The following is a 127,748-nucleotide window of genomic DNA, read 5'->3' as shown; positions in this document are numbered from 1 at the left end:
TTGTGAGAAATGAAGAAATCCCAAAAAGTTCCCCTGTGAGTAGTTGAAGTTAACTGAGCTGCTGTGAGTCTCACTGCAGTGAAGAATGTGTAACAGATCCTCACACATGTGACTGAGGGATGAGTCTATTTATGTCTCTGTAAACATGAAATTATGAAATGCACACTATGGAGATGGGGCTGGTGAAGTCCTTGGCTGACCTGGTCAACTGCTTGCACCTCTCTGGGAGTACAGAGCAAATTTATATTTGCTGCTGAACATTGTGCTGCTGGAAGATGTTTAGTGAAAGCAATGCAGGTTCCTGTAATAAAGCAAAAAAAGCATCCTGTGTGTTACCAGATAAGAGGGAAAATGCTGTGAGTTTCTGTAATAATATCTTAGACACCTTGTGTGCATAAGAGCACTTGACAAAGACAGCATCTAGAAAAAAATCACAATAATTCTTCTTTTGTATGTTCCAGATTTAAAATAAGCAGATGTGTGACTGAGACTTGGATCCTTTCTGCAAAATATAAAATAAGTGCAAATCTCAAGATTGCAAAAGAAGGAAAAAGATGTGAGAGAAATGGGTGATGGAGACTTTACTTTTGCACTCATTAGACGGTACCAGTGGTGACCTGCACAGGACAAGGGTGTGCTGGGGAAGGAGCTGGTCCTACCCTGAGTCCTTGGCTGGAGCTTTCAGGGATCCAGCCCATTGCCACAGGGAGTGAGTGGGAGGGCACTGGGCAGGTGCTTGCTGGGACAAGGAGCAGCCTGTCTGTGCAGGCACAGGAGACCCAAAGGCTGCCCTGGGAACTGGGTGAAAAAGTCATGCAAGGAGGGACAGCAAAACTCCATCCAGCCTGGCCCTGAACAGGGACAGGACAGCCTGTCCTGGAGAGCCTCTCTGGGCAGCCAGGGCCTCACCACCCTCACAGGGAAGGGTTTGTCCCTAATATCCAGTCTAACCCTGCCCTCTGTCACTCTGATCCCATTCCCCCTTTTCCTGTCCCTTCATGCCCTTGTCTGAAGTTCCTCTCCAGGTCTCTTGGAGCCCCATTAGGTGCCTGAAAGGTCTGTGAGGTCTCCCTGGAGCCTCCTTGGCTCCAGCATGAGCAACCCCAGCTCTCTCAGCCTGTCTCCAGAGCAGAGATGCTCCAGCTCTCAGAGCATCTTTGTGGCCTCCCCTGGAGTTGCTCCAACAAATCTCTGTCCTTTTTATTTACTCCATTTCTGATGTTCTCATTTTGCAGAAGAGGCAATCAAACTCCCACCTCATTTTCAGCAAATGCTTGAGCACAGTCCTTTCAGAAACAGATGGTGCCCCTCCATTCACACACAACATCCCCCAAACTCCTGCAGCAGCATGTGCCTTCCTCTCCCTCCTGTGCCATGCAGCCCACAGGGCATGTGTTGCAGCACTGCGCCTGACCCCTGCAGCCTACATTGCTGTGTCTGCCTGGGGAACAGCCTGCTCCCAGTCCTGACCTTTAGAAAGTTTGTGGGGTTTTTGAGCTGAGTAAAAAATCAGGTGAAGTGGAAAGAGCAGCCTTCTAGCCCACAAACCTTCCACAGCACTGGAAATGCTCTCAGTGGAAAGCTGTGCCTTGATGGGAAGGATTCAGTGAGGAGCCTAGGCTGGCATGTTACTGCTGCACAAGAGCCAAAGAAAACCCCAAAACCCCAAATTCAGCTCATTCCCCCCTGCCAGTGCACCCATACCCCATATTGTCTGTCTGGGCAGCTCTGCCAGCAGTGAAATGTTGATGACTACTGTGGAAATTTTGACTAGAAATTACTTTTAAATGGTTTTACTTTGAGCTTCCTAATTGTGTACAAAGGACAGCATAGAAGAGTATGATGGCAATAAAAAAATGTGTTAAAATTTCTCATTAACTGGCTACTTGCTGTTAAGGAAAGCCAGAAATTTATGCCCCAGTTTAAGTTTATCATGGTGTGCAACCCACTTGTGGGGTACTTAGCAGAAATCATCCTAGTCATAGTTTAAACATTCATTTTATTCCCCCTTTCAAGTTATGTTCTTGTACTTTTCTTTGCCTTGGACACACAGAATCATAGAATTGTTTAGGCTGGAAAAGCCCTCTAAGACCAAGTGCAACCATTCACACAATTATTAGTGTTAATATGATTAGTGTTATATGTTATATAATTTGTGTTAATATGCTGCTCTGGGCCCTGTGCATTCCTCCTGCCCTTGAGATGAATCCCAGCCCAACTGGACCATGGCAAGGTTTGCTGGAGCACTCAACACTACAGCTGCAAGAGATTTGAGCCCTGATTTAATTTATGTCCCACAGGGAACTGCAGCATCAGGTATTTAGGAGAAGATGCTTGAGTATAATTTGATTTTGACAGCTATGGGGTTAGAAGGGACAAATGTTGCCAAAAGTCTTAGTTTCTTTTCCTTATTGGTACTTATATGGTTGCAGGAAGACAGCAGGAGAATTTGGTGCATCAGGTTTTGGTGCATAGGAAAAGCAGGATCAAGCCTTTCATTTTGCACCTTTAAACTCTCAAGGCTCAGTTTTGCTTATTCAAAATTTGTTCATCCCTCACATGCTGCTGGTGCTGCATTTGCTGGACTGGGGTGATGTATCTGTGAGTGGCAGAGGGGATTCTAGCACCAAAAGAGCTCCTTTGATTCAGATTTCCAAAATATATGGTGAAGATCTGTGTAAGAGCTTCAGTGTAGTGGATAATTTGGATGTGGGCCTCCTTTTCCCTATGAATTTTTGTAATTACAAGTGTCTCATTAACCAACAGTTGTGTTTTCTGCCTTTTGGCAGTTTATAGAAACTTGATATTTCCAGGTTTTTCAGCTCTATCATTTAGATACTTGACTTTCCTTGCAAGCATTTGTATTAAAACATCAGAAGATTGGCAGTGAGATGTGGTTCATGTGAATGCTCCTCATAAAAAATGATTACAAAAGCAAACAGAACTCCAGGTTCACTGAGGAATAGGAGCAAACCAGCCATGAGTCAATGCAGAAATGAAGTGCCTATTTATTGGTAAATAAAGGCTGGCTCCCATTCCCTGCTTCCAAGCCCACGTGCCCCTGAGGGGTTTGGAAAGTGGTGATGCAAACTGATGAGTCACAGTTTAGAACAATAGTTTCTTCATGTGAAATGACTCAGGATAAAAGAAAAACAGGTTTTTCAAGAAGCTGATGAAATTACAAAAAAAAAAAAAATTAAAATAATAAACCAGTAGGACATCTTGAACCCTGTGCTGAAAGTATATCTGTTTCTAAAAGGTGAGGTGGTGGGTGCTTGAGATAAGGGGATCAGGTTGTGCCTGCTTTCAGCTCATTTTCTACTTCCAGAGCAGGCATGGGGATAACCAAGAGCAAAGAAAAAATAAAAGTGTATGAGCACCATGTATCAAACAACATCTCATTTAGCACTGAAGGGTGGCCTTTGTCTGCACCACAGTCCCTGCCCTCTCCTCTTTGCCCAAGAGGGCAGCACTGTGAGGTCTGGTGGGATTTTCTTGGGATGGGAGATGTCCCCTGCCATGGCCCAAAGAGCTTCTTCAGGAACCAAGGGCTCTGCTAGGGACAGTGCTATAAAAATAACATATCCATATTATAGATGTATTATCTGTAATATATCCATATTAGACATATCCCTGTTTCCTCCAGTGAAGGTGGAATATGCTGCTCTGTAGTTTTCATGGCCCCTCAAATATCCATTCCAGGTGTTTTGTTGAGTACTATTGCAGAAATTATCACCTTACAAATCTGAATGCAAATACGTACAATTTTTTTTAAGGATTTAATTACAACAGAACAAATAGGCAAAGGGGAAGGCAAGCTACAGTCTGTCAATGAAAACACCATAATCAGATTAATACAGCAGGCCAAAACCCAGGCTTATTTCCTCTCTGTGCTATTTGTATCACATGATGGGTAGCAAATTTCCCAATACCCTTCCTCAGCCCTTTGTGTCCTACACTTTGCTGGGTTTGTGTGAAGGAGGAGGGAGCTCCTGTCGTTCTGGGCTTCTGGCATCTCCCCAGTGCGAGGACCTCATCCCCAGCTCAGGTGTCCTTCCAGTCCGGGAAGGATTCCTGCTCTCACTGCTTTCCTTCCATCCATAGGTGGCAGCAGGCTTTACAATCTTTAACCTCTCACCGCTGATGTTTTTTAAGAGCTCATGGAGTTGTGCAATGATCTCCAGAATTACTGTGCACAGAGCTGGGGAAAGAGGAACGGATCCTTCTCAAGGAATGAAACGTCCTTTGCAGCTGTTTACTCAATTGTTGAATTGTGAACACAAACAGCAGAAAGTCAAACTCGGGAGCAAGAAAGGGCAAACAGGCGCCTGTTTGGGGCCAGCATACCCTTGCAAAGGACAGCAATTTCATCAGATAAGCAGCTCAGGAAGACTAATGTGGTTAGCAGCTTTCCCCTGCAAAAGTATGCAGTGGATGCAAAAAGCCGTGGTGTGGATTTCAGCAGCTCTGCTCTAATTTGCTTTGTGTGCCTGTGCCTGCAGCTGGGGATCTCTCCCCTCTCTGCCATGGTGTGAATTGCTCTGTGGCTCAGCTGAGGTGGCAGGGCCAGCTCTGCATGCTGGGGACACAGCGACAGCAAGGGGCAGAGTGGCTGCTCCTGCTCCAGCAGCACATGGAGCACTCTCTGCTCCGTGGTGGTGTCAACTGCAGCTCCAAAGGCTGCTCAGCATCTCCAGGGCTGGGATCTCCCGATCTCCATCCTGATGCCTCCACTTGCCACAGCAGCTCACTGGCTGCCCTGGGCTGTGAGCCAGCCCTCCTCCAGCCCCCACCCCAACTCCTGAGCATGGAGGAAGGTCAGCATCGCTGTCTCTCCCCACATTCATTTCAGGCTGTGAGCCCCTGCTCGAGCTGCTCACACCTCCTGGGGCCCTTGGTGCCACGTGCCAAGCACACTCCGGTGCCTGGCTGTGGTTTGCCTTCTACTCCCATGTGTGTGGTGCCAGCTCACACAAACAAATCAGATCCTGCTGACAAGGACCAAAAACCACGTGGGCTGGAGGTCAGAGGGCTCCCCAGAATGAGGCACTGAGTCACAGCCACCTCCCAGGGTGATTAATTGGGAATTTGTTAGAGCATGGAGAAGGAAAAGGTCAGCAGCAGGTGCACTGGCCAAGGGTGAGGGAAACCTTCCGCAGAAGTTATTATACTTCTAATCAATCACTGCTCCAATTGAAGGAGACATTCTTTTCCACCTGCCCTGTAGCTGATGGGGTGTTGCTGGAACAGTGGTAATGACTCATTTGGAAACCACAAAGGTGACAGGAATTTTGACAGACAATCCTAAATAACCTTGCAAGCTTTACAGGGTGCTTGTAAGATTAAATAATAATAAAATTGTAGTTACAGCAGTGCCTATATGCACAGGGACCTCTGTGACTTGGTCTGGAGGGGAGGCATCCAAAGGAGAAGAAGAAAGCCTGGGTTTGTGCATGGATGGATGGATGGATGGATGGATGGATGGATGGATGGATGGATGGATGGATGGATGGATGTCTTGAGGCTGGGAGGGTGCAGGATCAGGCTGGTGAGCAGAGGGGCTGGAAGGGGCCATGGTTCCCCTCAGCAGGGACAGAGCCCATCCAGCTCTCTGCATGTGCTGGACTGGGGGCTGTGCTCAGCTGAACCTCAGGGAAAGGCATCTTCCCCACATTTACATCCCCAGCCTCATTTTCTGATCCTGTAGGGAAAAGCACGTGCAGATTTAAATTTAACTTTTCCCAATAAGGTGATCAAATACCTGCTTTACACAGCTGGCTCTCACAGGGCAAGGAGGATTTCATGTGCAATGCTGGTACCAGTGCTGGGACATGGCACACCCATGGCCATGGGTGACATGGGCACCGAGGCTGCCACATTGCTGGGCAATCATTAGCCCTGGCAAGGGGATGGCAGAGCCCCTGCTGCTCTGCAGAGCTCTGGAGTGAGGCACAGCCTCCTGTTTACAGCCAGGAGCTGGCTCTGCAGGCACAATTACCCCTATTTTGACACCTCTCAGGAGCACTGAGTGACGGCTCTTGGAGAGGAGCAGCAGCTCCACTCAGGCTGCCGCTGACAGTTCCAGATGACAGGAATATGAAGGCTTAATTATGATATAATTAAGTTGAAGTGATCATCTCATGTCTGTTTAGTGTCTAACATAGAATGATCTGGTGATCTCAGTCTAGTTTGCAGTGGCCTTTGGTTACAAACCAGGAGTATGGGGGTGGGATTGGGTGCTGAAATCCTGGGGGGAAAAGGGGGTCAGGGAGAGAGGTCCTGCCTGGGCAGTAAAGGCTGCCCAGGAAACTGGGCTTCTGCAGTGTTCTGCCTGTATTGGGTGCATTTTTGCTTTGCCTCCTCCAGGAACTTCCCAAAGAATGATTTCTGTGTCAGACAGCTGTGAGTACAGCAGTTCTTCATCTGCTGGAGCATAAAATGCAGATTTGTGCGTGACACAGGCAGTGGCTGACCTGTGCTGCTGCCTGGCCTGGGCTGGGAAAAGGGGGAAACCCTCAGCCTGGATCACCCTTGCTGGTCCTGAGCACCCATCTGCCATGCTCCCAATACCCAGGAACACACACAAAAAAAAAATTTTCAAGATAACCACTATTCAAACCACTAATGTATACCCCAGCTTCTTGGTAGCTGGCAATGTCAAATTTCCTTGGAGACAAAGTTCAGAGGATGGATCCTATCCAGGATGAGCACCTGCCAGGGGCTGCAGGGAACCCTCTGTGCTCTGAGTACCCCAAGACTGAGCCTTGGTGATGGCTGGTGCCCCACAGAATCACACAGGGTCAGAGAATATTCTGAGTTGGAGGAGACCCACAAGTATCATTGAGTACAGCTCAGCACACAAGTAAACTCTTCTCTCTCTTCCCATGTGGAATTGGATTTTTCAGCCTTAAATTCTAGGAATATAATTTTTAATTTACAGATATTCAAGATATCTTGCCTATCTGCAAATGAAAAACTGTATTTATAGAGCTAGCTATCTATAGGTATTTACCCTTATAGATTTTCATATATAGATATCTCAATATATTCATTATAGATGTGCCTGTAATATACTTTTATAAGACTAAAAACCTTTGTAATTTCAGGAAAGTGTGGATGGTGGGTTGCTCAGCTGTAATTCCTGAGTAGCTTCTGTGCCCGTGGGTGGGAGCTGACTAAGGAGCAGCTCTTTAACCCCACAGCTCCAGCACAGATTTGCTCATTGGTGGTTTCTGGTGCCAGCCAGCCTGGTTTGGTTGTTCTTCTCTTATCAAGAGTAGGTTAGGAAATGTTAGGACAACTGTCAGGCCTTGTTTGTGTTTTGAAGGCATTTCATGTTGGGGTTCACATCTGCCTTGGGAAAGCCCAGAGAGGGGCTGCAGTGAGTGGGGGACATTGACATTAAAGTGTCACACAGTGGAAGTCCTGCTCAGGCTGGGCTCTGGTCTATCATTCCCAGCCTCCTTCTGTCCTGCTGCTCTCACACACCAGGGGCCTGCAGTTAATTCCAGGAGAAGCTCAGCCATTCCCCTCTGGCTCAAACAGTCCATGCCTTTACCCAGAAGAGATCTCCAAGTGCTTTTTGACTCTGGGCTGGGGATGCAGCAGCTTTGGGCAGCTGAAACCTGGCTCTGTCTCTGTCAGGTGGATTCTGCTCCATCACTACAGCAAATGCTGCTCTTAGTTATTTTCACCATCTCTTTGCATTAACCACATTAGAAGTAGCTGCTGTACAGCCAGGCAGTGTTTGTACCTGACAAGAGAAACGATTTCAGACTCTCCACCCTTCTCCTGTGGCTTTGCTGCACTGTTTGCTGCCCCGGTGGTTCATGTGGAGCTCAGTAACAGTGCCAAAGTAGGGAGCCATAGCAGAGCTGTCCCTCCACAGGCACAGCAAGTGCCACTGCAGGCAGCAGGACAATTTCCTCAGCTGCTCCTAGGACATCCCAGGGGATGAAGTTGCTCTGCAGGCACTCGGTGTGATCCACGTGGCAATGCAAACCAGCCCAGTGGCACTGCACTCCCAAAAATGCTTTCCCCAGCACTGGGATGCCTGCCCAGAGTCAGCAGTGTCCAGGCTGGAGCAGGCACAAGTGGGGTGTTCATCATCAGGGGCTTGGCAGTGACCTTGCTGGGGCCTCCTATTCCTGCAGAAAGGAGCAATTCCCACCACAAAAGCTGTTCCTTCATGCCCAGCCCTGTGTCACTGGGTCACCTCTGCTCCCTGCTCCAGGGACTGGTCTGGGAGAGTTGGAGTGGGCTGGGGAAAAGCCTGTCTGAAGCAAATTTATCTGTGGAGGATCTGTCAGTCCCCTTGCTCAGAGGGGGGCTAAGAGCATCCCAAAAGGGGCTGCAGCACCCATGGGGTCCAGGCTTGGAGCAGAGGTCTGACAGTGCAGGCAGTGAACCAGTGTCATACTGCCCACTGCCCTCGGCTTTTGGTGTTTCAGGTGTCACTTGTTCCCCCACCCCAAGAGTTCTGGGCTCTGAATTTTAGTCTGAGTCAAACTCTAAGAGCAAAATGTAGATTAAATTGCTGCCTGTGGCTGGCTTTCCACTTGTACCAGATCACAGGAGCACCCTTGGGGGACAGCCCTGCTCCGAGTGTCAGGTCCTACAGGGGGACACAGCCCCACACAGCCTCCCTGGGAAAGACAAAGAGGCACCAAATGAAGAGAAGGGGATGGGATATTTTGTCAGCAGAGCCCCTGCTCCTGCTGCTTTCCTTCTGAGGGCTGCAGATGCTCATTCCAGCTGGGTTTAGCCTGGAAGGTGCTTCAGTTGCTGCTGCAGACTCCTCATTCTTTCCAGTCATTCAGCAATGAGACAATTCCTTGCTTATTCACCCCATCAGTACAGCCCTCCAGGTCCACAAACCTTTCCCCTGATTCCCTCATTTCCAACAAACTGCTTTCACTGATACATTACAGGAACCAAAAGGCAAAATGAGTTTGTGTATGCATGACAATTTCACTTCTGCCAGCCCTCAGCATCGCAGCTCTCCAGCAGCCAGCAAACACCACCCTCAGACTGGAAAATCAGCTGAAATGTGATTTCTGTGAGGGCCCCAGTGTGATTCCTCGGGCTATCAGAGAGTGCTGCCACCTGCCTTAGTGTAAGATAATTCTGTTTGCTGGAGCAGCTCTTGTCCACTTAATTATCAACAGGTGAAAACCCTTGACTAAGCCGAAGACTTTATGAAACAATAAAAAAAAGCCAGTGAGCAGTCTCAGAAGCCAGTAATGGCATCCTGTGTTCCCCCATTAGGAAGCAGAGAGTTACAGTGAGTTTCGACTCTCAGGTCACATTTTCCAACAGGCAGCTGTGAGCCAGGGGCAGCAGTGACATCTGCCCACTCCCAACTTCACCATCACTGAACATCCTCTAATGCTTGGGATGGAAAACACTGCAGATGCCTGTCAGGGGCTGGTGGGATGCTGGGTGGGAGCTGTGGCTGTTGATGGAGTGGAGGAGGCACACTTTGGTAGTGCCAGTGCCATGCCATGCCCTTGCCACTCCCAGCCTGTGCTCCTGGAGCTCAGCTATTTATGCTCCTTTATTTACACTCCTCCTCCCTCCTGGTGTGTTGGTATGAGCTGGTTTTGGAGCTGTTGTGCAGCACACACAGAGTACTGGGGAGATGCTCGCAGGCTTCAGATCAGAGCAGTGACCTCAGTCCTCACGGCTCAGCAGACATCTTGCTCTTGCTGTGCCAATAAATGTGTCTTGTGGCTGGCTGTGCCCTGGCATCCTTGTGACTCAGCCTGAAATCTCAGCCATGGGTCCTTTTGCTGCTAGGAGAGAGCTGGTGCTGAGCAGGTGATGCTCGTGGCACAGGGATGTGTCCCCAGCCTGCCTCTGGCCACACAGTGATGCTGCTTGGCCCGTGCTGCTCCAGAGCTGCTCCCTGTGGGGTGGTTAAAAAACCTGATAGGAACCAGCTCATTGCTCATGGCTCTCCAGAACAGCCCTTCAGGGGGGCTGGAGCATGCCAGGTCTGTGTGCTGGTCTCTCTGTGTGTGTCAAGGGCTCCTGTGTCCCCCAGCATGGCACCTGGCTCCAGATGGCTTTGGGAATGCAGGGCACAAGGGCTGGCATCCCTGCTGCTGGGCTTTATCCCCCAAACTTACTCATTTTAAAGCTGGAGCAGCAAAAATTGGCAATTTCCCTCTTTTAGAAATGCTTTATTTATCCTGCTTTCTTATTAAGGGCAGGAATTCATCCCCTGCCTGACAGTCGCTCTGTGGAGTGTCAGTGTTATTTGTGGTATCCCACACAACAAACACCTATTTATAGCTGAGCATTCTTGGAAGGGGCTTTGGTACCTTGCTGTCTGCAGGGAATTTTCTCTCTTGCAGGCTACAGCACTCCAGCCTGCACAGGGAGATGTTTGGATGGAGCAGAGCACGTGGCAGGTCCATTCCCACATGGATGGCTGGTGTCCTCAGCAGCTCTCTCTTGGGAATAATTTTCCCAGGAGTTATGGCTGCAGATGCGTTATTTTGCTTTCTTGACCTGCCGTTTTTTCCCCTGCAAAAACTCCATTTCATTGATCTGACCATTTGGAGCTCATTGCAGGGCTGCTAATGACCAGGTGGAACAGCAGCATTTTAACCTCTGCATTTTCTCCTCGTGCTCAGTGTCAGCATTTTAAAGTACCACTTAAAATGTAAGAACAGGCAGTCAATTACTTTAATCTTTATTACATCTGAATGTACAGCAGCTACTCCTGAGGAAAAACACTGCATCTGACACTCAGCAGAGTGGGTTTAGCTGGGAAACACCATCCCAGCACTTTGGGAAACACCAAAATCCCACTTTGGGAAACTTCACCCCAGCACTGCACACAGCAGCAGAGCTCAGACTCCCCAGGGCTCATTTCTCAGGGCACCCACAGCACTAACAGCACCACCAGCACCTGACTTCTGATTCTGGAAGGGAGCTGCATCCCTCTTACCACCTAATTCCCCTCTAAACTCTGCTGTTTGCATGATTTATACCTGATGCAGACAAGGTCCAGGATCTGTGCCCACAGCACCCTCTCATGGATGAGGGATGGGTAAGGGCAGAGCTGTGAGCCCACCCTGTGCCCCCAAACCTTCCCTGGGGGCTGGGCACCTCCCCACCATGACATCATGATGGATCCCAGCACATTTGGCTATCTCAGGAGAAAGAACCAGCAACCAGCACCAGTCCCAACTCATCCCAAGGTAAGTTACCTTGGGAAAACATTTCTGTTTAAACCCTCCATGAAAAATGCCTAGTTAGACCCTCCACAAGTCTAGTTTTCACTTGTGCGTTAAACAAACAGGGAATGAGTTTGTCAAATAGAGTTTGGGATGGGCAAGAGAGCAGAGTCAGTGCTTGTGAAACCCTCTGGATCAGGCAGGGTCCAGCCTGGCTGCAGCGGGATTTTTCCCTTGTTTTGTGGGTTAGTCATAGGTTTGTTTATTTTTTTAGGGATTTTTTTCTTATTCATCTGTTGCAATCACAGCAGACACATCATTTCACAGCCCTACATGGAAATCCAAGACCAAGGAACTATTTTTAGTGCACAAAATGTCTCTCCTAAATGTATTAACTTTGGAAGAGTAAATATTAAATATGGTCTCATCACATTAGAGGCATTTATGCAGAAGTACAGCACCAGCGCTTTTAATGGGTAGGGGAAATTATGTTATACCACCAGCACTTAATCAAACACAATAAAACAAGGTCTTACTGCAATTCTTTCAGGATAAGCTGAAGGAAAATTAATTCCCTTGCGCATCCATTGCTGATGATTTACTGACACCGGGGGGTATTTGACCCATTAGTATTTATGGTGGCACTTGCAATCTATATGCAAAACATATAAGGACAAGCCTAATATTTATTTTACAATTAAATTGAAATGAATCTTTGGCTACTCACTCCAAACCAAGGCATTCAGCACTATCTGTGCTGAAGATACTATAGGCAAGCCCTGAGTGAGTACCATAGCCCTATGTGCTCTGCCTACAAAGACAAGTTTAATAATAACTTTTTGTGACTTTATTGAGGAATAATTTCTCAGGCTGGGCTGTAGGATGGTGTGGTGCTGCTGGTGGAGCCCCAGTGCCCCAGGTCTGCCTGTCCCTGCCCTGTCAGCAGTGCCCTTTGTGGTTGGTGGCTCTCCTCTGGTGATGGTCAGGGGCACTGGGGTTGCTGCCTGGGTTTGGTACTCAGGGCTGGGCTCCTGGTCTCGTGGAACTGCACCTCACTCCTTCAGAAGGCAGCTTGGGGTTTAGCAGGTGTCTGTCTAAACAGCAAGATGTCAGACATGAGCTGCTGGGCTGTTCTTGGTGTGTTGGTCAGCTTGATTATTTTATCTCCTGTGAAATGGGGTCTCTGGGAGAGGAGGTGACATACAGAGGTGATGTGGTCTTTTCAGCAGCCCAAAATTCTCTTCTTTTCCTTGCAGGCACTTCTGTTCATTCCTCATGCCCATTTCCATGATACATCCAGCTGGACCATCCCAGCCATCTCTGGTCTAATGCAGGTGCCAGCAGGCAGGGATGCATCTTCCCAGGAATTTGGCGAGCTCTCTCTTCCATGAGCCTTAAATATTTTGGAGACAAAATCCTTGCCAGTTTGTAAAGATGATGCCTCATGTTCCCCAGCATCAGATCTCTGAGATCCATCTGGGCTTGGCATCATCCCCTTGGACATTTTGGGGCTGGGAAAGGGGCTGCTGATTCAAGTTAAACAATAACAGTCAGGCTGGCCTTGCTCCCTGCTCTATGGAATGGAACTCCAGAATATCTCCCTGCCTTGAACAGGTGAAAAACTTGCTAGAGAAGGCAACTCTTGAACTGGCTTTTTGACAGGTTCATGCACATTGCTGTGGGCATCACACCTGCACTGAGGGGCTCTGGGGACTGAAGTTTATCTCTAGGATGCCTGGAGAGCTGTGAGCAAGAACACAGCCCAGTAACAAAATCCTTATTTTTAGCAATAAACCAATCCTTTTCCTTTTCATTGAAGAGCTAAATTTGAGGCCATGGTAGTTGCTCCACGCCCCAGAAAACCCATCTCAGATGAGTTTTGCTCTGACTTCACTGTGCACAATGACCTACCTGATTAATCACTTAACAAACAAACTGAATGAAGTATGTCTGCTAAATAGCTCCTTTTCCTTCAGCAGCTTGGGCACTTGGGCAATTTTACAGAAGAAAAATGTGCCAGTAAAGGCCAAAAATGGTGGAAGAGCCATTCCTTAATGACTTGAAGATTTGCTGAAACAAGGCAGCACCCTTGCCTGTGGCCTCCAAACCAGCCAAGCATTCACAAGATGTGGATCCTATTCAAGTTTTTAAAGCTTTAGTTCCCATCTCCTCCCATGGGCAGAGATGCCACTCACTGTATTGCCTGCTGGTTGGCATCAGCAGGATGCAAGGAGTGTCTCACAAACAGGAACACATCACTGGAGTATTTTGGATTTCACAGCTTGCTGTTGCTCCCATGAATAGCAGATCTAGCAGTGTTTCCCTGCCTGTTAAAGCAGCTCCTGGTGCAAGAAGCTGTTCCTCTGAGCATCCTGTCTCACAGCAGGACTTCCTCTGTGGGCTTTGCTCCAAGTCTGCAAAACAAGACTTAAATCTCCACCAGAAAGGGAGCTACCTTGAATTACAGAAACTTTCAGGCATGGGGAACTTTGTGAACATCCTCTTGCTTGGGCTTGCCCTTCCAGCTGTTAGAAACATCTCCAGCTGTGTTTCCCCAAGAGCTGGCTAAGATTTGGCAATGGAAATGCAATGAAAGTTCAAAAATCTGCTACTCACAGGCAGAGTGGCTGCATCAGCAGGGCTGGACCAGCATCCCTGCATCCCTGGCATGAGCTTGCTCTGTGTGACCATGCTCACTACACCAACACGAGGTACACAGAAAACACTGCTTTATTGACTGCATTAGCCAACACATTGAGGAATGCAAAGGGGTTTCTTTTCATAAGCAATGGGCCATGGTCCCAATGTGTATTAAAGCATACACTGTATCTAAACAGGATGAAAATAATGGCAGACAGAGCTATTCCAAGGCAACACAAATAGCATGCATAATACAGTCTCACACAGAACGAGTTTGATAACATTATATTGCTTTAAGGATTAACTAACATGGAAAATGTACAAAAAGGAGAAATAGGTTTTTGCATTAATGAAAAATACATTTTTTCTCTACAAAGGAATTTCTAATACAAGAAAATAAATATTGCAACATAAGCCAAAAATAATTTAAAATTGCTCTTTTCAATATATTTTCAATATTTCTCTTTTGTATTAACAAATGGCACATCACGTTCTTTGAAACAAAGAAAACAGAAGGGTTTCTCCTCCTGTGACATTCATATCGTTTCCTGTAACTGATGTGAAGTGGGTTGGTTTGCATGTGGAATGGTGCAAACTGCAGGGGATTTCCTTAAAGAACAACCAAACTTCATGCCCTGCCCTGTAGCAGCATCTTCCTGCAGCCTGCATCCATCCTGGCTCCATTCTGCATCCAACTTTGGGGTGAGCTCCATGGGACAGCAGGCATCCTAACCCCGTAACATAGGTGCAAATGAAAAAAGAAAAAAAAAGAAAAATTAAAAAAAAAAATCAAAATATGGGTGTGGGGAAAATGGGAGTGTGGAATGGGAGCTGCCCTGGGGAAACTCCCTCAGCCATCAGGGCTGGGGCTGGTGAGGGGCTGTGCTCCATCAGGGAATGATGCTTTCTGCATCCTCATCTCAACAGCGGCTGCTTCTCCAAGGAAACAGGTGCTCTTACAGTGCAAATGTCAGTTCCTGCAGTTTATACATCTTAAAAGATAACATTTCTGTACTAAAATAAACCTTTTTTTCTTCTCTTTCTATTCATTTCAAAATACATTTACATTAACATCAAAAATATTTTCCTTGTGCATTTTCTCTCCAGAACACCAGACTCCCCTGCTCCCAGGACACGCCAGGCAGGGGATGCTCTGGGGTGGCTGCAGCCATCCTGCCATGGTCCAGCCCTTGCTCAGCCCCAAAGCTCACCAGAGCCCTTTTCCTCCTCTCTATTCCTGCCATCCCATTCTTCTCCCTGTGCCCCACCAGCTTGCTTAGCTTTTCCCCCATCTCCTGATGGCAAAACATGATGCCTGATATTTTGGGAGTGTTTCAAACTGTGCTATTGCCCAATGTTGGAGGTGCCAGGTTGGTTGTTCTTTAAAGTTTCCCCATTTTTGCTTTCCTGTACTGAGAAGACAAGTAGTGCAGAAGCTGATGAATGGAACTGTGTACAGTGAAATTTGTGGATTGCTTTTTTTTAACCATAATTGAGTGAAGCACACGGAAGCAAGATTCATTAAAAGGCAGCATATTGATTATTGTTATGACTCGTATACTAGGATACTGGAGCTAAAGCTAGCAAGCCTGATAAGATAAACTAAGTCCTATTTACTGTATTTAACATTATCTGAACATACTGAGCCTTAATTAATGAGCAGATTTTCATTTCCAACCTCAATGGATTATGCTAATTTATAACAAAGGTAGTTCCTGTTTTGTTGGTATTTTGCTGTTTTTTTGTTTTCTTTTGTTTTTTCCCCCACTAATAACTTGTGTCACATTTTTCCCATCTGAGGAAGATTCCTTCCCAGGCACGGTCAGTCTCAGCCAGGTGAGTGTTGGGCTCAGGCAGGGCTGGGCATCCCACCCGCAGCCCCCACCGGTCGCCGTGTCTGGGATCAGCTGGGCTGTCATCGCTGATCTTTGCTGCAATTTGATCAATAATAAGGACTTTGGAAGGCTGATAAAGATGATGATCTACTCTAAAACACCAATCGAAATAGTCTCAGAGTTTCAAAAAGAAAGCTCACAGTGAAATGAGCAAAAAGCATCGGAAACCAAAATGGCAGGATGCGGTCTCGGAGCAGCAGCATCCCTCGGAGCAAGCTTGGAACCTAACGCTGCAGCAGTGTGGTATGAGTGTGTCTTTAGTCCTTGGTTGCTAAATAACTTCCAATTTATTTTTTTCATAATGACAAGTTTCCGGTTTCTGGCTGTGCTGCTTGACTGTCAAAATATTTCTTTGGCATCCACAAAATTCTTTGACTGATTGGTTTGACAATTGCAAGGTTTTTTTGTTTAGTGATGGGTTTTAACCGGTTGCAGAAGTGTCCCAGGTTTGGGTTGGTTTTGTTTTTTTTTTTTTAGTTTTTTTTTAAAACATTTTTTATTTTTAAAAAACAACAACAACAAAAGTTTCAGTGAATTCCTTTTTTTTTTTTTTGTTCCCTGAGCTCACACTGGGGTCACTCCAATAAAACACGTAGCATGACTTAACTGTGACCTTTGAAGCCAAAACCGAAGTAATGGTGCAATTAAGTGCAAACATGGAAATTCGCCTGACTTATAGGTAACATGGGCTTTTAAACAACATTTAAGGCTTATTGGGGACATTTTATGCATTAAATTATTGTAATATTTATAATGTCAGCTTCTGTGAATCACCCCCCCACAACGAGTCAACAGCTTGTAACCAGGATTTAAGGTTTAAAAAAAAAAAAACCAAAACAAAACAAAGGATGGAGAGGAATAAATTCACCATTTCCATTGTAGCATTTAGAAGGAAAACATAATGGTGGTGGCAACATAATTTCCCCTCAGTGACGGCACATTTGGCCTTGGGGCCATGGTTTTGGTTTGCAAGGGGGATTTCAAATGTGCTGCCCTGGCATGGTGGGACCACAGCAGCATTGGAGGGAAGCATGGGCAAAAAAATTGCTCAGCCTCCCAGGTTACACCAACCCTGACTCCCCATGGTGGTTTTAAAGGATGCTTTCCTCCTCCATCCAGCCCCACATTTCCATTCTCCACTTGCTGATCCATTCACCTGAGTAAATCCCTTCAATGTTTCTAAGAACCTCACTGGGGGAATGGATGGGGAGGACGTTTGCATCCTGGCCCCTGGATGGATCCCAACCAGATGGAAAGGTGAGGGGAAAAATAACGACCAAGAGGTTTTTTCCCTAAAAATAGAAATGTAACATTGCTCTCTTCCACCCCAAGCGTTTTCCTCCAACAAGCTTTTTGTGCTTTAGTCATTATTTATTTTAGAATCTCTTATTTCGCTTCCTTCTCTCCGCACACACAGGTGGGAATTTCCCCTCCCACAGCTGGCCACTGCCGGACCCTCTATCGCTCCCTGCTCTGAGGGCAACCGTCCCAGGCAGAAATCTGCCCCTCATTAAATAATGCCCATTAATTGAACTGTCATCCCTGCAGAAAGCACGGGTATACCGGCACCCTCCACCCTCTCAGCGCCCTCGACGTCGGTCCTGCTGGGTGCCGGCTCACGTTCCCAGGCAGTGGGGTCTGGTAGGGAGCCGGGGAGGGACCACTGCTGTCACAGTCGTCGATGTCGGTGAAGCTGAAGCTGTATCTCAGGCGTTTCGAGAAGAGAAAGACAACAGTGCCGAATTTCCAACTATATACACATATTAAAAACCCCCCTCGCCGCGACACCAGGCAGAAACTGGACATGGCAGTTGGAACTGGGTTGAGGCCTCACGGAGCCGGCGCGGTCGGAGGAATTAGGAGGCCAGGATGCTCATCCTGACGATGTCCTCGCCGGCCGCCTCCAGCTGGCCCCGCTGCGCCCGGCCGCCGCGGGACTCCCCGTCCGAGTCGCTCATCTCGGCGTCGGAGAAGTATCCGTCCGTGTCGGCCTCGAAGCGCCGCAGGGCAGCTCCGCCAGCGCCCTCGGCCTTGGGGGGCTGCGCCCGCCGCGCCCCCCGGCTCTCCTTTGGTAATTTGAACCGCACGATGGTTTTGGGGCTACCTATGGAGTCAGGCACTTTGGCCGCGGGGCTGGGCTCTGGCTGAGCGCAGCGCGGCGTCTCCTCCTCCTCCTCCTCCTCCTTGCTGGCGCAGCCCCGCGTCCCAGCAGGGGGGTGAGGCTCGCTGGCTTTCTGGAGAGAGCCCTTCCTGGCCACCTTTTTGGCCTCGCCCGTCCCTTTGCGGTCGGTGGGGAGCTTTGCCGCCCCTTTTTCCGACTTGCTGGGTCTGGAATCCAGAGAGAAGGGCTTGGTGGGATCCTCCAAGTTGCTGGCGTTGTTAGTCCAGGGCTCTGAGCCCTCCGGGTGGCCCCCGCTCACTGCACAGGGGCTGCTCCTTGGCAGCTTTTTCTTAGTGTTCGTTCTCGTTCTGCTTTTCACTTTCTTTGTGGTCTCGCTCTGCCTGAACGGGGACCTGAGGGAATGGTCCATCATGAAGCTCAGCAAGGTCTCCTCGTCCTGGAGGAGCTCCTCAGAGAGGCCGGGGGTGCTGGCCTCGTGGTGGGCGTTGTTGAGTGACCACTCGCTCATCGCCATGTTCTCCGCAGTGATCTGCACTGACTGTGCCAACCAGCTGTTGAAGAAGGTCCCGTCGATGGGGAAGGAGGTTGACAAGCCTGGGGAAAACAAGAGTGGAAGATTGCCTCAGAAGCCAGGAACAGGAACAGCCATGTTGCCCTCTATCACCATCACCCACACCACCAAAACTCCCTGGCACTGGAGAAACCCTTGGAAGATCAACTACAATGCAACCCACCAGACACAGAGCGGGGGTTACTCTAGTACTAGTGCTGAACTTGGGGTTCACTGGGGTCACAGCACAACAGCCCGAGCAGTCCCTCACATCCAACTCTCCACAAACCTCCCTGAACCCAAACCAAGCTTCTTCCTTCAGTGAAGATGACAAGGAATGGCACATCCTGGCACAGGTGGAAACATTCTCATGAAAAGGTGGACGACACACAATTCAAGCGTAAGTTAAAAAATATGGTGACAGAGCAGGACAGGGGAATGCAGGTTCCCCAGGAAGCAGCTGCTGCAAGGCCACCCCCAGAGCTAATCAGCCAGTGTGGTGAGGGGACCACTGCTGTGATGGGACCACCTGCTCTGCAGGTCTGAGAACATCTCAGAAGGCATGGAAACTGAAGAAGAGGAGCAGAGATGAAGGCTGGAATGGAAAAAGCTAAAAAGCTTCCTGATAATGATCATTGAGAGCAAGAGTGAGCACTGTGGGCTGGGCTAATTGGGTCCAATTAGTAATGGGAAAGGTGCACACCTACACAGGCACAGGCAGTTTTAATCTCTGAAACAGAAACCCACGGGTTCAACATCTGAGGTGGTTTTATGGATGGAGGAAAAATGAGGTTTGATTTTGGATTTCAGGAAGAGCTTTCCTTCGAAACAGTCAGTCCAGCAACAGAGAGGGAAAGAGTAGTGGCCTGGGCAGGGTGACTCATGCCCACAAGGTTTGCCGGTAGCAGTGTCAGCCTTACATCACCATCACCTGTGAGCAGCAACACAGGCTGTGACCCTGCACCTCCTTCAACTCACCACAGCCTTTTTGGAGAAGACAGCACCCACCCTGACAACAGCCCAAGGCAGGAAAGGTGAAGCAGGAGCAAGGATGAACTTTGAGTGTTATGTGGTACCCAAACACCAAACAGCCCAAGTTTTGTGGGCAAGAGCACTGCCCAGCTCACCTTCCCCAGCCCCGCTCTGATGACAGCAGCCCCAAGGGATGCTTCAAACCCTTCACAAAATGGAGGAGGTAACAAGACCTTGGTGAAGTTTTGGGTCAAGTTGCCTGGTTTCCTAAGCTCATAGCCATGCAGTTTTCCTCTGAGATTCTCCAGCCTCCATTGTTTGCTGGAATTTGCCCCAGTAAATCCAAAACTTCTTTAGCAAACAAGAGCAGAGACAGAATGAGTGCAAAAGCCCCATTTCCAACAGCTCTGAGATGACAGAAAGCAGTATAGTCAGGTGAGCAATGTGCAAAGCAGAGCAAGGCAGGGAGGTCCAGACCACCAGACCTCCCACAGAAATGCTCGGTACCCGCTGGAGGGTTTTACAGCATCTCCAGACTGCCTGAGAGTCTCAAAGGACCAGTGCTCCCCTGTGCCCTGGCAGCCAGGCACACATGAACTCATCACCTCCTGCCTCTGCTGGTGGAGGTGGCAGCTCCAGAGGAAGTCAAGCAACAGCCCAATTCCACGTAAAAACCATATGCAGTTGTCAAAGACCTTGTCCAAAACAACCTTTTAGGTGATGGGGACCTGCTGGAGGTGGCTGAAGCATGTGCAGGGCCAGGTTCCTCACCCCTGAGCAAATTCAAGAGATGGATGAGCTTTGTGCCTGACTCCTAGATGTTCCTGCACCACTGGCACAACCAGCATGGCCATACATGCCATGGATGGTACAGAACACCTCACAGCCCACGTGCTGCACTCAGCATCACTGCACAGCACAGAGGGAACAGGGGAGCAGCCCTACGATGGGGTGGGTAAGTCTGATTTTATCACCTGAAAGTGAAATCCCGCTCCAGCAGCACATCACAGGTTTTGTAACACATTCTCCCAATCCTGGTGCTACAGGGGGGAATTTTAAATCCCCTGCCCTGCCAGTGAGCATGTTTCTGAGCCAGTCTCTCTAGCAGGACCTGGATAATTCAGGCTGATTCCCACAAAAGTGAGATGGAAAGTGTAACTCCACGGTGTTACATGCAGGAGGGATCAGGGGCTGGGACTCTTAACCCTGCTCCCCAAAAGAGGGAGCCTCCAGCACCGCGGGTCAGCTCTGCGCCATAAAATCAGACTTACCCAGTTGTCCCAAAACAGTTTCGTTGACCGATTTCCTTTTCTCTGTCTTCTCAGGACTATTTTTTCTACCATCTCTTCCTTTCCTTCTTGGGTCACTTTTCTTACCCTTTGTCTTCTTCCCAGTTTGTTCTGGCATTTTTTAGGAAAAAAGGAAAACGCCATGTGAGACGAGGCATCAGGGATGCTGCGGTGAGCGAGTTCCCCTGGGCAACCCCTGCAGTGGAGACCTGCAAACACCTCCAAGCCAAAAGGAGAGCAAGGGCCACTCTCTGGCCAGCTGTAGGATAAGGTCTCTACATTTTAAGAAAATCTTAATCCTGTAGGTTATAAAAAAAATGAGATTTTAGCCTTGGAGAGGAGTGGCCACAAGAGCAGCCCCACTGAAGGCAGGTGATTTGCTGGAGGTTCTACAGCTACAGACCTGGAGCAGGACTATGGGGTGAGGACCCACTAGGGAGTAACCCCAAATCCTGCTCAGACACCTTGCAGGTGCCATAGTGACCTACAAACCTGGTGCTGTGTCACCCATCACCAACAAGAGCATCTCCAGAGGGGATTCCGCTGCACAGCCAGACTGACCGAGCAAAGGTACCAGCAGTTTTAGAGCCAACCTTGATCTGACCTTTTGGCAAAACTGTGCAGAAGTGAAAAAACCCCAAAGTCATATAGGTAGGAAAGATGACCAGGACTGTCTATGGAAAGGTAGGGATCTAACTCTTAGCTATAAAGACATTCAGCTAAAAATTAGCATTTCTTAAATGGCTTTGAACTTCTACTGGATTTATTCCTCTTGGGTAAACAGGACAAATACCCTATAAAAGTACAACTTGTATTGCCAAGTAAAATACTTTCAGCAGTTTTTACTTACTCTCTTTTAGGCAATTCTCCCCCAGAAGTCCATGCTAAAACTTCTGTTAGTTTTCAGAGAAGGAAGGATATTGCCTTTAAACCAAAATGTGGGTGGCTCGTGGAAATGGAGGCAAGACAGGCAGTTTTTCAGTCTGGCCAGTTTTTCAGAGTTTAGCCATTGGCTATAAACAATGATCTTAAGGAAGAAATCAGTTTATTGTGTGAGCCAGCAGCAAATCCTCAGCAAAGAGGCCATGGGGTGGAGGGGTCAGAGGGAATAACCTCAGCTCTCCCCCTGCAGCAGCAGTGGAAATGTACTGGGTGGGCAGGGGAGGGAATTTGCATTACACCTGCCTGAGTCTGAATTAACAGAGGATTTACAGTCCTGGAGTTGCTAGCCAGGAACCCCTCCTGACCAAAGGACTTACAAAAAGAAAGGAAGAAATGCAAAAGCAAATTTGGTATTTGCTACGTTCCTGCCAAGTAATGGGAGGAAGGCAGACACATTTTTCACTTCGCTTACAAAATCAAAATCTAACTTTGTTTAGACAGCACAACGGGGCTAAAGAGAAACCCGAGCAGCACTTTTTGAAGAGGAACCTGTCAAAATAGTAGCCGTGTTTCAAAGCCAGACAGTGTTTACTTTCCACTCAGTGCAAGAAAAATACAGGGAAGAGAGGAAGGTTCATTTTACACGGGAAGTTCTCACTGATTTTATTAAGAATCTCCTGCTTAAATGATCATTTGACAGCGGGAAAAATAAACCCCTCCTGTTCTGAGTTTTGTGTGGGAGCCGGTCCAAAAAAACCTTTGTGCCAAAACCATCTTTGGAACAACCCCAACAGATCTCAGTGGATGGCTACTGCACAGCAGCTAAAAACTGGCCTCATCCTGGTGAAATAATGGAGACATCTTCCTTTCTCCCAGGAAGCCCAGGTATGGAGGGGGAGCATCCTGGTCAGGAGCTGTGGGGGAGGATGCTAACAGAACCATTCCCCCCTTCCAAATCAGTGAGTGCTTTGTAATGCTGGAAAAGGCAGCAGTGAGTTATCCAAAGCTTTGGTTCCACTGGACGCTGAGTATCTGCAGCTCCTGGTGTGGTCCTGGCAGGGGAACTCCTCCTGAGCTCAGGACACTCTACAGACTGATGCTGAAGGGTGCCTAATGTCCCCCTGGCATGGGAAGGACCCAGATGCCCAAACCACCTGGAGATGCCAGGACCAAATTCCTGGAGCTGGGCTGTTTCCCTGGCAGCAGGGACTCAGGGGAGCTGGGTCCCAGAGGAAGCAGTCAGTCCCTGCTCAGGCTCAAGCAGTAAGTCCATCCCAGGGGAGACAAGCAGCTCAGCTCGGTCGGTTCACACTGGAAAAGTGCAAACACCAGCCAGACAGGGCAGGAGGGAAGGGCATCTGCAGCACAAGGTCTGAAATGAGCCCTGCACACCAAACCCTGCCCAAGCCACCCTCCCACCGTGGGTTTGTCTCTGATCACTCACCTTCAGGCAGAACAAACACCATGGGCACAGCAGCCATGCTGTTCTCAAGTACACCCATAACATTTTGGGGAAGGGCAATTGCACAGCACCAATGGGCAATGCAGACAGCCCCAAAACACCATCAGCAGAGCCTCAACACAGCTCCCCATCATTGGCTGGCATCTGCACCCCACTGGTGAGGCTCCCAGCTCACCTACCCCCACTGTCCCTGGGAGGAACTGCTGGCTCCCATCCCACTGCTGCATCAGAGAGGTTTGGACATGAACCCCAAGGCATTTTGGGGAACACAGGTCCCCAAGGGCATTTCAGGGAACACAGGTCCCCAAGGGCATTTCCAGCTATCTAACACCTTGTCTGCAAGAGAGGAGAGCTTAAAAATCTGTCCTGGCAAGCTACCCTGTGCCTGTGTCTCCTTCTGAGAGCTGTGAATGCTGGGCTGGGTTTAAAGAGCATCCTGAAGTCCCCTGTGACGCCTCCAAAACCCACAGAAGCTGGCAGTGACAGCACATGGCAGGGATGCTGCTGGCTGGGATAATGAGGAGGGGGTCCAGCTCAGGAATAATGTGCACATAACACCCTGGGTGCCAGGGAATGGATGTGCAATGTGGGGTCCCCAGTAGTGCAAACACCATTTGTGTGTGTTCAGGCGGCTGAGTTGTACCTCTGGTCCAGTAAGGACAGGCAGAGCAACTCAGAGTACGCCAGGGACTGGGATTTGCAGGGCCCACATCAGCTCAGAGCACACCCTGGGGCCCCCCAGCCCTCCTGTGCCCCACCGCTGCCTGGCCTTGGCTATCAGCAGGAATCTGCATGGGCCTGACTCACAGACATCTCAGCACACACGTTCCTCAGCCTCCAAAACTTCAGTCAAAGGAGACTTTTGTCAAGGAAAGCTCAGCCCAGACAGTTCCTGAAGAAACCCCAACCATGTGATGGCTTCAAACACAACTCCAAAGCCACAAACACAACAACCGTCGGAAGCGGCTGCCAAAGCACCAGATGCTGCTGCTGGAAAAACTCTTCTGCAGCCACAGGGGCTGCTCTGCCCTGCCACAGGAGGCACAGGAGGAGAAGGAGGAGGGAGCAGGAGCTCTGGGCTCTGCCACTGCTTGTGCAAAAGGAAAAAAAAAGTAGGACAAAAGGAAACCAGCTTTATTTCAGCTCCTTAATAAAAGTTGGCAGAGGCTCTGCAGTCAGCAGCATGATCTCCACTAAGGGTATGTGAAGCAGGGAGCTGCAGCTGACCAGAGCTAAAGGAGCTGGTCTCCTGGAGCAACAGGCTCCCCACCAGCAGCTTAACCCTTGATTCCTGACAGAATGCTCACAGGCATCTGCAAAGAGCCTGAGGCAGGGCTCCAGCCTGTGCCTGCTGCAGAGCAGCCCTGTGCCCAGGATGTGCCATCTCCTCCCAAGCAGCCCCAGCTCACAAAAAGTCACCAAATACTGTCTCAGCACCCCCACCTAAGCAAATGCTTGGTCCTGAGTGATTTCTGGGAAGGGGAGGATCAAGAGGGATCTGTGAAGGCAAACAGCTCCAGCACTCCAGTCTGGCTTTATTGAGTGCTTCTGAGTCAATATATGAGCCATGCCAAAATAACACATCAGGGGAGGGGGCAGCTCTGGCTTCCCTGGCACACAATTTGGCTTCAGTGGGAAGCATCTGTGAGAGTGAGTTTTGTGGTACTGACCTGGGTAAAGATCTTTCTCAATCAGCTTCATCTGGAGATGGAAGATCTGCTCCTGCAGTTTACAAATGGTGTGTTTCATTTTCTCCCGTCTTGTCACCATGTAACAGAGATTTCTAACCTACAGAAACACAAGAAACAGTGTCTGGTTTAGGCAGGGTCACAGCAGGTCCCCTCAAGCTGTGTTGCTGCTCCTGCTACCCAGGGAAATCCCCACTCCCTGGGATTCCATCCTTTTCACCTCACCATCATCTGTGCTGCCCTCCTGCCATGGCCCTTTGGGTGAGCCAGGGCTGGCAGAGCGGGCTCTGGACCCAAACTGTGTGGTACATCTGGGAAGAGCCATGCAGTGAATCATTCCAAGCCCAAACAGCTCTGTCCTGGGATCAGCCAGGAGCCCACGGTGGGCAGGGGAGGCTGGGAAGGAAGATGAGGAAGATGAGGAAGGTGCTGCAGAAGGAGCATTTAACACAGGCATGGACAGGGCCAACACCAACACCTGAGCATTCTGCTGAGCCCCTGGCCCAGCAGCTGCACCATGCACATTCCTGTTCACACCTGACATGGCCACTGCACAAAAAATGCCAGATTCGATGAAGCAGCTCAGTGCCCCCAGTTCTCATACACAAATTGCACCTTTTGCAAGAGGGACAAGCCCTCCTCCCACAGCCAGTGCAGGGGAGGGACTGAGCTGGGATGGGGATGGCAGAGGTTCACAGGACTGCCCTAAAGCAGATCCCAGGGAAAAGCACAGAAAACACAGCAAAATTCCCTGGTGATGCTGCCCCAGGTCAGCAGCTGCAGCAGCTCCCTGCCTCAAACCTGGCCCCTCCATATGGATATTTACACTTGCTCCACAGCTACCTGTAAATCACTGGTGCATTCTGTCCCAGCTCAAGAACTTTCATTAACCATGGCAGTGAGGCTGGAATAAGATGATCTTTTAAGGTGCCACCCAACCCAACCCATTCTGTGATTATCTGAAGCTCTGAACACAAACAGCAAAGCACAAAATATAACAGCTCACGTGAGCCCTGCAGCAGCAGCAGCTAAACCCTGCTGCTGATAAACACCCCCAGCAGCACAAGATGACAGAATTATTGCTGATAACTCCTGGCACTTGATGAGTTTCATGCCCTGCCTTTGCCAGCCCCACGTAAGGGTGGCTGGAGAGCCAGGCTCTGGCACTGCTGCCACAATGGACATCAAGGCTTTTGGAGCAAGCAGAGGCTTTCAGCTGCAGAGTATAAAATGCTAATGGCAGCTAACAGGATTTGACAGCATTTACTCAGCTTTTTGATGCTGCCTGTAATAAGGTAAAGGGGAGGTGGCCTGAACAGAGGAATGTGCACATGGGTATGTCCACACCCACGTGTGACCCTGATGTCTTCGATTCCTCCCCTCCTCATGCTCACACCCTTCTCTGCAGAGAGTATTTACAGGCTTGGGGGACTGTCCCAGCGTGGCCAGGAGCCTCTCACAATGACACAGCAAGCCAGGACATCGTCCCACACTTACCTTGTATCTGCCATCACAGGCTGTGAGGGCAGCAGGAGAACTGCAGGCAACCCCTGCCTCACTTAAGGACAATTTGGGAATGTTTAAGAAAAAAGGAGAAGAAGCTGCTCTTTTTTTGTTGTTGTTGTTGAATCCCCTAGCTGTAAATACAAGGCAGGGAGTTCTATAGCATATTTTACTATGTTCTCTTTTTTTCTTTCTGGATTGGAGAAAACATCAAACTATTTCTTTATGAAGAAAACAACTGCTTCTGGCAACCTGACTCTCCAAGAGTTTGGCCATATCTCTTCCCTATGATTTGATATTCCTGGAAGAAAACATTACTTTAGCTTTGCTTAGAGACTGCTGGTATTTACCCACACTTACACAGCTCAACACCACCCAGTGCTGCTTCCCCAAGCCAAGTTTAGATGCTGGTGTGAAAGCCTGGAAACCACAGCTTTTTGTTAAAGTTAATTTAAACATCCAGTCCTTGGAAAAAGCTTTTTTAAAAAAGGCAAAGAGGGTTAAAAAAGGCCAAAAATACAATGGGGGGGCTGTATTAGGATTCCCAGGTAATAGCTTTAATTTGCTAACACTGTGAAGTACAGAAATGTCAGGGATTAAGAAATGACAGAGAGAACCACCATCACTATGGCTGTCCCCAAGTCATCTGCTCTCTGCTTTTGCCTCCCCAACTCCTGCACCCCTACACCATGACCAGCCCCAGAATCACTTCTGTCAGATTAATTGCTGAAATTGCTAAAATCCAACATGACATCCTGTAGACACCCTCTGAAAGCCTTCAGAGCCTTCCAGGCTGCTCCTCTCTGATCCCAGTTTGATGTGATTCCTGACTATCTGCAAGTGAGCCAGGGTGGCAGTGACCTGCCAGGTGCAGGATCAGATACCTGGGATGCTCTGCCCACAATTGGATTTAAAGCCCTATCACCCATCTGAGCACTGGACTTTGATCTGGCTGGTGTTTATTGTTCCACTCTTGGAAGCAGAACAAACAAACAGATCTTCCAGGCACAGGCAGTGAAACCTGGCAGGGAGTTGCTAAGCAGAGGCTGAATGCTGATGGGCACACCCCACAAAGCCTGGAGGCAACTCTGGAACATGAGAAATCTGGTAAAACACGTAGTTTTGACACAAAGAAATCAAAGAGAAGCTGCCGTGAGCAAAGCATGGTACCCATGGATGCACAGTGGTTCAGTGCAGCTGGAAAAGCCAAGCTGGCAACAAAAGGGAGCAGCAAGAGGCAAAGCAGCCTGGTTCAGATTTACAGTATAGAGCAGATGAGGGGGAAAAGTGAGTTGAACTTGTCACCCTTGCATCAGTCAGATGCAACCTGTTGCTGGAGACCCACTAATGGTGGCACCAGCCCAGCACAGAGATGGAAATGTGGTAAGCAAAGGCAGGAACAAAGTGGGGGCAGACTGGCAAAGGGATGGCAATGATGACCACAGGGATGAAAGCCCACAGAATCACAGAAAATAGACCAACAGGTTCAAATCCAACTATTTCTACACAGAAGAAGCTCTCTGGCTCCAGGATCCACACGGGAGTGGGTGCAGCAGGGGACCAGGGCAGGCTGGTCCAAAGCTGAACCCCCACCTGGACACGGACACAGTGCCCACCCACACTGCCCTTCTCCCCACAGGGTCAGTTATGCTGCAGACCCACAGCAGATTGAAGGGAGGGCTCAGGGACATGCAGGGCCAGCATCCCCACCACCTTCACCTCCCAGGGAAGGGCATGTCACCTACTGCACCCTCAGCTCAGGAAACCACAGCACCATATCCACCAGGTCAGAACAATGCTGTTCTCCTGCTTTCCTTGCTCCTAGAGGCTCCCTAAGCTGTGAGTGAGGGGTCTAACAGGGACCTGGGCAAGGGCAGTGGATTCACCCCTCTGGCAGGAGCAGAGAGAGGGGACCAGCAGGGCTTGGGTATTAAGCAAAGGAAGTGAAGGAGCCTGGGCTGTGCATGCCAGGCTTGGCATCCCTGCCCTGCCTGTCCCTGTGCCACTGCTGCAGTGTGCTACACCCATGTGCCTCCCAGCAGCAGCACCACTGCACCTGTCCCTTCTCTGCCAGCTCACCCCAGGTTCTGTGTGTGCTGCTTCTTCCCCTGTGCCTCTTCCCCTTGCTGCTTCTCACCTTCCAGCTGCTCCTCCTCTCCAGCCTCTGCCCCATCCCTGCTCCTGCCCTCGTGCAGCCGTGACGGCCAAATCCAGAGGCAGCTGCACGGGGTGGCAGCCAGCCCAGCCCAGGGAGCTCTGGCACCGCTGGGGCACTGCTGCTCCACCAATGCTCCCTCTCACCCAAAAAGCTGCTGTGGAGGCTGCTGCCTCCTCTGCTCTGGCTGGGAGGATTCCAGGCTGTCCTGCACCACTGGGAGCTGCAGGTGCTGCATCCTCTGGCCTGGCTCTGCCTCTGCTCCCTGAGGAGATGACCCACTTTTGGCTGCAGCAGGGCAGCCATGTCCAGTCCCACTGGCCCTGCCCTCACTCTGCTTTCACTCATCTTTGATGTTTAATGTAAGTAAATAATGATGTGTTCCCAAGCCCTGCTGCTGCAAAGCACCTGAGGGACAACACAGGATAATTTTATGAAACTATTTAGGTATAGTGGGCACAAGCTGCAGCATCATCTGCCTCCTACCCACCCAGCCTGCCAAGGCACCTCTCCCTGCACACATTTGTTCTTTTGAACCCCCAGATGAGCCCAACACTAATTTATTCCATCATTGTCAGTGTTTTGGCAGTGATGATGTGCACACACCGAGCACTGCTAAGTTTTTGAATGAAGATGGAAGAACAAAACTGTGAGGGGAGTCAAACTGAGCCAGGGGAGCAGGGCTTGTGCTGCCTGTGGGTGCCAGCAGCCCTGATGGGCACTGGGGCACAGCACTGAAGGAGAAGCTGTACTCACCCTCTCCAGGTCTTGCCTGAGGTGCATGAAGAGCTTTAAGCGTCGGTAGAGAACATCCTGCTCCTGCTGAGCCAAGTTGTCCACTTCATCCGTTTTTGGTGTCAGCAGCGGCTTGTTGGAGTTTGCTTTCCTCTTCAGCTTCCAGTACTGGTAGACAAAGTCCACCAGTGATTCACTCAAGTCAAGGTTCTCTGCCACCTCTGAAGGCTTCACGAGCTCATAGAAGTCCTCCTCCAGCTGCTGGAGCTTCTGCTTCCGCAGCGTGACCTTCTCCAAGTCCAGCTGGGCTTGGTCGGGCTCTGTCCGTGCCTCCTCGGGCAACTTGGTGGCGCCGGTGCTGTGCTCAAGGCAGAAGGACTTGAACTTCACCTCGTCGTTGTCTGCAAGGATGGTCCTCATGTCCAGGTTGTGGTCGAAGGCGCAGGTGACGTGGAATGCGGTGACACAGGCGGGCATGGAGCACTGCGGCAGAGGGACAGGGCTCAGGGACAGCAATGAGGGGACACCCACCAACACACCAGGTGACACGGGCACGCCACAAACCCAGGGACAGCAGCAGGGTGACACCTGCCATGGAGTGATGGATGCTCCACAACAGGAATTCCTGATGGAGGAACCCCCGCTATTGCCCCGGTCACACAGACCCAGGAGCCCAACACCACAAACACAAGCAGAAGAACCTCAGGGTTCAAGAGGTGGCATTTTCCCACCTAACCTTCTTTAATCCACCTCTGTAAGGGGCCCTGCTCATCCCTCACCTACCACAACCAGAACCTTCCAATGGTTTTTCCAACAAGACATGTCAAAAGCCAAAGAACAGCTTGTGCCAATGGGATGCTCCAGGACTGTCAGTGGATTTGTCCTGATGGAGAAATGCTCACCTGTATTTCACCCTCAAGCTACTCCCACTCTGTTACCACATCTAAAGCCAGCATGCCATTTTTACTGGAAGCATACAGAACATGGCAAGGTTTAGGAGTGAACACGGGATCTAAGGAGCAGCCAATGCTCCTAAATGCTTTCCTCCTCAGGAAATTACACAGCCTCTGACTTGCTCCATTTAAAAAAGAAAGAAAAATGTAACTGAAGCAAAACATCAGAAAATGAGTGCTTTAGAACTTGTACATTGGCTACAATGTTGTCAAACTTGCATCAAATCGATTTTTTTAATGATCTTCTGAACTTACCTCAGGCTAAAATTACTTTGGATCCCACAGGAAACAAATCTTAGCCTGGTGTCCCACAGAGGAACTCCCACCAGCCAGTGCTGTGCCATGTCCCTGTCAGCACCTTTTCCCCCTCCACTCATTAACTGTTTTTAATGGCTCAGAGTGTCAGGTAATTATTTCAACCATAATCCATAAGAAATCAGTCTATTCCAGCTGCTAATGACCAGTTAAACTGCAATAATTAGACCTTTTAAGTGGGCTATTACTGTAGGCACTACTTTGGGTTAATAGAAGAATTGTTCTTGTGGGGGATGAAGAGGAACTTGTGGCCTGAAGAACCAGGTGGAGGCATGTGAAATTTCCTGAATGTTGATGACAAACCATTTAGTTTTACTGGGGCTCTGCTGCACCTTAAATCTCAAAAATATATTCTGGTAGTAGTTGAGGAACAGAAATTTTACAGCTTTTTATCATCACCCCATCCATCAGCCCTGAATCCTGCTCAGGCACCCGGGGGCGAACTTTTGACGTTGCTGATTTTAGATATTTTCCTTTGACTTTTTTTATGAGTCTGCTGGCGCTCAAGAAGCTGCCAGGACCAAGAAAAGCTTAGGCAAGCATTGTCCAAATCCTTTACTTCCAGAGCTCTCCAGGCCCTGCTCCAAAGCCTCAGAGAGCAGTGGGAAGAGCTGGATGCAGCTCTGGCTGTACCAGCATGGCTCTGGGCAGCAATGCTGGGCACCAACTCCCACAGGCACCACAAACAAGCGGATTATGAACTCCAACACCACGCTCATCCTGTTTAAAAATGGCCATTTGGTCCTAATTTCAGTCGGAAATTGCTCACAAAAATATCTGGTAACTTGCAAAATCAACTCCTTCAGCTGTGCTGCTGGCACTCGCTTGGAGCCTGGCACTGTGAGGGACCCACAGATGCTCCCTGTGCCAGCCCAGGGCACTCACCACCACAGTGGGCAGAAGGTGCCTGCCCTGCCACCCTGCCCTTCCCCTGGGACAAGCCCCGTCACAGCCACACGCAGCTGAAGCACCAGCTCTGCTCCCAAGTATTTATTTTTGGCAACGAAGGAGGGACAGAGGGAGCCCAGCCTGACTTGCAGCTTCCAGATTTACTCAGGGCAGTCAGTATATCACATGCTGGCTTTTGAAGCACACACAGTGCTGTCCCTTCCCTTCTGTTTCTGCCATCGGTGCTAAAAACAGCATTAACAACACGCCCATGTCTTCTGCCAGGACAGTGTCCTGCTACCAGCATTGACCACCACTCCACCTCAGGAATAAAGCAAATCCAGTGACACTCATCCTGGATCTCTCTACTCCAACAGATGGCAAGCAGCACTTGTCAGAAACTGTGCCCAAAATGCAAACAGAAAATAATTAGGCAGTTCAGCTGACAGGGCAACAAAGAAAGATACCTGGTTGGCTACAGTCACTGAGGGACCCTGGATAAACTAACAATAAAAACATATTGATCCACCCCAGAATGGCGCTGGAACGGAGCCACGTGTGGCAGGAGGGAGGGATCTGCCACACAGAATGAACCAGGCTCAAACACTGGAGCAGTCCCTGCTTCATTATTGATTGTGCTTCATTATCTTACTGCACCTTTCATTCAAGCACTTCAGCACATTTTGCTTATCCAGGCAAATCCATTTCCAAACAAAATTCTGAGAGAGAGAGAGAGGGTAAAAACTGCCCCAGAGATTTAACATGGGCTCCTAATTAGTCCTAAAATCATTCTTACTGGGAAGAAATAGAGATGATTTGAGTTGCCAAGGTCACTCAAACAGAAGTTCAGCAGCTTGCAGCGGTGCTGTGCTGCAGTTTGGGGCTGAGGGGAAGGAAGCAGCTCCTCCAATAGACCTGCGAGGGGAGCTCAGGAAGGAAAAATTAATTACCGGTGCTGAACACTGGCCAAGCCATCAGACACAACACTTCTGCAGCCTTAAAAATCCACCATGTGATTTTTCGTGACCACAGATGGTCTGGAGCCTGGTAGAGCTTCTCAGCTAAAAATGGCAATTTCAGCCTCAGACTCCTTGGGGGATGAGGGGCAGAGGGTGGATGGGGCTGGGGCAGCACACCCTGCTCTTATCCCTGGTGCCACGTGCTGCCTTTCCAGGACTACAGGCAGAAGACAGCTTTGGGAACCACCAGTTGTCCCAGGGGATGAGCACCAGGGGCACTGCTTGCCTAATGGGAGGGGGTGGCAGTGGGCAGAGAAGTGATGATGAACGGGGGAGTGATGAAGGACATTTCCAAGGGCTTTTTCTCCAAAAAGTGACAGCAAAAAGAGAGCTGGAAGATGATGTCTTCTTTGGAGAAGCTTGCCAACAACCAAGAGAGCCCTGGCATTCTGTGCTGCCTTGGTGAGCTCCTCCAGTCACTCTGACAAGCAAGGAGGAGTCCCAAAAAAGCATGGTCAGGACTCAGGCTGCACCAGAGCCTGGCTCCTGGCACTCTCTTTTCCATCTCAGAAATGCAAAGAAGAAAATTCCTCCTGCATTCTGAGATCTCTGGCATCTCCTGATGTCTGACCACAAGAACCACCATGAAGTAATGACTTCCCCTGAGCAGGACTCAGGCAAGGGGTGTCTCCAGAGCTGCATCCCTGCACAGCAGCCAGTTCTTTAGGCTCAGTCACAATCACACTGAGCTGCACTGGGCTCACAGCTCTGTACCAGAGAGCAGGGGCTGAGTCACATGCAGCAGCAAGGGCAAAGGCATGGACAGCAGCAGGGAGCCCTTTCTCAGGCTCCTCTGAGTTTCTTTCCCTTTTGATGGTCAAATTTGGATGGGGGAAAAACACCTCCACACACAGAGGTCCCTACAAAGACTTGCCCTGTTTGTCTCTGCAAATGTGGCTGAGGTGGGTGTTTTCTCAAGCTGCAGTGCTGCCTCTGAGATGCCCTGCTTGGATGACAGTCTTCTACTCCTCCAGCCTGCCTCCCAGACTTCACCTTCACAAAACCCTCTTGGCCACTTGGAAAAGCCTCTCCTGGAAGCAGCTTCCATCTTTCCACAGACCTGCCCACCTGCAGCACCTGACTGCTGCTGCCAGGAACAAACACCCACCCAAAAAATGCTTTTGCAGAAAACAACATCCTCCTTTCAGAGCTGGGTCACAAACCCAAAATGCTGACAAGGGTAGATCCCACCTGTATAAACAGGCACTAGCAAAAATATGGTCCATAAAATATGCTCCACAAAATATGCTCCATAAACATAAGCTTTCAAAACAGAGCTCTGTACCATGGATGAGTACAGAGAGTATTTATTTACCTAGGGGTGTTAATTTACCCCATAAATCCTTACATAAAGGCACTGCCTGCTTTTTTGTCACTTCTCCCCCTTTTCCTTGAAGCAAAACCATCCTGCACACGGCAGGGTGGCCTTGGCAAATGCCCCAGTGGCAATCTCATGAAAACTTACAAACTATCAGCTGCCAGCACATGAGGCAAGGCTCCTGTTCTGTCTCAGGTGACCTTTAATGCAAATCCATTCAGCTCTCAGGATCTCACAGCTCCCATGTCACTAAGAGGATGAAGCCTGAGAGACACTGAATTCTTTTTGATGCTGCCAAGCCTGTTTGCTTCCTTCCCTGCCCCTCTGTTCTTTGAAAGCAGTTGCCATTCTGACACAGTATCTCCATCTGGCAGGGTGAATAAGCACCCAGAGCCATCAAAAAAAAATGAGTCAATGCGACAGATTTAAAGAAGTATTGTGAGATTTCATTTCAAACTATGGGGATTACTTTTAAATAGCTGCCTTTAAGGTATTAAAGCCAAGATGACAGCACAAACACAGCTCAGCATTGCAGGGCTCCTATCCCTGCTGTCCTTCTGCCACCAGCCAGCAGCTCCTGGTCCATGGTCACTGCTGTAAACACTGACTTCCACCTGCAGCTCCTGCTGAGGTACCAGAGCTGATACCTTGGGGTCAGGACACATCCCTACATTTCTCTCAATTTTTCAAAGCTTAATGGCTGCTCTCTGGGACCACCAAGACATCACACTGGGCAAGCAGGGGGAAGGAGGGGGAATCATGGGGTTCAGCAGGGCTCCCCAAATGCCCTCACACCAAGAGTGCTGCACCATGGATGGGAGCTCCTGCTCTGCTCCCCAAGAATAGAGATCATGATCTGGGAGGCTATGTCCCACTTCTGCAATAGAAAAGCCTGGAGAACCCTGCTTTCCATCTGAAAACCAAATTTCTGCCTCTCCTGTTGTGGACAAGGCAGGCAATCAGGTATCTGCAGTGGTTTGTTAAGTTGTGGCACATCAGAAAATGTGGAAATGTAACACATGTAAGTACTTTATTTGCCCAGCCAGGAGGTCAGTGAGGAGTATCCAACCCTGGTGCACCCTGATATCCCCACAACTGAAAGGCTGACCCGCTGAGGTTTGTGAAATACTTGTGTTATGAATCCCATGAGCATCTCACTTTCCTGGCAGCCTCACAAAGCCCTTCTCCTGGAGGTTTCTGATCTAAATCAAGGTCATTTGCAGTCCCAGTAATTAGTGTCACTACAGCAACACCACTGTGTTATGCAAATAAAGTTAATCTAGGTTTCTAGCACTCAGTGCATTAAATGATTGCAAACAACATCTGATGATGCCTGACAGGCTCTTGTCATTAGGTTTACTCAGAACAGAAATAAGAGTCATTCAGACCTTGTCCTTCAGCATCTCAAGACTCTCCAGTGGCTAACACAGGTACAACCCCAGAGCTCTGAGCTTCTCCTGTGCCAAGTTACATACCTGGATGCATGTCCCAGTGCACTCCTTGCAGAGGCTGCAGGACAAAGCCCACCTGCTTGCTGGGATATGTGAGATCTTCGTAATGGGTTCCATTTTTTCAGGACATCCAATGCTAACCTGGCCACAAGACAGAACACAAGTTGTAAATACTGGATATGGTCCAAAATCTCCTACAAGGGGGTGTCAGTGGCAGTCTGAATGAGGGATGGATTATATTTCTTATTCTTCAGGGTCAGCTGTAATTTGGAAAAAACCCAAACCCCCCAAAACCAGAAACAAATCTGGATGACAAAGAAAGAAAAATTTATGTTGCCTTTTCCTCTGCCAGAATTCCTCATCTGAGGTGTATCTCAGATGGGCACATGAAATTAGCTTTACCCTGCTCAAAGGTATGCCCCTCCCTCTGTGGCCTTGCAGCCCAATTCTCTGCTCTCCTTTAATTAGCAGCTCCTTGGCTGCTAATTAACCACACGATAACTGCCCTGTGCCCTGTGTTGTGACTCCGGCACAGCCAAACCGCATTTGTAATTTACACATTTGTTATTTACACAGCTAAAGAAGCCCCTGGGCCAAGACCTGAGACCTCCCTGAGCCCACCCAGGTGCCAGGAGGAGGCTGGCAAAGCCCTTACTTCAGGTATCCATAAGGCACAGCTAACATGGACCCATTTCGTCCCGCTGCGGGTGGGCTTCAGCGCTCCGCCCCTCTTGGGGCACAGCAGACACTTGGGCTGGACACCGAGGGCACAGGTCCTGCACAGCCAGCTGCCAATGGGCACCTTCAGGATGCCATAGCACGCCTGTGGGGACAGGAGGGACAGGGTTAATCCAGCAGCCCAGGATGAACATCCTCCCAAACCTCCTCCCTCCCACCTTTCTCCTGCTGCATCCCAACAAACAGCAGACAGGGAGCTGAAGTTCTTCTTTACCACCTTCCCTGTTTTCACATGGATGCTCCTGCTGGATCAGTGTGTCCTGGGTGTTAATTAAAAGCTAAGTATAAAAATGTGCTGTGCACCATGCCAAGCACAACCTGGCTCCAGGCTGGGGGTGGGCAGAGCCCCCACCACAGACATCTGCCCATGTCCTGCCTGTTCCTGACCCATGATGACTGGGAAAAGTCAGAAACGCTGTGCACAGAAATCTTCTGAGGTCACTGAGGGCTGAAAAGCCACAAGCCCAAGATTGAGAAAGTTGACCACACTGGTTAGAGACCCATCACAGCCCAAAGGGGAAGCAAAAATAAATAAGGAAAGGCAAAAAGGGGAAGTCAATAGTAATGAATGTAAATGAGATGGGAGGAACCAAAAAGGATAATAAATCTCAAGGATGACATATCTAAAGGGGGCACAGACAAGTCTCCAGCCAAGAGAGAGAGAACTGAAGCACTTGGGCTCCCTGGAGCTCCCTGACCTGCTGTGGTAATGGAGGACACCGAGAAGCCAAAGTGCTTCATAAATATTTCTCTTCTATGCTTGGGGAAGAGCCAAATGATAAGCTATATCACATAATGATAAATACTTCCCACTTTCACCATGATTTATGACTGTATTAAACAGCTACTGCTAAAACTAGACAGTTTTTAACTGGCAGGTCCTGATAACTCACACTTAAAGGGTTTTCAGAGGGCGACACTGCCTTGGGCACTAACACAGGGCTGTGGCCCTATTTAAAGCGAGGAGATGTAATTAATTCTACATCTGGCTGCTCTGACATCCCTGCAGAAGGCAAGCAGCCAGGGCTGACAAGGACCCCCAGCACTGGTAGCTGTAAATTGAGCCCAGGCATTCCTCATCTCCACTTCTTGAAGTTTACCCCAAAAAGAGCAGAGCAGCTTTTTGTCCTGCTGCTGCAGGTCACTGTCACAGCAAGTACCAGTGCTGTGGGTGGGGACAGGAACAGAGAGGGCACATGGAGATGTGTGAGCTTGGCAAAAGTACATCATCAGTCTCTACTGGCCCAGAAGACTACAACATGACTTGAGGTTGCCCCAAATCACAAATTGACAGTGGTTTCCAAGTGGAAAAAGCCATTTTGTGAACAGATTATTGGGATAACAAGGAATTAAGAGAGGAATATTATTGCTGTGAGTCTACGTGGTTCAAAGAGACTTAACTCTGTGTTTCACAGTGCCTCCAAATCTGATAGATAAATCATTTCTGGAACACAGTTTTATAAAATCTGATTTATTACCAGGCAGGAATCAGCCTAGTATGTACTAGCAGCAGAATGAACTGGCAGACTCATCTCAAAACCCAGGGGAAAGCAGGAATTATGACCATCTCTAGAAGACTCATTGATCTTGGTTATTTATTTCCAGTGATTTTAGAGTAGCTGAAGGTGCAATCCTGCTCCTGAGAAGCAAATACAGGTCTTCTGTCCCAGACAAGGAGCATTATCAGCTAAACACACTCTTCCAAGTCCAGCAGCAGGCAGAAGGTGCTCCAGAAATATGAAGCCAGAGGAATGCTGAACAGGAGCAGCACAGCTATTTTTATTGCTGCATCTATTTGGGGTGCAACATCACTGAGAACGAGATGTCAAAAAACCAGGGAGGATGCCAAGCCCTAGACAAGCTTGGTGTGGTCCATGGAACAGAGGGTGGGCTCAGCCATGTGCCACACCAGGGAAAGGGAATTCAGTGATGACAGGCCCATGGCATGGTGGCTGGAAACTGGAGGTGGCTCATTCCCATGCTAAACACAAGTGTGATGTTGTCACTGCGAGAGCAAATGAACTGTGATTTAGCAGTGGGGGGCATGGCTCCACCTCGCTGACAATTTTCAAAGGACAACTGCACGTGCTTTCCAAAAGCTTCACTTCATAGGAATTAATTAATAGCAAGCCTCATGGCCTGTGCTATGCAGAGGAAGGGAGTACAAAGATATCACCAGGTACCATAACCCACACTGTGTGCCCTGAGCCCCTTCCCAGTGGGGTGCAGGAGGACCAGGCAGGGCTCTGGTGAAGCCCATGGCACCAGCACCCATATGCCCACAGGAAAGCATCATTCCCAGCAGGTTTTGGACGTGGTGCTGGCAAAGGCATGGTGCAGTTAGATAACCATGGTGCCATATAACACCCTGCACTGTGGCTCTGCACTTCGTGGCTTAGGGTGTAAATCGGGGCAGAGATTAAATCACAGGCAGCTTATGGGCTGGCATAGGGCTTAGGGCTGCACTTTGCTCCCTGAAAACAACTGAAAATCCCTCTTTTCTTTCACCAGCCTCGAAGCCCAGGCTGCTGTGTCCCCTCCTGCAGCACTGGGGCTGCTGCTTTAAGTGGAGCCCACACGGTGCCACAGCTCCTCCTGAGTCCCTGCTGTGGCTCATGCAGCTCACAGCCTGACACTGCCACTTGGGCTTGTTAAAAAAGAACCCAAGACAAAAAAATACCTCAAACCCAACCCTGAATCATTCTGGTATTTTGTGGAATCTGATTCACTGATGGAAACCATTCAAAACACCCACCACCCGCAACTATAGATATCTCCAGTGCTCTCCCACCTCCAGGAAGCACTGATGGAAAAGCTGCCCAAAAGATGAGCAAATGGCTCTCTTTAGAACTAAAAAACCCCAAACTGTTCACACAGAGGGCGAAGCCCAGGTGCTGCTGCTGCCATCCCAGCACCACACAGCTTCCCCTTGAAGCACAACCAGTAAAACCTCCCTGGGTCCACAGAGACCCAGGAGACCCTCACGTGGCTGCCTTCCCCTTGTCAAGGTTTCCCCAAAAGCAGGAGGCCCACAGACTCCCTCCAGCAAGAGCCTGAAGCATTAGCACTCAATTCTAAAAATAAAATTATTTTCCTCCAGGCAGCAAAATAAAATGAAATCCCACGCTCACACAGTGGGGAAGCTGGGACAGAAACCCTGCGATGTGAGACTGCACTGGTGGAGCTGGAAGGTTCAACCACTCCCTAGACAAAGCAGAGGGGGAGGAGGAGGAAGCTGGGGGTCCTGTGCAAGCCCACCCCTCTGGTGAGCACAGGACTGCAGACCCACATCCCACCCAGCCCTCTGCCAAGCCTTGCACACAGTGCTGGTCACCTGAATGTGCTATAGATCCCACTGGGGTTCCATAAATGGTGTAAAGAAGAATAAGCATATTAAAGGACAAGAGATATAAAATAAAATATCCCAGAGATCAGAGAACAACAAGGAAGGGACACCTCATCCTCTGGTTGAGTGTGTCTGTGGGCACTTATAAATGGCTGGGGGTAAGAAAGTTGCCCCAAATCTCAGGCTGCCCTAAATCCATGGGACTTGGAGCAACCTAGATAGTGAAGGTGTCCCTGGGTTTTCCTCTTTCTTGATGAAGGCTGGGGTTTCCCACAGCTTCCTCAGCCACTATTTGTGGTGGAAACTGATCCTTCTCTTTTGGCTGCAAGGTGTTTTTGCCCTTCTCATTCCCTGAGAGTTCATTACTCCTTGACTGAAGCAGTGACAGCCACTGCAGCCCTCACTCCTTCAGGAGACTGTGCCAGTAAAAATTTCAACCTCTTTCATTTTCAGAAGTTTCAGCAAATTCAGATTGCAATGCTGGGAAATACAAAGATAGAGGAGATAAGGTAAAACTTCCTGTTAGTTTCTACTTTCTTACTCCCAGATAGGGGTAAGAAAGTAAGAAAAGCAAATTTGCTGTCTGCCAGCTATCCAAGACCCCACTGCTGTCCCCACTCCTCTGGAGCTGCACTTGGGATCCACAAGGAAAGTTTACCAGGTGTCTGCAGCAGCCCAGGGGAAGGGATGGGAGGAACCCAGAGGAGGAAGGTCTCAGGGCTTCTGCTGGTCACGGTGATCCCAAGATACATCAGAAAATCTCTTTTCCCAGCCTGGCCATCGAAGAAGGAGACAGAATTCTTCTGTTCTCATTCTCAAGGTTGTTTATTATTAAGAAATCGATACCATTCTTTCTCCAACCCACTGCAGGTCTGTCTGGCAGGCTGGGTTGAGGCACACTGGCCACCCTTGGGGTGGTGTTATATTTTATACTAAAAACTATGTGTACATTATTTACCATAACTTCCCCATACCTATCACCTATGTTAGACAGTGAGCTTCTACCTTAAACCAATCCAAAAGTGCCACCATCACAGCAGAAGATGGAGGCCAAGAAGAAGAAGGAGAAAGGCTGGACAGGCCCAGATTCGTTCATCTTGCCTCCTGAACCCCCATTCTAAAAAATCCCAAAAAAATATATTTTTCACCTCATCATCAACTATTATTCTACTTAAACTCTCTTGACTTGTAATTCTTCATATAAAGGTTGGTAATTGCTTTTTCCAAAGGCTAAATCAAAGGCACAGGGGGGGTCTTGGGCTCTGTGCCAAGGTCTCTGAGCCCCCTGGGCAGGGTCTTGAGCCCTCCAGGGCAGCCAAAGGAATTTCCTGCGTTCCAACAGGAGGGTACCAGAGCGTGATGAGCAGAGCCACGTGCTGCCACCCTGCTCCACCCCAGGGCACACCTGGTGCATGCAGAACACCATTTCAGTGCCATCCTCACCATCTCAGCACTGTCCATCCACCAGGGCTCACCTGGTGCACACAGACATTGCACTTGTCACAGAACACCATCTCAGTGCCATCCTGCCCCCAGGGCTCACCTGGTGCACACAGACATTGCACTTGTCACAGAACACCATCTCAGTGCCATCCATCCCCCAAGGCTCACCTGGTGCACACAGACATTGCACTTGTCACAGAACACCATCTCGTTGCCGTCCTCCCCCTCGGGCGAGCGGCACACGTCGCACACCACGTCCTCGTCGTACTCGATGCCCAGGCCCTCCTCGGTCTCGATGGCCATGTTCATGTTCTCATAGCACATGGTCTCCAGCTCCTCCAGCACTCGCTCCAGGGTGGGCTCGTCCAGCTCAGGCTTTTCTGCAAGGCACAAGGCAGAGAGTGAAGGCAGAGAGTGAAGGCAGAGCCACCAAAGCAGCTCCAGTACAGGCGCCCATCCACCTTCAGGCAGCGTTTGACCAGGGGCTGAGCATTTCAGATGGAAACTCAAGAGCAAATCCACAGCCAGGGTGAAAAGGCTGCCCCTACCTCAGGATGCAGTTTGTATTTCATAGTAACAAAATATTGCTGCTGGCTGAGAGGAGGGAAACCCATTCAGCTGAAGCAATGCGGATAATTGGGGCTGACAGTTTAAATGTTCAAGGAGACAAGTTGTGCAAAGATGCTTTTTGCAGAGAGGGCTCAGACAAGCTTTGGCAACACAAAGTCAGTGCTTTAATTGTTAAAACTGAAAATTGACCATTTTAAGGCCAATTAAACAGAAATATAAAACTGAAGCCAAAGGCAGAAACTGAGCATAAATGAGGGGGGTATTTTTGTGTTTGGGATTAGTGAAATCAGGAGGTCAGACCCAGGTGGGTCTTTTATTCCCCCCTCACCAGGATCTTTAATGGAGAGAGGTGGTAGAGATGCTTTACCAGAGCTTTCTCCACAGAGACAACCAGGAGTGTGAGGTCAATAACCAGCAGAGGTTTTTTAGAGCAGCAGCCTCTAGGAGAGAGACACCCAGCTGCCTTTAGACAGGACATGCTGCTGCCCTGTCTACACCACCCAAAATGGTGCCACACAGAAGGCTTGCCCCAGAAGTGCTGCCTCCCACCTGCACACAAAGATCCTGGTGCCACAAATGCAATGTGAGGTCACTCTACGCAAGGAAGAAAATCTGTCAGGAGCAGGGGTGAGGTTCTCCATGAAGGGTTAGAGGCAGAGTTAAGCCCCCATCACACCCTGTGTCCCAATCAGCTCTATGTCATCAGAGAAGGGGTGGGGACAACAGAAGTACCAGCAGGATGCAACACAAAACAATTAGACTTTGTAGTTCATTAGTGTGAAATATCCACAACTGGCCAGACAGTGAAGAAGCCTGACCCAAACTGCTGTCCACCCTCCTTGCTCCAAAGCAATGGAAGAAAATACTTCATTTATAAGCAGAGATGGGGAAAAAGGGCCTGAGGAAGAATCCATAAGGACCAGTTACTAATTAAGTGTTCAGTGAAAAAAGGGGCATCCTGGTCATCTCTCAAGCCACAGTGTGATGCCCCTGTTCTGGGCTGAACTCTGGGCTGCTCCAAGGCCCCAAGGGATGGGTTGCAGGGGAACCAGCACCTCAGGCTGGATGGGGCTGTCAGAGGCTGCATCTTTCCCCCCATAGCCACTGATCAACCGAAAAAACTCTGTCAAGGGGGAAAGCACCACGTAGGCGAGCTCGGCAAGCACACACACCATTGTCTGCCTTTTTAAGCTCTTCCCCAATGCTTCACTGGCACGGTTTCCCTTGGCTTGACAAGTCCCTGCAAACATCCAGCCTGGCATTTTACACGTCTATGTGGAGTCTGAGATACCATCTAAGACAGACAACACTGCTCCCTATCTCAGCCCTTGCAGGAGCTGGGGCTGCTGTGCTGCAGCGTGCCAAGGAACCTGCTGATACCTGCTGGATTCCGCAGCAGCCCCACTATGGGTGTGGGATCTGAGCCCCAGGCTGGCACAGGCTGCCTGGGGCTCTGCAGCTCAGCAATGTGGAGCATCCTGCACCAGCACAGCGAGTTCTGAGCACCAGGGCTGGGATGGAGCCTCCATCCTGCTCTTGGCACCGCTCCGGTTGGATGTCATGGAAACATGGAAGGGTTGAGCTTGGAAGGGACCTTAAAGATCTTCCTGTTCCAGCCTTCTCTCCATGGGCAGGGACAAATTCCACGAGACCACGCTGCTCCAAGTGTTCCCTTGAACACTTCCAGCCACAGCTTCTCTGGGTAACCTGTGCCAAAGCCTCTCAACACTCACAGGGAAAAATTTATTTCCAATATCTAATCTAAATCAATCCACTTTTAACTCAAAGCCATTCCCCCCTTGTCCTGTCATTGTCTGCATGTTACAGAGAAAGTCAGAGCATTATTTTTGCCTTATTGGAGTCCCTTTACAAACACACCACCCGAGGTGCACTTGCTCAATGTGACTTTATGTGAATATTAAACCAGTCCAGCAAGAATATCCTCCTCTTGGTCAGGGTTTAAACTCCCCATCTAGGACTATGAGCCTGGGCACCAGAGTGCCAGTGTGGAGTTACTCCATTCCTCCCAACATTTCAGGCTCTGCTCTTCTGCAAAGCAAAACGATCATCAAGGTGCTCCCAGTGCTTTTCCCCATACACTCTCCAGAGCTGCCCTGTGCTCATGGGAGAGGGCAGGCAGAGAGCTGGCAGCTGCAGGCAGCATGAGGAAGGAAAGGGAGGGGGTTTTCCACAGGAATCAAGAACTCAACCTTGCCCAGGGTCAGGATCATGCTGGCATTGCCACTGTTCCACTTCACCTCGAGTGGAAAGAAGCACCACCTCCTGAATTTTCCACCAGCACCTGCCTAACCCTGGGGAGAAAGTCCATGCTGGTCCCAAAATTCCTGCCAGAGGAAGAGCAGAGGGAGAGCAGTGCCTTGGTGGGGTTCCAGCATGCAGCTATTGCAGCCCTAGATGGGAGTATGGATCTCACACTCACTCACACACAGAGGCACTCTCCCACTCCATTTAGGTGTAATTACATCAGGAATGTGTTTGCCAAGCCTCATCCCAAACACCTCGGAGCTCATTGAATTGACAATTGCACTTGATGGGGATGAAGCGATTAATCGTTTGTGAAACACTAAACAATGGGGCCTGGGGGTGAAGTGCTTTTTCCATTTGTGCTCCATTTATCTCCTTCTGTATCGCATGAAGTTTGTGCTACTGAACTCCATTCATAAAATTGTCATCTTTCTGGCTGCAAAAGCTCTCTCTTTATTGATCGTGGCCAGCTAAACAGCAAACAAAAAATATCCTCCACCAAAACACTCCCTGTGTGCACATGCACAAGTGACACTATTATGGTCCCCAGAGAAGGAAAGCAAAGACAGACAACTGATATTGGCTACAGTTAACAAATCCAGTGATGTCCACATTTGGGACCATCCCCACATCAGCAGACTCTACCTGATGACCAAGAGAACAGTATTTACAGCTGGTTGTGTCAAGGTCTTAGGCAAGAAAACAAAGTTATTCTGAGCCCCCACAGAAGACAGCAGTGATAAACTTCACAGTTTGTCTGGAGGGACACAGGCAGATGTGAGGCTTCAATCCCGTGCCAATATAATCCCTGGCTATTTAGCTCAAAACACTGACACAGGGGGAGAATGTGCCATCACCCCTTCCAGGAGGCCACCCACACCCTTTCCCCATTAACACTGAGCTCATTAACCATGATGGGCTTTGATGTGGCCACCCAGCCTCCCCGGAACAGCCCAGGATTGCCCCACAGTGGGAAGGGTGTAATCCAGGGAATGTGCCTCCCACAGCATCTCAGAGGAGAAATCTGTCCCCTGCTTGCACAGGGCAGGATGCTGCAGGGCAGCACCTTCCCAGCTAAGGGAAGCACCAGAAAATGGGATTTCTTCAGAAATGGAGAAGAATGACAGATAATGATGCACTACAGGAGGTCTCCAGATCTGATTCATGAAAAGAAAGCATGAAAGAACTTTGCTCCAAGCAATAAAGTCATCTCTGTGTGTCTGTCAGGGTCTGCAGTGATCCCTGCAGCTCCTCAGCATCCCCATCACCCCAGGAGCTCCCAACTGCACAGCTCAGCCCTTACAACTGCCCACACAGCACCTGAAACACGGAATTTTAACCCTGTGTCCCAAAGGAACTGGGGTTACTGGGCTGGCCCTGCAGCCACAGAGCCACGCTGGGGAGAAGCACCAGGCAATTCCTCCACACAACACCGCCCTCCCTACAATTATTCCTGTAATATTGTAATTTATGTGGCATGAGGAGCAATATTCTTCTGCTAAATGAATTCTCAGCTACTCCTTGTCGTGGTGGGAGCCAACCCACGGCGAGGGGAGGAAAAAAATAGCTGGAGAGCCACCTTTCACAAAACAGAGACCTATTTCTGACTGAACTGTGCTCCACTAATATCAATTTACTGAAACAATAAATCCTTTCCCCCTGTGGAGAACACCTGGAGATGGAAACAGCTCATGAACAAACAGCTATCAGGAGTGCAGGCTGTGCCATTCAGTGATTCACAGACTATAAACCTGGGAGTCTGCTTTTCAGGAAATATATATATATATATATAGAGAGAGAGAGAGAGAGAGAGAGAGATACATACACACATATATTTATATATTATATAAGTATAATTAATACTTCAATTATATTATAACATATAATATATTATATATTAATATAATATATATAATATTTATTATATTAATATATAATAAAATATATTTATATATATTAAAAAGAAGTAAAATTACTGCTTTTTAAAATTATAATTAAAAAGGGAAAGCAACTGTGAGGTGATGTACGCTTGTCTCTGACTATCTTTGCAAACCTGAGGTGAAAGAATGACAGGTCCCTGATGGGATGGGGTGTTCACACATGGTACAGGGACCACACACTGCAGGAATCTCCTTCCAGCTCCCTGGCCCTCCAGCTCGCCCTGGGCAAGCCACTTCAAACCTGTCTGCTTTGTCACCTGTGGGGACACCAGCCACCTGTGTGCTCTTGTGGGGACACCAGGCACCCTGCCCCGGGCTGAGTGCCCCCTGGGCGTCCTGCGGGGACATCAGGGGATGGCAGGCAGCCAACCACCTGAACCCCACAGCAGAGCACTGGGACTCCCAGAGCCACCTCCATCCCACCACCTGCAGCCACACAGCCCTTGGACCATACAGCAATTGTACATCAATCTTTTATCAGCGTTATTTATAAACAGACCCCGCGTGCAAAGCGTGACCAACACACAAACAGTGAACTGAGCATCCACAGCGAAACCTCCAGACATTTTGTTACAAACACAGCCTGCTAATGCACTTAAAAGATTTACAGGAACCAATTATCACCCTTTCTGCCACCCACCGACATCAATTATTGCTCAAATTTAAGATGATGACAAAATGTTTCAGAAGGCACTTTGGAAGCTGCAGAGATGCTGGGCTCTGACAGGGCTGTCCTGGAGCACTCCTGATGAAAGCCTCCTCACCCCATCAGCAGCAGAGCTGGAGTGCTGCTGGAAACTGCTGGCATTACTGCCAGGAATTATGGAAACAGCACAACAGCGACTCGATGTAAAAACTGATTGTGCTGACAACGTGGAGGGAAAATGTCCCACTGATCTCCCACCCTGCTAATCCATACATTAATACATCACATACAAACTATTAATACAGTCATTTACACGTGGTATTGATTATCTGTATCTCTGAGGAGATAAATAAGCTCAGATTCAGAGGCTTGTGATGTTTTACAGAGGGGAATGGCTTCAAACTGACAGAGGGCAGGTTTAGATTGGATATCAGGAAGAAATTCTTCCCTGTGAGGGTGGTGAGGCCCTGGCACAGGGTGCTCAGAGAAGCTGTGGCTGCCCCATCCCTTGGAAGTGTCCAAGGCCAGGTTGGATGGGGTTTGGAGCAACCTGGGACAGTGGAAGCTGTCCCTGCCCATGGCAGGGGGTGGGAACGGGATGAGCTTTAAGGTCTCTTCCAAACCAAACCATTCCACAATTCTGTCCTGGCGTGTCCTGCACAGTGGGACATGGACACACGGTGGTGGGCAGCAGCTGCCAACAGGCTGTGCCTGGGGAGTGCCAGCTCCTGCCTCAGGGGGAGAAAGGGGCTCCCAGAAGGATGCAGCGGGATGGGAGCAGCCTCAGAGTGTGACACCCAGGAATGCCAGGGTGGGAAGGAGCCGCTCTGTGAGGAGCAGGAGTGACAACACCCTCTGCTCCACCGAGCACATCGTGCCCAGGGTACCCCACTGACTGCAGCTTCCTTCACATCTACTCGACCAATCTCACCTCCAGCAGGGAGGGATCAGCTCATTAGCACACAGACACATCTCAAGCATGCAAGCACTGAATTCCCCCCCAGAGCTTCAAAAGCAATCCATGTGACCTTTGCATGTTCCTGCCATAAAATACCAGGAACACCTCCAGCTCCAAAGATAGAAGCTGTGGTAGGCATATGTGAGCAGAATACACCATATGGATTAAGTCAAGGGAATACTTAGAAATGTCGACTCTGCCTTCAGCAAAATTGATTCCGACAACAATTTCAGCAATTTCTTGAGGATTTTCCGTGTGTTTATGAAGTGTCCATCACTGCAAAAGGATCTTTCAGCCTTGCTCTTTGAAGTCTCTCTAGCTGCACTCTTACAATAGCTTTGGATTTAGTAGAGATCACAAAACACAGCATAAAATGTTAATGTAAAAATGAAGATTTATGGCATGGCTGCTGTCTAAAAGGACGGGCCTGTGCTGCCTGGAGTGGCATGGACATTAATCTGGCTCCAGGCTCCATTCAGTCTTCTTCAGATCCACTTTTTTTACAATCTCATATTGCAGCAGCAACAAATAAAACACTTAGGCATGCCTAAATACTGACTTCATCTCTAGGACACAAAGGTTCTTTAAACAGCACATTTCCATCGAGTACAGCAACAGCTACTGAGGCATCTTACTAGGGGGTTTAAAACTATTTAAAGCTGTTTCATGTTTCAAACTTTTGCTTTTCATGTGAAACCTTTGCTTTCTGGAGCAATTCCACTTAATTGGGAGAGGAGTCAGCAGGCAGAATGCAGAGAGCTGGAGCTATCTGGAGGTTTATCTGATCTTGGTGATAAAATTCCATCCCTGGGGTGACCTAAAAAGGACTGGAAAAGGCATGTGCTGTGTGCTACGTAGAGCCACAAAAGGCGAGCTGGATGATCTCATAGGTGTTTTCCAGCTCTCCTCCCCACACATCCTCAGGAGCCAGTCAGAGATCTGGATCCTTCTTTGTCATTAAATATTTTGGGAATGACATACTGTGCCCCTGCACAGCCCAGTGACAAGAGTTCAGCCAAACACCCATGAAGAATTTAAACTTCTGCCTACCTCCTAAATTAAGGCTGGGAGATAACTCCTGGCTCCTCTGAATGGGAGGACAGGCTGCCATTCTCTAGTTAAGTCATGTTAATGATCTTGGAGATTAGCAAAGCAGGTTTGGAGATCTCAGGGAGTCATTAACAGTGTCATTAATGTCAAGGGCTTCCGGGAGAAAGAGCTATTTATGGACTGCCTTGGGTGCTGAAGGGCACCCAAATCCCACCCTGGCTTTTCCCATCTGAGAAGCAGAGGGAGCAAAGCCCTGCTCTGGCCCAGCCTAGGAGCTGAGCAGCAACAGATTTGCCACAGCTTTCCTCTACGAGCACCCAAACCCCATCACTTCCATGGGCAGGAAGATGCAAAGAAGCACAATGACCTCCAGGCTCCACAGCAGGCACAGCTCCCAAGGGTGATGTGACCATGGCCCTGCAGCCAGGAGCACCAACTCCCATCCAGCTTCCCACCTGCCAAACCCCCAGCTCCCCACAGCAGCAGGGATGGGGCATTATCAAAGCCACATCTCTTCCAAGTCACTGGAAAAAATGTACCACAAGTAGAGAATTTGGGAGGAGTGGGGAAGGGGGAAAGATACCAGAATCTATTGGGTTGAAGCTGTATCTGCAGTGGATTTCACATGCCAAACATTGGTTTTCAAAGCTACTCTCTCCCCAGCATATTTAAGGCTCAGCCAGTAATGACAGAGCCTCCTCAGTGACAGGAATGGGCTGGAGAAGCAGGAATGGACAGGAATGGGCAGTGATGCTCTCTGCACCACCACTGCTGGGATCACCTCAGTCCTATCACCATCTAGAGCTGGTGATGGCAGGAAGGCTCAAGGGCTTCCTCAGACTCTGTGGTTTCAACCAGCCTGGACAAACATCTCCTAAGGACACTCCTTGGAAAAGGTGACTGGCTGATAAACAATGAGATGGAGGGGAAAAAATGCAGCTTGCTCAGAATGGCTGGGGGTCAGCACAAAGCACTGCCTGTGTCCTGACCCGGGATGGATTCCCTGGGATGCTGAGGTGCCAGCCACACCAAGAGCATGGCTATGGCTGGGATAAAGCTCAGCCTAAACCTCCCCTCCTAAACTCAACTCACTCCCAAGGCAGAGCTGCTGGAGAAGCTGCCCCTCTAGCCCAGCACTCGTGGGGTTGGCACCTCCCAGCCCAAAGGTGACATGGGGACAGCCAGCTCCTGTCTGGCCTGGGGCAGGACCTTCCAACTATCTCCACCTTCCATCACCCCTGGAGCTCCACAGCTGGAAACTGCATTTGAAACAGAATACTCTGAAGAAATAATAAAGCAAGGCAAATTTAATCCAACTGAGCTGGAGAAGCCAAATCTCTGCCCACTTCATTTCTAGAGACTTGTGAAATACACACAAGAGGAAGTGGAAATAGAGACAATGCTTCTCTGGAGCCCAGAAACATTCTGGTGGCCCTGCAGCTGTGGAGATGGTGAGGGAAATGTAGCAGGGGGTACAGTGAAGGCACAGTGAGGTCAGAATGATGCCCAGTGTGGTTGAAGGTGGTTTCTTGATGCAGCAACAGCAGCTGTGCATAGTTAGGAAGGATGGATCCTCTGAAAGTCCTGAGCAGGACTGAGGCACTTGGCTCTATCCAGCAGCACCCTCTGCTCTGCACAAGGACTTCAGTGCAGCTCCAGTGCCTCAGAACCTGTGTGTGCTAATGACAGAGCTGGGGCTGCTGATACAGGAGCAGCTAATGAGGGCAGAACTGACTTGTGACTTCTCTGTGATGCTACAGGCTCCACAGTGTTGGATTATGGGAAATCCAATATACAGGATACCTATACCAGATATTCACACAAACTGTGAAAGCAGCTTCTAAAACTCTCTCAAGGTCATGGTAACAAAATTTCATTGTAAACCATGAGTACACCAGAAGGACAGATCTTCCAAAACCAACATCAATGTCATGGCCGACTTCTGAGCTTGTCTGTGCTCCATGCAAGCTCATTGAACTGCATCTTCCTGACCTCATCCTGAATCCTGCTGCAGCCCTCAACCAGCTGCCTGGGAGAGCCACACAACCCTCCTGCTCCACAGGGCACTATCCCATCTGCTCAAGTACCTGTCAAATCCTTTCCCCCACTCCTGAAAGGCCTTTGCCACCAGGACTAACCCTTCGTGCAGGCACACTTGAGCCCTCACTGACCTCTCAAGGTGAATGCTTTACTGAGGTATTGCTCTTACCTGCAGGGCAGCAGCCACACCACAGCAACGCTTCCCTAACAAGGACTGGAAAATCCCTCCACAGTCTGGCAGGGCTACACACACCCAGGGGTCTGTGCCAACAAATTTGCCCAGCAGACCATGCTAAGCTAGTGCCAGTGGTCAAATTCCAAGCTCAGGTAGTTGCACTTGACTAAAATCCACTAAAGGATTTGAAGAATGTGCAGTGATATAACAGCAGTGATGCAGGCAATGTTAGGCTGTGATATCTAGAGAATGCCTGGAACAAGAAACAAGCAGGACCAGGCTTTCTGACAGTTCTTCTTCACGGCTTTTAGTTCCACATATTTACTCAAAAATGCCCACTGTGGGACAGCCAGGGCAGAAAGAAAACAAAGGCAGCAATACTCACCCATCTCCTTGAGCTCCATGTTAACAAGCTCCAACCAGCAGGCATCGAGCTCGTCCAGGTCATAGCGGCTCATGCCCTGCAGGTAAGTCCTTGTAGCCTCTGAGATCTCAGAGCCAGGCAGGCTGCTGGGTGAAACCTGTGAGAGTGAGCTCTCCAGCTGGGGGATGATCCTGGAAGAAAAGAAAGGGAGGTTCAGAAAGAGCTACAACTCAGAAAAATATTCTGTTTCTTGCCACAGAGGGTGAGAGCACACTGGGCACCTGACTCTGTGAAGGAAAACAAAGCCACTGCACCTAAAGTCAATCCAAGCACTGACAGACAGCCTCAGGAGAGCAACTACAGCAAGAGTGTTCCCATTCACCCTCAGAAATTACTCTTTACATGAGAAAAATGAGGTGCAGTGGAGATGATGCTCCAAGCAGTTACAGCAAACCCCCCAGGCATTACCTGCTCCATGAACACCTCCACTGTGCCATACAATCAGTGCTACATCCACTGGGCAGCTCTTTGGCACTGGGGAACATCCCATGGTGGCCTGTAAGACTTGTTCTGAGTGCTCTCTAATCACAACCACGGGGATGGGGAGAGGAGCTGCCTCGTGTGCTGCAAACTCCCTGCACAGAGAGGAACCAGGCTCTGGCTGTCAGCAATTCTGCCTTTCCCTGGCAGCTCTGCAGCAATATGCATGAGACTTGCCATGCACATGTCAGCAGTGTCACGCCTCATGACACGCAAGCAGAGGACAGGCTGGAAATGAGAAGCAGCCTGTGGTGCCAGCTGACACATCTCAGAGAGGTTGGGAGCTGGAGCTTGCTGCAGGATTTGCACAGCTCACATTTCCTCCCTGACATCCACCTCCTGGCACAGAGAGCAAGCCAGAAAGATGCTGCACAGAAACAGCAACCAAACACACCTCACTGCAGCACAGCTTCTCCCCATGCAGAGCTGGAGGACCCAGCCCTGCTCTTGCACCAGGGCCAGCTGGGAAGGCTGCTGGTCCCTGCAAGACTTTTATCTGCCTTCTGTCCTGCTGTGCAAGCTAATGTCAGAGCATTGAGTGCCTTGTGCTCTGGGATGTGTCTGGGGCAGAGCCATGGTGTCCATCACAGAACCAGATGAGCTGTGGTACCAGGTGCTCCAAGGTCTGTATGTGCCAGGGAGAGACACCTGAGCCCAGCTGTCCTTGGGAATGAGACCCTGCCTGCCTTGCCAAGGTTGGGAAGGAATCTGTGGCAGGGCAGGAAAATGAACCTGGAGCTCCTACAGAGCCAGACATGCAGTTTAATTGCTGTCCTCTGTGGTCACAAACACTGGAGGCACTTCCAGAGCCACCAGCAGGAGAAGCATTATGGCTCAGAGAGAAAAACATCAAGAAATGGGTTCTTCTTATCTCTTTTGCTTTACTTGCCCCACAGTAAATTGAAAATAACCATGTGACCCAATGTCCTGAGTACATCTCCAAAATTAAGGTAAAGAATCAAAAAGAGCCACATGGAAGGACAGTTCAGTCCCCACATTTGAGAACAACCTCACTGTAATCCAGGACAGCACTTGGAGATTCACTGACTTCTCTAATGCAGACATTAGAGGGATGCTCCAGCCACAGCTTCAGGACTGGCATCTAAGGAGCGCCCAAACCCTTAAAATCAGAGAATCACACAATAGATGGGTTTGGAGGGAACCTTAAAGATCATCTAGTTCCACCCCTCCCTGCCATGGGCAGGGACAATTTCCACCATCCCAGGTTGCTCCAAACCCCATCCATCCTGGCCTTGGACACTTCCAGGGATAGAGCAATCAACAGCTTCTCTGGGCAACCTGTGCCAGGGCCTCACCACCCTCACAGGGAAAAATTTCTTCCTAACATCTTATCTAAATCTGCCCTCTGTCAGCTCAAAGCTATTCCCCTCTGTCTAATCACTACATACCTATCTAAAAACTCCCTGTCCAGCCTTTCTTGTAGCCCCTTTAGCCACTGGAAGATGCTATTAACAAAAAAATAAAGCAAGAGCTGCTGGTACAATGTACAATTGGTTCACATCAGACTGAACCTCTCCTTTTCATGAGCCCAAGTCAGGGTCAGCCCTCACAGAGACAGAACCTGGGTGTGGGAGCAGCCAGGCTGGGCACAGCCTTGTGTTACAGGAGAGAGAAAACCACTCCTCCACCTGCAATGAATGCTTCTGTTGGGGAGAGCTGCCTGAGCAGCACGAGCTCAGGGCCATAAGCCCTCACTAAGCCAAGTTACACAAGCTGCTCACCCCAAAGCCCCTGCAACAGGTGATGCTCTGACACCGAGCCAGCCGCGGATGCTCGGGATGGCAGGAGCAAAGAGCTGCTATTTTTACCCTGGCATGAACCTGCAAAGATTAATGCTCTGTGTACATATCAAAGGAGTACCCTGAACAGGTCATTCACTGCACTGACATCACTGAAATGCACTCAGTGTGATGAGGATGCTGGTGTGACTGGAGCTGTTGTCATCTCGTCACAGGGGTTCCATGCTGTTGTCTCCTTATCACAAAAGCTCCAAACCTTCTTGGTGTTTCTTGTGGGTAGCTCCTCAGAGCACTGACTCTTTCTTCTCCACAAAGCAGCCAACTGACTCCAACCCCTGCCCAACCAGGCACCCCACTCTTTTATAGCACTCTTCTTCTCTTTGGGTACAGCTGTGGCCTGTTAAAGTCAGGCCTGTTCCTAATCTTTGGTAATTGGCCAGCAGGAACTCCTTAGGGGTGAGATTACTTTCTACACTATCTTTATTTTCTTATATTCTGTCCCCCTACATGGAGCAACCCCTTGGGGTTACCTCACACAGTGCATCCAGTACTACCCACCAAGAGGGGTGTGCGGGACCTGCCTGAGCCTGGGCACATCCACTCCCACCTGGGCACACAGCTCCACCTCCTTTCTGCAGGCATCTCGTGGAGAAGTTTTGCTGAACCTGATGCTCAGGGACAGGAGACAAGTGACAGTCACCTCGAGTCATGTACCCCCCTCCCCAGTGCTCCCAATATCCCCAAACCTGGATTCATTTAGACTCTCAAACCTGGATTCATGTTCAGACTCTCAAACCTGGACTCATGTTCAGACTCTCAAACCTGGATTCATGTTCAGACTCTCAAACCTGGATTCATGTTTAGAGTCTCAGACTTGGATTTATGTTTAGACTCTCAAACCTGGATTCATGTTCAGACTCTCAAACCTGGATTCATGTTCAGACTCTCAAACCTGGATTCATGTTTAGAGTCTCAAACCTGGATTTATGTTCAGACTCTCAAACCTGGATTCATGTTCAGAGTCTCAAACCTGGACTCATGTTCAGACTCTCAGGTCCTGGCTGTGCACAGTCCCTGGTGATGCAGAGAGCACAGGGAGCTCAGGGGCTCACTGATGGTAGCAGCTCCACCAGTGCTCAGTGTCCAGCTCTTTCTGACACTGTAATTAAATGCAGTTTGCTTTGGTTTAATGGGAACTGGCACTTGTAGAGGGACATTTTGCCTCTCACCACGTCACTGATGATGAAGATCAAGGTAATGAAGATACCAACATCTAACAAGCTGACCAGCACTCTGTTAAAGGTTTGAAACATGCCAGTGCAGGGATGGCAGGTGCCTCTCCCCATCTGGGAGCGCAGGGATCAGGGAGGGATGATCAGGTGCTGCAGCTCTCAGCACTTTCCTACAAGGAATAAGCATTAATATGAAAAGTATCTTCCTAAGAGGATCACTAAACTTTACCTTTGAAGTTTCCTCCCCATAACCCCATGCTGGTCTGGCAGCAAGGGCTGGGATCCCCTGGAGTTAATTCAGGCTTGGGATGCTGGGATATGTTCATGCCATTTTCTCACCATTTCAAATACCAGCAAACAGAGGAGGTCAGAAATTAAGAAACTGAAATAGCTGCTAAATTATTTTTTATACAGTGAAAAACTTGTATAACCCTATGAAGACCTGCTGGAAGCCTGGTCCCGATCAACTCCCTGACTCATCTGCAGCACTCAGTTAAACACACACGGGTTTTATGGCTTGCCAACAATTCAGCAAACCCCAGGAGAGCCTGTGCCTGCTCCCATGAGCACTGCTCCCACCCCGAGGGGAGCTGGAGGCTGCCAGATGCTGAGGCTCACATGGGGCATCCCAGTGCCCCAGAGATGCACAGCCTGCCAGTGATTCCTGCATCTGCTCTGGTGGATAAAATCAGGTTCCTAAAAAGCAACCCACTCCTTCCTGACATGTGCTACCACACCTGCAAAGTTCTTCCTGGTGCTGAGATGTAAAGAAGAGTAAGTGCAGTGACAGTGCCTTAGGCCAGGAGGAGCTTTGGAAGGAAGAGATCCTACAGTTTAAGACAAGAGAGCAATCCTTTGGGAAAGACCATGTCCTGCCTCACAGCAATACAGAGAACAGACCAAGCTGGGCACCTTCCTCACCTCCAGCAGCTTCAAGAAACTGGAGCCCAAAAAGCGTTAAGCTTTGTGCTGTCCAAGCACTGCAGTGGAGACATGGCAATAAAAAGGGAACAAAGCCCAGAGGCTGCCCTCAGCAGTGTCTGTCCATCTCCTGCTGGGCTCCAGGAGCTGGGGATGTCATCAGGGCTCCCCTTTTGTGCACAGACAAGTCTTAATCCATTGGGAAACCATGTTCCCAAATTTGCTTGGTGGACAAAGAAATAGCCAGGCTGGGTGATGAGGAGTCTGCACAGGAGCCACCAACCCACCCAAATTCACCATCAAGGCAAAGAATCACAGGGGCAAAGCCTCCATCAGGAGCAAGACCATTCACAGAAGCTCAGCTACACAGGAGGAGCATTTACTCCTTTATTTACCCAGAGACACAGCATTTTCTTAAAATCCTGTATCCATCAAAGGCTCCTTTAAACGAAGGGCTGAAAATTGGGATCAGCCTGAAAATCACAACAAACCTGAGGCCATTAGTCTGAAAGTGGGTCTCAAGGGCACTTGAGGAAAAGGAGTAAGTGGACCCCAACACTCTTGAGGATCACATCTATCCCTGGAGAAGATTACACTGTAATAAAATATACTCAGCAAATTCCCATGGTTAATCATCTCTGTAAACTGAATGCTTCACTTGGCTGAAGGGAGAAGGCTTTTTTTTTCTATATGCTCCCTTTAATATATCAGAAATAATTAATCCTGCATAGTGTTTCTCATGTAAAAATACTTAATTTTATTACAAGGAAGACATTAGTCAGTAATCTTTTCTTTACCTCCACTCCAGCCTAAATTAGTCTTGTCCAATGTCCATAAATAAGTCAGCCTAAGAAAGTCAGTGCAAAGACAGCTCTGCCAGCAGCCCTCAGTGCTGATACTGCTCCTACGTACTGCTCTGCTTATGGGGAATTCTCCTGTGGCACACAACAGCTTTAAAGGGGCAATTTAAAGGGATGATTTTCACTTTCTGTTTATTAAAAATAGTATCTAGCAGGCCATTTGGACTGGGTGCCCCACTTTCTTTTGAACTTAAGCTAACAGATTTTATACATGCTGTTGCCTCTCAACAGCAGAGCAGAATTTAAGCATTTAAGTTAGAAAAAGTGCCTGGGGGTATAAGGGTGAAGGATAGGGCTGGAGATAGTGGTGGATGGCCACAATAATGAGCCACAACCCACACACAAGGGTTTGTGATCCTCAGCATTCCCACTCCCAGATTTACTGACCATGTTACTCCTACTTCTTGTATTTTTATGGCTTCTAGTAAAGGCTATAAAACCATGAGCCAAAAACTACACTCGCAAAACTGGGCTCAAAGACAAGAGGGAAGGCCAAGAAGATAATATATATTTAGATATATAGATAATATATATTTTAGGTTTTCATTAACTGGCCTGAGGTTCAGACCTGCAAGCAAGCTGGCCTGAGCAGCTGGATGAGCCCAAAAGTGTCTTTAGGCTCACCCAGGGCTTGGTGCTAACAGGTACCTGCGCACTTCACCCTTCCTTCCTTGGCTGAAGATACCCCAGGGAACATCTGGAGCACCCTGGTCACCAGCACAGAGAGTTCAGAGCTCTGTGAGCACCCTGCTGGCACAAGGAACCTGACACCAGAGCCCCTGGACCCTGCCGAGGAACCACAGGTACCCAGAGCCTGCCAACACATCCTCCTGTGCATGGAGAAGGGATGCTAGGGGCAGCTGGTCCTGGAGAGGGAGGGAGAGAGGGGACACAGTGCATCTCAACAGGGCACTGTCACCAAACCCTCTTATTTTAAAACAAACAAGAACCCAAAGAGAAGAATGAGATGGCACCGCTGGGACCACTCTGTGCAGAAAATAAACTATTTGCAGTATTTCCTTATTGGCTGCTGGAGCCAAAATCCCCTCAAGATTTGGCAACAGCCTCTGAAAATCCATGCAAATTCATCATGCATACATACATCAACAGAGCAGTCACAGGAATGGGAACCTCTGGTCTGGGAAGGGAAGCCTGTGATGGCTGATGGATGAAGGGAAACCTAGATGGCCCCATCTGCCACCCATTCTGCACCTTTTGTAGGCTATCTTCATGGCAGGGGCTGCAACAAGCACATTCCTAGCAAAAAAGGCTGATGGAGGGAACTTAACATCAGCCCCTCCCATGCACATCCCTGCTTGGGCACACAGCTCAGTGCCATGAGCAGTCTGTCCCCCCTGCCCTGATGGGCACAGGGCGTGCCTGGGCTGGCACTGCCCTTTGCTACAACCCAAACCTTCCTTTAAGTGCCTGTCCCAAAAACCCACACAGGCAGTGACACACACAGTCCAGCCATGAAGCTCCATTTGCCTTTTGCTGCTGTGCTGAGAGAACAAAGCAGCTGAATCCCAGGAGCATCCAGAAACAGGAGCAGCCGTGCCCAAAATGCACCCCCTGACTGCACAGACACCGGTGCCTGATGCTCAGCTCCGGGAAGGTCCCTTTGTGCTGCCTGAGTGGCACAGAGGATGCTCAGGAAGGGGTTAATGCAGCTCGCAGCAGCTCCTGCCCTGGTGCCAGCAGCCAGTGAGTGCAGCTCCAGGTGACGTAATGCTGGGTGCTGTGCAGCAATGCTGGCTGGCTGGGCAGGCTGCACTCCCAGCCCTCCTGCTGGATGCCTCGGGGACCCCGGGATACCTCAGGGACCCCAGCACGTCCCAGGGACCCCAGCACGTCCCAGGGACCCTGCTGTCCCCAGCCCAGGACAGGGTGTCCCCTTCAGCTGCTGCTGCTCTTCCCCAGCTGAATTCTGACACTCGGTGCTACCCAGTGAACATCAGAAATTTTCATTATTAAAGCATCCCCAGCCATGGGGAGCATCTGATCCCTGAGCAGCACAGCACAGCTCTGCAGGGCACAGCCAAATTCCTTCCCAGGATCATTCAAGGGCTCTCTCTTTGGGCTTAGAAATCCCCCTGTGACAATCCCATTCCCATTTCCATGCAGAACGTTAAGGATGGGGTAAGGTGTCCCCTCCCAGCTGCTGGCAGTTTAGGATTTACATAGGCAGGATCTGGAAGTTTTACAGAAATGCAGCTGAAGCTCCCAATTACAATTAACAGGTGCAGTAAGAAAAATGCTCAGTTGTTCCCTCCCCATCTGAAATCTCCTTCTGTAACAGCCTTTAACCACAGTGGGTCCTTCCAGGCCCCTGGAATAACATAATCCTCTAAGGAGAAAGTGATTCACTCTTCTTTGATGTGATAAAAAGAGGAAAACAAGTGAACAGGAGGCACTAAACAGCCATCTTGTGAAACCCAGACAGCTTTTCCAATTCCATTTTTGAGCTGTTTATCACCACATAAAAAGCCTGATACCCAGCAGACTAGAGGAAGACCAGTGTTGATGTCCCTGTCTTTCTCACATTTATATTCCAGCCTAAATCTCACCGAGATTTAGCTCAACAAATGAATTATTTAAGTTGCAACTCTGATTCAGTGCCCAGAGAATCATTTTGATGTAGATGGCAGCGGGGACCTGGTACAGAAGGATTCAGGTGCAGAGCAGTGTCTGCTTTCCCAAGGCAGATGAACCAGAGGGTTCATCTCCACAGCTTCTGAGAGAGGAAAACCAGGGCTGCAGAGACACAGCAATGGCTGGGCAGTGCTTTGCTGGTGGGCTGATTGCAACAACAAAACACAGATGTTTTTCTGGCAGACCAGACAAAAGCAATGTCTGGGCTGAGAGCAAAACGCACACATAATTTCTGATGCTGTGCAAAGATCTTCTCCAGATTCCTTTCCCCCTTTTCTCTCTGTGCCATTCAGCTCTAACAGTGTTGAAGGCAGCAGGGGGACTGTCCCTCCCTGCTGCTGGGAGGTGACACAGCCTGTGCTGCTCTCCTGGCTCTGACACCCAGCAGAACACAGCAAACAGATCAGCCTCCAGTGCCAGGGCAGCTGCAGGGGATGCTCACACAGCTCCCTGCAGGCAAGCAGGGCAGAGCAGCCCCAGCACCCACAGGTGCTGCTCTCCCCCTTTCCAAGAGCATCCCTGACCCCCCCATGGCCCTTCAGGGACCCATGTGGGTCACACAGCAACCTCCTCCAGACCCAGCCTGCAGGCTGCCAGCATCCTGCTCATTCCCATTTCAGCAACAGAGGTCTTGGAATTGCTACTAGAGAAGCCAGGGACACTTGAGTGTGTGTTTTCTGGATATAAAAAAGACAAAAAAAAAAGTTGCTTCTTTATGTAACTTAAGTCAAGCTACTAACATTAAAGCATCTGGAATTAATTATCCCAGCCAGATAATGTTTCCATAATTACTTCAGTAATGCAAACAGCTCCACTTGCCTTTGTATCCACCTACTAATGGAGACCAGAAACAGAAGACATGAGCAATGGTGGCAGCTCTGCACCTGCCAGGGTCTGAGCAGGAGCCACAGCAGACCAAGATCTGCACAAACCCCCCTGACACTGTTACTCACAGGGCTGAGTGTGGCAGAGCTCAAAACACAGACATGAGCACAAGATGACAACAACTCCCATCCAGCAGCAGTGTCTGCACATGGGTCTCCTTAGAGAAACCCAGCCCAGTGCAAGCAAAGCTTTGAGGAATTTGAAAAGGCAGCACCCAGACTCTCTTAATGTGTTCTGGATCACTGAACTGACACTGAACCCTGAAGCACATGAGAACAGCTCTGACACTCCAAGCAGCTCAGAGCTCATCCCAGAGAACAGGGAGGGATCCATGTGCCTCTTCCACCATCCCCTGCAGCTTTGGGTGCACCTCATGAAACCCCAGAATGGTTTGAACTGGCAGAGACTTTTAAAGGTCCTCTAATCCAAGCCCCATGCCATGAGCAGGGACACCTTCAACTAGACCAGATTTTCCAGATCTTCTTCAAGTGCACTGAGAGAAACTACCTGCAGCTCTCCTCCACCTCCCCAAGATGTTAGGAACACAGTGCAGCTCACTTTCCAGCAACACCCCACCTAAATTCTACAAGATTACCCACAGCACCACCAAAAACTGAGCAGCTGCTCCTGCTGCTGGGCTGTCCCTCTCCTCCCATCACTCTGGAGAGCACTTAAATGCAATAGATGCTTGCATTGTTCAGAGGGGACCCAAGGTGCCCTAAATCACTGGGAGGTGATTTCATTGGGGCTGTGGTTGCAAGCCCAGCAGTCAGAGCTGCTGGGGTTCGCCTGGCTACACAATAAATCCACGGTTCTGGATGGAGAGCAGAGGCAATGCAGTGAGCTGTGGAGGCTCCCAAGGCTCTACCAAACCAGAGTGGGTCCCAAGAGCTGCAAACCTTGTTACAGAGCAGCAGGAAATCCAGCTCACTCGTTCTATACATTTGCTGCTGAAGCACACTTGACTTTCTGTGTGCTTGATCCAGTATAAACCACAGGCATCCACTGGGAAAATTAGCAAACATTCAAAATAAAAGTCCAAGTGGCTCAGAATGAGGTAAGAACAGGCTGGATTAGCACATTTCCCATAGCAAACTAATAAAGGTGAGGACTTGCTGAAAGCCCACACAAGAACTTGTCAAGCAGAGAGTAAACCTGAAATGATGACAAGTAACAGGCAGAGTAAATCACACTCACTCCTTTGCAAAGCACTCACAGGCACTGGGCACGAGCCAACAACCTCCTGCAGCACCAGTGCCCCCTTCTGCGGCACCAATGCCACCCTGTGCAGCACCAATGCCACCCTGTGCAGCACCAATGCCCCTTCTGCAGCACCAATTCCCTTTCTGCAGCACCAGTGTCCCCCTCTGCAGCACCAGTGCCACCTGTGCAGCACCAGTGCCCCATTCTGCAGCACCAGTGCCACCTTATGCAGCACCAGTGCCATTCTGTGCAGCACCAGTGCCACCTGTGCAGCACCAGTGCCCCCCTCTGCAGCATCAGTACTACCCACTGCAACACCAGTGCCCCCCTGTGCAGCACCAGTGCCACCCTGTGCAGCACCAGTGCCCCTTCTCAGCACCAGTGCCACCCTGTGCATGGCCCAGTCCCTCTGCTGCCCTGGTGTGATTCATCCCACCCCAAACCAGGTCCCTGAAGCCCTGGCAGGACAGACCACCCTGTGCACAGACCATCCCTCCCCTCTGCCTGCAGGGCCAAGGGACGCCTGAGCAGATCTGACTGGAAACCTCCCTTGGCCAGGGGCAGAGCTGGAGACCAAACTCACTGATGTTACATCACTGGGATTATTTTGCAGCCCTGGATCAGTGCCACTGGCCAGCCCATCCTCACAGCCCAGCTGTCACTGTGGGGGTCCCCAGGAACGGGCAGGCAGGGAGTCTTCCTCTCCCCACACACAGCCCAGGGCTTGTGATCAAAACATTTAGGCCTAGGGCAATTGGGATTTTCATTTCTTTCGATCAGAGCACAGTCTCTGAGGGAAGTGTAGATGTATTTCTGGAGCATACCAGAACCCAGGCACATTCAAGAGCAGGCAGCCACAGAACAGGGATAACCAACCCAAGAAATAGCCCTTTGTAAAATCGCCAGCATGCCATCTGCAAGCTCCAAACTCACACATTTTTCATGATGAGCTGGAGGGAAGGGAAAAAAAAAACCAGGAAAAAAAAAAAAAAGGATTATGTTAAAAGAAAAAAAAGCTGTGCTCCAAAAGCTCCTCAAACTGCTGCAGAATCCTGCCTGCCCCTTCTGCAGCAAAGCCCAAGGGAAGCAGCTGATGAGTCAACAGCCAGCCTGCGTCGCTGACCGAGGAGAGGAAGTCCAATGTGAGCACTGAGAACAAAGTGTGCTGGTTCATGGAGTACACACTGAGCAGGCAGCCTCGGGAAGCCCTCCCCAGGCTGCAGGATACAGCCTGGCTGCCAGCCAGCACTCCCAGGGGACACGGAGAGGTGACGTCCAGGCATGGCTGGGACATCTGCACCGTGCCACCCTGGTGCCAGGCCAGCCTGGCCGCCTTTCCTCGGGCTGCCACGCTCCACACTGCAGCACAGACTGCTCCTGCAGGGGCTCTCTCCCTTTGCTGGGTGTTGTGGGTGCAGCACCCAGCCCTGTGAGGAGGAGCTGAGGTGTCTTCTCAGTGCAAGATGGGGGCAGGGACGTGTTCCAGTCCCACACCCACTGCTGGTGCACCAGTTCACTCCTCTCCCCGCCTCAGCACACTCATCTCCAGCACTGCTTCCCACAGACAGACCTGCTCCGTGTGCCTGCTCTGCCAGTGACACTGGCACCACACAACCACCACCTGCCAGCAATGCACACCTTGAAAAGAGCTGCTGGGGCTCCTGGAGACGTGGGGGCACCTCCTGATGGGAGTCCAGTAATGAACAGCCTGGAGGAGATGAACCTGAGGGGGCAGTGCCACACCACCCAGCCCAGCCAGCCCTGCACCACCTGGATGTGTTCCCTGAGCACAGCCTGACCTGTGAGTGGCCATCAGAGAAGGGCAGAGGGGACTGAGGGAGGACAGGACAGGGACAGGGCCATGGTGCACGGCAGACGGATTGTGCCGGTGCCGCCATCGCCGGCACTCGCCGGGGCTGTGCCTTCCTGTGAGCACAGCACTTTCTGTTTTCTGTTAAAACAGGGCCACAGCGACGATGCAAGTATAGATCTGCAATGCCAAGAATATCTGGGAAGGCTGCCAGCAAGAAGCAGCCTTCCTGCTCGTCCTCCCGCTGTGTGCAAATTCACAGGAAACAGAATCTACAGCACATACTAATGTGGCTTAATGCGAGATCCAAGAGCCACCTTGAGATCCTGCTTGCATCCCTGTCAGCCTGGGGAAGGAGCCACATGCCAAGAACATTAAATCATTAAATAAAGGAGGAAATAAAACCTGCACAGGTGCATAAAATCCCACGTAGGTGCTGCTGCTCTAGGAAGTGATGCTCTGCTGTGCAAGCTCAACACGCATTGCCACCAGCAGGAAGGGACAAACCCAGGTCCCTGGCACATCCACTGCTCAAAAATGGCTTCACAGCCTCCTACGAGCACCCATCAACCAGCAAAGTCCCTTGGGGTTTGTTATGATGTGACTCTGGGAATACAAAACTCATCTGACTTTTTCCCATCTTCCCATTTACAACAGGAGAGGTACCCAAAGCCCTGCTGCTCCCAAACTGCTGATAACTCTTGCCCTTACTTTACCTTATTTAATCCTGAGGCTGCATTGAGATGATCCCACTTTGCCTCCAACACCCAACTGCATCCCATAGCAGAATGGGACCTTGCATCTGGATCTCCTCATGCTGGAAATCTCTGTGCCTCTGTTTACACAACTGTAAAATAACTGCAGAGTTCACACAGGGGCTGTAAGGCTCAGCTCTGCTCCAAAAAAGCCAGTGGAGATCCTTCCACTATGGTCTCTAGCAGAGGTGGAACACAGCACCAGGGGGATGCAGTGTCACCACCACCCACACTGCAGGTGGGTGACACAGGGCAGGGGATGGCAGCCTGCCTGCCTGCTGCAAGGGAAAGCTGCCCTGACTGCTCTGATAGCTCCCATCTGACTGCAAGTGCCTTTTATCTCCACACAGGAGCCCTTCAAGCTCTGGACAATTCTCAGGCCAATAAAATTCTCAGGTTCAAATAAAACCCTTTTGAATAGCCGTGAGCCAGAAGTAATTGTGGAGAGGAAGCAGCTGATCTCCTGTGCTGCCTCTGATGACCCTGGCATCCAGGTGGCTGCCAGCAGCATCCTCCTGAGACAACAAGCCAAGATATGCTGCACCTCTTCCTCCCCTGCTTTCCTCACAACTGCACTGCAATTTGTGCTAACCTAGAAAGGACCCTGGAGTTTAAGGTGGCTCTCAGTGGAGGCATTTGGAGACAGATGCTTTCTGAGGAAAGCATTCCTTAAAATACAGCTCTTGCCTTCTGCCTCTACCCCAGCTTTTGACATTTTACAGCTCCAGGAAAACAAAATGTTTTAAAAATCTCATTTTCAGCTTTGGAGGCACAAAACCTAGAGCTGGTTTCCAAGCAGCCAGGAGGGAGATGAAAAGAGCAGCAGTGGCTGAGTGCACGGCACCTTTCGGACAGAGAGCTCCATCTCTGCTCCAACTCATGGCAGCTTTGGGACAATGAGCTCCATCTCTGCTCCATTTCTGCTCCATCTCTGTTCCAACTCACAGCACCTTTGGGACAATGAGCTCCATCTCTGCTCTATCTCTGCTCCATCTCATGACACCTTTGGGACAATGAGCTCCATCTCTGTTCCAACTCATGGCAGCTTTGGGACAATGAGCTCCATCTCTGCTCCATCTCTGCTCCAACTCATGGCACCTTCCAGACAATGAGCTCCATCTCCAGAGCAGGAAGCAGTTCCCACCCCACAGCACAATCTGCTGGCTGCCCATGGCTCAGCCCAGGATCCAGCTCCTGAGCAGCAGCACCATGGGCTGGCTATTATTTTGCAGACAATGTTTGTCTGCTCACCAGCTCCAGGGGCTCTAGCTTCTTCTCTCCAGCCTCCCCACCTCCCCCTATGAGTTTCACATGGAAGTGGCTGTCAGAAGTGACAGCATCAGGACTGGATTAGCACAGGCATCCCCCCCTAAGGGCAGGATGCTCTGTCACACCTCTGAGATGGGGAAAGCAGAGCGCTGACAGCGAGGAAGAGCAGCAGCCGCTGGGCTCCACATTGCCAGTGCACAAAAAACATCAATGCTGGGACTTTTTTCAGCAGATTAAAGGAATTTGGATTGTCCACAGCTAACACAGAGAGGATGTTCGGTTTAGACAAAATTTTTTGAGTAGGGAAAAAGGAAAATTTGGAAGTAAAGGAGGAAAGTGATGCCGAGGCCATGGGGCAGCAGCCATGGGGTGGGGGCAAAAGCAGCAGCTCAGGCAGGACCAGCAAGGTGGCTGCTCCTGGGAAGGACACTGGGGTGAATTAAAGCAGTTAAACAGGGGAGGTAGATGGAGTTGTAAGGCCTTTTAAGGCTGCTCTCTTAAGGCAGATGAAATAGAGTCATCTCTTGTGAAAAAACATTTGACATTTCTCCAAAACAGGGCAAGATGCAAGAAGGAGTTGTCTAACCCTGGAGATAGCAAAATTACTGCAGTCTGCTCTGTCCCTGGCAGCCCAACACTGCCCTTTCCACCTCCCATTCTCACATCAGTGGCCCAAGTGGGAAAAGCTTGAGGGCAGGGATGCTTTGGGAGGCAGGGCTGCTCAGCAGAACACACCATCTCTGCTGTGCCTTCTGGCGTGCATTCTGTCCCGATTAAAAAAAATCTGGCAGTGTCACTGCCTGTCCCCTTGGGAGTGCATCATGGCTACAAACCAGGTGCAACCATTAACACTGCTGTAAAATGAGCTCTTCATTTCCCTCCCATCACACTGGGGAAGGCAAAATATCCCAAACAGGAGTCTATCCGAGGACAAAGCCCTCCAGGCCATGCTTGCTGCCCAGCCAGCAGAGAGAGATGGTTCAGGCAATTGAGACACAGTGTAAGACAGAGCAACAGCAGAAGAAAGAGGAGGAAGCTGAAGCTGTGGGCAAGCAGCACAATCTCCAAGCAGCCCAGGAGCAGCCTGGGATGAGCAGCGTGTGACACAAACTAGAGGGGACCTGGGGTTAGCTAGGAGTGATGGAGTCAGCAATCACTACCTGAGAGGTCATAGAGAATGGGTCAGATTTCAGAATTACAGATTTACAAAGGACTTTAAAGGGGTCATCTAGTTCCAATACCCTGCCATGGGAAGGGACACCTTCCACTAGAGCAGGCTGCTCAAAGCCCTGTCTAGCCTGGACACTCTTCCAGAGATGCAGCCACAGCTTCTCTGGGCAACCTGCGCCAGCACCTCACCACCCTCACAGGGCAGAATTTCTTCCTAATATCTGTTGCTTTAAAAATAAAACAAATGCTTTGTAGAGCAAGGCTTGAACTAAAAACAGTGTTGAGGTACTGAAGAAAGAGCTGGAACTATTTCAGGAGGCAATTCATTAAGGATTATGGAAAAGTGCCAATTAGAATAATCAAACAAGTAAAATAATCCCAAGAATTAGGAAATTCTTCAGAGGATAACACTAGAAGAGAAACTGACACTGGAAATGAAACTTCACACTCAGGGTGAGTGGGCAGCACCAGGATGTCCCCTCCAGAAACCGGGGGACACCACCACCACCATCATGGTGCTGGGGGTGCCAGAGCAGGACAGGGTGGGATGGGGACCTGGGAAGGAGTGACCTGTTCCAGGTGTCACTCTAGGAATATCCACTCATGAAAACATGCAGCACAGCTGCTCCAGCACCCCCAAATCCAAGGGCTGGGAGCCAAGAAGAGAGGTGCATTTCCAGCCTGTCCTGCACCCCAGGAGCCTCTGGCTGTGAGGTCTGGGATGCCAAATCCCACTGCTGGGAAGCAGCACTCCCAGCTCTACATGGGCACTGCCAGCCCAGGCAGTGCCAAGCTATCACTTTTCAGCTGGAAATAGCCCCGGCACGAGCCCTCAGCTGGGAAGCAGAGCACTGGCGAGGCCAGACTGCGGTTAGCTATCAAAGACAACTAAAAAAAGATATTTCACACACAGGCTTTTTTTCCTTCCCTTCTCTTTTTTTTTTGGTTGCTTTTTTTTTTTTTTTCCCAAGGATTAAATCAACTCAACAGCCCCCTTTACAACTTCCCTTTTGATGTGTTCAGACTCATTAAAGTTTCATTTCTTTCTCTGTTTTCCCCGGGGGAGGAAGGGGAGCATACACAAAAGTTTATTTCAGAAGCGGGGTCGGCAGCTGCAGCAGCAGCAGCTGCTGTTGCTGTGGGACAAGCAGAGCCTCCACCAGCCTTTGCTCTGTGCCCAAATCCCTTGGCAGAACACATCCCCCAGCAGCCACCCCGCTCCTGTGAGCAGCCCCAGCATCGCCCTGGCACGACGCTGCACGAGTGTTTCTGCAGGATGCACACACGGTGTCACACGTCACAAAGGGAACACACCAGAGATGCAAAGCTCCTCTAAACCCTCTGAGGAGTTTTGGGTCTGATCCTGCAACTTTTCAGGTCCAACCCTGCGAGTTCTGGGGTCCCTTCCCAGCCTTTTCCATTCCCCCCACCGGCAGCACCAACCTTGCCCCCACAGCTCTGGCCACTGCCCTGGGATAATCCCCCACACACGTCACAGGGAGTAGCAGCTCCCCCATGTTTCCTTCTCGCCTGAGCAGCTGTTTGAGTGTCTATTTTAAACCTCAGTTCCCTATTTTAAAATAGCTAATGAGCCCCCAATCTCTGCTGACAGACGTCGTCTCCACAAGGTCTTGGGAGATGCTTCTGTGTTTGCTGGGCTCCTTTTCCCAAGCCCTGAATCTCAGCATGCCCAGCACGTCTCCAATCTGCACAAACATGGTAAAGAGGGAAGTTTTTAATTTAAGGGCCAACTCCTGCTCCCCTGCCGTGAAATACCAGTGGTACAACCACGTGCTCCTAGGCAGAGAGGCATCAAGCAGCCAGGCACAGGCTGGCATTCTGCATGGGTTTCTGTTGTTATTTTTTTATTATTCCTTTGATTTTACAAGGTCTTTTTTTTTAAATTTCCTGACCGAGAGCAAACAAGGAGCTGTCCCAGCTGGCCACTGCCCAAAAAAAGCCACACATATGAGAGGGACATCTCAGGATGTGGTGGGAGCATCGCTGTGCAAGCCCAGGATCCTGAGCATCACCTCTAAGTGCTCTCCCAGATGGTGTGCACCCCACCAAGGCAGAGGGAACCCCACCGAAAGGAGAGATTCCCAATCAGGACCAGGTTCCCTGTGGACAGAACCAGATGGAGGAGACCCTGCTCACTTACCTGACCACAGGCTCAGGGATGGCCTCAGCACTTGCTGGCACCTGGACACCCTTCTCCCACTCCTGCCTCCAGGGATCAGCCAGCACGTAGTACTCGTCAGGGCTCAGCTGGAAGGAGTCAGGGATCTTCATGGCTGTTATCAGATCCGTCCTGAACACCTGCAGGGGAACAAACCATCCTGAGTGCAGGGTCCAGGGAGGGTGTCCAGGGAAACTGCCCCCGAGGCACAGCACAGGGTGTCTGCATCACCAACTGAGTGGCTTCAGGGTGTCAAATGAAGCCCCTGCAGGGCCAGTTTTGGGCAGGAGAACACGGCAACGGGCAGGGACTCCCCTCCAGCCACGCAGTGCCAAGAGCCCAAGCCCTGCAGCTGCAACCCCTTCAAGGTTCCCCATACTGGGCACTCAGGAAATCCAGCCACAGGGTGTGAGCCTGGACAAGATGCAGACCAAAAATTAGTTTTAAACTGAAGAAACAGGCTGCTTTATCTTAGGGGATTGATGGTTTCAGCACGACCACACAAATCTACTCCAAATGCTAAGGGACGTACAGCAACTGGGGTTCTCCACATTTGGCTTCACAGGCCACAAGAAAATGTTCTTGTCTTGAATGAAGGTGTGGGAAACACAGAGCCACTTTATCCCAAGCACCTTCATATCCTCCTCACATCACTTCACCATCCTAAGCACCTTTGTGTCCCCTTCAGGTCACTTCACTGCCCCAAGCACCCTCATGTCTCCATCACATCACCTCATTGTCCTGAACAGGGACAGACAAAAGCTTAAGACAGAAATTATCCAGCTAAAATGTGATCTAGGTGCTGCTTACATATCCACACAGATTCTTCCTGACTCAATAAACCCCTTGTGAGATCAACACTGGTCCCCTCCTGCAGGAAAATCCTCCAGTCCTTCAGTCAGTGAATGGGCTCATTCTCCATCTCACTCGTGGCCCTGCAGCATCTTCTCCCAATACACAGGGATGAAAAACTCATTCTAAAAATATCCCTCACGGTAAGTAAGGTTTTCCTTCCAGAGGGCTGCCTGACAGCAATGACTCGAGCAATCCTGCCTCTTGCAGCACAAAAATAAATTGTAAATGAAAATGGATGATTTCTCCTCTCTACCATCTGCTATTAGCTGGAATAATAACTGCCAGTGCCAGCAATCCTGCCTGGACACCATCTCACTCCCTCCCTGCTACTTCTGCATTCCTTCCACAAGGCTGGGGTGGATCAGGTGTTTTCTTTGGATATTGTTTAATCTCTTCACAGCCTGCTCTCCAAATGAGAATTGCTTTGTCAGAATCACAAGAAATAATACAGGATAGTTCTACATTTTTTGACACAAAGATAACACATTTTGGAGAGAATTTGGGAACCCAAATCAACTGAAATGCAGGAAACTAGACATTAAGTAAGACCACTGAGACCAGTATTTAGGTCAGTTTGTTTAATCCTCAGAGCCTCAGCTGCTAACCCAATTAGAGTTAATACAATATATAAACAACCTTTGCTATGTTGGGACCTCTGAATTTCACTGGTACTCTCCTCCTGATGCAGCTGCTTGGAGACATTTTTAACTATGTCCATATAAACCTGATTTGAGTTGGTCAGACCCAGTCTTGGCACACCCTTCCACAAACATAATTAACAGCCTATATATTACAGTCAGCTCAGTTTGGGAAAGATCAGGGTCCTTTAAGCCTCTGTGGGTTACAAACACCACAGTAACCTTTTAGCACACTGCCAGTGTGGGAAATTAAAAAAATATTAAGAGAGGCATTAATTAAACATGAGAAGGGATATGTGAGATATCATAGTCCCTTCAGTAGCGTGGGTCTGTGTATCCAAAGAAGTGCAGGAATCCCACTGTAGAGTGTTTTCTAAAACAAAGGGTAGAAATACACCCTGCTTTTGACAGGCCTGACAGGTCCAGCCTGGGTCAATGACATCTCCTTAACCCAGTTTCAGCGCCCAGCTCCAACGAGGACAACACAACCCTGAGGGATCCCTCCCTCACACCTCAGAGCTCTTGGCTTGGGTGGATGAGATGCTCCCCTGTGCCTGAACCACACAGGGCTGTGATGGGGTCAGTGCCACCCCCTGCTCTGGCCACCAGCACCACACAATCCCTGAAGCACAGACTCATTAAAGCTGGAAAAGCCCTACAAGATCATCAAGCCCAACCCTACAAGATCATCGAGCCCAACCCTACAAGATCATCAAGTCCAACTCTCAACCCAGCAGTGCCAAGCTCAGCACTAAACCACGTCCCCAAGAGCCACATCCACTTGTCTTTAATTCCCTCCAGGGATGGGGATTCCACCACTGCCCTGGGCAGCCTGTGGCAGTGCTTAACCACCCTTTAGTGAAAAATTTTTACTAATATTCAGTCTAACCTTCACCTGGCAACAGCACAATATTGTTATAGAAAACACTGTTTTGAACACACATGCCCTAGGGACTTCCGGGCAAAGGCAAGCAGGAATGGTTCCAAACATTCAGGGCACCCAAAAGCTTTTCTGAACAATCTGAACTGGATCCTGCTGACATGTGAGTACCCTCCTCCCTCAATGCCAGCTCAGGTGCCTCCTGAGGACACCTCCTTTGATGCTCTGGGATACAGGAGCATTGCATCCTTTCATGCAGGCAAATACACCCAGTTGTGGCAGGAAGCTGCTCAGGGCAGTGCAGGGCAGGATGGCAGCATGCTCCTGCTTCCACCTCAGCGCCCAGACCTGGCAGCCAGGGCAGTGCAGGGCAGGATGGCAGCATGCTCCTGCTTCCACCTCAGCGCCCAGACCTGGCAGCCAGCTCAGAGCAGCGCAGAACACTGGGAGTGGGACTGGGAGTGGGACTGCCCTTTGCAGGACAACCAGCCACTGGGAGTGTCCAGCCACATCATTACCCTGCCCTGAGGCCTCCAGGCACCCACAGCAGCTGTGGCCTTCCCAGACACTTACCCCAAGCAAAAATCACCATTTTCTTTTGCTAGGTCAGCGCCAGCAGTGAGGAGACAAGCCCTGTCTCTTTGGGTAACACCAGGGCATCCATGGAACAGTGCCAAAATCCTGGCCCATCACCCTCCTCCCACTGATAAGGAGGGAGATGGAGGAGCCTGCACAGCAATGGGACCAGCCCCTGGTATAATTCCTCCCTCTGCCTGGTGCAGATCCCAACCCTGTGGTTTCCTGCATTAAGTCTTCCCCAAATCCATCCCTTCTGGCCTTTCAGCTCGCACCAGAACAGAAGCTTAGTTTTAATTTTAAGCCAAATAAGCACGATTGTATCTATTTCCCTGAAGATAAGGCACATTGCAGGCTGGATTTGCAATCTCACTACTTCATTTATTTAGTCCTTCTTGGAAAACAGATAAGCTCACCCATCCGACGGCGGCACGCGCGCCCGCACTTTATCACAGCGACGCCTCTGTCTTTTCATGAAGAACTGGATATGCTCAAATTATTAACTATCAAAGCAGAACACTTTAGAAATGATAGAACAGCACAGAAATTGTAAAGGAAAGCAGATCAGTTGTCTGGAAATCTCCCAACAGCTAATACGCTCAAATTGTAATCTAAATGTCTTTTTGTTTTGAATTGTCTGGGATTAGGGTTGGGAAAAGACTCAATTATTCTACTCAAACTCTTCTGAATTATTTATGAAAACCAAATAAAGGATAAATTGGGCACTGATGAACCGAGGACCTGGCGATGAAGAGAAAGTTGGGTACCAGAAAACAAGCAATTTTCCCTCAATAGGAGTGTTTACTGTTTCTCCCCGGCCGTGGGAGCTGACAGATTGTCTGCTGCCCTGCACCCGCTCCCCCCTCCACCACCACAGCCCTGGCCAGGCTCTGTCCTCCCCTTTCAGCCCTGAATGGGATCTCAGTTATTGCCTATCGATCTGCCAGCAATGGGAAAGGCCAAACCAAGATGTTCCTTTATTACCTCTGCTTGCTCAGGAACCTCATGGAGGTTTAGTGATGCTCAGGATGCATCACATCAGTGCCCAGGGCCAGCCTCTCCCTTTGTTACTGTCAGCTTTAAACACAGTTAAAAATAATGTGAAATTTCAAAATCCCAAGATATTTTTTCCTTCATATTTCCAAAAGAAATGGACATGGAGTCCACACCAGGTCGGTGTGGTTGTGCAGCCTCAGACTCCAGGCAAAGAAAGGAACATGGGAAAAACTTTAATCTCCCTTGTATCCCACAGGCCAGGCAAATCTGGAGTACCCCTAGGACCTCCCCATCCTTGCTGCCCACCTGTATGTGGTGTTGGACTGACACACCAGTAGGGCCAGTCCTGGCAGTCCAGTAACATGAGAAGTCACTGAGTGTTCCCCAACAATACATCAGTACTTTTGTAATTTCTGTAATTTGCTATTTTAAAGCAAAAAGCTGTGTTCCTTTTGTATCTCAAAAAAAAAAAAAAAAAACCCAAAAAAAAAAAAAAAAAAAAAACCCAAAAAACCAACCAAACCCTGAGCTAATCCATTGTGACATCCTCTGATGTTCACATCCCAACGTGTCACTGGGATCCAGCCTGGCACTGGAGGGATGCTCCTGCAGGTATGGCAGAAACCTGCAAGGCAAGGGTTGGATTTGGCTCCTCCTTGAGCCCCTGGCACCTGTTACAAAGGCTGCTCCACCTTGGTGAGGATCTGCTGCTTCTCCCACTGGACACAGCCCTGCAGCCTCTCCCTGTGACACCTGTGAGGCATCTCTGGGAGCTCTCCATGGACCAGCATCAATTTGTCCAACAGCCGGACAACCTCAGAGAAAAACACGTACCCCTGGGAGATGCCAAGGCACACAGTGCCTCACCACAACAGGAAGGATGAAGGACATGCCATGAGGCATCAGAAATTCTGCTCCCCATCCCTCCCTCAGCTGAGGACTCCCAAGCTGTGCTGCTTTCCAGCATTCTCCTCCTTCTCTGCCTCTGCCCCATCACCACCCAGCCCCTCTGGGAGCCTCTCCACCACCTTTCCATGCAACTCTCACATCAATTTCTAGGCTCTGTGATTCACTCACAAACCCCTCTTAATGAAGTGGCCAGCAATCTCCCTGCCATTCAGTTCCCACTCCATGTGCTCTGTCAAGGACTTGGCTTTCCCAGTGACTGCACTGTGGCTCTGAGCCTGCCAAATCTCCCCTCTGCCCCAAACAGACCCAAAACCACCAAACTCTCATCCTGCAGTAATGACTTCCCTCTTGTACCAAACCAGCTCCTGGGTGAGAGCCAGAGCCGGATCTGTTTTGGGCTTTCCATCGAAATGAGAAGAAACACTCGTCTAGCCCTGGCTTTAATTAGCTTGAAAGCAGCAGCCAGCCTGGGACTGCTGTGCCGGATCTGGCACGGCCCTGGCATCCCCGGCACGGCCCCGGCATCCCCAGCACGGCCCAGGCATCTCTGGCACAGCCCTGGCACCCCCAGCATGGCCCCGGCACCCCTGGCACAGCCCCAGCACCCCCAGCACGGCCCCAGCACCCCCAGCACAGCCCCAGCACCCCCAGCACGGCCCCGGCACCCCCAGCACGGCCCCGGCATCTCTGGCACAGCCCCAGCATCCCCAGCACGGCCCCAGCATCTCTGGCACAGCCCCAGCATCCCCAGCACGGCCCCAGCATCCCCGGCATGGCCCCGGCACAGCCCTGGCACCCCTGGCCAGGCCCCAGCATCCCTGGCACAGCCCCGGCATCCCCAGCATGGTCCGGCATCCCTGGCATGGCCCCAGCAACTCAAGCACAGCCCCAGCATCCCTGGCACAGGCGCTCAGCTCCCGGCGCCTGCTGCAAGCCAGCCCAGGAGACAACAGCCCCAGAGGGAGCAGAGAGCTCAGCCCAACACAGATGGGCTCCAGCAGGCTGGGTCCCTGCACACCAGGCTTCCTGAGCTGGCAGGAGTTCTGTTACACATCTTCCCCTGCATCTGCACCCGGCTCACTCTGGAGCTTTCAGACCTTGCTCTTGGGGCACAGGAATAAATAAGCTCAGTGCCTCCTCCTTCAAATGCCAGGAGGGGATGCCATTTTTTTAATACACAATAACATCTCTGTCCCTAAAAAGTTTTAGTGAAAAGAACTCTTTCCAAAGCAGTGGTACACAATGTAAGAGAAGAGAAGCCCAAAATGAAGTGTGTGCAGAAAACACAGAGCTCACTAGGGTGAGGGTGGGCAGGAGAGGTGAGAAGGGATGGTCACAGCCTGCATCCGAGATCTCACCTTTGAATTCACTCCCTCCATCACCCAGCAGAGCTGTAATCCTCCCTGATGCCCTCACACCCACAGCAGTCACGTGTGTCTCACAGTGATGACCCTCCACAGCAAGCAGGGGTGGTGGGTGGGTGCTGTGAGCACTGCTCCAAGCAGGGGCAGCAGCAGGTCACTGCAGGCAGGTGTGGGGCTGCTTCCTGACACTGACATATCAAGTGTTCTTCAGGCTTTGGCCCAACACTCTTTTTCCCCTCCCTGACTGCAGTCCTGGCAGTCCTGCATAGCCCCAGCCACAACCACCTTCCTCCATCCACACTGGGACCAGGGAAGTCTCGAGCTGCCTCATGCACAGGACTCCCCCCTCATTGCAGCCAGCTCTCTTAGCCCTTCACTCTCTCAAGCATAAAATTGTTTGTTATAGCTCATGAGTCACAAGGATTTTTAGAGAAAGAGAAAACAACGGGAACAATGGGAGCCCTGAGAATAGGTTTTGGTTGTACAAACTGTCTTGATATCAGCTCGAGATGGCACCTCTCTGGGTGCAGCCCTGGCTGCCCCACCCCACTGCCCTCTGGATCTCCCAGTCCTACATCCCTGCTGCTCTATCCCATTTTTCCAGCCCTTTCCAATATGAGCAGAGAGTTGATAGTCGGTAGCAAGGTTTTGAAATGTGGCAGTGCCAGGAGTGTGTTTGAAAGGAGATACCATCTGCCTGTGGGGGAAGAAATCCTGAACTCCCATGTCCAATTGGGGAGCCAGCCTCCTATCTCTTCATCTAGTCTTGTTTCCTCTTGAAATGCTGGATGTTAAAGATTCAATGAACAACAGAACTCAAAATAGGAACAAGAAGCATTTTTGTCCAGCCCTTCTCAGCATTCAGAAGACAATGGTTTTAATCTGTTATCCCCATGCTGGCAAGGGAAAACTGACAAAGCCAAACTGCAGTCAAACCTTTCAACAGAGAGGGATTTTCTCCCCATCCAGCCCCATAAAAGCATGTCCAGTCTTGCTTGGCCACATCCATTAAAGCTCTTCTCCAAGCACAGAAGAGCACAGGAACTAAATTCACATTGCACTGGGTCATTATATACCTAATGCAGAAGGAAAAAATCATGATCCAATGCAGTAAGAATTACATTTTAGAAGGGAAAGGAGTTAAATCCTTGTAAAGAGATATAAAAAGGTGCCTTTCAAAACACAGAAGTAATATCTAAACAAGGCAAGCAGAAAATAAAGTAAATTGTATAAATTTGTGGTTTCCCCTTCATCCTGAGCCCTGCCTGCAGCTGCAGTCCCCTCTCCTCCTGAAGGTCTGGAGCGAGGGAGAAGGGCAGCGGGGATGTCCGGTGGGATGAGCAGCACCTGCACAGCACAGCCCAGACTGCTCAGGGCTCTTCAGCTGAGAAAGGACGGCTGCAGGGCTGGCAGGCAGGTGTTCTGCACAAAATAGCAGGCTTTTGTGCCTCCCAAATATATTCCAGCAGTGCAGGTGAGCGCTGTGGATCTCAAACAGCTCTGGAGGTAATGACTAACACAGCAGCTAAGGCAGTGACTCAGAGGCAGCATCCGAGGGAGTCCCTGGGCTGCTGATGGCTGGGAGCTGGCAGAGAGAACCACAGACTATCATTACACACTTGCCTTGTTCTTAAATTCTCTCCTTAGACACTGACAACTGTTCCCTGTCAGGAACAGGAGAGAGCCTTGAAGACTGCAGTCAAACCAGGGATGTGAGGCTCGTGCTCACATCCCCAGCAGCTCTACAGCCGGGGGCAGGATTGCACTGATGTGCCACCAACAGAAGCAGAAATCCGTGCTTCAGGCATGTGCTACTCCCTGCTGCAGATCCAGATCCACGGCAGGGATTACCTGAGCGAGCATCCCCTCCTTCCAGCTGCCAGGGTGGGGAGCATGACCAGCAGCTCCTTGCAGGGACCCAGGGAGATGGGTACCAGCCAGCACGCCCCATTTGCAGACAAGTTAAGAGACAAACGAGCGCTAATGAGATTAATTAAAATCACCAGATTGGTACTGCTATCAGTGCAGATGCAAGGAGCTGTTGGCAGCTGCCCACGTTCATCCCTGCCTCCAGGCAGAGCAGTGCAGCAGAGCCATGCCCAGGGCACCATCAGCACCAGCTCTGAGCCTTGAAGGCTCTGCTGCCCAGGCAAGGGGCAGGGAAGGACAGCTGTCACCTCTGCGAGGGACAGAGCCAAGGAAACAGCGGCTGGTGCCTGGGACAGTCAGGAAAGAGCCCGGGCAGAGCCCCGTGACAGGCACAGATAAATATAATCACCCTCCCTGGCAATGGCCCCTTTGCGGATGTTTACAAACAGCTCAGTACTTTTCCATGTTAAGAAGCTTGTTTTTCCAGATGCCTTGTATCCGATGGTTTTTAATGTGTATAGTTAATCCCTTCTCACAGAGTCTTTCATAATAAACATCACCCCCTGACCTGACTAATAACTATGTAACACTAATGCTTTCGATTTTTTTATCTCCTGCCCGGGCTGTCAGGAGGAATGCCTGCTCCCAGAGAAAGGGGACATGACTTGGAGAAGGGCAGGACAGGTTGGTGGCCATTTGCCATCTGCCCAGCCCATCCTCCAGCATGGCCATCCCTCAGGACACGCCTGCACCCACTGCAGCTCTTGATAAAGCTACAATGTGTAAAGCTGGAGTTGGAGCTGTGGTTTGAAAAGATGTGTCCAGACCCAAAATGGCTGGGGGTTCAATACCTGCTAATGCATTCATCCTGCTCTCCCTATTATTCTCCTGTGGTTTCCATCTGTCACTGATGATGAGATCAACATCCATCCTCAGCAGGATGGACAAAAGAAAAGGTGATTCACTCTTTCATGTGAAGTAGTTTGATAGCAGTGTAGTTTGTGTTTTACAGCTCCCAGCACTTGCTCCAACAGGACATGATGCAGGTCACAGTCTGTGCCTGAAATCCCCCAGTGCTCCTGGGAGGATGTGCCAAACCCCACAGTGCCTGGACCAGACACATTCATGGGTGCTCACAGGAAGAGCAGAAGTTGGGTCACTCATGGAAAAGTTTAGAAGATGCTGCTGGAGAGGAAATTCATACAGGAGTGATCTCCAAACCATCTCCCTGCACAGCTGCAAGTCTTGGGGTGATACTCTATCCACCTCCAACAATGTCCTGAGCCCTGAGTTTCACTGGTGCTGATTTCCAGCAGACCCAGACAGCAGCAAGCAGGGAGCACAGCTGAGATCTGCACTGCTCCATCTGCCTGCGTGCCCACCATGCTTTTGTAAAAGATGGTTTGTCAGCTTGAGCATCCTGGCCAAACTCCAGCCTGAGTAATCACACATGGCCTCCCCAAATTCCCCTAGACTCTCAGTTCACATAAGCCACAGAGATTCAGTTTCTGTCCCAACTGCTGCTAAGCTGGGACCTGTTCAGATTTTGCTCCACTTTATCTGTTCCACAGCTACATTTCACTGAGAACCCTCCTTGGGGGATAATGGAGCAGTAAGCAGAGGGAGGAGCCCTCTGCAGGCATCTGATGTCTCCCCAGGTGCCATGGATTAATATCTAGTTTTCACTCTAGCTGTTGTAGAGCAGCAGCTTGGATCCAGCTCTTACCACACTTCATCCAATCCAGAAGCATTTTCACTTGGAATCTTGGACTTATATTCAGTAGCAGCCAGGTAAAATCCTACATGGATGATTAAACTAACTCATATTAATAACAGAAATGTGTCTGCACCAGTGAGGCAGAAAGATGCCCCAACTCTTGGAGAAGGATTTTACTGGGCAGCAGCAGGGTGGCACCTGTGACACTGCTGTGACATGAGTCACATCTTCTCACATCTGACATGAGGCATCTCTGTGGCAGAGACTCCTGACAGCACCTAGAGGGCTCACCTAAGCCTTTATGGACACATCAGGCACAGGGATGGGCAGTTATTTCAGAGAGGGGTAAAAATGCCACAGGAGGAGGAAATGCCCCATATGCTTCACTTTCCAAAGGAGGATTCAGCTCACAGAAATCTCCCCCACACCACACTGAGAGACACATCTACAACCAAAACTCAACATTACCAGTGCTAATATTCAATTTTCCAACAGCCTTGTTAGCAGTCAGTGACACCTGCACCCCTGGTTCTTGCTCTCTGGAGTATTTCCAACTAACTCAGCTGGCAGTAACAGCTTTCCAGTCCCTCTCTTTACCCAATGCACAAATAACTTCAACTCTTTCAGTCTGTGTCCTTTGCCAACACAGATATTTCAATGTAAACCTTTGAGAGCAGTAAGAACCAAGTGCAGCTGTAATTCAGGCAGTGACCACAGGAAAACCTCAAAATCTCTACTCAGCTTGATGCAAAAGGAGGATGTTGCAGAGGTTTGTGCTCACCAGGCCACAGCGTCAGGAGATGTGAAATGGGGAGTTCACATGAGCCATGCCAGCTTCATCTGCTGCTAAACTTAGCACTGTTTGACTCCAGACCCCAGTGCAGAGGGAAGGGAATGTGAGAACAATGTCCCTCTGGCTTTGCTCATGCTGCTGCTGAAATGAAGATGACCACTGCCAAACACTGCGGTTGCTACAACAGCAGCTCATGCCTGGTATAGTTTCCATGGCTAGTGGAAATGTATCCGAGGCACAGAAGGAAAAACAGGACACAGCACCACCCCTCCCAACAGTCCTGGGGACAAACAGCTCCTCCCACCCAAGGCCCAGGCCCTGCACTAGAGCCAGCAGGTGAAGCTGAGCAGTGTCCCCAGAGTGGCAGCACTGCCCACCCCTGCCAGGGGAACCCTGCAGCAAGGTCAGACTGATGGCCTCAGCTTGATGTCCTTGAGCCCTGTGACAGGGGAAACCAACACAGCACAACCTGCAACTCAGCTGTGCTCTCATTTCACAGCTCTCCACGCCTCCCACTTGCTCATGGGAGGAGTCTCCACATCACCCTCCCCTGCCGTCAGAGCTGTGACCTGTGCCATCAATAAAAGGGCACCCAGAGGGGCACCCAAACCAGGGAATCTTGGTATGCAGACACCCCAGTACTGCAGGACTCCCAGCCCCACCCAACTTGTCTTTACTTGCCTCAATAGGGATGGAGGGGCACAAGGACCCACAGCCTTCAGCAGAGACGCTCACTGTGTGTCCCCATCAGCTCCCTCCCCAGGAGAGCTGGGCTGACACAGCTGTTGGGAGTTGAGGCTCTGCTTTCTTGGGGATATCCTGTCCTGGCACCCAGTGCCCACAGAAGCCATGGCCACACTGGCTGTCACAGCTGGCAAGTGCAGTCCCATGGGAAACCTCTCCTTTGGGGAAAGCCTAAAAGCCCACGTACCTCAGAGGGCTTCTTCTCCTTCTGCCGCGACCAGGGGGATTTGGTATTCGGAATTTTGGAGCATCTGGAGGTGGATGTGGTGTGACCTGCAACAAGGCAACAGAGACAGGTTATTTGGGAACGAGTCAAAGCCTTTCCTTACCTCACCAGCCCCCTGCTCCAGCCCCAGCCAACACTCTGGGTCAGCACTAAGATGGAATAACACCTTGACATGACTTTTTTTTTGGTGCAGTATCATCACCACTCCAAAAAGAAGGGTAGCTAAAGCCTGAAACGTGCTGGAACCATACACTACTGATCTTTATTTCCAATCCATTTGTGTCGTTATCACTTAAATGTAAGGCTGTATTTGTTAATAATAAATAACAAACTGATTACTGGAATTTCTGTATAATAATGACAGTTCAGTCTTCTGTACAGGAGGACCCCTCCATATTACAGTATATAAAAATGTTTCTGTGAGGTTGCAACAAAATAACTACCAATAGGCCTATTTAACACGGATTTTTTTTATCCTTGGAGGGCTAAACAGGAGGAAACAGCACTGTGCACATAAGCAACATCCAAACGGGCTGGAGCCAGGAGCTGAGCTGACTCAGGGGTCAGGCTGTGGTACCTCTGCAGTGGGAAACTGTTCTTCCTCCAGCTCAGGCAGCTGAGCCCAGGTAAATTTCACAAGCCTACTTTTCCTGACAGGGGAAGAGGCACCAGCCCAACCTGTATTCTTTACTTGCACTGCACTTGTACTTCAGAAAATGAAGGCCAAACATGGGGGCATCACCTGTTCCCAAAACACAGCTTGTTTTTTCAAGTTGCAGGCCAGCTGTTATTAAAGAGGGTTCCATACAAATGAAATTCTTTATAACACTTCAGAGCACAACAGGACTGTGTGGACAAAGCCCAGAGCAGACACCCCTATGCTGCAGCCCCACGGACACACTGCTTTACTCAGCAAGCTGCTCCAAGGAGTGCAGCAGCAGCAGCTCCACAGCTTTCATGGAGAGATCAGCCACTGATTTCCACCTTGCCCCCTCTTCTCAAGCTACAATGTGATGCTACAGCTATACAGGCTTGGATAACACACCACAACTACCCTTTGCTGGCAGAGGCATGAGAAAGAAGGTCACCACTCTGTTTACAACCATCCTGCAGGAGAGCATTTGTCAAAAGCTTAGATATCACCTGGAGCATAAATATCCAAGCCCCATAGAGATAAGGCCATGTTGTTTAATACCATGATTAAGGATGCCTTACCCCTGAAAGGCAGGGAAGGCAGCGAGCACAGCTCGGCTCCATAAGCCTTTGAGCATCTGGGGATTAGGAGATGGGAAGTTTGGAGCATGGCTTCCAAAACAAACTCCTTTCTGAGATAGAGATGTTTCATTTTACGAGAAGCAAGGGTGTTGACAGAGCCTGAAACACATTCTGTAGGCACAGCTCAGCCCCAGGCCCCCTGGGCTCCAGCAGGATGGGGGTCCCCGCTGGCAGCAGAACAGCAGGTTCCCGTCGGCAGTTGTGGTGCTAACTCCACTCACACTGACAATTTTTTTGGCTGAAGCTGTGGGAACAGCAGCCAAACCCAGCAAGATCAGCCTTTCCATAACCCCCTGTAATCTCTCCATCATCCTGTTAGGAAAAAGCCCAGAAGTTTAGTGTCTTTACTAAAGTGCCTTTCGTTCTCGGATATCCAGCAGCCAGATCCTGTAAAGTGTGGAGAGCAAATTCCCAGCACGGCGCAGATGAAATTACTGTGACATTTGTAAGAAACCAAGAGCCACTAATAAGAAACTCCAGAGTCCAGACAAGGGATTAGGCTGGTGCCTTGAGGGTACTGAACACCGAGGCAGTGCGCTATGTGTGCAGCGGGCGAAACCCTGGAATAGGTGGGAGAGGAGAGTGCTCTATTTATAGCCAAAATTCAGCACATTTGCACATGTTTATTGTTGAACACATGCTTCTGTGCCTTCCTGAATGAGGATGAAGTGAGGTAGATGTTGAAAAGCAAGCGTGGGCTTGCAGGTTTTGCTGGCTTGAGCCTTATCCCTTTTCCCACATCACTCTCCAGTTTTCAAGGAGGGAACAATGCAAACTGCTCCAGTTTTACTCTGACTCCAGGAAAAACTTCCCTTTCTCCTGGTACAACCAAAATCAAGAGCAAACTAGTCTCAGGCTGCAGCTCACAGGAAAGGACAACTCATCTACAAAGGGTGTTTGCTGCTTGGTTAGCACATCTACAATCAGCAGCTCTCCTCGCCCAGACTCCTCACACGAGGGAGACACTCTCATCAGTTAAGAGGAGCCACAGCCAAGTGTTTAAATAAATTGATATCAGCTTGTTGCTGCATTTCTGACAAACCCAGCCCTGCACACAATTCACTGTGCAGAGACTTCCCAGTAAATGCAGTTTCCTCCACTCTTTGTACAGTAATTATTCAAGCATTTTGACTGCTGGAGGTGAGTCTTGTTCAAAGCTTTGAATGAAAGGTCTTACTGTCAGTGGTGTCTGAGTTATCACTGCTGATGGAGTACTTGCGTCGTTTTTCTTCCATCTGGAACAAAAGAAATTGAACATTACACTTCATGTCCAGAAAACTCATCTCAACACCAAAGCACTGCTATATGAGTATCTGCACCCCCTCCTACGCCAGCACCAGTCAGTCCTTACCCTCAGGACACACAACTACCCAGAGGCTGAAAAAAATGCAAGAAAACAATTCTCATGGATTTTTAAAAAAACTTTAATTGTCTTTCTACCAGCTTTTCCCGCTCCCAGTAGTTACAGTGGGTGCATGTGGATCACTCAGCTTTGCATGGAAATTTGTCTGTGCAGGATTTGCATCCAAATGTCTCTTCCTCTGCAAGAGCTCCAACAGGACTGGAGGATGTCCTCAAGGGACCATGGTGCTGTTGGATGGGGGAAGAGATGTCCTGGGAACCACCTGTCCCAGCTGCAGAGTGTGAAGACAGGAGAATGGAAACTGCACACTCTCGGTATGTCTGCAGGGGGAAGTACAAGCATCCCAGAGCTGAAGAGAACCCCTGGGTACCACAAGCCTGGGGTTTTACCCTCTGACTCATCTTCCCATTCAGCCACCAGCTATTAATTTTAAGAGCTGGGGAGTATCTGTCACACAGGAAGCACCTCCCATCACTGCCCTCCTGGAGCTCCCAGGGGTGGGCAAGTGCCTCCTGCTCAGCTGCCCTGACTTCTCCATCCTCCAGAGCTAAAATCACAGCAGCAGCTACCACTGCACTGATGAGGAGACCGGCTTCAAGCTCAGCTGATTTGCTTTGAGACTTTGAACAAGCCACAGGAGTGCCTGAAATCAGCAGGTTGTCCTGAACTCACCCCTTGGGAACCAAGCACTCAGAACTCAAAGTAGGTGCTTCAGGAAAAAAAAAAAAGAAGAAAGGTATTTTAACTTTTGAAAATCCAAATTTTACCATTGTAACTGGTGGCTGATCAATACAGGGCTCTCAATACAGGGCTTGGGCAGCTCTGGATGGAAAGGGCTACCTGTGGACCAGACAACTATCCAACAGGATAGAAGCCAAAATACATGCACAGAAATCAGTCTTAACCTCATTGAAATCTTCCCAGTAGTTTCTGAGATATTTTTGAAGAATCTGAATGTGTTCATATGTCATACCCACTATTGCTTCCACAAATGGTAACTGGGAATGATAATGAAACACAGGGTTTGTGTGGTTTGGTTGCAACAGGTACAAGCAGCACACAGAGTGGGACAGCAAGCTACAGCATGACATTTGCCCCCAAACATCAGGAAATGTTCCACATAAACATATAAAAACCTTGTAATAGGTGTATTTTACAATATATGTGGTATCACAGCATTATAAAGGAAAATACTACAAAATATCCTGAACATTTTAACTATCAGTGTTGTGGTAAGGCATTGCCCTGTCAAAATGTGACTTAAAACACTCCCTAAGAATATGGCAATATCAATACTTTTCCCCTGGTGATTCAAGAGGAAACAGATGTTATTAAACCAGCCTTGTTCCAAATAGCCATTAGATTTTGCTTGGGGGAAATGAAATTGAAGATAGCTCCAACTGCAGCTTACTTACTTTTAGTGAAAATCCTACCTCAACCTTTGAAACTGGTTCCTACTGGTCTGAAGTGACAAACAGACATTTGGAGCACAAAGACAGTGCAATGGTTGTATTGATTCTGGAGTTCCTAATCACAGAGATTAAATAAGCCAAAGCCAAGAGGAGGGGGAAAAAACCACCTGAGGAGAAGCAAAGGAATGCCACTGATAGCCAGTGAGATTTCCCAGGTTTCCCATCTTTGCTTTTACAGCAAGGCAGCATCACTGACATCCCTCTCCTCCAAGCAGGGAAAAAGGTTTGCAATCAATGCTCAGGTAGCAGGAGGCTGGCACTGGTTTGGGCTGGTATGTGTGAGGAGATGCACTGATCATCCCTCTCACTGAACCTGGTCCCTGCATCCTGCTTCTGTCCTAGAGCTGCCTACAGAATTAACACACTCACTAGGTAACAAGATGAATTGATATTCACATACAGAAGTGGTTCACATTGCAGGTAAAAATAGCATCTGTACTTCAGTAAATCATTTTGCCACTGTTTGGCAGGATGCAAGACAGCATCCTCCAAACCAAACTGCATTAAATTTGTGAATGAAATTCTGGCTTGAGCAAAGTACAGACATCTCTGAACAGCAGCACTGAAAGGCTGGGCAGGGGATGGCACACAAAGTACTGTGTGCCTGAAAGGAACAAAAGTTTTGGCCAAAACCAGGCTATTTCAGAAAATGGTTACATTCCAGGCTGTGCTAAGATGCTGCTTCTGAGGGACTCATCTCGAGCAGCCAAACAGTAGTAAACCACATGGCACTAAAGAGAGGAATTTACTGTAGAGGGGTAATTGGGCCATTTCCCCATCTGTATCCCAGAGTTATAAAGTCTGATGGTGGCTGAACTCCCACCACCCTTTTGGCATCGTGGCTGGGGGTGGGGAGGGCTCACTGCCCACATCCCTCCCAGGGCTGGAGCTCCGGCTCCCAAAAGCTCTCAGAAGCAATTCAGCTGGTGAACTACTGAGCAACTTAAGTCCCAGCAAAATACCATCTCTGCTCCAAAATTAATCTTTTGTTTACATTAGAAGTTAATTTCACCTTTAACTGACCCATTCCCCACATGGCATCATTAATAAAGTCATAAACAAATACCAAAAAAATTTGTAATACTTTGAAAAGGTCACTGTTAGGTCAAACTTGGCCCAAAATCTAGTTTTTACAGAGCCAGAAACCAAGTGAAAGGTTTCTATGTAGGCTTGCTTTAAAAATTCAAACAGAAACAGATGTGGGTTTCTTTTATAAACAAATGAACATCCCCCTGAAGTGTCTGCAACTCAAATCCACAGGCATAGCCCTGGCTAATGCCTGGAAACCAAAAACTGAACTGCTTGCAAACCAACACATGTTTAGCATTGCCTTTGTTCAAAGCTGAGAAAGGCAGATAAATGCTAGACCAAGGAAGATGATGGCCCTTCATCAGCCTAAACAAATGTAAATCACTATGTCCTTGGACAAATTAGCACCAGGATTGGTGTTAAAATGGAGATGATGGCCTCAGGCTGGCTGGTCCTGCCTCACAGCAGGGGAAGGCTGGAGAGGAGCTCTTGGGAATGTAATTTTGCCCAGCCCATGCAACCTGGGAGAGGTGAAGGCAACTACTGCTGGCACACAGAGATGCCTGTGCCCAGATCCTGAGCTGAGCTGGGCACACTGCCAGGGACAGGCACCCGCTCCCATCCACACTGAACCGAAATGCCTCATCCAGCCTCCAGCTAGCACAGAAATCTTCCTCTGCAGACCCCTCCAGCAGCCCTGTGCTCTGGAGAGCCCCCTGATGTTCCCCAGCTCCCTGCAAACTCTTCTGCACATCAACTCCACGTGCGATCTGGAGATTTCTTAGCGGCATCCCAGCACCCTGTGCAGAGGCTGCTTCCACTGCTTCCAAGAAGGAACCATTCTGAATTGTGGCAAGCAAACAGAGAAATTCATACATGCCTGTGCCCTCCACTTCCACAGGGAACAGGCACAGAAACCTGCATAAGTTGCAGCAAAAAAAAAAAAAAAAAAGGAAAGGGTTTGGTCATCACCTCCTCCCAGCTCCCGCAGGTTGAGTGAGGGATGCGCCGCGCTCGGTCCCGATGCGCCGTCACCTCTGACGCTGAGAGCAACACCGGCTCAATGATGTGCTCTGTTTGTGAGCTGCAATGAGACTGCAGAAAAACCACTTCCCTGTTTGTTCTTCCAGCCCAGAAATAGGAACACAAACAGAACATAGTGCCCCCAGCGGCACGCACACGGCTCCGGCCACCGACCCCGCTCGGGGACCCCGTCCCGGAGCCACCTGTGCCCGCGGCTGGCACCGAGCCTGGGGCTGCTCCCGAGCATCCCCCCAGCGCTCCCCCTCTGCCCTAATGTGCTTTTTATCCTCTGTCTAGGAACTCCAGCCAGTTGTTAGAAAGTGCAATAAAAAGGGTGGAGGGCTGGAACATCCCAGCCGGTACGCCGTGGGAGGGTTGTCCTCGTCCCATTGCCTTTTCCCATGAGCAAATTCCGGAGCCAAGCGCTGCTACGGGAGGCTCCGAGAGAGCAGCAGCATCCCCCAAACTGGCACAGCCCCAATTTCATAGTAACAGGACAAACTTTTGGACCTAAGGATGCACGGCAGCGGGGCCAACAAGACCCGCAGCAAGCCGTGGCGCTCAGCCCCTCCATCTGGGAGGAGCCTTTCCTGACCTCCCTGGTAACCCTGCGAAGAGCAAATGCTGAAGAGCAGGATCCTGGTACCTACAACAACCATTTTCTGGGCAGCAGAGCCTGCCCCTGCCTGCTGGGGCTCGTCTGTCCCTCGCCTCCTCCACAGGCTGCTGCCAGCCCCAGCTTTCCAGCAAAAGCTCAGGTGCCCAGGTGAGGAGCAAGCCATCCCTCCTCTCCTCCATACCAGCGCTGCTGTCTTGGCTCCCCAGGGCAAAATCTAATCTCATTTCAATTTAAAACAAAACAAGCGCTCGTTTACTTCCTGTGCTTTGCCTTTCTCCACACCTACAAGGGGCTTTTTTTCCCTTACCACTCACGTTTATAACTTTGCTTGCCTCTTCTGACTCGTTACCTTATAATTATCTATTTTTTCTTTAGCAAGCCCAGACAGAGCACAGGTGATCAGAAAGGTTACTGAGGGCACTGGGGCCACCCCTGCCTTCCTGGGGAAGGTGCAGGCAGTGACACAGGGCATGAGAAGGGACACCAGCAAAGCTCCATGCCCACAGCCAGCTGCCCCATCCTGCAGGTCTCTTGAGCATCAAGAACTCAGAGGAAATCAACAGGAGCTACATACACTCCAACCTTTGTGAATCATGAAAACCCGCAGAAAGGTAAAGACCAGAACTGGTCTGAAGGACCACTCACCCACCAACTTTCAGAACTTGAGTGTCAAACCCTATCAGCAGCCATCAATACTTTAAAGGAATTGCATCTGCTTGCCTACAGACCCCCTAACGTGTACCCTCCATCCTCTGCTCCAAGCCTACATTTTTGAACATCAGCCTCAATTTTCTTAAGAAAAACAATTTTAACCTTCGATTTAACCTTTCTGCAAGCTATTTTTACTCCTATCTCAAGCTTATTTTAACCCCAGTAGCCAATAAGTGCTTAAAGGTCAAACACCATTCCTAAAAGCTGGGCTCCGTACCCCTGGGGAGAAGGCTGAGATCAGATAATTGGGTTTTTTTTCCCCCAAGCAAAACCTCCTCATAGAACTGTCCAAGCGGTCGGAGGGTCCTGGCTTCAGCCCTTCAAAACAATTTTCACTGTGAGGGCTGAGAAGGGCACTGAGAATTCTCCCTGCGAATGCCATGCCATCCTTCTCTTCCCACTCAAAAAGCGCTCAAAACGTATAGGTATGGAGAGACAGAGAGAAAAATTTATTTCCCCCTAATTGCGACCGAGGCTGACAATCCAGCAGCCTCCCGCCTTTCCAGCGCTTCCCAACTTCCAGCTCGCCGCTCCCACCCCGGGCGCGGGGCAGCCGGGGGGGCGCTCCCAGCCCCGCATCCCGGCTGGGAGCGGCTCGGCAGGTGGGGAAGGGGCAGGAGCACGGCGGGGGCACGGAGGATGCAGCAGGGAGCCCGGCGAGGGGGCAGGTGGCCGGGGAGAGAAGGAGGGGCGGCCCGGGGGGACAACGGCGCGGGGGGACGCGGGATGATTCCGAGCGCGGGTGATGCCACGGGGGGAAAGCGGCGGAGCCTCCGCGCCCGGCAGCCCCGGGACCCCGCGGCGCGGCGCGGTGCGGCGGGGGAAGGCGGCGGGGAAAGCCCCGCGGTGGGGAGGGAAGGGGGGAGGAAGGGGAGGGCAGGCGGGAGCCGGCAGCCGCCACGCCCCCGGGCACCGCCATCCCGGCCCCGCGCAGCGCTCCGCGCCCGCGGCCCCTGCGCTCCGAGCGCGCCGCCCGCCCCGCGCTGCGCCCGCCGAGCCCCCGCTGCCCGCCCCGGCCCCGCGGGGCGTCCCCCGCTCCCCCGGCGGACAGGGCAGGGCGCGGGGCCGCTGCCGCAGTCATTAATTCGGGGAATAAAGGGGCGAAGCGGCGAACCGAGCCTTGAAAAGTTCTTGTTTACGTCCCCGCCGCCTCCCTCCCTCCCGCACTTCCAAAGGAGAGTGACCACCGTGCGCCATCCGCCCCGGGAATGCTGCACATCCCCCGCCCGGCAGCCGGGGGAGGGAGGGGGAAAAAATAAATAATAAAAAAAAAAAGACATATATACAGCAAAAGCAGGGGGAGCTGCAAAATAACCATCCGCTGCAAAGCCAGCCCGCTCCCGCCACCACCCCGCCGAGCCTTTACCTTGGCCAGGAGTGTCCGCCCGGAGTTGCGCCGGTCTCTGGGGTGACAGGCGGGAGGAGGCGGGGGCGGGGGATGCTCCCGCAGTCCCCGGCCGGGAGAGCCCCCTCGGCGGCTCAATCCGGTGTCATTGCCAGGGCCGCGCCGCCCGGGCCCTCCTTAGGAGCGCCCGCCCGGTAACTCCATGGATGCGGTCCCGCTCCCAGCCGAGATGGCCGCTCCGCCGCGGCCGGGGCGAGCCCTGCCCGCCTGTTTCTCTTTCTTTTTCACCCCGCACTTCCTCCGGCGCTCCGCGCCCCGCCGCCGCCCGGGCTCCGGCTCCGGCAGGGAGGCGGGGAAGCGACTTTCGGAGCGGGGACGGATAATGGTGGCGGTGCTTCCACCCCCCCACCCACCCCCCCCCCCGCCTCGGCCGCCCCAAATCTTCAATTTCTTCGCCTTTTCCCCTCCCCGGGCGCCGCGGCAGGGCCAGGTGCGGGCAGCGCGGGTCCCATCGCGGGCCGCGCCGCCGCCGCCGCCGCCCGCCCCGCGTCACCCCCCCGCCGGCCGCCGGGGCCCCATGGCGCTGCCCGGAGCCCCAGCGCCGCTCGCCCGCAGCCCCGGCGCCCCGCAGCCCGGCCCTGCACACGCACTCACACTCACACCCGCACACACTCACGCTCTCCGCCCCCCCCACCCCCCGCGCCCGCCCGCTCCCCCTCTGCGCGCTGTGCACACGCGTACACGGGGCGGCTTCGCCAACCTTTGAAAAAAATAAATAAATAAAAAATAAGCTTATACTTTAAAAAAAAAAAAAAAAAAAAAAAGAAGGGTTTTGGCGCCATATTAATGACGTACTTAAAATTTGCCATTTCTCCTGCGTCAAAAAGACGGCTCTTGCCCATCGCGGGGCGGGCGGGGGCCGCGGCGCGGAGCTGCTGCCTCCCTCCCGCACCCGCGCAGCGAAGTTCCGCGGCCGCGGGGCGTGGGAACCGCGGGGGGGGGGGGGGGACGCGGAGGCTCCGCGCCGGCACCGCGGCCGCTCCGGAGGGGCGAGGAGCGGCGGGGCTGGGGATGCGCCGCAGCACAGGAGCCCCCCCGGGCCGTGCTGTGTGTGCGTGTGCGTGTTCCCCCCAGAAAACTTGGCAGAGTTTCCGCGGAGAGGTGCGGAGCGGCGCGGCGGCTCCGCGCGGGGTGACCCTGCCGTGCGCGCCCCACACGAGCGCTCCGGGCTCTGGGTGGCTCAGGGCTGCCTGTTGCCAGCTGTTTTGCACAGGATTAAAAACAACGACAGCAGTGCTTTCGGGATAGAAACGGCTTCTTAAATTAAAATAATAGTAATAATAATTGGATGTAGAGCATATATCTGCCCCAACTCCCAGGGGCCCTACAGAAGTTGGCTTGTACTGTTTTAAACCAATGCTGTAGAAGATTAAAATTCAAGTTAAAGACCCTCTTTCAGTGACAATCTGCCATCATCTCTTTCGATTCATTAAGCTGGTCAGCCCTAAAACTGTGATTTACCAATTATAAACCATTAGGAACCAGAGCTACAATAGCCAGATGCTCCCCAACTTACATCTCTGTTGTGGCTTGTTATAAATTACCAAACTTGAATGAATTAGGCTGTAACTTTCTGCCTTGGCAGTCTGTGTTGGATGTTTTCCAAAGGTTCCAAGTCCTTTGGCACTTCCAAGGATGAAAGCAGAGTAGGGGAAGAGCATCACTTTGGTCATTCTTGAGCTTGCTGTGGTTCTTAGGACTAACACTGGAAATAAGGTCTTGAAATTTGGCACAAAGCAGCCTTTTATGGTCTTTTAGATAAATCCACCCAAATTAGTTGTGTTACTGGGTTTTGAAGAGCAGTTCACCACACAGCAATAAACATGCTCAGTTCTGGCAGCTGAAATCTCTCAAAATGCTGCTCTTGGGGCACCTGCTGCTTCAGGTGCTCGCAGCCCTCTCAGCAGCCCCCCAGGGAGCAGGAAACATCAGCTACTGACGAAAAAGCATTTCCTTGGATTACAAGAGCAATGGGATTCATGAGCACAGCCCGTGACAGGACTTCACCTGCAGATCCCACCTCACCTACAGCACAGTCTGCCTTAAGGGATGTTGTGAAGGTCACTGTGTTACCTGGTTGGGACATGAGAGGTGTCCAAAGTGAGTCATTCCATACCAATTTCTGGAGATTTTCTTGTGCACACATACTCTAATGCAGTTCTTACAGTTACACTGTCACAATCTGATTTCTCTGTGACACCTGTGCAGCACGGATCTGCTCTGTATGTCAAGAAGGAAACAAATTGTGGCCATGTTCTCATCTTAGCTGCATCACCAAAGACTGCCCAAGGAGTCTTTGATGATGATGCAAGGGCTGCAGGACACAGGCATACTGTGACAAAAGGATAAAACTCTCCCAAAGATTCCTTCCATGCCCTTGCCACAGGCTGTGTAACACTCCAAGTCATTAACCCAAACTTTTGGCTGCTATTGGCTGTGTTGCCCACACTGTGGTGCGTGGCTGGAAGCCTTTAGCCTGAATTGCTGACATCCATCTTTGTGCAGCTGGAAGCAGTGGGTGCTGTGCTTGCATGTATGAAGTGCTGTATCATGTTAAATGCTCTGAAAATGCAGACGTTATGCTTTTCAGACGGAGTACCCTGAATAAGTCAAAACTGACCTTAATCCATCCATGTGTCACTCTGACCCATCTTCAGAATGAGTGTTTGGGGAGGATTAATGAAGGTGCTGAAGCACTGAGGCAGTCTAGTGGAAAGTGCCGTAGAAAAAGCCATGAGGAAATTAATAATTCTGTCTTTTGAGGAACCTGCAGGTCCCTGCTCTGCTCCTGTGCTGCATACTACAGCCTTACCACCCTCTGGGCCATTTCTCCAGGATTTCTGGGGTACATCTCTACACAAGGTCATGGCAGGACAAGGCAGGTCCACAGCATGCCTGGTTACAACCTCAGTAGATTTTTACCATCCAGAACTTGAGCACCTTGCTCTGCTTTGAAAACTGCACGGAGAAGTATTGGAGCTGCATTTTCTATTGCTGTGAAATCCAAAAGTGGTCAGACATGTGAATAATGCTCTGGATAATGTGCTCTGCCTGGGCTCATGTGCTGAACAATAGGCTTTGCTGAGCCCCTCGCTGACCATCTCACTGCACACAGCCATGCAGAGGGAAAAGAGTATCTGCACATGCAACTGAAGTCTTGTTCTGCTTCAACAAAAGGGTGTAGATGAAGTTGCACCGACAAAGTTCAGACATTTCTACTTTTTGAGTACTCTCATTAAGAGATTTTTGGCTACCATATATGCACACTTAAACACAGTTTGTGTACAAATGCATAAACGTGGCACACGCAGCACCTGATGGATGGTTCTCCAGAAAGGTCATGTGTATGTTACATACAACACTCAGTTTACATAGTATGACATTTATGTAACACTTATGAAGAGCTCTGACAGGGTGTTGCAGGGTGTTGTCAGCTGGCATTTGCTAAGAGAGGAAATAAATCTAATAATAAAAACAACAAAAAAAAAAAGCATTTTGGAAGAAACAATACTGCACAAATCCTTTAAAAGGACAGAATTGTCTGCACAACAAAGGCTTGGCTGATTGATGCTAAAATAAGCAGTTATGCAACAAGTAAGAAATACGATCTCCAGGGAAGAAACCAGCAACATTTCACTTTCATCTTCATTCACCGGTGCTTATTTTCACAAACCTGAAAAGAAAAATATAGGCAGCCTTTCGATGATGAGCACACAAGTAGAATTAACAGATGTTTTGAAGTGAAGGACAGACTCTCTGTGAGTTTTCTGTGAGTTCTGCAGAGTTATCCCATCACTTACCCTGAGTCCCCCAAAATGCTGCAGAGCTGTCACCTCAGGGCTGCTTTCCCACCTTGGAGGAGCATCCTGCTGGAGTGATGAGGTGTGAGTACCTGAATTTTAGGGGTGAATTAGCTCACCTTAGAGCTACAAAATTGTTAAAGCAACTTCAGGAGAACAAGCATATGAAATAGTTACTCTTCAAGACTTTGATTGAAATACACCTCTCAGTAAAAGTTGAGACCAGTGAAAATCTCAGTGCAGACAGGAGAGAGAAGGAGGAAAGCCCAATTGCCATGTTGGCATCAAATTTGATTGCCATAGCCCAGGAGAACCAGGTGGATGGGACTGGTCCATGGGAATGCATGTAGTCCCCAAAGAGAGCAAAAATCATATGTCATTTTGAAGATCTTTAGAACTATTCTGTTTTCTGACATTGGCTAGGGAAAAGGCCACGAGGGGAGCTCAGCTCATTCCTGCTGTGACACCCACCCAGCCCCAGTGCTGGGTTAGGGAGGACATCATGGAACAGGGAGATGCTCCAGGGACAGAGAGCTCCTGGAGACCCCTCAGGAACACCACACAGCTTGAAAACAGCACAGGAGACACACAGCTACTAATTCACTGCCTTAGATGCCCTCTTTTGGGGCCTCTGGTAGCCAAAAGTCATCAAAACACCTCATGGCTACTTTAATTCCTTTGGAGGACCAGGGCAGTGCACAGTCATTCCAAGAGGGCAACACAAAGATGATAAAGAATCTTGCTGCATCCATGTCCCAGATGGGGTCATCCAATATCCCAGCTATAGTCAGGATATTTGGTTTTTATTAAAATCTGTGTTAATTTGGACAGTGGTAAGCAGATGCAGCAGAAGGAAAATGACAAGCTCTGTTCTAAATGACAATGATAATAATTCACATCTTTGGGAATGAACTATGACAGATCAACAGAGAGATGGCTGCTATGGTCATTATATAAACTAATCCCTTCCCAAACTAACCCCTTTTCTTTCTCATTCATTCTGCATAATTCTTTTCCTCTCTGAAGCTAAGGAAATACACTATACTTACAGGAGAAAAAATTTGATTTGGCAGATCAGTGGATAGTGAGATTTTGTTTGCAGTCTCAATTACCTTCACTAGCTGGAAATTTGGTATGAAAACAAACTGTAAATTAAAAAAAAAAAAAAAAGTAGATGATATAGCATTACAAATGTCCATCCCTTGACAGATAGCTCAGTAATTCTCTGTGTTCTAGCAACAGCTGCTTTAATATCTTTCAAAGAAATGGCAGCCTCACAGTGTCTGAAGGGATTACCTTTAAGGAATGCATCCATAAGTGGCTTTGTGCAAAGATACTCATGCTCTTGTGGGGTTTGCACTGCATTTTTTCCTGCCAAATTTCAAGATTCCTTTCTTCTTGTTGTTGCTGTTGATTTTCCTGTTTTCTCTAAGTTTGCTGCTATTGCTGAATGCATCTAATACACCTCACATTTCCTGCATTCCCCAGAGTGGATGAGCTGGGGCTTTTAGAGGGCTCTCAAAGGGAAAATGAGGACCATCAGTGGTCAGGTGAACAGCTTCAGTGCCCTTCCTGGCTCAGGAGAGCTGCTGTAGCTCCTCCTGCTTCTGAGGGGTCCATGGGCATCTCAGCAGAGTTCCCTGCAAATCCCTTCCTGCCTTCCTTTCCTTTGCTGCCTTTTTGCTGCTTCTCACACTTTCCATGCATGATGTGGTGAGGGGATAACACAACTCCTGGGACCACACAGGGCTTCATGTGAGGATATTTGACTGCTACAGGCAAAACTCTGTGGTTCTGGGTGATGGATGGTGAAAACAGAAGTAGATTTTAATAATTCACTTAGAAGGGATGTACAAGGAACAGCAAATTCAGCTGCCTCAGTAGCTCTGCTCTCCCTTGTGAAAACTGTCCCACAAGGCAGGACATGCCATTGCAAGCCCTTGTCCTGCCCAATCCCACCCCTCAACACAGGAAAGACCAGCTGAGGTGTAAATGCTGTTGTGCTTCACTCCCTGAGCAGGCCAGCAGAGCCTTCCTCCTCCTGCAGTGTCCTGGCTTGGGAGGGAGGTTCACAGTCCAGTGCCAGGGAGAGTCTTTGTACCTGCACATCCCACCATGGAACATGCAATTACTCTCCCAATTCAGAAAAAAAAAGGAGACATTAATGATCCCAGTCACAACTCAATGCACCATTTGAGTGAATGGTACATATGCTAAACAATACATGCATCAGAACTGCCTTAATCCACATTTCATATGGATTCCCTCTAGACATTCAGTTTATAACCAAGTTGGCTATTTCCCTGTATTTCTCTGGAGTTGGAGGGTGTGAAAAAGACATTTCCATTTCATTGACTAAGTTCCCAAGGGGAGAGTTTATGAAAGTGCAAGTGCATAATTTACTGCCTGACAGGATGAAGATGGTATCTGGTTTTAAAAAAATAGTGCACCCTGAAAAACAAAATTGCTAGAACAGACATTTGTTTTCCTTAAGTACCATATTTTAGAAGCATTTAATTTAGCTTAGAAGCACCGTTAAAAATATATGCATTGTAAATTGCAGCTGTATAACAAGATATTTATCAGATAATGTCACTGAATAGTCTCCTGTTGCAATATAAATGCCATGGCATTTATAGAAAATAAATGTTGAAGTAGTGAGCTTTCTTTTCAAAGTGGAAAACCATTATCTCATCCAAAAGTCATAAATAAAATTATGAAGCTTTGCTTACAGGGTTAGTTTTAACCATAGGGGGGCTGACATGGACACTCCATCAGTGTTCCCATGCAGCAAACCCAGCCTGGATGAGGGAAGCACATGGAATGGGAAACAACCTCTCAGAAAGACCTGAGAGTAGCCAGAAGGACAAATCAGCTGCTAATGCATTTGAGGAGAAGAGATAAAGATTGAAAGTCGAGGATCTCTTGATCTACAACTGAACATGATATTTATAATGAGATTCCTGCAGCACTCTCCTGGCTTCATGAATTTATCTTTCTGTGGTTCTGCTCCTTTAACCATTTTTTGAATGGTTCACATGGTGTATTGCTTGCTTCTTTCTCTCTCTCTTTTCTCTCTCTGCATTTTTCTTTGGACAAACTGAATCCACTGATCCTCTTCCATGATCATACTCGTAGGAAATTACTGGTTACCTGCCTTGCCATGCTCACTTCTTCCTCACACACTTTGGTCTGCCCTGTAACATCACACAAGCAGAGCTGAGGCTGGATGTGCTGAGCTGAGCCAAATCCCTCTTTCTGCTCACCAAGTTCCTCCATCCATCCATCCATCCATCCATCCATCCATCCATCCATCCATCCATCCATCCATCCATCCATCCCATCTCCCAGTCAGAGGAGCAATGCACACCTGCACTGCTCATTGTCAAAAGCATTTTATATGATGAATGATATATGTCTGAAATAACTTTTACATCCAAGAGTGGATGGATGGATGGATGGATGGATGGATGGATGGATGGATGGATGGATGGATGGATGGATGGATGCATGGATGGATGGATGGATGGATGGATGGATGGATGGAGGGACAGCTGATCCACTGACACATCAGCCATGGAGGGGAAGCAGAACACATCAGCAGAACACACCACACAACAGCACCCAGGTGTCTGGGCCACGTTCAGGAGAAGGTAAGTCAGTCGTGGTAGATCCTTTGAGAGGGGGGTCTCATACTGAGCATTTCCCATCTGTAAACACTGAGGACATATGGGCTTTGCACCACCTTAATAACATATCATAGGAAGAAGAGCATGGAGACTTGTTAAATCACCAATTCTGTCATCTCCTGGGACAGGATGACAGCCCTTCTGCAGAGGATGCCACTGATTTGAATTTACCTTTTCCCTTTGAAAGTAGCCAGTCATTGCTACCCCTTCCAGGCTGCTGAGCAGCCCAACATCTGCCTGAGCTCTATAGATGGGCTTTGGTGAGGTCCACAGATGACAGGCAACCATTGAAGCAACAATTCCTGCACGCCAGGACTTTAACACATTGTATTTGCAATGCATCCCCCCTTTATAGTGCTTGTAATCTTCAAATCAATCCTACCTGGCAGTGGAAGTTTAACATTAATGACTTTCTTATTATGGATGGAAAAACCTTTCAGAGCTAATGAGCAGAAACAAGATCGCTTGGCTCCTGGCTGAGGAGGTGACTCCGCGGTCAGCACCAACACTTGGAGCAGAGCTCCACAGTGCTTGCTTTAGCACAGCCCCAAGGCTTTGTCTGGCAGGTTACACTGCCTCTGCCTTTGGAGCTGAGACCTGGGGTCAGAAAATGCTTTAATGGTCTCAGCTCCTTAAAATAAAAATATCAGGAAAAGGTTGTTCCCCTGGGGGAAGGTTGAGAACAGGAACAGGCCCCCCAGGGAATGGTCACAGCACCAAGCCTGACAGAGCTGAGGAGCATTTGGACAATGTCCAGATTCCTTTAGGATGACACCCCCAGACACATGGTGGGATTTCTGGGATTGTCCGTGCAGGGCCAGGAGTTGACTCGATGATCTGTGTGGGTCCCTTCCAATGAGTGCTGTCAGCAAGGAGGAGGCAGCTGCCCATCACCTTCCCTTCAAGGTGAGACTGTGGTCCCAGGTGAAGCCTTGCTCCCCCCAGCCAGGGACAGCTGCTGAGGTGTGAAATGGGGGAGGTTCAGTTTAATTTTATCTTGACAGCCAGGAGAAATTAGGACCCGACCAGTTTTACATTTAATTTCCAAGCTGGTCCCGCAGGGCAGGAGGAGCGGGTGAGGCAGCGAGCGTGAGCTCCTGCCCCAAGCGTGCCAGGCATCCCACATGCCCTGGGGTGGTGGCATCTGCCCTGGCATACCTCAGGGAGCAGCAGCCCGAGCCTGGCTGCTGGAGGAAAAATAAACAGCTCCAGTGAGTCACAAAGGCAGGCGGCATATGACGGGGACAGGTACTTATGCAAATAAACTGTTAACACCCAGCCAGACAGAGCTGATAAGCCTCCTAGGCCAGCTGGAGGCTTCTTCATCCTGCTGGGGGGAGGAGGAGGAAAAAACAGCTCTAGGACAACAATAGGAAGCTGAAAAGCAGGAGGAAGGCAGCTCTGGAAAGGTAGCACAGGGATGCCTGGTTTGGGTACCAATCTGCTGCGCTCTGCCATGCCAGAGTGTCCCTGGGCTGCTCTGCTTCCAGAAGCATCCTGTGGTGCCAGTGTGGGTTGGTGTGTGCTGTGGTGCCCAGCGCTGAGATCTCCTGGGGATGCTGGGCACAGTGACAGGAACTCCCACATGTCCATGGCAGCAAGGTCCTGCATCCTGCAGCACAGTTTGGGATTCCTCAGGCTGTGGCACAGGGGCTTCATGGGGAGCTGCCTTCCCTGTTTGGAATATCCCTGTGACTCTTCCCCCTGCCCTCTCAGCTGCCCAGTGCCCTCAGAAGCATGAATGAGGCAAATGATCCTTCTGTGACACTGCTGGGGATCCCCCAGAATCCCCATATCTGGCCTGGCTGGGCTGCTGATAATCAGATAGAGGGGTTTAAAATAATCAAGCCTAAGCAGCTGAAAACCAAACTGGAATAGGTAATGGGGTCAGCAAACAAACCCTGCAGGGCACAGCCAGGGCTCTGCAGGGCACCACACACACACTCAGGGTGGGCTGAGCTGGGAGCTGTGCTGCTTCCTCAGGATGCTGCCCAAAACCCAGAGTCTCCCAAACCCTGCACTTTTCTGGCAGTGGGAAAGCTGTCCATAAGACCCCAAATGTTTCACAGGGAGTCCTGAGAGCCACCTTCTCCTCCCACTGCAGCCACCACCAAAAGCCTGAGTCAAAGAAAAAAAGGATTTGGCTTCCCCAGAGCTCTGTTGATCCCAGCCCTGGCAGCGCCAGCAGCTCAGAAGCTGCAGGACACCTCCCTGCTCCTGTGGCATCATCACCCACTCCTCATTCACTGGTCCCCATCTCAACACCTCCACCTGCCTTGCCTTGGGCAGGGCAGAGGGACTGGAGCACCAAGGAAAGGGGGAATTATTGAGTTTAGGGAATTTGTTTTGCCCGCTGCTCAGATTTCCAGCTCGTTTTAATGACGTAATGCTCCAATGGTGAGAAGCCAAAGTTTGCCCTTCCTGTGGTATTCCCTTAGGAAAAGCACATTACTGCAATGTAAAACTGAAAATTGAAACAGGCTGGTGCTTCACCAGAGAAAATGCCTCTCCCTTTTCCCTATTCAGTGAGGCGGGGATGAATGTTGTGAGGTTTGAAAGAAAAACTGAAAAAGCCTTTAATTAATCCCTGGAGGCCAAACCCTGCCAGATATGGACAGGATTTCTCCTCTGCCTCCTTTTCGGAGCAAGAACACGGAGCTGCCTTCCTGCTGCGGCTCTTTCCGGGGGATTCTCAGGTCCCAGAGGAGGATCCACAACATTTTACTGAGCTTTTTTATGGAGGGAATGGCTGCCAGGGAAGCCTCACTGCTGTCCCAGGACAGTGGGGAGACAAGGAGCCCCTGCTCAGACTTTGGAAGCTTTTACCTGCTGGGAGGAAACTTTTCCAGTTCAAGGTCAGGTCTGTTTGTCTTCACTCCTGACAGACGTAAACTGTTATGCAATATTCAGGAAGTCACTTTTATCAGACTCAATTCAATTTCTAAGATTAAGAGCATGGAAAAACAAATACTAGTGCTGGATGGAAAGTGCTGGCACTAACCAGTGCAGCACTGTTTGGACAGGGATTGCTAATAGGGTATCTCTTATTCCCACAAGTCGGTAGGAGCAGGTCACAAAATGTGCTGATTTTTATGGGGGGCTGATGAGGAGGAAAATTAACCCTTGCTTAGAGGGCAGAAACCATAGAAAAATTTTTTTTGGAGAGCAACTTCTGTGCTTGCTAGTGGAGAATCTGGGAGCATCCCAGGATGTAAATCCAGGGCTCAGCCCCTGGCAGAGGGCAGAGGATTGCCTTGTTAACAGGACCTGTGCTGGACACCTTGCCCTCTGCTGGACACCTTGCCCTCTGCCTGGCAGGACAGGTAAAAGCTTTGCTCACAAGGAACCTGACCTGCAAGGAAACAGAAAAATACAGAGCATGTGCAATTTTCACAGGGATCATCACTTGGCACAGCACCACAGCCCCATTCAGAAAATGCGCTGGAGAAAAGAAATCTCAACTTGCAGAGGGAAATCTGTCCTAAGCAAGACCCAAGCTGGTCCTATGACCCAGAAGTTGTGAAGTCCTTAAAGAAAAGCACCAGGAACTGCAGTGGAGGAGGATGGATCATTTGATCCATGGAGATCCATGCCAGGGATCACACCAGCCTCAGCCCAGAAGACATCCCTGCTTTCGTGACACTTTTTCCAACCAAGGCCTTTATAAAGTTTCAATAATAACCACTATGGAGATTAGTTCAGTGCTTTCTGTTGGTACAGGAAAAAAAAAATTGAAATTTAGCTTCCAGCACTGCAAATTCCCTTAATTCATTACCTTGTATATAGATATTATACCCAGAGAAAGTTAAAATATAGAAATAAGGAGCTCTGGATCTTGATAAAAGCTAAGGGAGAACCTGAGGTTTGAAAGAAAACCATTAGCAATAACAGATTTTGCAAGTTCAGCTGTGGGAAGGACCACAAAATCCAAGCACATGCTATATATCTCCTTTTTATTGACTGCTTTGTGGGAAGCTGCATTTCTTGTAGGAGTTGGGAGCTACAGCTTGCACTCTGTGTTGATTTTGATTATAGAGTGGTGGTAATTAAACCTCTGGAGCATTAAGTTACCATTTTAACCAAATGCCTGCATTTTATCTTGATGGGAAATTGAGAGTGAGACTCAGATTTTCGCAGTAAATAAAAACTGTTAGCTGTTTCACAGATAATCCTTTTCCTCAGCTTATGTATGAGAAAATCCTCCTGTACAGCTTCTTCCAGCTTTTTGCAAAGGCACACACTCCTTGAAGAAACCTCAGCAGCAGCCCTGCCAGCTTGTAAAATAATAATTATAATAATAATGTGCCTCCTTAATGACACTTTTAATCCAGAGACCAGCATCCTTATCTCCATGTAAGCAAACAGAAGCATGCAGAATTTTGCTCCAGTGATAGAAGTGCCAAGGTCAAAGTCAGGAGTTCCCCAGCACCCAGGTTCAGTCTATCAGCAATATCTCCTGCCTGTCTCTGGGGTAACACTCTTATCTGCAGACAGATAGGGAAGGTGCAAATCTGGTTAATTTTTAGACAGGTCTGTGCTGACAGGCACAGGTCTGCCTGGCTGCACACCTGTAGCTCAGGAATTGGGCAAATGCAGCCATTTCAGGCCGTTCCTGTCACTGTGCACCATCCTGACAAGTGGCTGAAACAGGTGAATCCCTTCAATCCAGTGTTTCATTGCAGTTAGCAGCTGCATTGCTGAAGTAAGGCTGAGATGCTCAGCAGAAGGCAGCCAGGCTGCAGTGTGTGCAGGCAGGGGCATTAATGCTCTGGAGATCAGTGATTCTGATAATAAACAGTGCAGAGCATTGGGCTCAGCCCTTTCAAAGAGGAGCCCTTGCCACAGAGTCTTTCATCCTCTGCTTTGGGAGTAAAGTGCATCCTCCCTGCCAGAGCAGCAGCAGGTTTGCCACAGGGAGTTTGCAGGATTTGCTGCTGCAGAGGCAGGGAGGGAAATCCTCCCTGCCCAGAGCAGCAGCAGGTTTGCCACAGAGAATTTGCAGGATTTGCTGCTGCAGAGGCAGGGATTACTCACCCAGAGGCTCCTGATGTGAATGTGCTGCTGTCACCGGGATGGCAGAGGCAGGAGCTGGAATTCAGGCTGCTGGAGATGCCCACGTGTGTGTGCCACACACAGGGACAGGCACAGGGCTCCTCTGGGGCTGTGTGTGTCAGCAGACAGTGCTCCTGCGGAGCTGTGGGTCCACTGGTCACATTGGAGCCTCGGGAGCTGCATCTTTCGGTGGGGACAGAGCCTGGGATGCATCACTTCACCTTCCTCATCACCATCTGTGGAGAGGAAATGTCTGTCACAGCATGTGGGGGCAGGTCCAGAGGCTCCTGGCAGCCTCAGAGAGCTCCTGGCAGCCTCAGGAGAGCTCTCAGGGGGAGATGATGCTGGAGCACACAGAGCTGCTCCCTCCTCAGCACGGCCCAGGTGTGATCCACATCTCCTGCCAGGGATCAGGAGCATCCCTGCTCCTCCATCCCATCCCACCCCATCCCATCCCATCCCATCCCATCCCATCCCATCCCATCCCATCCCATCCCATCCCATCCCATCCCATCCCATCCCATCCCATCCCATCCCATCCCATCCCATCCCATCCCATCCCATCCCATCCCATCCCACCCCATCCCATCCCATCCCATCCCACCCCATCCCACCCCATCCCATCCCATCCCATCCCATCCCATCCCATCCCATCCCATCCCATCCCATCCCATCCCATCCCATCCCACCCCATCCCACCTGCAGGAGGGGTTTGGGGTCTCCTGTGCAAACCCTGAGCCCAGGCTGTGATGAAGGGTTCTCCACACACCAACACAGGTGTTGCTGCTGTGGTTGGGAGCTCAAATAGAGTCAGGCAGCTTCCAGTTTGGAGATGATCACAAAGAAATCACTTATTTTGGAGAAACCTTGAAAGAGTACAAGTTATTCTGTTATTCTTATCTAATAAAGGTAATGAAAACTGAAGGAAGTATTGCTGCTGATGCTGCTGGATCCAGAATTTCACACCCATTGTTCCATACTGAGATATGATGCCCTCCAAGTGTAACTGATAAATCCCCCAAACCAATTCCAGCTGCTCTACATTCTGGTTTTATACTCCAACACAAACAAACCAGAAAAATCAATGTAAAATCCCATTTTTTTTCCAAAACCAAGCACACTAAGGAAGGAAAACAAATCCACTTAACATTTCTAGATGTAAATATTTAAGGTAAGAGAAAGAAAAAGCTGATAATCAGCTTCTCCATTTGACAGCACAAATATAAAAGTGCCTTCTTTGAAAAATTCATCTGAGCATTATTCTGCATTCTGACATTAAGGGAAATGGTGCCTGATTGCATCTTTTCCCAGAAATGGTAAACTGCTCTGGTGGTTTGGAAAAACATAAGTAAGAATCAATTTTTCAATTATTTTTCTTTTTTTCCACAGACCGCTGCCATTTTTTATTTGAGTGATGGCCAGAGTTATAAAGCATAAACCACCACAAGACAAAATTTTCTCAGAGTATTTTTCTGCTATGAACTTCTGGAAATATCAAAAGAAACCAAGCTGGTGTGGAGCTGGTGTCCCATGAGGAAGAACCAGGCTGGGCACACCCACAGTCAGCAATGTTTTGTGACTCTGGGTGAGTTACCAGAATCAGCTACGATATTAAAAAAAAATCCATAAATCAAAAAATAAATTGGGAAAATACCCAAATAACTCAAAAAGACTGCAAGAGCTCTATAGAGCAGCCCAGACAGTGTTTTCCAACCCCCCAGTCAGTCAGGAATTGTTTTCTGCCATCCTCCTTCTTTTCTCCATTTCCTTCTCACTGAAGTGATACCAGGCTGGATTTCTTGGAACTGTGTCTCAAATTCACTCTTTTTATCATGTCTAAAACTTTATTTTTTAAAATAATCTCCTCCAAGCCTCTCTTCTTCCATCAGTTATTACACACTTCAGCTTTAGCAGCTACCCTCAAGGCCACATCAATTCACTCTACAGCCATACCAGCCCTTCAGTTACATAATTTACGAGCTTCTTGCCTTCTAGTCTTTATTCCTGTTACCTTTGCACATCTCCTCTTACCTGGCTGAACCAACCACCTACCCACATATGGCCAGCCCACAACCTTTGCCCCACCAGGCTCTGTAATGCTGCTGTCAGCTCCTTCCCAAAGCTCACACTCACATTCTGCCCAGCTTTCTTTTAAGCCTGGGAAAACCATCCTGATAAAATCTGAGCAGCCACTCCTTTCTCCTCGTTCAGAACTATCCTCACAGCTCACTTCTGCCAAAATCCCAGCCAAACCTGGCTTCAGCTGTGGCTGGGCAGCGTGAGTCAGGATTTTCTTCCCTCCTTTCCTTTCCTTGCTCCCTGTCTCTGCTCTCAGCTAAGCATTAGGCAAATCAAATTATGGTACCGAAGAAAGGTCATTGCCATATATATATATATATATATATATATATATACACACACACACACATATATATATATATATGTGTGTGTGTATATATATATACACACATATATTTTGTGTGTGTGCATGAGCTGTGTATCCCCTTGTCTCCAAGTGCCTGCAGAACAGAACAGAAGACACTCAGGGCAGGGATTGCCTTTTCCCCTCCACTTTTCAGAGCACCTTGCAGAGCCATGGCTCAGTTCCTGTACAGGCTCCCAGAATATGAACATGTGCTGATAACAGAGCATTCCCTGGGGGAAAGGTGCAGCAGAACTGGGAGCCACCACTGAGCTGCAGCTGGCACTGGCACAGAGCAGAGGGGGACAGGAGATCAGAGTGACCAGACAAGGGCCTGGAGTGTCAGGATGAGGGGAAATGGATTCAAACTGACAGAGGTTGGTTATTGCAAGAAATTCTTCTCTGTGATAGTAGTGAGGCCCTGGCACAGGTTGCTCAGAGAAGCTGTGGCTGCCCCATCCCTGGAAGGGTTCAAAGCCAGGTTGGATGGGGCTTGGAGCAACCTGGGGTAGAGGAAGGTGTCCCTGCCCATGGCAGGGGTTGGAACAAGATGTACTTTAAGGTCTCTGCCAACCCAAACCATTTTATCATGATTCATTGATGACTGATTAATCAATATTACAGTTAAAATATCCTTCATGTAGTAAAACACTTGAATTAATAAGAATTAAGCCCAGAGGAATGAGGTAGAAATGTCTCACATACCTTTCCAGTGGCTCCAGGACATGATGAATCTGAGAAATGCAGCTGAGGTGTGAGGACACAACCAGAGTTACTGTGCCCAGGTGGGTATGTACTGCCCAAATGTCCCTTTTCCTGTTGTCATGACATGGGACAAACAGCAGGTCCCACATAACACGGGGCCAGGTGTGTTCCCAGAAAAGCTGAAGCCATGGCCAGGTAAGAGGTTTGGTGTATGTGCCAGAATGGATGTTGCTATGGTTCCAGGTAAAATATTGTGTATAAATCATTGGAGGTGGGGAAATGAGTGAATCACTTGGCTGGAGAGGATTGGGACTTACAAAAATCCTATTATGATGTCTTCAGTGTCCAGGTACCCTTAAAAAAGCTGTTTCTAAATAGTTAATATAAATTGCAGGATTTTTATACGTACAAACTATGTAGCTCCTGTGACAAGAGTGAACGACAAGAGCAGAGAGCCCTGAAGCTGGGGGTACAGGTGTGGGAGGAAGTGACCCCAGCACTCTCAGAAGCTCCTGTAGCTCCCTGGCCCACAAAGCTCAAACTCAGTTAGAAGCATCCCAGATTCCCTGCACTTATACCAAACTTCATTTCCAACAGAAAACTCCCAGAGTTTTCAGCCTTAACTCCTAAACCAAACCCATATTCCAACAGCTAAAATGTCAGAGCTAATTAAGAAGAGGAAGCCATGCATAAAGCAGCCAAGATGTGCATCTGCCACCAAGGAGAAGCCCGTTCCTGCCGCGCGTGCCAGCCCCCGGCGTGCACACCACGCACGTCCTCCCAGAGGCTGAGGGCTGGCTGGCAGCTTGGGCAGGCCTGAATGACATGCTGGAGTGCTGACTTCCCTTGTGGTTTCCAGAAAAAAAAAAAAAAAAAAAAAAAAAAAAAAAAAAAAAAGCCTTAAACCCATGATTTTCAGTGATGCCCAGGGGTATGTTTAAGGAACAGCCAAATTCCACCCTGCCCGCTGGAGCAGCTCTGGTGGGGTTGCACAGCAGATAAAAGACCTCAACCTCAGTGTTTGGGCAATTAGTTTTAACCATCATTATATAATATTGATGTCATATTGACTCCACATATATATGCTGGCACAGGGTCTGGAATTACATTGATTTATTAAGTTGATGGCGTGCACTGGTGCCAAGCTACCAGGTCACTGATCAGCTGCCTGGGCTGAACTTCAGTGTGTAATTTCCAGCACTATGTGACTGATCAGCAATACCATAATTGGTTGCAAATGTCCTTCCTTCTATTTGTTTTGTTAAGTGGCTTTTTCATTAACACAGCAGAGCCAAGAAAATAAATATGACTTTACTATTGGACTGCAGGCAGAGAATAGCTGAGAACTGAATGCAGTCTGGGGCAGGCCTGTGCAATATTGTCAAGCCAGCACTCCTCACTCCATTTTTAGTTATAAATTTTCTATTTTGCTGCATTTAAGGCCCTGATTGCTTCAGAAGAGATGGCCTTTGGCTAGAAGGGACTTGGCTGACATTATGTTCAGTAAAACACAAATTTATTGAATTCATGCCCCCAAATGCCCTAAGTCAATAGGTTTATTATTAGGCAAAGCCATGATGTCTCTACTTGAAACATGGCCCTCGGATGTCCCTGCTAAGAGAGCAAAGTTCAGTTCCTGGGAACAGGCTCTCTGCTTTTTACAGCAACACCCAGGCATCTGAACCAGCTGGAAAACTCAGAACTGGGCACAGAGACTTCAAGGGAGGTGGCACCTCCCTCCTGAGCACCAAATCCAAGGCTGAACCAAGCAGTGGGTCCCTTCTCCAGAGCCTCATCCCAGCACATCTGCAGGATCTACATGGAATGGGGTTTGCTCTTTGAGACAGCAAAAAGTGCCAGATATTGTCTGGACCTGAGCTGCAAAGTTCCTGAAAATATTGACTCAAGCATTGCGTCTGTGAGCAAGTGCAATTATTTGAACGTGAGCTGCTGTGGCACCAGCTATCCCATGAAATATCTCTGTGCATCAGATTATTGCATGCCCTTTCTGATTTCCAACAGATATAGAAATCATTGTCTTCTGGGCGTGGGACTCCTCAGCACCTGCTTTTAAATGCTCTTTCCACCTCTTATTTTACCCTGTTCTATCAATGTCAGCCCATTTCTGGCTATATTCTAAACATACATGTGTGCAGGGCCTGAGCAGGAGTGGTGGTTATCTGGTGACTTCACAGCCATGGAACATTATCACAGACCTTTCACATGAGTCACCACAGTACATTAGAGGAGAAAAGGCAATAAAAAAATAAATGTCAAAAAGAATGAAGGTATTGAGTGAGGAGAGAAGAACCAATCCATTATTTTTCACTATTTTCAGCAGTTTAGGACTCTATACTTTTATACTTTTCATCCACTGGACTCTGCCAAATAGAGCCATTATTTCTCTCCTGCTAGCTCCCTGAAAATATCTGGCAGTGGTTTACTCCAGCATGAATAAAACTAAAGAGTAAGCTACTTAACCAATGTGTGTTCTTTGAAGTGCTGGATTTGAATCTCCAGGATACCAGCATGTTGCAAACAGGCACAGTTCATTAATGCTGCTGAAACATTTCCTCAAATCAGGATGGAAGTGTTTGATACCCATTGTTTTATTTTCAGCTCAATTCAGTTGCAGGTTTCAGAGGGCTCTGGAGCACCAGCCCTGGGGATGATGCAAGTTTGACTGAAGCAGTGGTGAACATCACTCCCTACCTGTTCAGGGCATACAGGGCTGAGGACTCTGATTTTGTCTACACTTTATAAAGAGCTCAGCATAGTCACTACTCAGCAAGTAACTAAAAGAAACAGGTTTGTAATTTGGTTTGTTCAGAGGGTTGTGAGTTATTAGCATTTACTATGCCCTGGTGCGTGTACAAGCCAGGGAAAACACCCTTCATGTAAGGGCCTGTCTGCAGCTTCTGCTCAGAGCATTTGCTCCCTGCATGGGGTCACAGAAACATCATTAATGTCCTGAAGCAGCAGGTGCTTCCTCCACATTTCATTTTGGATGTGCTCCTCAGTGCTCTGGTGCCTGGACCTGCTGAGCCCCCCCACTCCCATCCCAGCCCGGCTCCTTCCCACATTGCTGACAGCTCCTGTCCCATCAGACTGCTCCTTCCAAAGCCTAAATCCCAATTTCACAGGAGCTCTGCCTCCCCAAAGGCCACAGCAGTGCTCCCAGCAGGGCACACAGCAAACCAGAAGGTCGTTTTCCATGCAAAGGGTAACATAAATCTACCAAAACAATTGGAGGGGATGCCTTAATTGAGCCTTGAGTCTTTTCACCCCTGCTGTTGGTAGGGAAGAAGGTTGGTTTGGTTTGCAGCTATTCCAGGAGTTTTACATGAGAGGGAAATGCTCACCAGCTCTCAATGATCTGTCAAGGGCAGTGTCTGCTTCTTGGCAGGAGCCTGTGCTGAAACACCAGCGAGCATCTCTGCCTCTCCCAGCACAGCACTGCTGCCAGTGACTAAGCAGTTTCTATAAATCAAGCTGCAGCAGAGTTCAGAAGCCTAATAATAATCTGAAAATGTACAATAATGATAATATGGTGGTTTTAATGGTGAGAAGGTCACAGATAAGTATAATAGGCATTCTGATGTTGAGACTTGTAGCTTGGTTTCAAATAATTTTAACATTCTATTTGATGTCTAGTCTTAGAGCAGCAGAAACTGGAATTGAACAATGCAATTCAAACACAGCAAAGCTGTAATCTGATTTTATGTCCTACTTCTAGCCTTGCTGCTTCACCTTTTCCTCTGAGCCCAGGATGAAGTGTTTGTCATTGCCTGTCTGGGGGCTGGATCCATCCTGCCTGCTGGGATTGGGATGCCGGCAGTGCTGCTGCTCCCCATCCTGCTCTGTTTAGCAGCAGAGGCCACCACAGCAGGTGGATGTTCATGGCTTGGCTGTGAATGTCCTCCCCAGTGCCACAAACATTGCATCCCAAATGCCTGACAGTGCCCCTGCAGCTGGCACAGGCCGAGTGCTGCCTGTTCCATTTACTGGAACTGTCTCATTAATACTTTGTTTAGATTGGTGCAACTTAATCCAGCTAATTGCCATCGTGAACCAGCAGCACATCAAGCCCTGGCTATAAAGGAACTATTGTGCTGCACCAAATGTAATCCTTCCAAAAATGTCCTGTGCTGGTACCTACCAGTTTTCCAGGACTCCATCTGTGTGGCACTGACACAGAGGGGTTTGCAGACCTTTGATGTCCGTGCAAACGGCCCCAGAGCAGGCACAGCTTTGCTCTGCTGCTCCTTTGGGGCAGGAGGGGTTTGTCCCACGTGTGCTCAGTACCAAGCAGTGCCAGACACTGTGGCTGGAAATAATAGACATTCCCAGAGCAAGGTTAATGAAAACCTTACCAACAGCTGTCTTCATACAGTTTTTTATTGGGAGAAGCCATTTTCCTGGAATTTCCCCACATAGTCTCAAGAGCAGTGTGGCTCAGGACAAGGCTAGCTCTCCTCAAAAAAAATAGAAGGTTCAGCTTTGGATGTTTTTTTGAGGATGGGGACTGATGGTGAGCACCTGCTGATCCAGCTCTGTCCAGTGCCATTCTTTAGACCTTTCACCTGATCTAGTGTAAGTCTCCCTGCCCACTGCAGGGGGGTGGAACTAGATGATCTTTAAGATCCCTCCCACCCAAACTATTCTGTGATTCTGTAATTAGCCAGAGTTGTTCCTGATGGCACAAACAAAGCAGGGACTTTGGTGATGCACAAGCTTTGTGATGGTCTGCTGTGCAGAAAAAGAGGAGACATCTCTGGATGCATGAAACCATCCCACAGCAGCAGTTTATCCATCAGCTTAGGGAAAGATTCCTGTACCAACACCAGCCCTTTGTCCAGCAGTCATCCTTCACTGCCTGCATGCACAGAGCATTCCAAAGCTGCTCCATCGTTAGGGAACAAAGAACTTAATCCATAATGTGGCATCGCCTTGCAAAACAACATCATGCTTATCAAGTGTCCAAATAGCCCAGCCCTGCATCACACTCTTGTCACATAGTCAAAGACCTGAAACCCAAGCTGGAAAATAACCCAGCTGTTTGTCACTTCAGTGTGGTGGTTAACTATTACCATGCATGATGTGTGGGTGGGGAGACTGAGGCATGGAGGGAGAGCAGTGTGCTTGGGATCCTCATCAGGCTGGGGGGAGAGCCTTGCTGCTCCATGCCCTGATCCCCTGTGTGCCCACACAGCTCCTGGGCAGCCCTGCACCCCTGCCCTGCTTCACAGGGCCTGGCCCTGGCTCCCCTCAGCTCAGTTCCTCATCGAGACCAAGGGGTGCTGCAGGAATTCACCAAACCCTCCACCTCCTGCTCATCCCCTGCTCTACCAGCAAGTTCACCACTTTAGTATTTAGGCAAGTAAAGCTCAGCCTAATTTTCTGAGTTCCTGGATGTCTGCATTGAGTCCAGAGACATCTGAGGTTCCTCAGAGCTGCTGAAAATCAGGGCATTGCTCTAGAATTAGCATTTATGTCTCTTTATATAATCTTAAATGAAGAGAATAGCAGAAGCCCACAATATCCTACCTGAGCTGAGACTCAGCTGAAGGTGGTGGCACAGCCAAGGCACTGCAGTGGGTTACAGGAGATCCTGCAGAAATCACTTAATTTCCCTGTGCCCTATTTCCACATCTGTGAAATGGGGATAACAAGACATCATGTTGTGAGGTGCTGAGCCACCAAGAGTTATTATGGGAGCTGCAGAAGTTGCTATAAATACCTGAAGAACGAGGGCATTCAGTGTTACACTAATAGAATACAAAGGCTATAAAAGCCTTTGCATTTGAGAGATGAAGGTTTGAGATAACTACAGGAAGCTCAAAAAAATCCTCCCAGAGCTTCATCCACGGGCACTGATGTTCCCCTGCAGAGAGGGGTGGTGGGAAGGCAGAGCTTATTCTTTGCAGGGATGGGGATCTAAGAGCCTTCAAGCTGCTTGAACTTCACTTGCTCAAGGAGAAGGCTGTAGTTTCAAAAGTGAGCAGCAGGGCTTTGGAGCTCGCTTTCAAGTTCAAATTAGGGCAGATCTGGAGACCACAGACATTTTACCACAGCTGAGCTGGTCTCTTGTCTTTCTCATGGAGTCAGGTTATGTCAAGTCCTCTTCACATCACCCAAATAGTACAAAAAAGCTTTAGAAGAAATCCATCCCAGGCTTCCCACGGCAGTTCTGGCCCTTTCCTAAATTAAAGAGGTCCTTGATTCCTGCACAGCTGTGACCTCCTACTCCTTGGGCTTACAGAGACTCTCCTGCCAGATCCAGCAGATGCAGACAAAACAAATGGGTGAATTCTAAGGAGAGGGGAGGAGAAAGACCTGCCCCAGCACAGGTGGTGCAGCAAGGCTTGTCTGGAATCACAAAGCTCCCTTCAGGTTATGGAGCCTGTTTCTGTGGGCAGCCACAGCTGGCAAGTCTGTGCAGCACAGCCCAGGAGCGAGCAGGCTCGGGCAGGGGCACAGCTCCACCTGGTTGTGCCTCCACTCCCAAGGGGTGGTCAGCAGCCTCTCCACCTTAGAAACCCCCAGTATTTCCCCTAAGGGGCTGCAGTAGGTTGGCTTTTCTCAGTAACCCTTCCCAGACCTTTGGGAGGAGCCCATGGATGCCTCTGCACTTACTGCAAGGGAAAAATGTCTCCAGAGGAATCGTGCAGAACTGAGGATCAGAGGGATTTGGAAAGGCTAATCCCCTTTTTCCTCCATGGCTATCACCCCTGTGCAGGTTAATTTAGCAAAAAGGCAGCAAAGGAGCTTCCCATTGAGAATTTTTCCCCATGCTGTGCTGGTGGCTGTGATGAGAGGCAAAGAAGAGGGGAAAGCTGTCCCCATCTCAGCACTGTTCCCATCACCCCTCCTGGATGTTACACTGGCAGCAAAAGGGAGGTGCCTCAGGCAGAAAAACACCATGAAAAGTATTTTGCTACCCCCGACCTTGCCAAACAATATTTGTTCCTGGTGAGATGTTTCATTTCTCCAGTTCAGCTGTTTTCCCAACAAATGGATCTACGCCTTTCACTGGTTGCTTCTGCAGGTTAAAAATTGACTGAACACACTGATTTCATGAGCCCTCTGGAGCTCCAGCAGCTCCATCAAAGCTGCAATCAAATGCATTTATTGAGCACCACATGTGAGAGGGATGAAGATGAATTGTGAGTCTCTCCCTGTTAATTGGAGGGTCTACCTGACCATCCTGCATGTGCCAGCCAGTGGGGAAGGAGAAATGAATTTACTCCTAGAGCAGCCATGGTTAAAATGTGCTGGACAAGGTCAATTTGAAATGCTGCTCTGGCAGGGTAGTTCCCATTCACATGGGAAATGTTCAGCAAAAGGGGATGAGGACTCAGATCAATGAGTGCTGGAGCCACTGGAAAAATATGTGAAAGATTCCTGTTTAATTCCTCTGGGGTTAATTTTTATTAATTTGAATATATTACTACATAAAGGATAATTTAACTGTAATATTGTTTAATTAATCATGATAGAATGGTTAGGCTAGAAAGGACCTTAGAGCCCATCTTATCCCAATCCCTCTGCCACACTTTCTTCTAGACCAGGTTGCTCCAGCCTGGCCTTGAACACTTCCAGGGATGGAGCAGCCACAGCTTCCCTGGGAAACCTCTTCCAGCACCTTACAACCCTCATGGGGAAGAATTTCTTCCTAATACCTGATCTAGTAGTCAATTAATGTTCATTAAGGTGAAGAGGTGAACTCAAAACTGACAAAGTACACTGTTGGATCTGCTGGAAGAAATCCTATGCTCATAAATCAGCAACCACCAAGGAGAGCCCCAAGACCTGTGTGGGTAAATATATCTGTATATCCAGAGATCAAGTTTTGAGCTAGTCCCCCTAAGTATTAGACTAGCATATCTAGGGGGAGAAAATACTCCAGGGAACAGGTTTTTGTGCACACCCCACCACCGCAGCTCCTGGATGCTCTCTGCAGCCTCTGAGACAGGGAGAGGCTGAGCCAGCTGGACCCCAGCATGGCACAGTCTGAGACCTCTCACACTTGACAGAAGCTGATCTCAGTCACATGCCTGCAGTCAGGTAAGAACCAGCTTTTGGGGATTTTGACTGCAGAGCTCAGTTACAGCAGAAAAAACTGACCTCAGGAAGAGTCCCAGCCTCTCTCCTGCTCCTGGGAAGAGTTCAAGGCAGGGAGTTTGCAAGGGGCAGCCTCACACTCTGAGATGGAGCAAATGAGGAATTTGGATCTAAAAGCCTCCAGACTCTGGGGGAATTCAGGGCCAAATCTGTGCTTTCCAGCTTCACACTTCTCCCTTGTTGTGGTATCTCCTTTCACTTGGCTCTCTGGCCGTGTTTTTCAAGAGGCAGCCGTGGAAACCTATTGGTTTCAGTTCTGTCTGATATTCTGGGAAATGGCTCAGAAAGCTGGAATTTGACCAAGACTCATGTCTAAGCTCCACTGGACCCTTCAAGCACTGCTGTTAGCATTCTAATAATAATAATGTTTCATGTGTCAGAGCCCTGGATCCAAATCTCACCGTAAAAGAGCTGCTTATCACAGTGGGGTACTGCACAGTACAGCTCTCTTTGAGGCACCCATCCTCCAAAGAGGCATCCATTCACAGAAACTGCCAGTTTATTGTTACAAACCCAAAGAGAATCAGTCACATCTGGTAGCTGCAGTTCCACTGTCCTGGAAACACTGCTCAAAGCCTGTGTGGGGCTCAGGGTGACTTTGAGGCCACTCCAGCTTCTCCTGGCCCCCAATGTCCAGCCCAGCCCTTCCTCATGCACCTTAAGCAAATCCACCACTGCTACCCAAAATCCTAAAGCAGCCTTATTTAAATTTTTAGCCTTCCAGCACATGCATGTTTCCTGTTATTTCATCAAAGACTTGGATTTCTTTTTGGTGACATAATTTGTCAACACACGCAGTTCATAACAGAAAAAAGGTTGATCAAAGAATAGCAGGTAAGTCTTATTTACTGCCTGATAACCAGCTAAATTGCTGCTAGAGCTTTGTATTAGCAAGCTCCACATTTAGGGCTTTTATCAGCATTTGAGCTGCAACACACTCTTCAACTTTGGACAGAAAATTTAATAGTCAGAAAAGAGTTTTTTTCCCCTCTGACAGAGCTCAGTGCCAGTGTTGGGATGCAGAAGACTGTAACTTGCAGCCAGTGATTAATCCAGGCAAAATAGTGGATGTGCACCAGGTGCAGAAAGATGGGAGCAGTGCTCAACTGTGCAGGTCTGCAGGGCTCACAGGGGAGGGAGCAAAGGCAGCAGAAATGGTTCAAAGTATAAAACAAGCTGTGGGCAGCAGTAACTGTCAGAATTTAGATTCAGCCCCAGTTTGGGATAAACCCTCAGTTATTTGGGTTGATCAGTTCCATTATGCAGCAGAATAAAATGCATTGTTTTGATATCATGTAGGCTTCTTTAGGAAAATGTCAGACATTTGAAGAGTGCATCACAGATGTCACTGCCTGCTGCCCTTCCTGGTGACACCAACATCCCTGGGTTTCAGTCTTGGCTGGGATGCCAGGGGATCAGGCAACATCTTCCACACTGACAGCCTAGACACACAGTACCTGTGTTTTCAACCATTCATATTACCTATAAATATAATTTTTCTCTTTTTTTAAGTTCATAATACTTCAGGAGTACAGGGCTCTGGGAGCATGTGGTGGGCCTGTGTCAACTGGAGTCTGTGGGTGCATCTGAACGCTCCACATCCCTTTGAACTTCCCATTGTCCTCCTGCACCCCAAAAAGGGTCTGTCATACCCCACACTGCAGTAGTAAGCCTAATCCACCTACACCCAAAACCAGAACTTTCATTTACCAGCTAGAAGGTGGCCCTGGACAGCATCATCTCCCCAGCACCAGCCCTGTAGTCCTAGGGAAGGCTCATATTTTACTGAGTTCTTCAGCCTCTGCCACGAGTCATTTTATTAAACTTAACTTCAAACAAAGAGATTTAAGGTTTAAAAATGCTTGTAGGGATGGAAGGCAGGAGCCCAGCCTGGTAACACACCCAGCAAAGCCCCCAGTACCTGAGCAAGGGGTAGAGCAGCCCCACGGGTCACAGCCAGGAGCCCACACCATCAGGAGATGGGGCAGCCCAAAGGACACCCACAGGCCAAGGTGAGACCCAGGGAAGGTGATCCAGGTCAGACAGCGTCCAGCAGCTCCCAGGCAGGTCCATCATGGCAGGGGGTGCACAGAGCTGGGGCTGAGGCAGGGGATGGACAGGCAGCACAGGCTGGGGCTGAGCTGGATCCCAGCACCCCCTGGCACAGCCCCGGGAGAGGTGGAGGCTCCTGGGCACAGCGTGAGGGTGCCCCAGCTGACAGGGAGCAGCTGCTCCAGGTCATTAATGTCTGTCAGTGCCCACACCTGACCCTGGAGCTGTGAGAACATTCACTTCCCTTCAAATATGCGACAATGTCTATACTTCGCATGTGACAATACCCAAACCTGCATCTGTACTGGGCTTCAGGTGTCTGTAAATCCAGCCTGGGCAGGGTTAGCAGGGTGCTGTTCTGCTTCTGGTTTTCTGTATGAGCTGTAATAATGCCCAGCAGCCCAGGGCTCTGTGGAGGGAGCACACGGTGAGACAAGGCCAGATCCTCACCTATGGATACATCAAAGCAAAGCTGCTCCCTTTAAAGGCAGACAGGAGACCTTTCCCTGGAGAAATCCACACCCTGACTCCCAGGCATGTGCACAAGGCAGAGCTTTTAACTTGTGACTTAAGTGACTTGAAGCAAATCAGATGTTGAACCATATGGGTTTGGGGCTTTTGGAGGCTGTAAACTCTTTTCATTACAGACAGAGGTACTGATGGGACAGCTGTGTGCCCCAGAGCTGCAAGCCAAGAGAAATGAGGACACACAGGTGGAGTGGGATGGAGGGTGATGCCATAAAAACAGAGAGAGAGATAAAATTGCAGGAGGTGATTGCAGGCTGCTGGGTCTGGCGTGACAGCGGGACATCCCGTAAAGGCTGGAGGGCAAAGTCTGCCCCACTGAGAGCACAGTGTGTCAGAATATCAGGCTGAGGGCAATGCCTGGGCTCTGCAGGACACAACAGAGCTCTCCTGCTCCTGCCTTCAGCTCAGCTGGGCAGCCCAGAGAGGCTGGAGGGCTCAGGCCACACATTGTGCCTGTGCAAGAGCCCATTACTCACTCTGCACAGCTCCAGAGGGCCGTATTTTGGCTTGTGAGCTCTGCACTTGTCATTTATCTTTCTGCTCACTGCTGACTTTCTGCTGTGCTCATCTCTGCTTCCCCTACACTACTGCACTGTGCTTATTTCAAAAACAAGACCATTGTTCATTCTCTACAGTCTCACCCTTTTCCATTCCCTATTTCCCTAGTGGTCTCCATTAGGTAAGGTTGTAACAGAGAACAGCAGACTTACAGAAAAAAAAGAAGAAGAAAAAAACAAACAAACCCCCAAAACAAGTAAGCAAGCAAACAAAAAACCCACAAACAAAACAACCCCCCCAAACAATAACAACAACAAAAACCAACAACCAAACACCCACACCATAAAAAAGAGCAAACAGGGTGTCCTTGTCTCAGGTGAGCCAGCAATGGGAAGATCTCCCTCCTCACACATTTCCTTGTGTTCGTGCATTTCACAGACACAAAATCCCATCACCTAAGAGGGGTGTGAACCCCCATAAGGGTTCTTGAAAGGTGGGGGGAAGTATGTCCTGGCACCCTTCACAAATTGTAAGCTTTATCCTCTGTTTTATGCATTATATTGAATTGTTCAACTTAAAAGAGTATTTTAATTTGGTTAATATTAGATTTTAATTTTCCTCTAGATTATTTTTTAAAGAAATCATATAAGAAAGAGAAATTCTGCACGGGACAAAAAGCAGAACACCCTCAGTGTGTCAAAAACCTTACTGAAGTCAATATATTTGATATTTCCTCTTTTTCTTCTATCCCCATGGCCTTTTACTCTTTAAAATTAAATTAGAGCGCTGTGATATGACTCGTGCTTGGCAAATCTGTATTGGATGTTGCTCATCTTCTTATTTTCCAGATATGTGTCTATTTGCTGCAGCATTTTTCCAGATTTTGAGGGTAAGCTGGCTGTTGTACAATTCTCCTGTTCTTTTTTCTCTCACCTCTCCCACCTTTTAAAGATGGGCAATACATCAGTTCTCTGCTATCACCCCAGCCCATCAGGAATTCAGAGACACCATTAATAGTTCTGAGATTACAGCTCTTCAAGGACTGCAGGATTAAGTCAGCCCCAGCCAATTTCAAAATCTCTAACTTATCTAAGTATTCTTTAACCTGATTTTACCCTAATCTGTGCTGAATTTTCTTTTCCTTAGTATTAGTTTAGTAAACTCTTATTCACTATTTACTTTGTACTGAATATTGTAAAATAGGCATTAATTCATAGAAGCATAGAATGGGTTGGAATGATCCTTGAGGTTTATTTGGTCCAAAATAAGGTCCAAGGATCACTTAGTCCAAACCCCTCAGGAGAACAAACCTTTCATTTGCTTTTCCTCACATTATTAATGGATTTAAGGACTTGTTGACCCTGATGTCTCTTCCTGACTGCATTTGGTTTTATACCTTTTTCATTTGTTTTTCTACCTTTTTGATTTGGTTTTCTACCTTTTGAATTTTCCCTTATATATTTGAGCTAATATTTTATGATAATTTTCAGTAATAATAAAATTATAGCTCTTCCTTCTGATGTTGATAAAGGATTTATGATTTAGCAAATAAATTGCATTTCTTGTGCTCTCTCTAGGGTAGTACATTTCTGTATTCTCTCCAATGAACATCTGTCCATTCTGTGATTTTACTGAAGTTTGAATATAAAGTTTTTGAGTGGGTTTTTTTTTGGTTGTAGTTGGTTGGTTGGGTTTTATTTTGTTTGTTTTTAGTTATTTTGTTTATTTTGTATATTTTGTATATAGTATATATATTTGTATATTTATATATTATATATTTTAATATATTGTATATTTTATTTATTTTGCTTATTTTTATTTTTGTTTATTTTGCATGTTGTGTTTTGTTATCAGCTTCTTTCACAGCAAACAGCTCATTAAAGTGGCCATGGGAGTCAGAACTCTCTGGGCGGCATCACCCAAAGAGCTGAGGGTTCATGGCCTTGCTGTGGGGCTTGGGAAGATGCAGAGATAGAGAAGGCAGGAGTGGCCACACAGAACTTTGCACTGGGGCTGCTGGACCAGCCTGTGGTGCCAGATAAGGGTTTTCAGCCTGTGCTATCTGCCTAACCAGTAAGACTTGTACAGAGTGCTCATGTTGCCAGAATTCAGCCTGAATTTGCAATTCCCTGGCTGTTCATCATTTTTTCCAAGGGTCATGAAGAAGATATCATGGAGCTGGCAGTGCTGAGCCTAGGATGCATCAGGGAGTTCCCTATACCAGGAACTCAGCTATAAGTCTGCTTTACACATCTGGAGCAATGGAAATGGCCTTAATTGAGGTTATAAACTAGCTCATGATGACATTTCCTGCCAGTTCTGTGTGTCACAGAGGATATGCATGCACTGAAAAGTCTTAAATAATTTCTGAGCTGGAACAGAAAATCAATCTATTTAAATGTGTTGTTAAGAGTAAAAGGTTCATTGAAAACTGCCTTGTACTTTCAGGAGTAAAGACTCAATGGTGTGTATAGAAATACCCTTCACAAAGTTTCATCCCATCCATTTTGTTTGAGATGCTTCTGGGGCAAGTTGAGAGTGGCCAGTTCCCCTCACTGCATCATTTTCTAGACTTGTGTCAGCAGCAGGTTTCAGTCAGGCTGCAGATCAAAGGCTTTGATCTCCACTCATCTCAGCATAACTAAAAGGAAGCCACATCTGGAGAATTTATCTAATTCTGCAAGCTATAAATACGTATGGTTTTGGTACTATGCATTTAATCAAAAGGCTGAAAGAGAATACATGTGCCAACCTGCAAAGGTTGGATTGTACTGTAGGAACTGATGAAATACCTTCTGATGCCTATTTCTGTGTCTGCGTAAACCACTCAGTGGTTTAGCATTTTGTTCTGGTGAACTCAGTACCGAGGACATGAGCCTTCCAGAGCCCTTAAGAATCAAATCACTTATTCCTAAGCAAATATAAGTTTATTACAGGGGAATAGCCCAGAGACTTTCCTTGCAAGATTTTGAATCAGCCTACTCTGAAGACAGGGGCCTCAGGATGAAACTTGGATCTAGGTCTGAGTCCTGAATTTTTCACTCTCAAAATCTGGATCAGCTTAAAGTGCCTGGATTGCATCTCTGATTTTTCCCATTTGCTCAAAATCAGCCTTAAACAGCACCAAGTTTAATTTAATCAGGCAGCACTTAAAATCTGTAATCAGGCTCCAGTGGAGACTCCCTGCTCCAGCCTCTGAAATACAACTGATTTGTGCACAGGAACACAAGACAATTGGAACTCCTGATTAGCTGAATGCTCCACTTGTGGGATTATTTTTAAGCTTAGCTTCTTTTGCTGCAGGTTTTTCAAGAGTGTGTAGCTGCTCTGTTTGAAGGCTGCGCCTAAATGCTCGTGGCAGATCTACAGATACTGGAGTGGCTGAAGGAGATGTTTGCAGGTCAGTGGCCAAGGTCTGTCCTGGGAAATTGAGGGATTTGCAGGTACAACACCTGATTGGGAACCTGCCCCACAATTTCTGAAGACAAAATGGAAGAATGAGTAATGAGGATCCCCCAGAAATACTCCCAAACAAACAAGCATCATGCCCTACACCCACCTGTGCTGCTGCTGGTTTTCCTTGCAGGGCAGCATTGCTAAGGAATCTCCGCATGTCTTTTAGCTGCCAGACCTGAGACCCAACTGCAAAAAATACCAAAACTCAGAGAAAGAATTTTCTTTGTAGTCGTTTTGTCATTTCTCTCCTTTAAAACCCCATTTTCTACAAGTAGGGAGGAAAGATCTGCAATGAAAGGCAGATATTGAGGAGCAGCCCAGGACAGCTCCCAGTTTCCCAGCAACACAGACGCTCCGATCATGACTATTATCATTTCACCTTTTAAAGAATCTCCTGGCTATGGCTAATTTTACATAATGGGCTTTATTAATATTAATTATGTCTCAAACTCATGTGTGATGCAGCTAAGACAGAGTTTTGAGGCAAACCCCAGTTACATGACTGTGAAAGCTGTGAGGATTGCAGTGAAGTCAGTGCACCCCTCTCCTGACGCCCTCGTCTTTGGGACCAAACCCAACCCTGCCTCCTCCCCAGCTGCAAGGATGGCTGCTCATGTTTTCCAAGCAATGATTATACTCTGTAGCCTCTCATAGCATCCTTCACTTGGCACAAACCACCATCCAAATCTGAGCAGTACCTCCAAACCAGAAGAAATGGAATAAATAGTACCATGCTGTAAATACAGCATGAAAAGTCATGTCTGGGAGACAGTCTCACCATACTTTTAAGCTTCTCCATGTTTTATAGAACAATTTCAAAGCAGGACTGATTCATTTACAAAGGAAACCACTTCTCCTTCTCTCTTCAGGCACTTAGAGAGGCTTGTTTCACTGGTCTTGCTCCTGCCAAATACTTGCTACAGTGAAATACCCAGAACCACACTTACTCATCAGAGGACCATCCTCCTGGGAAAATATTTCCTTACTTTGCTATATTTAAAGCAGGACACTCACAGATCTCTAATTGGAATTCTGTTGACTAAGTATTTTTCTTGACCATTCACACCCATCACTGGGTAATGGGAATTTGATTACTGATGGTTTGCACCAGAAGAAAATAAATTTAATGCTTTCAACTGGTACATGTACATGGAGTCAGTCCTCACCACTTTTTTCATTATCTGGCATAGAGTAATTAATTATTATTAAACCTTATGTGCTGGGTTTGGGCAACTACTTTCAGCAGAAGAGAATTCTGGATGGTTAAAGGGACATTTAAAACCTGGTCTCCAGGGTTTATTTTACCAGATTTTTGCATGCTTGACTGACCAAGTTTGCAGTGTGAAACCCAGGGGCAACACAGAAAGTTCGGCTTTGCACTGGTTTTGAAAAAAAGAAAATAAATCTTAATACTCTAAAATTTATCCCCAGGGTTGAAAGAAGAGAGTACTTTAATTGTAATGGGTGTTCAATAATTAGTAAGTGAACCACTGGAGAATCATTCCAGCAGTAGCAGTTAAATATTCTCTACAGGGGAAAGTGAACATGATGAAAAGGCTGCAACTATAGATGTACCTCCCTAAATACACTTCCTTTGCAGGACAGAGTCACCAGACTGAAGACAGAAAAAACACCACAAGGCAGCCAAAAATAAAGAAATCTGGCCCTGTGTGTGGATGTGTTGGTGAACAGGGTCACACAGCCTGCTGTTCTCCAGCCTAGGTGTGCAAACCCTGGAGGGTGAAGGGAAACCATCCTTTTACTGGATATACCCTGAAAGGCAGTTTTGGGTACCTCTGCACTGGGGTCTTACGGAGGCCAGACACAAAACCAGCTCTGAGGCTGTGGGCAGCCCTGGCTGGATGGAGGGGTCAGTGTCCCAGCCCCACATCCCAGGAAGATCTCCTGCCCAAAATGCTTGCACTGACTTTTACGATGTTAATTAGCTGGAAACGGCCAAAGGAGGCCTCTGCTCTTGGAATGTTCTGACCTCACATGGTTACTTCTCATAAAGGATGAAGTCTTTCAACCTTCTTCTTACTTATCATAAAGTGTGAAGTGTCTGCTCTGGTCCCTGTGCCCATTACCAGCAAAGCCTGGCCAGTGTGAAACACTGGCCAAAGGGATTTGGGTAAAATTTAGAAGCTCTGAGCTGGGGTCAGTATTTTATTTGTGTGTGCTTATCCATCGTGGTTCATTCCTCAAGCAGCTCTACAGTCCATGAGTGCCAAGACATTGGTCCCAGCAAGCAAAAGATCCTCAAAGTGGTGAAACTCTAAATGGCTATTTTATTTAGTATTTACAGACCGCTTTTATGCAGGTTAGCACCCTTGAAACCCCTCTGATCAATACTGGGAGGCTTAGGACCAACATAAACCTGGGAACTGCTGTCAGTGTGTCTCTGCTGTGTGTGTCCTGCTGTCAGTGTGTCTGTCTCTGCTGTGTGTGTCCTGCTGTCAGTGTGTCTCTGCTGTCCATGTGTCCCTGCTGTCAGTGTGTCCGGCTGTCAGTGTGTCCCTGCTGCCTGTGTGTCCTGCTGTCCATGTGTCCTGCTGTCAGTGTGTCTCTGCTGTCAGTGTGTCCTGCTGTCCGTGTGTCTGCTGTCCGTGTGTCTCTGCAGACACAGTTCCTGTGCACAGGCATTACTGCTCAGGAATGAGCCTCCACATTCCAGCTGCCTTAAGACTGCTGGATGCTCAAAACCAGCCTCACTTAAGCTCAGAGTCAAGGGTACTTCAGTTTCTAGTTTAACCCTTGAGGAATAAAGCCCGAGCCGGCTCGCTGTGCTCAGGGCTCTCAGACAGGCTCACAAGGCATTTACTCACTCACAGGCTGAGCGTGCACACAGATTTAAGTGGTATATTAAACGTCTCCAGGCGATTCTGAGCCCTTCAGAACCCACATCATCACTTGGTTTCTGCTTTAATTTTGTCATTTGCCTCCTGGCCTCCGTGGGCATGGGCTGCTTCATGATTCCTGCCCTCAATGTGTTTGTAACCACTCCTCCCATCACCAGACACATCCCCTCTTCACAGCCCTTAAATACACATCTGCTTTTACTCCTTTCTGCTGGGGCTTTTCCACTGCTGCCAGAGCCCAGATTTGCTCTGCCTTTCACCCAGGTCAGCAACCTCACCTCCCTCCAGTAGATCATTGCAGTAAGTGACACTGGGCTGCTCCTCTCAAAACTCTTTAAGCTCAGACCTGAAGCAGACAACATAAATTTTGAAACAAAGCTTTGAGTCTTTATACAGCGAGGCATTAAATAATACAGCAGCCTCATGAATTCAGGCAGAATTCATAACTTTGATACAGCTGAAATGTCCTAAGCCTTCACTTCATATTTCCATGCCTTGATGCTACAGGAAGCTGATGACTCTCTGAGGGCTTTGCTGCAGAAGAAAGTTGTATTGCTGCAGAACTTAATGTGAATCCATAAACTGATACAGCCCGACTGGAGCAGGACTGCACTGACACTGATTTCCATATAAAGTGGCTGATTATAGGTTAGTCAAATGTGGGCCCAACCAAACCAGGAAAAATTGATATTAACTTGTTTTGATTGAAATTTAGAGATGAGGTGTAGCAGGTGGCTTTGTCCTGTAGGTGATCTCTGAGCTGTGAGGCTGAGGACACTCAGTGAGTGCCAGCACAGGGGGCTCTGTCCCCAAAGGGATTTTCTGTCTCCAGAGGGATTCTCTGCCAGAATTCCCTCTGCAGTGCCTTGTCTGTGCTCCCAACGTTGGTCCTTTCCCTGGTGCATGTTTGGTTGGTGTGGAGGTGCTCATGCTGTACCCCAACATCTGCCTTTACAGAACTGCAGTGGTTTTACCTTCACCCTACACACCTTGATGTGTACAGAGCAGTGCTCAGCTGTTAGTTGGAGGGAGCAGGTAAGAAGCTACTTTTCCCTCTAATTTTAGTGATTCTTTCATTAATTGATATCTATCAGCTTAAGATGCTCCAGATTCATCAAGACATGTAATTTTCAAAGCTCTAGGCACCATATAAAGCTGTGGGTCTGTACTGTTAAACAATCACACACTGCACCAATGACTTTGCTTCAGTAAAAATCTCTGAGTTGCAATTTTCTGTTCTAACTTTTGCTACAGAAGCAACACCTTGGATCTAGGTAGTAGCTAACACAAAGAACAGTGGGTGAGGAGATCCTGATTTGAATGTGTTTCCCTGGTTATTTTAGGGACTTGTTGAGTAACAGTGTGAGGAAAACCCACTCCATTCCCTGTGTGTGTCTGGAGTTTGTGCTGTGATTAGTGGTACTTCACAGCCCGTCTGTGAAGCATTCTGCAAAGTTTTCAGACTGAATAAGTCACAGAATTACACACATTTCCATAATTATGCATGTGGATGCTGATGCATTTTTATTAATTGAGTAGCCAGCTGGGAAATTCCAGTCCTAGTAATAAGTCCTAATATGTACAGATCACATATTAGCTAGGAATGACTTAAAATACATCTCAGGGATGTGCTGTCACCTGGTGTTAACACCTGCAGAAAAGACATTTGTACAAAGCAGAGGAATTGGGAGGACAGATCCATGAAGGCAAGACACGAGGAAGCCCTTTGCCCCAGGACCAGAGTGGGAACAAATGGAAATAATTATTCTGGAGAGTGAGTAACTGGAATTCCTGTTACCAGGACTGTTTTAGCCATAAGCTAGTGAGGAGATGAAAAACTGCCATCAGAATGAAAAGTGCTAGAAGCAGCAAAAACACATGCAACAGCAAGGTTAGCAATTGGGTAGGAAAAAGGAGAAAAAACCTCTGCAGAATCTTCGCTCTCAGCAAAAATTGAAGGCAAAACCCAACAGATTCTGTTTAAAGAAATCGTTTACAGCGATTTTCTTTACTCCCGAGTTAAAGTGTGCATGTTCTCATTCCAGCTGAATAAGGGAGCCTTTTTGCTGATGCAGAACACATCTTACTAGTTCATTTTCAGTACAATGCACAGAGAATTAAGTGCACAATTCCTGGTAACAAGAATGGAGATTGCACACGTCTCCTTCCTTCCTGCACATCACAGAATAAATAACTGGGAGTGCAGGGCAGAGAATGCCAGACACATCACTCTGGCTTTGGTTATCAGGACTTGAAGGGCTATAGCTAAAACCTACCCTAAAACAGAGGAAATATTTCTCTGTATAGCAATTCTTCCTATCTACCATTTACAAGAGCAATGACCAGTCTTAATATGCAGCAGCTGAATACAAATCAGGCTGAGAGCTCTGCGCTGTGCAAAACCATCAGAAATAAATGCCTCAATTTCACTTTCTCAGGAAATCATGTCAACATCAGCACAGCCAGGTCTTCCTTCCAGTATAATCTCAATCAGGGCACAATTCAGCTCTGATGGGCTTTTGTAAATATGGGACTGACCTTTCTAAGCTTGTGACAGGGGCTTCAGTGTCGCCTGATCCGAGGTGATGAGCTCCCTCTGATGAGCTCCCTCCCAGCTCATCTCATGGGGGTTTAACAGTGTGCAGGCTCTGGGCTCAGCATCTGGGAAACAGGCATGACACTGATCCTGGGCTGGGATGGGTCTGAGCCACAGCAGAAGCAGAGCTGCATTCAGGCATGCAGATGTGGGGTGGGGGCACAAAAGATCTTTTTTTTCTCTTGCATCAGAAAGGCAGGAAAGATCTTATTAGAGCAGCTCCAAAGGAGGGCCATGGAGATGCTCCGAGGGCTGGAGCACCTCTCCTGTGAAGACAGGTTGAGAGAATTGGGGTTGTTCAGCCTGGAGAAGAGAAGGCTCCAGGGAGACCTTACAGCACCTCCCAGTACCTAAAGGAGCTTATAAAAAGGAGGGAGAGGGATTTTTATACTGGCAGACAGTGATGGAACAAGAGGGAATGGTTTTAAACCAAAAGAGGAGAGATTCAGGCTTGATGTTAGGAAGGAATTCTTCCCTGTGAGGGTGGTGAGTCCCTGGCACAGGTTGCCCAGAGAAGCTGTGGCTCACCCATCCCTGGAAATGTTCAAAGCCAGGCTGGATAGGGCTGGACCAACCTGGGATAGAGGAAGGTGTCCCTGCCCATGGCAGGGGGATCGCAATGAGATCATCTGTAAGAGCCCCGCCAAACCAAATTATTTTATGATTCTATGAGTATTGAGAAAATAACTTATGACAAAACTTCCAACCTGCTTGTAAGATTATCGTGTCTGTTGGTTTACAGCTTCACCTAATTGAATGTTTTCCTTTCTCAAGTAAAAAGGGGGTGTCTCCCTGACTGCACAGAAGGTGCTGGACTCCTCTCTGGAACCGGGAGTAGCTGGGACAGGGTCGCTGTCACCTTTAGTATTAAAGCCATCCCCTCCCTGGTGCAGAGGGGCATGGCCAAACCATGGCTTGAAAATGGCCCAAACTACTCTTTAGCCCTACCTAGGACACAAATGGTCTAGGAAAGTGCCACAGCTACTGCTCATGGTCTACAAGCAATGATTGTGAGGCTTCTAGCTGGAACTCTGAGCTCAGTCTGCTCTTTCTGCCCTTATTTTTTTTAAGGAAATCACTAAACCGTTGCACCTTTTTACCAAGTGACTGAAACAAACACAATCTCTTTGGTTTTGATTGAAGGTGATGGGGATGCTAGATACAACTGGTTGTTGTAATCATCAGTGTTTTGTTGAAGAGAAGGTTACTGGATTTAAGTGCTACAACTCTAGTTTCCAGAACTGGCTGAGAAGAGTCTTCCAGTAAATAAACTGGAATAATTAATTCCTGAATATTATCTTATCATAATCACAGAACAGTTTGAGTTGGAAAAGACCTGTTCAAGGTCTTCCAGCCCAACCCCCTGCAATGAGCAGGGACATCAAGGTCATGGTGTTGGTTGCTCAGAGCCCTGTCCATCCTGGCCAAAGTGTTTCAATGGACCCATCACCTCTCCAGGCAATCTGTGCTAGTATTTTACCACCATCATTGTAAAAAACCCCTTCTTTATATCTGATCTAAATTGGCACTCCTTCAGCTTAAAATAATGAGAGGAGGCTGCTTTTAGTGTAGAGGATACACAGCATCATTTCATTCCTTCCCTGTAAAAACCAAAACACACCAAGGAACAGAGAGATGAAATTCAGCAGTGAATTGCTAAAACGTGCGTATTTCAGGCTCTCATCAAAAGCTGCTGCTGCTGTGGCATGCCCATGTGTTCATACAAGGAGAGCACCCCGAGACTCTGCCAGCTACAAATTGTGTTTTGCTTGCAGCTCTGACGAGGAATCATTTTCGTAGCAAGCGCAGAGTGGCCCTGCCTGGAGCTCCCGTCTCCGAGCCTCTTTGTGCATCTATAAATAGCAAACCATCATCAGCTCACCTCCTCTGAGCTCATCACACCCTCCTGCCTGCTTGTTGAGGCTGTCACCGTGACTCAGATGTCCCCTATCAGGTTCCCTGGGCAGGGAGATTCCCCATACATTAAATGGCATCCTGAAGCTATTTAAGCTCCTTAGGTTTATATCACCTAAGCTGCTTAGGTTTCTATCACCAGCAGTGATATGATGTTGAAGAACCTGACATTTGAAGCAATGTAATTACAATTTAAGGTCTCAGAGCTCCTAAACACTCAAGTTAACAGAGAAGGTCTGCATCATTTTGACGACAACACTGAGTGAAAATAAAGTGTCAGAATCCCAGACGAATGTCAGACACAAAATCAAGGACAAACAAGCTGTGACCATGTAGGACTGCAGCATTTCACAGATCTTCCTGCAGAATTCCCTAAGACACCAGGCATCAATCTATTTCCCTTACATCCAGCCCCCTGCTCAACAAAAATATTATTATTTACACTCTAAACCACAATTGTCTGTTATTCTTTGCTTAAGAAATGCACAGATGAAAAAAGATATTTCTCATTTTAATCGACTTAATTTTGAGACTTTATTTATAATTGCTGAAATGACTGTAACTTCAATCTAATATTGCTTTCAACCCCTTGTAGTGGCAATTACTCGTGTATTCATCAAAGTGCAGGATTGTTTGCACTAGAAATCTCCAGATAACCTGCTTACTCTGTGACACTAGAGATATCTGTCAGGCCCTAATTCTTCATTTCCTGAATAAATGTTTCATAGACTCCATACTCAGAATGCAAAAAGAGGAAAATACTCTTTTGATCATTCATTTGAAATGTTTGCTTCATCCTTTGAAAATGAATGTAACCCAGCATGCCGTCAGCAGTGAGACAATTTAGCTGGATAAATTAATATGCAGAGATTTAATGACATTTTGTGGTCTTTCAAGTGATGTAAACCCAGAGTTTCACTTCTCCTGCATACATCTGGCCTCTATCTTGCTGGGTTTAAGGATGAAATGTTGCTGGAGATGCTGCCCAAGCTCCCATTTGAGCTGAGTGTGGATGCCAGAGCCAGGACAGACCCTCAGTGTCTGTGCAGCTCCACCCCTGAGGTCCAGGGCAGATATGGAGATTTTAACACTTTGACTCAATGATTTAAAAGGTGTTTTCCAACCTAAATGATTCCATGGTTCTGTTCTGTGTCTGTACCTGTACACACTGAACATTTTACCTCCTAATATTGTAGTGAGTCCTGCCCTGCCTGTACCAAATTCAGAAACAAGAAGTCTTGTGATTGACCCAGAACAACTGTTTCTCATGAAATAAAAATCCTAGAGAACTGTGTACTTGTTAATATTACCCACCCAGGGATGCTGTGAGATAAACACCTAAAAAACAGCAAGGAAGGTGTAATTTCAGAGCTGTGAGTCCATCCTTTTTCAGAAGGATGTGCACCAGGACAGCTGGAGAGCCAGGCTGCTCTTCATGCTGACCCTCATAACTCTCACCTGCTTGGTAAGCAAATGCAGTTTGCAGGAAGGAACAGAAACAAGCAGCAATTTAACTTGTGGTGCTTTACAATACTTTTAGAAATGCAGAACTGCAGAAAAACAGAGGTGGAGATCAGCTGGTCTGTGAGGATTGTATTGTGTAACCTGCCTGTGGAGCTGAAATACACACACTGAGGACAATCTGGCTTTCTACTTCAGGTGTGCATATTTTTAATGAAATATATAAATTGCCAAGCTTAACTATTGATTTATTATGATATTTGATAATTGGTTAGCAAAAAGAGACCAGTAGTTCTCTTGGCACTAATTGTGGTTTTGTTATTTTCTTCCCTTCT

General features: G+C 48.9%; 1 protein-coding gene across 3 annotated transcripts; it reads right to left on the bottom strand.

The window, feature by feature from the left end:
* Window positions 1–13,898: 13,898 nt before the first annotated feature.
* JADE2 (jade family PHD finger 2) lies at window positions 13,899–88,583 on the bottom strand. Of its 3 annotated transcripts, XM_059483941.1 has the most exons (13): window positions 88,220–88,583; window positions 85,473–85,595; window positions 81,814–81,871; window positions 79,323–79,408; window positions 67,777–67,934; window positions 50,580–50,749; window positions 40,719–40,930; window positions 35,679–35,846; window positions 35,048–35,164; window positions 29,101–29,562; window positions 24,669–24,786; window positions 20,637–20,765; window positions 13,899–18,437 (listed from the first exon to the last, which is right to left on the bottom strand). In XM_059483941.1, exons 3-13 carry the CDS (start codon window positions 81,869–81,871, stop codon window positions 17,578–17,580), a joined length of 2,538 nt encoding a protein of 845 aa, XP_059339924.1. In that variant the 5' UTR covers window positions 85,473–85,595; window positions 88,220–88,583; the 3' UTR covers window positions 13,899–17,577. The 3 variants fall into 3 exon arrangements, with proteins under 3 accessions (XP_059339924.1, XP_059339923.1, XP_059339925.1); XM_059483940.1 differs by lacking the exon at window positions 85,473–85,595; XM_059483942.1 differs by lacking the exons at window positions 20,637–20,765; window positions 85,473–85,595.
* Window positions 88,584–127,748: the final 39,165 nt, after the last annotated feature.

Source organism: Ammospiza nelsoni, chromosome 16, assembly GCF_027579445.1.
Source record: "Ammospiza nelsoni isolate bAmmNel1 chromosome 16, bAmmNel1.pri, whole genome shotgun sequence".
NCBI lineage: Eukaryota > Metazoa > Chordata > Aves > Passeriformes > Passerellidae > Ammospiza > Ammospiza nelsoni.
This window is presented reverse-complemented; position numbering and strand designations above follow the sequence as displayed.

Coding starts and splice junctions, on each gene's coding strand:
- JADE2 (XM_059483941.1), bottom strand. CDS start 81,871: ATGGAAGAAAAACGACGCAAGTACTCCATCAGCAGTGATAACTCAGAC. Junction 40,931..50,579: donor CATGGAGCTCAAGGAGATGG/GTGAGTATTGCT, acceptor TGTGCCTTGCAG/AAAAGCCTGAGCTGGACGAG. Junction 24,787..29,100: donor TCAGGCAAGACCTGGAGAGG/GTGAGTACAGCT, acceptor GTGTTTCTGTAG/GTTAGAAATCTCTGTTACAT.